Genomic DNA, 144,179 nt, shown 5'->3' on the forward strand with positions numbered 1-144,179 from the left:
GTGCAATACTAAGGTTCTGAGAATTATTTGGCGAGCATCTGGATGCTGGGTGAGTTAAAGTGAAGGCGCATATGTCGGATGGGTTCTTCAATTACAGCCATGCTTGGCGTCGGTGTTTTTTTGTCGCTACAGCCTCTTTGTCATTTTAGAGACAGCCCAGCAGCATAACAACAGGTAACCAGGTCCCAGAAAGTGTGCACCTCCTTTGCAGATGGGTCGGTCCTGGTGAAAGGGCGCAAACTGATCTCTCCATCATGTGTCAGGTGGGCCAAGAGCGGAACGAGGCTCGTCCCTGCTGTTCTGTGTACAATTTCAGCGGAGAGCTAACCCGCGGACTGCACTCAGTCCTGCCCTTTCTTGCTGACGGTTCAAGGGGAGAAACAGAACAGAGGCGTACCATGAGAGACTCCTTCAACGTTTTACGAAAATAAGGCATTGAGCACTCAAAGAGGTGCTCGTGTTGGGTTCAAAACAGATATTTCCCCATACTATGCATACTATGCCGACTTGCAACCTAGAGAGTCATAGCGTGTTTCTGTGGCTGGTCAAGGTGTAAAAGGTAACCAGTGAAGTTTGAAACCACCCAGCTGCAGATATCTTAACTCACCGTGACCACCTCAGATCAAGAGCATTGAGCTGGTGCTCCCTCAGCATCATGCAGTACACAGCAGACGAGGTACTCGCCTAGTGCTCCATTCTCCCAAACAACATTTCACCATGTGCCAGTTCCTGAATTTGCCACTCAAGGGGTTGCCTTTATCTCTGTGCTCCAAGTAGAAACTATAGACCATACGCATGGCCATGCACGTTGCTGCTACATAGGAAATTGCTGGCAAAGTGAACAGGTTTATGTGTTGCTGTTTTGCTGGGGATGCTGTGCATACAATCTCTCAGATGCTGATAAGTGTCACACAATAGGTAAAGGCCCAAAATGTCGCCCTCGGAATTCCGACTGTGGGGAGAGGGGGTATGGGATATAATAGTAGTATGGGGCAGGTGCCGGGGGTCTCCCCCCCACATATGTAAGTGGTGTAAAGGGGGTTTAAAAAATAAAAGGATACAGTCAGCATTTCGGCCATCGGAATTCTGCGGGTCGTTGTGATCACATGGATCCATAGAACATGTCCTCACCAAATACTTTAAGTGCTTGTTCAACAAGCACTCGGTCCAGCGATAGGGGGGCTCAAGAGTTATTGGATGCATAAATTACACATCTCCAACATCTGGTGAGTACTTGGGCATTACAGGAGGAAAACAGCCATTATACGGGCACATCTGAGTAAAGGGTTTTTTTTTATTTCCTCCATGGTGGCAGATGCTTAGAGAGAATGGCATATCCCCGCAACTTGTTCGGAAAAATTGGAAGGTTGCAGGATCTTGCTATGGAATGTGGCAATCACGTCAGGGCTGTGAGGGACCAACCACACTCTCAAGAGGCCATCATAGATCTAGAGGGACTACTACTGATGTCTCACCCCTGTCAACACCTGGGTATCCAGGCTCCAACTTCTAGTACTGTGGGACCACAACATGCTGGGAGGTGACCTGTTACTGTATAGACAGGTGGAAGATGAATCACTTTGCAAAAGTCTGCAAAGCAGTGGCTAAAAGCAATATTAGTACCCGGAGAGGGAAAACCAAATTGTAAAATGCAATCTGATTAGCCTGCACCAGGGATTTACCCGACCGGGAATCCCTCTCCGGCGATCTTTTCCTTTGTCCCCGGCAGGTGGGGTTGTGGCAGCCCCTCAGCAAATGAGGAGGCTCAGAATGGAGTCATCCCTGCTCCGAGCCACCACATGGCTGGAGGCTGTCATCGACCTGCGCCAGCGATTCAGGGAATTATGCATCTGCGTGGTCAGCAAGTGAGACTGCAGAATTCCTTTTAACCTTGAGTTAGAGGTGAAGAAACTACAGAATGTGTGAATCCTTGAGAGAATCACTGATATGACACCTTGGGTTTTCCCATTTTAGCTTCTCCTAAGCTGAAACAACCTAAGGCAGTACATATTTGCATGTATATGAGACGGCAAAACAAGGCCATTAAGCCGGAATGACATGAGGCAGGATTTCAGGGTGCCACTCACTAGGTGCTATCAGACCATTCCTAGAGTCCCTAATGTTCACAAAGATATCTTGATATTGATATGTTCCTCTTTAGTTCAATAGCATTTGAAGAAACTTTTGGCTGTATTCAGACATCAAGGGATGATGGCCTAGCCCCCAGTAAGGACAAGGGGGTCTTTCTATACTAAAGTCTGTAGGACATACCCCAAAATGTTGCAGGCTTTAAGGGGATGCCCCCCAAGTGGGGGTGTATGTGAGGGATTTGTCCCTGGCTTGGCCCCTCTCATGGACTCTACTTTTGGGTGTCCTGACGTTGACCAAAGTGCATTTTAGAGCAGGAAACAGGCTCTCTCACTGAAGAAGATGTTGACTTTTTTGACCCAGCAAGGCCCACTAAAACCCAGTTGGATTATGGGCCAACAGGGCTTTGGGCAGTGCTGGTTCAAGGGGCAAAAACAATCATAAGGTACTTCTGCCAATGAAGAGCTGAGGAATGGCGAGCACCAATGCTCACAGATGGAGACGGAAGTGTTGTCTGTGCTGTGGGGATGCACACATTTTTACCTCTATCTGTTCCTACCCATAATCCCATAGATGCCGCATTGCCCACTCTTGGGAGATGAGTGGTGGCTCCTTCAACTGCAGATCTATCGGAGGATCCAGTGCAAGTGTCAAATCCTATCCTCTTTGGAATTTTTTCTGAGCGAGGGTTTTGGTGAGTGTGATTCAATTGTTTTGCATTCACTAGAGTACATGGAATATACTCATTTGTTCCACTCACTATGTGCTCGGACTAACCAAGCTTCCTGCAAAACAACTGAAATGTGCTTCAGTTTTTTAAACAATAACTTTAAAATGTACTGCATGATTCTCAAAGCCGTTCTGTATGTATTCAAGATGAATGTTAGGTACTTTTCCAGGTTCAAACACTCGTGTTTGCCTGAATGTGCATTGGAAAACAGGTTCTGTGGGTATGCAGTCTTCATATCAAAAATCTTATGAAGAATTAACTTATATCGAATATTTTATAATGAAAATGTTTACGAAGAATGCAATTGGGGGTGGGGTAAAGGGTTAAATCTTGTGGGGAAACGGTTGTGGTGGGTTTTAAGGGGTGGGAAACGAGGGTAAAAAAATAAAAATAAATTAAAAAAAAGTTATATTTTTTGTTATAAATTATTCAATATAACTGCATTCTTCATAAAATGTTTCGTTATAAAGACATGTAACCGTTCTGTGTTTATAGGCAATTCTGCCGACTCTTATTTGCCTGATGGGAATGAGATGTGCTCAGAGAGCATTGAATGGATGTTTACATTCATGGCCATCTTAAGCACTTTTGGGGCCCTGGGCACGGACATCTTTGGGGCCCCCCTCAACCAAACCAAAGGAATTAAGGGATCAAGAATACTGGTCGCATCCCTCACCCGCTGCGCTCACAACCTATAGGTTGATATGCTGTCTCGCAGCATAATAAGCACATTTACTCACTTTAAGTCCCCTTGCCCTCTTCATTCTTGCTCTACTCAGAATGAAAAACATGTAGCATTTGAAGACCAACATTAGCAGTCAACAAAGGGGTTACTGTTCTAGTACATACAGGATACTTTTTATCAATAACATATAGGATGGTAGGTGTAGTATTAAAACAGGACCGTATGTAAAAGGTACATGTAACCCATAATAGACAGAGAACTCACATTAGCTTCCTCGCAGAATGCAAAAGTGCTCATGCATGGACATAGGAGACCACCAATTGGAAGGAAGGAGAATGCTACACATACCGTAGCATGGATAGTGGAGGCATATTAGAAGCTACAAGGAAGGTGTCTTTATCCAGACAGTCAGATTAGAAGTGGGATATGGTTTTCAAATGGTGTTGCCATTAGATATCAAAGGAACAAATGCCTGTGGTGTGCAATATAAATATGCTCACTACTAACACAGTGAAACCATGAATAAGGCTTTTATGGAGATCATGCCATGAGAAGGAAATCACTCAGAAGAGCTGACAATTTTGAAAGGTTAGGGACTGGCAATATTGAAAGGTTATGAAATACAGGGGGTGAAGCTGGGATTTTTGCCAACTCTGCAATTTCTGCATTTGAACACTTTGTTTTCCAGTTCTTACCATGAACTAAAACAATCTCATTTTATTTTAAAAACGCACTTGGAAAGTAGACGAATCACATTACCAAACATGACAATTTTTAAGCAAAATATTATAGAAGGGTGTTATGCAAAATGGGAATGATTCTAGCTTCATTCTCTCCATCATCAAGAGAAGTATATAAGAACCAGCATATCAATAGGTGTGATTTAACAAATGTAATCTTGGTTTGTCTTTTGTATTTTAAAGCTTTAAATACTTCCAGAACAATGGCTTGTGACATTTTCATTTATATATGTGCATAAAAACCTTTGACTTTTACCAAGAGCAAACCGTTTTTTTGTGTCAAACAAGCAGACCTTAAAACATGCTTTCCGGAGGCCTGCAACATATTGTCTGCTCTCTTCTGTCTACCAACCCTTCCACCCAAATGGCCTACATAAGAAGAAAGATCAAGTAATGGGGTAAACGATACCAGCAGCATGCAAGAAGGCAAACCTCACAGAAGACAGCACAGTAATGTAAGATATATTAGATAATTTTGTTCAGGATCACTGTATCGACTGATCGCAAATCCTGGATACAAACATTAACGCTGTCGTTCCATAGTCCTGAATTTGGATATTTATTCACCTCTTGGACTAACAGTTTATGCAATCATTGGAGGCGATTGCCTAGGTTTTACAATACCCCATCTGAACAAACCAATTTCTAGACCTTCACCATATGGATGATATATTAGTTTATATAGCAACCCCTATCTGGTACAGGTACATTGCTGATAATAGCAGATGTTGTTCTGCAAAACCAAGTACATATGCAGGCAGGTTTATAAACTTCAGAGATAGGAAAGGCTCAGCCAGTCTTGTTGGAATGTGATATTCTAATTTTGCGTATGAACACATATCTCTGCAATGGGTGCTTCACACACTGAGCTAACTTCTGAACCATTGTGGCACTCAATTTATCAATATACATTTCACCATTACCTATTGCACCTGATCAACCTAATTCCCACAGGAAGGAAAGATTGCTACAGAGTTGTGCCATAAGGAACACCAAACTATGTATATTACAGTGAACACAGAAAGCAATACATGATGAATTGATCAAGGCAGAATGCACTTGCCAAAACAGAAAGGCAATGGGTTTAGAGCCTCAGCTGCACCGCATAAAATATCCTGACGTGCGCTTTAAGACTGGTGAACAATGGAATCTTACTTCTTCAGATCAGCTAGCCTTGTGGGGCCCCCTCCAAGGTGGGGGCCCTGGGCAAGTGCCCCTTTTGCCCTCCCATAAAAACGTTTCTGTTTACATTGCATACAGATGGACACATTTCAATCGCAAATGGGTGACGCCTCTCTTGCTGAACAGGGGGAGTACAGTGGTAACACCTGATCACAGAAACCACCATACACAAGTTGACATTTGCAGCACCTGCCACATGATAGAGCAACAGTACATCTGTATTGAATTGTGACCATCACTGGTGTGCAGTGATGATTAAAACCACCTGCACTAGGCCATTTTAGATTTGGTCGACATCTTTTTCAGTGATTGGCCACATATATATGCAGAGAAGAGTTAGCATAACACAACACTTGCAATTCAATGAAAAAACGCGTGTTAGGACAGAGTTCAGGTGATCCGCTTCATTGCAAGTAACCCCATGGAAATCAGTGGGTGTGAGAAGTAACAATCATCTTAACTCGGAGACCTCCCATAGATGGAACCCATGAGGTCATTTTTGATCTCATTGTTGATCCATACTCTGATTCCATGTATGTGCTTATGGGCTGCGCAATTGGGGAGGGAGGGACTCTGAGTTAAGATGGTTATCACTTCTTACACACGCAAAAATTGGTGGGGTTTGTTGGGAGGAATCAGATCATCTCATTTCTCCCCTAACCAAAGGTTTTCACTGAACTGGCTTTTCTTATGCTATATTTTCTTTTAGGTCCACGTGTCATGGCCAAAACGGTATTGTACGATCGGACCGAAAAAAAAACGTCCGACCGTACAATACGACTGAAAAATGCTACCACCAAAGGTTCGAACACCAAAAGTTTGAACCTTTGGTGGTAGCATTGCAGGTAAAAAAAATAAATAAGACTGCAGGGGCTGCGAGGGTGTCCCCCGCAACACCCTGCTCACTATACTCTGTGGTATAGTGAGCGGGGTGTGGCGGGGACACCCCCACAGCACACCCGCAAAAATAAAATAAAAAAATTAAATAAAACAGGGGCTGCAGGGGTGTCCCCCGCAACATCCTGCTCACTGTACTTTATAGTATAGTGAGCGGGGGTTGCGGGGGAAATTCTTCAGCCCCGGTAGTATGTAAGTATGTTCGCATGAGAAAGGTGCAAACCTTTGGTAGTTCGCACCTTTCTCATGTGAACTTTGCTGATTTTGCTGCAGTCGTATCACTTAGAATCTGCAAAACATGGACACTGTCCATGTTTCTCCAACTGCTAAAAAAGCAGCCACGGTGTGACGAATCAAATACTGGTGTACCAGTGTTCCTGGGGTGGATATCAGTTTCTAAACCATCAATCAGTTCATTATCTCTAAAACACCAGAAGGGATTAGAACAGATTAGAATAACAAGCAAATTATAAACCTCCTTGTGCAATTTTGGTAACGCAGGTGGAGCGGCAGGCTTAGCTCAGAAAGGTTGTGAATCATTGGTTAGTTGCAACACAGAGAAAATACAATTATTACCCAAAGAAAAAGGGGCTGCCCAGTCAAGGTTGTAAGGTTCCATCAAAAATATCTACTTTATTTATATCACAACAGACAGTTGTAGCAACACTATCAAATACAACCCACCCTGTATAGGAATGCAGTGGACAGACAGTATCAAAGAAGGACCGAGATGCACTCTGGATACTGACAGGATGGTAGTGGTATTTTTAATAACCACAACATTTTACGGTTTCTTGGCTTCAGTACAAAAGGATCAATGGGTCTCGATATGCCTCTAGTGGCCTTCTGAGAAAGACCAGGGGGACAGAACGACAATGTACCTTTGGCAGTAGATGTTCGAGTCAGCTTCAGGGAACTTTGCATCTTCTGTGACAGTGCAAGATGGGAGTCAGCTGTGGGTAGAGAAGCTAAATGAATGGCTTCAGGCTGGCCTACACAGCTGCATGGCATCAGGAATTGTTGTCTCAGTGCTGATTGGCGGGGCTGAAGTACTGGTTAAGCCCTCTCTGATGTCTTTAAGTGACAGCGGCTTGACAACGGTCAGTGCTGCAGTCGGATTCAGCTCGAGGAACTCAACTGACTTGAAAATGTCCTTTAAGACAGAGACCAGTAGATGCTTGTCGAGGCACTTCTCCCAGCTTATTCAATGGGCTCATGTCGTCCTTTAAGGTATACAGTCCACAGCTGTGGAGTGTGTTGCAGTCAGCTGCCTTGTCCATGGTTGCTGGTTCAGAGACCTTCTTGCACTTCCTACCCAGGAAGCTTGCTGCAGATCCTAGCAGTGCATTATGTGTGCTGGCTGGGTACTGATTCTGGAGTGGCTGGAGGGTCCTCTGTGTTTGGTATCTCCATCTGTTCCCTTGGAGATGTTTAGTGGAGGGGTCTTGCTTCCCTCTTTGGAAGTCTTGTCCTTCCTTCATTGGTGGAAGATGTAAAGCAGACTGCACCTTCATCCAGGGTCCAAGGATGACTTCTTCTTTCTGCTTCTGCTGAAGCATTCAGATGATATGCCAAAAGAGGGGGTTGGCTCTCTTTTAAAGCCAAGTGGGCCACTGATTGGTGTAGGCTAATTCTACCTCAATGAACCAATCCTGGGGTAACTGCCAACAATCTACTGTATGCATGCAGTCATAAGCTGAGTTCTTTGCAACAGGAAAGGTAAAGGGGTGAAAACAGGAACCAGGGGTGTCCCAGAACCAATATGGCAGACAACCTACCTCAATAGAAAGAGCTCTGGCCAAACACCCCTGTGATAATAAGTCTCACCAATCTTCCTGTCTGTTGTTGATGAAAGAGTCTCTCTGGTAAATGGATCTCTCTGTCGTACCTTATTAAATTGGCAGGTCTCCCTTGAAGCTGCGGCAAGACCAGACTTTCTGGCTCCCACAAACCACATTCTCGTACCTTATGCATGGGGTCCCCCTAGCACGGTGGCCAATTGTAAACAACAGACCCAGACAAGAAAAGTTCACTGCCCTTGATACTGAGAGGTGGGAGCTGGCTTCAGGTTGATACCGTTGCATTTGAAAGGTTGTTGGGTTTCCTGTCTCCTTTGGTATCCTCTGCACCCATGCCCCCTGGAATCTTAGATGTACTGATTATTAGCATTGATATTCAGACAGAAATGTATTGCAAAATATACAATAATGTCAACATCTATCTTTGGAAAGATCCCTCCCTAACTATCATTTCACTTATAAAATGGGTCTTGGTGATGTGCTGTTTTCACCACTTACATAACTCTAAATGACCTAGAATAGGGCAACCCACACATTTCTCTATCATGCTCACAAAAAGCCTTAAGATGGCACTAGAATCATGGTGGCCATTTTACATGTTGGAGGAGCTGGTCATGACCGTGTTGAATGTTTCTGTTATGGTAGTACTGCCTGTGATTAGCTGTGTGGGGATGGAAGTGACATGGGACAATCCTAATTATGGGGGCAGGTCTAGTAATTTGACAGGTTTGAAATTGGATGGATTGCCTAGTTCATTTTCTCACAAGACAACAGGATGAAGTGCACTCACATATACAATGGAATGTTTCTTTTCCTCTGTTTGTGGCTTTGGTAATTCTGATTATATGTTAGTTTTGATTGTACTTATATATGTTTTTTATACCGCTCTATGTTTGGTTATATTGCAGTTCATGCACACCATCTTATCCGGCATGTTGCCGGTTTATGACTGATCGTTTTGATAGGGTAAAAGTCTGTAATTGATCCAACATTTCCTTTAATAGGGGCACGTGTCTGTCGCTTTCACTATATCCCCTGATGAGAGGGCAAGGAGATTTTAAAAAGGGCATACATAAATGCTTTGAGGAATGATCAAACTATTCTACGTAATGTGATCTGCAGTATGACTAAAGGTGCTAAAAACAGACATAAATGTGTTAGATCTGACTTTCCTTTTACCTTCTTCCTTCAAAAACCACTTGGTTTTACACCGCCATGATACATTCATGCTATTGTAAACCAATGGATTCCTACGGAATCCGCCAGGTTTTTACACCATCAAAAATCTGGTGGATTCCATTGGAATCCATTGTAACTGCTGGCTGCCATGGCAAGCAGCATTTACTCTGTTTGCAATGTGTAGTGCAACACAAAAGTGTCCAGACAGTTATGCCTGCATGTACACCTTTGTTTTGCGCTTTCTAGTGTAAATGATTAAATTTGAGGGGTGGACCTGTTTGCACGTTTGTGTAAATATAACTGGCCCGCTCTGTGGAAGTTATGCATTTTTTATCAAAATGAGCTCCAATGTTTTTGAAAACTCAGGGGGTCATTACAAGTCCAGGGGTAACCCGCCGTTGCTACTGACTGGTCACTGCGGACTGTAACACACTTTCCACCACCTGAGATCCCAGTGCCACTGGTGTTAGATCTTTATCAGGCCCCAGGCCGCCCCATAGCATACACAAGCACCTGCATACTTGGACACACAGACACGTCGTAACACTTCGGGGCTCCAGCAGCAACTGCCTCACACGGGCTTCCCATTTATTGTCTGCACATGCGCGAGCCAGAACGAGGCCCGCGCATGCCTATAGATACGCATATTACTCCTTAACATTCCTCCTTTTCTTTAAAGAAAAACAGAGGACAAACAGCATGTTATCACATGGCCCAACAGGGTCAAATATGTGCAGTGCACACATACAATTAACAGGCGGACCGAACGTGGGTCATTACGATCATCCCTGTGGTTCAGGGTGTGTGTCCATTACAAAGTCCTGGACCCGGGCCGGACATCTGCGCCCTTCCCGACTTGGGGACGGACGTGGCGAATCTAGTGGTGGCTGGTCACCTCCACCCTCGCTGTCCTAGGATGCCGGACTGGCACTCTGGGTCATTGGTTCATTGTCAGTTTGACTCTCGTCAGAAGGGCGGGTTCTATTTTCTTGAAGTAGCGGGCGTACCGCGTCCCAATCCCTCACTCATCGGTGGCTGTTACCATTGATCCGTTGATGTGATTTATGTCCATGGGTTTCGGCTCGTAGGTTAGGGATAGCTTCCTTTCTGGATGGCGGTTGCGAATGAGCCCTGCGTGTCCCACAGAAATGCTGTGTTGTTGGAGGTTTCTCCTGGCGCTTTCTCGCTCTTTGCGTCCTTGTCGTTCAACTCGTACTCTTTGGCCATCTGTGATCCCCGGCTCTCGCCCCTCCAGCTCCGGTATGAAGCCCCTGGGGCACCGCTTGAAGAGCACCTCAGCGGGTGCAACTCCCGCGGACTGATGAGGAGTCGCATAGTACTCACGAAGGAATTGAAAGAGGTTTCTCCGCAGTTCCCCTCCTTGGTTCTGGGATATCCTGAACACCTTATTCAGAGTGCGTATGAATCTTTCTGCCTCACCATTGGCCCTTGGCTAGAGGGGTGTCACCTTCCGGTGCCTTATTCCACACTCCTCCATGTATTTTGCAAACTATTGGCCTTGAAAGGGGGTCCATTGCCACAGCACAATTCAAACGGAAATCTGTGAGTAGCAAAGATCCTTTCCATGGCCTGTATGGTGTGGTCACTTGTGGTTGATTCCACTAACTCTATTTCGGGGTACCGGGACCATTGATCTATCACCGCCAAGAAATAGGTGCCTCTCTCTGTGGAGCCAAAGTCTGCTTGCACCGTACCGCACGGTTGGTCACTTCTTTTCATTGACCTGATGTGGGTTCCCTGGCCGCGGGGCTGGCTACTTGGCACCAGAAGCACTGATGAATGTACTCATCCACCCACGATCCAGGTCGGGGAACCACACCTTGGCTCATAGGCATGCTTTTGTTTTGGCTGTCCCTTGGTGTTTGCTGTGGGCCAGTTCTAGCAGTTTCTTCACCTGTACCCGCGGTACGACGATCTGACGCACTCTCAGCATTAACCCTTCTTCAGATATGGATAGCTCATTTCGGGCTCTCCACAGCACCTGCAGGTCCTGTTGGGCGCTCCTCTCTCTCTGGGTGGTGTTTGCTAGCACCCCTTTCCAGTCTTCGCTGGCCCTCGCGGTCTGGATGAGCTGAAAAACCTCATCGGCTTTAGACGCATCCGCCAGCTCTGGTACGGTCAGCGCTATGGGCATGGCGGCCTCCACTATGTAACGGATTATCTCAGCACAGTCTTCTTCATCTGGTCTTTCCTGCGTCCGGCCAGATCCTGGATGGCGGGACAAATAATCTGTTGGGTTATTCATGCCTGGCCTGTAGTGAAGCTTCACTCCATATTCCATCAGCGACAGCATCCATCTCTCGATCGTGGGGGAGGTTTGGAGGACCCACAAGCCATAATGGGGATCAGCGGCTTGTGCTCGGTAATTACCGACATGGGCTTGCTGAACATGTACAAGCGGAAATGCTTGCAGCCCCACAGAATGGCGAGCGACTCCCTCTCTATCTGCGAATACCTCTTCTCACTGTCTGTCAGGGCCTTGCTGGTGTATGCTATCAGGCGCATCTGGCCCTGTGCGTCTGGCTGTAGCAACACAGCTCCTAGTACTACAGGACTGGCATCCACCACTAGTTCCGGCTTTCTCTTGGGATGAAAATATGCCATGGTTTCTTCGCCGGTCAGGGCCGCCTTGATGGCGTTGAATGCTTTCTGTTCCTGGGTTAACCATTCCCTTGTGATGTCATTTCTTGTAAGGGCCCTCAGTGGTTCTGAGACAGAGGCCAGGTCCCGGAGAAACCACCCACAATAGTCGACCATCCCCAGAAAGCTTCGAATGTCTGACAGGGATTCTGGGGGGGCTGCCTCTCTGATGTCTCGTATCTTCTCTGGGTCTGGGAAAATGCCACCATCATGGAACACAAATCTGAAGAATTCTATTCAGTCTCCGAAGAACTTGCACTTCCCTTTGTGAAGTGTCAGGCCCAGGTCCCAGATCCTCTCGAGGTCTTGTCCAGCCTTTTAATGTGTTCTGCCTCGGAGGATGCAAACACAAGAATGTCATCACTTAAATGAATTACTCCTTTCAGGCCTGCGAATGCTCCTCGGATTACAGTCTGAAAGACTTCAGCAGCCGACGAGATACCAAAACATAATCTCTTGCATTGGTAGAGGCCCTCATGCGTAGTAAAGGTGGTTATGTAGCAGGATTCAGGATGTAGCTCCAGCTGGTGATACCCTGAGTGGAAGTCAAGCTTGGAAAACACCTTGGCACTCTGAAGTTCCCCTACAATATCATTGAGCGTTGGTGTTAGGTGTCGCTCACGCTTGATACCCATATTGGGCAGCCGCATGACCACGCATATGCGCACCGCCCCTGGTTGTTTGGGTTTGGCGGCCACTACTATTGGGTACACCCAGGAAGTGGGTTCTTCAACCCTCTCAATTATGTCCATGTCGACAAGGGTTTGTAGTTCATGTTCAACCTGAGCCTCAGGTGAAAAGGGATCCGCCAATGTTTCAGGGCCATTGGCCTCACGGATTTGTCGATGTGAAGATTTATTGGTTCACCTTTTAACTTGCCTATGCCCTTGGATATGTCGGCATATTGCTCCGTGATGTTGTGTATGTCGGACAAATAAACTGACTTGGCAAAATACACAATGTTCAGGGCCTCGGACGCCGCACAGCTTAACAGGGAGTGTTGGCTGATCTCTCTCACAAAGAACTTGGCTTTGATGGAATGCTGGCCATGGGTGACTTACGTGATGAACGACCCTCTTAGTGGTATTGGGGTGTTGCCTCCAAATGTGTAGATTCTGGCTTTGGTCCCTTCCAGCGCTGGTGGGCCCGGTAGGGCTTCGTAGTGTCCTGCCGCCAGGATCATGGATGCTCCTGTATCTATCAACATGGGTGTCAGTGTTTTTTCGATGTTGACCATGCATTTTGGTTGACGTCGCTTCCGTGATCCGGATTCAATGTGAGAAATAAAGAAAACTTCTTTGTCCTTCTCTTCTTCTTCTGCAATATCCAGCTCTTGCATCTCCTGTTCAACTGTGGAGAAAATGTTTTGTCTCTGGGGGCCGCCGCTGACTCTCGCTGGGCCCCTGGATGCAGCTACAGGGACTGCTGCCCTGTAAAGCCTTGCATAGTGTCCCGACAACCCACAGCGTCCACACACCCTTAACTCTGCCAACCACTCACCAGCGTGTGGAAGGTTGTAGCCACAATATTGACAGGGATGTAGCTGTTCAGGCCTTTGAGGCTCAGGTCTTTTCGGAGTCCATTGTGGCTTTTGAGCCGTGTTCATCGCAGAACGTTCAATGGCAAATGCTTCCTCGCTCCTTCCAGGGAAGATAGCTGGGTCCATTTTGGCACCTCTAATTTCTGCCAGCTCATAGGCCCTTCCCATGTCCAAGATCTGGGCAAACGCCAGGCCAGGTTCGTGTAGCACCTGACGGCAGAGTTTCCCTGAGCTACACCCCTGGAGGAGCTGATTTCGCACCATTACCTCTTTTTTCCCCCATCTGCATGTGGTTGCTAACTGTCTCAGCCTCCCACAGAATTGACCTAGAGTCTCCACCCCAGATTGCCTCTCGGCACACATGATAAACCTGTCGAACTCCTGGTTCGCCAGGGGCAGAAAATGTTCTTGGAGGGCATTTTTGACGTCTGCATATGTCGTCGCCTCGGAGTTGATTGATTCAAAGATGCGATGTACATCGGATCCTGCTGAATATAACATGTTCGCTACCTTGGGTCATCTTCAGTCTCTCCGGTGGCCAGGAAAAACATCTCCAACATTTTGACCCACAAAGTTCCTGATAGGTCAAACTCGGGCATTGGTACCAAAGTCCCCTGCTGTCTTCGTGGTAGCTGTGCTTAGGCAGCGGCATCTACCGGGTCTCCCATAAACTCAGACCGCACGAGCACCTCACTCGGATGTTGAGGCCGCAAGTCTGCTCCCCTCGTGGGAGATTAAATTATTCAGGCTTTCCCACCTGCAGCAAAATGACTCCTGGGGTGGGCAACACTGACCAGAAAGTCGTGGAGAGGCAAAGACAAGCTAGTCCAGGTGTGAGATTCCCACTGAGCTAAAGACCTACCAACAGGTCAAGAAAGGCTCCATGCACTGGTGACCACAGCTATCTGGTGACAGACAGCTGTAAAAGTTCCAAAAATTGAGCAATAAAATGATACAATGAGCGCAGGAGCACCCGTGAGGGCTGCAACCGTTGTATATTTTAGGAAAAATGGCAGCCGTGCGTGCCGCGTAAGAATAGGCCTCTAGTGGGCATCATAAAAAGTATCCTGTGGTGTGCAGGAACTCTCCGCCCACTCAGGGCCTTCCTCATCGCCAATGTTAGATCTTTATCGGGCCCCAGGTAGACCCGTAGCATACACATGCACCTGCATACAGAGACACACGGACACGTTGTAACACTTCGAGGTCCATTTATTGCCTGCGCATGCGCGAGCCAGAACGAGACCCGCACATGCGTATAGATATGCATATTACTCCCTAACAACTGGGACATTACAATTCCCGGCAGCCCAGGATATCAGACGGCGGAAAATGCTAGTCCCCATTCCCATGGAGTCCATTAGAATTGGGACTCAGAAGCACTGCACCATTAGTAACGGTGCCAGTGCTTCCATGACAAATGTGCCTACTGGGGCCGATGCACCTGGCTTGTCAGACCTGCCGCGTATAAGGGCGCCGGCAGTCACAGTTGTAGTACGGCGCTCCTGGAAGGGTGCCGGTACTTTGCAAGCGGAACCCTTATTTCTGGATCACTGTACCTGTAATGACCCCCAAATGAAATAACCATAAAAGTTGGCGGAAATACAGAAGCACATGTTTTAATGTTTGTACATAGTGGAGCACTGTCAATTAAAGCGCCTCTAAATATGGCCCTGGTTAAAGAATGATTACTCAGCAGTATCTGAATCACTACATTTTTCTCACTGGGCAGCTTTTGTTGGTGCTCATTAGTGAAAGCTACGAGACGTCTTCCGGGATAATGCCCGTGTGCTCACTCAAAACAGAAGGTTGTAGGCAAAATACATACAACATCTCTAAAAGGATTTGTTGATCTTCTTACTTCTAAAAAAGATGCAAAACTGTAAAAGTATTTTACAAAAAACAAAGGAAAACTGATGTGGGCCTGCAGCACGTGTCCAGATGTTGCTTTGTTTGCACTGTGTATTATTTAACAAATGTAATATTGTTCCTTTATTTCAATGCTGACATTTATTTCCGGATTAAAAAAATATGTTTTCGTGTGTGTTGGCCATTTGTTAAATTCATGTAGAAGCAGCCATTTGGCGGCCCAACAGAAATGGGCTGAAAATAATGTAATTGTTTCCCTGAATGATTTCTCCCAGTGACCCCTAATAGCCATTTTCAGATCCGGACCCCAAAATGCAGACTACAATGTGCAATGCTTGCCCATTTCTCTTTCCTCCATGTTTTCAGAGAGTCCGCTATCCATTCCATATCTTTGTTAAAACCCTTATGGCATTCAAAGTAAATTTTGAATAATTCCATCTAAAGGATTTTGCATCTTTGAAACAGAACTGTGATACGTTTTTAGAAATTATTCGTGAGTTGGAGTTTTTAAGGTCCATATAGATACACAAGCCACAATGCAGAAGCCGTGTTCACCATTTAGGTGCTCTTTGGTGGCTATTAAGCTAGAGGTTCGGAGCCAGGTGCATTATGCACAGCATTTAATCCTTCTGTTGTTGATTAAATGAATAACATTTTCGTTTTTATTATTACACAGAAATACTGAGAAATGGCAAATGATTTATGTGTGTGCTCTATGGTAGTCTAGGCGATAGATGATAGAGAAAAATGCTTCCACTACCTACGAGAAGATAAATACAATATTTGTGAATTTCTGGCATTGCTTGTCAGAGCAATGGTTGCATTCAGCCTCTTTAAAAAGTAGTTATTAACTTAGCAAAGTTTCAGAATGTTTTGTGCACTCGCATAGACAATATTACTATTGTCAGGAAGTTAAATCTTTAATTATTAGCGGTATGAAATCCGTGATTGCATTTCCTATGTATGATTTGAGCACTAAATACAACAAGTGATCGATGATTTTGTAATATATTGCAGTGGAAAGGACAATGGGGAGGTATTTTGTTAAAAATGGTAAGGTACGTGCAGGGGACCATCAAAGTTAGCATCCATTTGTGTTTGGGTCTCCTGTGAGCAATTATCATATTTTACAAAACAGAGGTGAAAATGAAAGTGTAAAAACATGCAAAATCTTCTTTATGCTTAGACGTTCCTTTCCGTTGGGAAAAAAACTGTAAATGGGGCCTGCAAATGATGCTATGGCTTTTACAATTGATTTCAATGGAATCTGCGAACTTTTAGAAGGTGCTAAATTTAGATTAGATACAAAGGAATACATTTTGTTTACACCTGCATGAAAATCACATGCAGCCATAAATCTAGGAGGCAATTAAAGGAGTAGGAATGCACATTTACTTGGAGTAACATCAACACAAAAAGACGGGGCAGAGCGAACAGAAGACCATGACCACCGAGGGCAGGAGGGGATGTATTTGAGGGCTTGCAGTTACAGCGAACTGCAGAAGCGTAATGGAAGGATCATGCTCAAGTGTCCCTGTTAAAGCAACATGATGATTCACAGTCTGTCACATCTATTGTATCGTGTATTCTTTCCACAAGGTCCGCTCCTGTAGAGTTTTGTTTTGATTATGGCAGTTGCGGTGACGGTCATCAGCTTGGCAAAGTCATTAAGGATGTTCTCTCTTCCATCGTGAGGCAACACTGGAAGAGTACCCGGACCCCACCCAAGCACAAACACTGACCCAGAACACTCACTGTTGAAAGGAGACCCACATTGTGATATGGCACGTCCACCACCACAGCTCGGGACAAGTTCAGAGTTCACAATGCAACAACGCACTTGTCTGCACTCACTGTGCAACAGCTCAGAGGATGCAAACTAAGCTTCTATATTGAATGTCATAAAAAACAAATGAACTATACATGTGTAGCCAATATAGCTATTGCACTTGGTGTCAATGATGAGCCCCAAGTTCACGCTCCCCTTGTCCAATAGCTACCACATTGCATATCTTCCAAGTGGTATTGCTTTGCAAAGGCTGAAAATCTGTATTTTGTTATCTAAAGCCTGTGCCCTAACACTGTGCTCTGTGGATGACAGGAAACAGTCTGTGTCAGGCATTTCCACATGTAGTGCCACAGCAGGGCATCACACAGGTGTGTGGCCATGAACGTTACATTGGCAGAGGGCTAGGTACGTCTTATCGAGGTGTGGGAAGCTAGATGTTGTCCAAAGACCTGATTGCATATTGCAACAACACAAAATAAACACCTGCATGGTGCAACAACATATAATACAAACTGTAAAACAAAACAAGAGAGACTAAGTAACATTAGCTTTTACTATATGAAACACAAATCCCAGGATGGAATGTAGTTGGAAAAGGATGTTGTGGGCATGGCCAACCTTCAAAAGGGAGTGTCACAGGATCTCACGTGCTCAGGATTACGATTGTCCGGCGAGCTCAGGAATAAGATTCTCCAGCAAGCGTGTGTGCTAGTGACAGAGGCAGATTTTGGTGCCAAAGGAGGCTCGGGCACACTGGGCACCTGTGGAAAACCCCATCACCCATGCACCCCCTGGCTCCGCCACAGATCTGTGTGTATTTCAAGTACAAGTATTCAGTCAGCTTTCCTTGCAACTCCCTGCAGACATGAATGGCTGCCACTGATCAGAGTGGACAAATGCAAGCAAATCCATGATTAGTGTAATTACTTACTTCCATGGGGTTTGAACGACTGGACCCCCTGCTCAGAGATAAATGATGCATGCCCTGAGTAGGTGCATGCCAGGTCATAAAGGAGTCTTAGCGGAGAAGAGAGAATCCTTCCCAATTTGCTCATAAAGCACTTTCATTTTCATACCGATAGTAATAGTATTAACTCTTGAGAATAATATAGTGTGAGTAGTTTTAGTGGCCCCCTTTCCTCGTCAAGTACATTTTGACAGGTGGAAATGGCCCCTTTGTGTCCATAGTCATTCATGCACCCTTTGGATATGTGATTGATATCAACTTGATATAAATCGAATATAAAATTGATATCATAGATGATATCTATTTTATATCAAATGTATATTTCTTTATATGAAGTGTTTTTGTAGTTTGATATGAAAAAGGGATATAAGGTGATATAAACTTAATATTAAAATAATATAAAGTGAATATAAACAGCCTATAAAAATGTGACTTGGAGCATGCTTGTGTGCCGCTGTCTGTTTGAGGGAGAAGTGAGTTGTGAAGAGAGAGACTGTGAATGTTATGGTGACGTGTTGATAACTCAGGAGTGGGTTTGGCCTTTGAGGCGCTAGGGTTCGGGTATTAATTTTATATATGACATATCTTTAAAGTATTTCAAATTAATGTTATTGATTTTAATAATTTTATTTTATTTGTTTATAAAGTTGGCGTACATTTGATAACGGTTTCTATATCGATGTAATATAAAGCTATGCAGAGTAGCTGATGGCATGATTTTATTACTGTTTTTATATAGATGTAATATGAAGCTGATGGCATGATTTGATAACCATTTTTAAATGTAGAGGTTAATATAAAGTTGGTGGACATTTGACAACAGTTTATATATATGTAATATGAAGCTAAGCAGAGTAGCTGATGTCATACTTTTATAACACTTTTTCTATAGATTTATTATAAAAAGGAGGTGGTGCTTTTTAAGACACGCCGTTATAATTTTAACACGTAAAGGAGAGGATTGTGCTATACATAGGTTTGGGAGGGTTATGGCATTTTAATGTGAATAGAAGCTGAATAAAAATGTATAAATGTGAATGAAAATTGTTTTTTATAATAGGTTGATCCGGAAGGGACATGCCCGTGCATGAAACCATTTAAAACATAGGAAGATAAAGCAGAACTATGGGTTTGAAAATAAAAACATTTAAATTCTAGAGCGTGAATACAAATATACATTATATATTCTACTAACATTATACTTGATAGAATAAAATAGAGGATGGTTAAAAAGACAAAAAGCGCTTTACAGGGCAGAGACAAAAATGTTGTAAGTTATTGTTTTTGGCAAGGTAAAATGTCGTTTTTCTGCACCAATACAAAAACACAGCTTCATGCCCAATATGCAGGCATCAAACCATAGAAAATATAGGATGACAAAGCAGAGCTATAGTTAGAAAAATAAAAACATCTAAGTTTTAGAGCTTGAATCAAAATATAGAATATATATTCTACTAACATTATACATGATAGAGTGAGGATTCGGACAATGTTTACCATTTTAAAAGCACAATGAAGCCATATATAAAATGGCTATCTGCTGCCAGTAGTGCAAATAGAGCTTTTAAAAAATGAAGGGTAAGGCTTAGGCTCCAGATATGGTTTACCATTTTAAAAACAGAGTGCAGCCAGAAACAAAATGACAGAGCAAGGGTTGGTTTCACAGAGCCTAGACAAATGTTGAAACTAATAGATCTGGACAATACTTGGTACAGTTAAATGAAGACCATATAAAAGGCCATAGGTCTGGAAAATGTGGCTGGTCTTTCAAGCAAATGGCATTCTTGTCATTTAGAATACAATAGCTGCTTTACTCAAAATTATTTTTTTAAACATGTGGCTGGCAGGGTTACTCATAACAGCGGAGACAGTGTTCTTATCTATGAAGCGGCCATCAGCTGTGAATGGGTAGAAATGTGTTGTGTCACTTAGCTGGCCAGCAGTGCTGTAGCAGAGGCAGAAAGATGATGCAATGCTGAAACTGTGACTTTTCAAAAACACATGAGGACTGGCTCAGCTGTGAATTTGTTGACTGACCTTTTGTTTTCAGTCACACAGAAGAATGATGCAACGCTGATACTGAGACTTTGCAAAAACACATGGGGCATGGGTGTGTGTGCATGGAAATGTTATCTCTGAGTGCCAATGTGTTGTGTAAGCATGATTCTTGTGAAATGCATTTTGAACAGCCCATTTTTATTTTTGTTTTTGTGCAGAGTAATAATGAGTATAAGTATGTGATCTCTAGATATGGAGTCTGAAGAGGGCTGAGTCATACTTTATGTGCAAAATATGCATGGTGGAGGCTATGGATAACTGAATAGTATCAGTGCATATCTTGCTCTTGGTCTTTAAAAGCAGACTTTGAAAGCCAGCCAAAAATATTTCTTTGAAGCTATGGAGGATTGCTGCTGCCCTGTGTCCTAGATCATTAGAATCCTGCTACCTGCAAATTTGGTGACAGAAGAGGCGCCCCTTTTTAATGAAAGGAGAGAAAGAACAATAAGGTAAGATGGATTTACTTTTAATAGAGTGGTAAAATGTTTTAAGTAGTTCTATGATGTGTTTCTATTTAGAGGTTGATAACAGCTGGGGACATTTAGGGCCTCATTACACGGTAGGCGGTAAGGGTTTACCGGTACCGGTATTTTACCGGTACCGGTAAATCCTTACGGCCTTACTACGAGGTTCCTTTGCGGGTTGGGGAATTTAACGCCTGCTTTTTGCAGCCATTAAAAACCAACCCGCAAAGGGACCCAGGGAGCTAATTACGGTGCCGCAATTTGCGGTGCTGTAATTGGCGCCTTCCCATTATGCCCTATGGGGCAAAAATGGGAATGGGGAAGGGCAAAGGTGGAAGGGGGAATTACCGCCCCGCCAACCTTGGAATGGGGCGGTAATTCCCCTTTCCACCAAGGCGGTGCCGGTATTTTACCGGCATGAACCATGGCGCTAATAGCACAATGGTTCTCCGCCTACCGTGTAATGAGGCCGTTAGTATTTCTTATAAACTTGTTTTTAAAATCTTTTTGCAGCCTTGCACAGAGGTGTAAAGAGCATTATATTTCTATTGCTGAGAAAGCGCATAAAGGCCCTAACGTGTTTCTGACTTTGCAGGTTGATTAAGATAATGTGTAGATGTGCTTATAAGTGTAAAATATTTAGATGGTCTTTAAATTTAAAGAACATTATCTTTCTAGTGCTGACAAGGCTCTAAACGGTGATAACATGTGTTTTGTGACTTTGCATGCTGTCTAGGATAAGGGGTTAAAATGTTTCTAAGTGTTTATAGCTCAGCTACTTATGCAGTTCAGCACATAAATAATAAATCATGCCAATAATTTAAAAGTGGCTTCTGACATATGTATTGGGTATTTCAGAGTAAAAGTTTGCATCTTTATATATGAATGCTGCAAACATGAATAAAATGTTATTTAGTCATTATAAAGTGTGAACCTGTGCTAATATGTAAACCTACAGTGGTTTTAAAATGCAAGCCCGTGTAAATATTTTTTTATTTTAAATTATATGAGGAATGTTCACATTCTGCCTTTAGAATGAGCCTGGCGAAATAAGGCAGGCTCACAGTACAAACCTTTATGTGGCATAGGGTTCTGACAGCCAGCAGAAACAGTGCTAAGCCTTCTTTGTAGATTACAAAATGTCTTGGGTGTTATAGTGCACAGCCTTAGCTAGCCAGTGGGTGTTTAGAGGCGCTGCACACAACATAATGCTTTAATGCCAAAACTTTCAAATTACAGTTTTAAACCTAAAAGTTTTCAAACTTTTTTTAATGCTGAGGCCTAACTGTAACTGTGCACAATGCTATGTAGCTTGTGAAAGCAGATGTGTACACAGGATATATGAGGCATTGTGAAGTGGCAGATATCACATTGGTTAATGTTAACCAACACAGATCCCATGGAGAAAACAGCAGTTTTTTTTCTTTTTCTGCCACACACACACAAATGAAAATGTCTCTTTAAACAATGTTACAAGTGTATTGAGGGTAGGGTCTTGTATGAACACATTTTAGAAGAAATAAAAAAGCATTGATAAAGTTAATAGCCCTGGCTTTTATATAGGTATAGTGAAGGTTGCTTAAAGCAACCACACATACATGGTGAATGTTACACTCAGGATTGTATTTTATAGCACATAAAGTGTTTCTGGAGAATAGTCTGATCATAGGAGAGATCTGAATTTGAATATAGGGCATGCAGAGGGAGAATGTTATATACTGTATTAAAGACTCTGGCCTGGTCGGAAAGGGCCCTTTATAATGAGGCCTTAGATGTTTTGTTCGACCTGCTGTAATAAATACATTAGATCAGTTTAGACTTTGGGTTCTTGGGATTCATGTACAGTGTGCTCTCCTAATTGTGTGCCATCAATTTAAAATTATGTTTTCAACCTTTTGATGCATTTTATGCAATAATGCCAGTTCTGCCAATGTGTCGCAGATCAGAATGTTGTTGAAAGACTGGCGTCACTATTCATTTTGGACAAAGCATTTAAAATGTTTAAAGATGACAAGAATCAGTGTGTTATAGTGCACTCATGGTGTAAATATTAATATTGAAATAGGCCGAATATTATAATGCACTGATTGTATATTTTCTATGTTTTTTTTAATAGAAAATGTCTGCCAACAACTGTATTCTGCAGCTGAGAAACTCTATGGATGTGGATTCTGACAGCCGATAACCGGTAGTTATTGGAATTCTGGTGCTTGATACATCTAAGGCAATACATGCCATTTGCTTTCGGGGCTAGCAGGAGTTGATGGAGTTTTCTGGGGGTCCCAATACTAAGGAGTTGTTTGATTTTGATTCTTTAGTGGATGTTTTGACATTACAGCCTTTTTCAATCACCACTGGAATGTCTGAGATGCCAATACTACAGAGCTGTTTTTTAAATGTTTCAATGGTTATTTTGGGACTGCAGCCATTGCTGAAGGACACACACTGTTCACAACATATCTCAACAATCTCTTGGAAAGTGTTCAATTATGTATGCTGCATACCTTGCATGTTGAACTTGCAATACATATTTTTTCATACAGTGTCATTTTGATGCTCTTTGATCCATTGTTCAGAGGCTGTGAGAGCGCCAATCTTCACACATGATCCTCATACAGGTAGTTAAATGGCTTTAAGCATTCATTAACAGTTGTGAAATACTAATGTGTAAGGGATGCTCATATTAGTCAGTCAATGCAAACATCTGATTTGTCATCTTTGGGTGTAACTTTCACCTCTATCGATGAGCCAAAATTTGAAGCTAGAGTGTGCTTCCTGCAGCGCAAGCCTGAATCAGACTATTTTCACAAATTAAGGGCTGTGGAAGAGGAGGCTGGGGAAGGGCAGTGGGAATTAAGTGCTCTATTGTCACATAATGGGGCAGATTGCTTAGAATTCACATTTAAAGAAAAACAAACAGGTCAGGGAGCTCATACTCTTTTGAAAGGTCGAATGGAGTGGATTCAAAACAAGCTCTTGCGGGCCACAGCGCTGATCTATGAAGATTGAAAGCCTAATAATACATAATGGTGGCCCGTGACATTTTTAAGCAGTGAGATACAAATATTATCATGCAAGTAAGTTATTGTGTGGCAAGTGTGAATGAAATGAAGTGTGTCAGTCAGAAAGGACTTTGAAGAATGTGTCACGGATGTTTGCAGAATCAATCAGCATTTTGAGTTTGCTTAAAAGAAACTCTGATATTACGTTTGTTTAGTTCTATGGTTTTGCTTCAATTGAAATATTTGTACTTGTCCCTGTATTGTTTACTTTTTTTTTAATAGGCCAATGCACTTTGTACTCTGTATGTGGGGCCTGAAGAAGGGGGCTGAAGGGCCTGGCCCAAGCCAATGGCCCTGTGTTTGGCAAACAACATTTATTATGTAATTTTCACACATTTTCTTACTAGCGTTTATGAAAGCACTCATCTTTAGGCTAATAGATGTTGCATCTAATGTGGCTGTGCTCAAAGCTTATTTTCAGCGCACTTTATTATGCATTTACTTAGACATGCATCTAGCAACTTGCAAATAACATATACAAAAGTGAAAAATATTTAAGGGTCAATTTGCTATAAATGCTACACAATGTACAACTAGATAACATTGTAAATGTAATATCGGCTATACATGTAAGTGTGTGCTCTCAAGCAGTAACATCAACCTTTGATATAAATGTAATATACATTTTTTATATATTGTATGAATAGATGCCATGAGCCACCCCATCCCTTCCATCATTCAGAGATTATTTATTACCACTGGGTATTCATGTCACCCATGGCGTTATGTGTTTAATCAGAGGCATCAGCAGTTTATGCTCTGATTATGGAATTACTCTGCTATGCTTCACATTTCAAATGCAGATTATATTTGAGCTATGCTGCTTGTAAATTCGATGCACACACAAAACCACCTCCCGCAAAAGGAATTTTAACTCTTACTCAAAGATCTCCAGCCACAGGGTAGAATGCGTTTTACAATTTTTTATTAGACTTTACAACAGTTGGTTTTGCATGATGCCTCTGTAGAGAAGTTAAATAAGTCAACAGAACTCTTCAAAACAATTCAACACGTTTTAGAATTTTCCATAATGACAAATACTTGATCAAACAAACACTGATATATTTGGCATCAATATTTGGCGTTTAAGCGCTATGTAAGCACTTACAATGAAATACACGTTATTCTTTACCTCACCTGTGAATAAAAAACATGTTACACTTCTTAAAAACTTTTTGAAACTGACACATTGTATATCACACACACATACACCATATCTTAAGAAGTTATGATAAATCATTCAACATATAGCGCCCCATCACATTACCCCTGTAAAAAAGTAATGGGTTGTCATTTTTCACCTGTTCTCAAAAAATAAAAGAACAGCTCTCAGGCAATCCTTGGAAACCATGGAACCTTTTTTTTTTAAGTGCGGTCATGAACATCTGACTGCGGAATTGTTTGGACATGGAAATGTGATGTGCTATGTAATTCCTTTCTGATTGTAAAGATATTTTATAAAACTAGCAAATGTGAGTAATATCTATGCGTGTTTGTAAAAAGAATACATATTTTAGTGGCTATTGTCGTGTTCACAGTGTTGAACGTGGACATGGTGACATGGTTGAACTGTATTGTTGTGGCCATGGCCACAGTAATAGGTGCACAGTAATGATGGCCATTATAGGGGTGGTGGGTCTCATAACTTTGAAATAGGAGTAATTATAAGTTACTCACTGTAGTGACTAATGCACTCCTAGTTCTTTATTATGGACTGTGTACTTCGCTGTTTGGGTTGCCATATTCACACCCCTCTTGAGAGAATAGCCTTCCCACAGCTCAATATAAAAGGTGAAGCAGGTATAATTCTTGACTGTGCCTGTTTTGCTTGATGATTGTGGTGGCTATTGGTATGTAGAAGTGTAAGGACTGAGTGGACATTTAAGCCTCTACTCATCCTTATACTGCAGGGCAGAAGTCAATTTGTTACAGTAACATAAAGGAAAGACTTCCATATGATATCTATAAAAGCAGAAGATACTCTTTATTCTATTTCTGGGTTGGATCGGGCATACATATTTGAAAAATACAATGCTGTATTGCTCTTTCTTTCTGCCATCCCTGCAGGCCTTCAGATATTTTTATATAATGCCAAAGTCCTCTGGGGGTATAACCACCTTTCATAGGCTATTAAAACAAACTTTGGCGATGCAACACTTTCATTCGCAGTCAAAGTAAGCGAGAATGACGTATGAGTGACAGTCCAAGGAAAAGCGTCAGGAATGCTACAAAATACAGACCTTGGTACTGGGGTTGGGGAACACTACTTGAAATGGTCTGCACCACAGCTTGAGTCCTGAGACCAGGGGGGGAGGGCTTCGATGATATGTACACATCGGTGGCGCATATCCTGTCTTGGAACATTGCAGGCCTAAACGGAAATATGGGAGATGACCAGTGGCTGGAATTTGTAAGGAATTGCAAGATTATATGTTTGCAGGAAACTTGGGCCACCACAGCTTCTAACTTGCACGACTATGCCACCTTCAAGGTTTTAGCTGTTAGGGGTAAGCATGGCAGATCCAGTGTGGGGAATTTGTTCTGGATTGATTTATCTGTGGATATTGTGGTATCCTAGATTGACAATGCCACTAATGATCTATTAGAGCTCCACCTAAGATTGAATAATGGATCTGAGGCATTGTTAATAAACCTGTGTAATAGATACGTGCCAAAAAGGGAGGTATAGTTATTTACCTTGTTCGGGGAAAGGGTACATTTATGGAGGGAGAGTCGTCCAAGTATTCCTAAAATTGTATTTGTGGGTGATTTAAACCTCCTGTACTGGCCCCAGATATTGACTAATGAATAATATGAGTAGGAGGATAGAATCTGAGAAGCAGATAGTCTCTGTGCAACGAAACCCTGGCACTCAAAAAAGCATGCTGTGGATGTAGCCAGTACTGTTATGGCTCAAAGTATGAGAGCATGTTAATGGTAGTTTCACTGATGATTCACCCCAGCTACAAACACCTTTGTTATGTGCTTGCTAACCTCCCTAATAGATTATATCTTGGTCAAACTAGAGTTATAGAACTTTGCATGCCTATAAATGGTGGAAAGTGACCACCGCTCGTTAGCTTTGAGTGCAGGATTTCTACTGCTTGGACTACCAAAAGTCAGTTGGCAATGTCCCAATGTGGCCATAGTAGTGTTTGGACATGCGAGGAAGGTGGTAAAATGGACTAAGACTAAGATCAATACTAAGGAGAAGATACCCCAATTTCATAATAGTATCCGCCCGGGCTGGAACATTTCTTCCAGGTGGCGACAGTTTCGACCGAAGTGTAATCGCAGTGCATTCCATATCAGTAGATGGACTGAGATCCCATTTTACTGCAAAACCGAAACAAAATCGGAAAAATATATACATAACCAATCCCTGGTTTCGACAAGGACTGTAGGAGGGAGAATGAAAATTTGACTAAATCTACTGAAGAGGCCCTTGGGGGTAGTACAGCAGCCCTAAAGTTGGGACGAGCACATTATAAAAGGTTAATACAATCTAAAATGGAAGAGTTTACCAGGCAAACCTGGAATGACCTCCTGAAGTCTATTTACAATAAAGACTCAAAGGGCTTCTGGACACTTATAGGGACAGGCCAGAATTATGTCCAGACTGCCATCCACTGTAATATCCTAGAACAAGTATGGTATTCACATTTTACCAAATTATATGCTGAAAATAGATCCTTTACTGACCTCTCTTATAGTGGTGTTCCAGGGATTGTGGAGAGTTACTGGCTAAGAGTTCCCATTAGGATTTATTGTGGGCAGGGGGGACAAAGAAGAGGGTGAGAATTTCTATAGGGTTGTGCATGGCCATTTGCAGTCAATGAGTAGGAAAATTCACCAAACAACACCTACAAACAGTGCCACTCCTCATATGCTATTTCTCCCTATCTGTACTCTAAGGCAAGGGACACCTAATAGCCCAAACTAAAAATGGGGGTGGGTGAGGCCTAACGTTCCTTAATCACACGCCAGGTTTGTCGCAACTGACTCAACTTGTACTTTATCACCCAGAATTTTCTGAGATCCACCTCAGGATATCATTTTGGAGAAACTCTGTGCTAATGCAAAAATGAATCGAAAATGTTTCTTTTTCGGTCTAGTCATTTTTCCCATGGTGCTTGTACCACGGGAAACTGCGCTTGCCATAATGCAATTGTGTTCTAAAATGTCCCTGGATTTTTAGAAATGGGGCAAACTTTGCCCTAGTGCTAATATCGCACAACTTCACATTTTCACTGGTTCAAAGTTTTTGTAATCTGATCCTTGGAGTCCACAGAAACACACAAACTTTGCCCTAGTGCTAATATCGCACAACTTCACATTTTCACTGGTTCAAAGTTTTTGTAATCTGATCCTTGGAGTCCACAGAAAGTGTGCGCCAAACTAGAGACGCGCCCACCTTGTGTCCCGTTCCTTAATACCCAAGTGCGCCCCCTGGCTAATCTTAAGCGATTGCAACACCGTTGACTCTGGCCACACTCCTTTCTCAAGGACAAAGTTCTGGTGCCAGGGCACCACCTTACCTTTTCCAACTACTTCATTTTTCGTGTTTACAGGATGTACGTATGAGCGTGAACGGTGTTCATCCAAACTTTAAGCACCAATCCATCTAATAAATCGCACATTTCCTCTGTCTCCTGTTGGAGCTCGACCTAAGGCAACTACATGCCTTTCCTTATTGTTAGGAAAAAAGAAAACAAGCATGTATGCTTTATCCAACATACTAGTTTTCTTGCTTTTTCTCTAAGAGTTTTAGACTTGGAATGAGCATTGTTTGAGCCAAGGAAAACACATCAGAATATGTCTATTGTTTATCTTATCCATTCAGTTAATTATTTTGTAATGCCATCTGGGCGGGATTGGCAAAATTACAAAACCGCATGCACACCAACCACCAACAAGCTGATAAACAACTCCTCGGCTGGTTTTAATAATTTGCTGAAAAGGAATAGCTTTCACTTTGCGTACACAGTTTTTTGGCCAATGGCCACCACCTGGCAAAAGCTGAGTGAAGCATTGATGATGCTGCTAGCAGTGGCTACAGACAGTGGCATTTGGTGCGAGAAGGTTTTGTTTTGAGCATTGACGTTAGGCTGAGCACAAGTCCACGTTTTAAAGCAACATTCGCCAACTTGGCATTACTACACTCTGAGTTGTTAATCTTCCTGTTGCTTAGTGATCCCGGTGCTGTTGCTAATATCAGTTTTCCCAATTCAGAGATGTTACCATTCCCTTCATGTTGCGTTCAACACCTCTTTTAAAACCCACGTTCTATGCCGCCATCACCTTAGATGTGGTGATTTTGATTAGAGTGTTGGAATGGCAGTGCAACTCCGTCTTGCAATATCTTCAACATTTGCGTGGGGTGGTCTAGGGACCCAACGTGCCCAGGGGTGTTCCTTGTGTGCGCGGAGCTGGTGCCACAGGATGCCGGTTGACTTGCAAGAAGCCACCTCTTTTCTGTGGTTCTGTGAGGCCAGTTGGGCAAGTTCAGCAAGCCCAGACGTGCTTTAGAAGGTACAGAACCATTTTCTGAGATCAATGCTTTGTGCTTGATAGTCAATCACCAACTTTGTTTTCAAAGAAGAGACCAGGAGCAATTGCATAGGGACGGGTTGGAACTTAATAGATTGTAAAGGGAGTGGGCTGGAGGAGAGATCTTGAGACGTTGTTGAGAGCAGTACAGTCAAATTCCAAGTACAGGGCTCTTACGGGATAATAGTGCCAGTAAATGGTAGAATAGTCAATTGGAAGTTTGGTTGCCCCAGTCATGAGATGGGGTGTGTTAGTGCTTCGTGTATAAATTAACTGTTGATGTAAGAAGTTCAAATGTTGTCCTCAACATTGTACTTTTGCAGACTTCAATTCCACTAGAAGGTGGCATTACCCGTGTGCCAAATGCAAAGCCTTCCTGGAAACCTTCCTGGGGGCATTTCTGCAAATTCCAGAACCTTGTGTAATTTTAGCTGGCCATTCAGCTGATTCAGATCTAAGGAAGACCTGTTTACCGGCTACTTGTAAATTATTTGGCCAAATCCACCAATTAGAAGCTAGCTCGCTATAAATCCTAAGCTACTCTCTAGGAACCAACGGACTTGTGGTCAGAGTGCAGTTTTTCTCAGTAATCCTCTTTGGAAGTTGTGCAGTCACTGTTCAGAGCCAATGGTCTTTTCTAAGGGACATCTTAGTGACTAACATTATATGTGATTTTGCTATCCCCCCATGGGAATGGCTGAGAAGGGTCCAAAGATGTGTCAAGTTGGCCTATTTTCCCTGCAAAGAAAGGAGTCTAACAACTCCCTTCCATGCTACTCGATCGCTCAATGGGTAGAGTCTTTGTAATGCTATACAAATATACTTCTCTGTTTCTCTTGAGACACTGCTTCCAGTTGGAGGAAGAGCTTCCCCTGTGGGTTCTCAATCACCTACACAGCAAGAGCTTCTGTGCAGATCTTGTGGAGAGGCAGTTCTACAAGGAATTCCCTGGCAAACAGCACCCCTTTGCCCAGTCCAATTAAATAGAGGATGGAAACCTTCCTTGGTGATAAGCCTCTGATTTCTCTCTTAGCTAGATTAGGAAGTGTTTTCTTGAGAAACAACTGAAATAATGTTTCAGAATCACTATGAACTCTAAGACAGACACACATGAGATGGAATGTTCCAATCTACAAAATTAAGATTAATAATTTAGCATTTATAATTTCATTTAGCATTTATATAGCACTACGAACCCTCAGGTACCTGAGCGCTGCTTATTATTACCCACGGTGTGTGGCGCTCATTTATCGACCTCGGAAGAATGAAAGGCTGAGTTTGGCCCTGCCAGGATTTGAACCTGCATCAGCAGGCTCTGCATAGATGTCAAAGCGAGTGCTCTACTCGCTGTGCTATCAGCCCCGCTATCAGATGATTATCAAGATTGTTTTCCTCCTACCTCTGCAGAACACTTGGAGAGCAAGTCAGGTGGATTTGGCTTTCAAGGAAAAGGTTGTTAGGATAGAAAATGCGGAACATTCAGTATTAGCTGTCATGTTATTTTTTCTCTGGTTAGAATTCAAGCTTATATTTGATGGAAGAGAAGAATTATCTCTGGTGTTTATTATTTTGGCATCTTATGCTTTCTGTGCTCTAGCACCTTGAAGTGTCTCTTGTCCTAGATGCAATTACCAATACAGATCTCAGACCAAATAACTGGACAGACTCAAGGAATATGGCAACATACTACTTTATTCTCAGTTTAACAAAGCAGGGTCAACTGGAAAACATCAGACGGATGCTTGCACACACAAACACAAACTTGATTACACATGGGTATAATACCCCAACATGCGTCATCTATGACCTCATCCTACGTGGCAACCCATAAAACCTATTAGCGGGAGGGATTGGTTAGGGGGAACATATCTACTTATGGAATAGATATGGGTTAATACTTCATTGGCTGTCTCTTATCTATAAGGCAACACTCCAAGTACCTCAAAATACTATAATACTGATTACAGTGCACAAAATGACAGCAGATTGGTCTATGCAATATTGTATAGCAGGTTGCTCCATAGACCCACTGATTGGTTGGCATTCTTACACAACCTTGGACTTTCGGCTCGGCTAGCAGCACGTAAGGAAACTGAAAACCAGGTGCTTGGATCACGTCAGATTACTCTATACTTTCTCAATTAGTCCATCATCTCTCATCAGACCGGCTATGAGCCAAAGTTTCCTGTCTTTAGTTGACCTTGTAGCCTATTCTCTGTTCTAGGACATTCAAAGGAGTGAAAGCACATAACTATTTTCATCCGAGGCTTGATGAATACCCCTTGTTTTCGACTTCTGAGTCACATGTGAAAAGGCCACGAAATTTGCAATTTTCCGCCTCTTATTTACTGCAATTTGATATAATTATACTGGGTGTCATTGCTCCTCTTGGCCTCTAGAGACTTGTTCACTCTACCTTATATAAACTTTATACACTTGTAATTGTCCAAAACTTAGCTCTTTCAGAGGTTTTTCGTCTTCCTTAATCTAAGAAAAATGTGTCCCATTCATTGCTTATCCGTCTGCCTCCCTTCGTACTTGCAGCTATTCCTAAAAAATAGCATCCTTGATCCCAAGCCAACATTGACTCCTCTTTGTTTTGAACAAAAAGCTGTTCTTCCAGCATCGCCTGACTCTGGAACCCTGATCGGCTTCTTAAGTAGTTGAATTGTTTCTTTGTTTGTTTTTATTATTTATATTGCGCACCAGACCCGAGGGTATTAGGGCGCGAAGGCATAAAGAGGGTTGTTAAGATTATGTTACATTGGTACGCAGGATAAAGTACAGCTATGGTTAGAGTGCTGTATGCATGATCAACAGGCAGAAGAAAGTTATACAAAGGTAAATATGCACTGCTGTAGGACAAATATATACAATAAATGCAGTGAGGTACTGTGAGACACATATATACAATAAATGCAGTGGGTGCTAACGAGGTTGCATGTGGTGTAAGGTCAGATATTGTGTTCCTTGAGCCAGTGGATAAGATTGGATCTAAATTGTAGATAAGGTAAATCTTCCCTTAAGGCAGGGGGGAGGGAGTTCCAGTATTGTGCAGCTTTGACGGGGAAGCTGCTCCCGCCGGACTTATTGCGTTTAAATGTAGGTACTAATAGAAGGTTGGAATTTCCTTTCTTAGAGGGCGAGTGGCTACTTGCCTAGTAAATCTGGCTGTGAGGTAGTGTGGGGCAGACTGGTGGAGACATTTGTGTGTCAAGGATGCAGTTTTTAGGAGAATCTTGTCTTTCGTAGAAAGCCAATTGAGAGATCTCCTGAGGTTATATATGTGAGCATTTTTTGGGAAGCCTAGGGCAGCTCTTAAGGCATTGTTTTGGTCTGAATCTTGGTCATAATGTATTTGTTGCTGCCTACATAGAGGGAATTGCAATAGTTCAATTTAGACAGGATCAGGGCTCTCACTAAAATAGTACAGTTGTTAGGTGAGTGGAAGGGCTTGGCTGCTCTGATTAGCTTGCAGGTGTAGGAGGTGGCCGAGGCCATAGCATTTACTTGTTTTCCAAAGGTTAGCGTAGAGTCTATGTAGAAGCCGAGGGTTTTGACTGTCTTAGCCACAGTAATGTTGTTGTTGTCAATTTTGAAGGAGGAGTAGTCCTGGCCTAATCTATTAATGTTGGATGGGGTGCCTAGAATGAGGAGCTCCGTTTTGTCATCATTCAGGCATAAACCGTGAGAGTCCATCCATGCCTGGATGATGAGGTATACTCTGTTCACAAAGGCCAAAACCTTGCCATAATCCCCCGTCAACGGGATGAGGATCTGTGTATCATCGGCGTAATTAGTAGGTGATACCCAGACCATCTAGATCATCGAAAAGGGGCTTTGTGAAGATGTTGTACAGAGTAGGAGATACAGAGGAGCCCTGAGGCACACCGCAAGAGATGGGTGCAGGGTCAGCAGCTGCTAGAGGAGAGAAAACTTGCATTGTCCTGTTATCGAGGAAGGACTGGATCCAGTCGACTGCCTCTTGGGAGAAGTGAGCCGCAGAATCCAAATGGTTGCAGAGAATCTTGTGATCTACCAAATCAAAAGCAGCTTAGAGATCAAGGAGTAGCAGGAGTGATGTCTTGCCTTCGTCTCTTAGTGCATCAATTTGTGCTTTGAGGTCTATGAGCGCAGTCTCAGTACCGTGTTGAGGTCTGAAGCCAGACTTTCGAACTCCTAGAAGGTGGTTTTGTTCCAGATGATGTTGGATTTGCAAATATGCTATTTTATCTAGGATTTTGAGTAGGAATGGCACTGTGGTGATAGGGCAGTAATTAGTGGGGATGGATGGGTCATGGGTTTGTTTTTTGAGGAGGGGGAAAACCCAGGAATGTTTCAGGTTGTTGGATATGGTGCCTGATGTGAAGGACGCATTTATAAGTTTGGTGATGAAAGGGGAAAGTTCACGGGCAACGTCTTTTATAATTTGAGCTGGGCATGGGTCACCATGACAATTAGATGGTTTGAGGGTGAGGATAACTTTTTCAAATTCTTTTATAGATACTTTGTGAAAGTAGAAATAGGGAGTCGGTGGTGTGGGTGGAATCGGGATGGTCTGAGGTGCTGGTGTGGCATTAGTGCAAGTCTTAGAGGCAGTGAGAGTGTCTTTTATATTGTTAATCTTGGCCTGAAGAGTGATTATCTTATTGGCCAGGGTATTTTGAATACTCGTGCACCAATTATTGTCCTTGAGACAAGAATCTGGAGCTTTAATTGGTGATTCTACCTCTTTGAGAATAGCAAACAATTCTTTAGTATTCGATTTAGCTTGGGAGATTCGGAGGTTGTAAGATGTTTGTTTGGCTAGGATGATATTTACCTGACCCGGCGTGCATTTTCCAAGTATGGCCGATCTTGCCACTTTATAAATTGCTCTATCGAAAGCTTCTATGTGTCTTTTCTACCTTGCGTTACTGCGTATTTACACTTTTTTGGTCAGCAAGTTACTTTGTCTTCATTTGCATTCATGAATACCATATCCCATCGAATGTGTTTCTCTTCTCACTTTAGTTACATCGTTATGCTTAAGTATTTTCATAGTGTCTCAGCATGGCCTCATATATATCTTCTCCATGACATCACTCTGTCCTCGTCAGATTTCACTCAGCAGTCCATGATGTCCAATGGTCCGTGCTGACATCATTCAATACGGCATCCTTCCACACTTTTAGTGCAACGCTACATTCGATACAGTTGTCTGAGTGCATATCATTTCTCATACACTCAAAGAGGTATAGGCATAACACATGGAGTCTCACACAGGGTCGTTCCCCTCTGTTTCAGTATGATGGTGGTGAGGGGGCGGGAGTTATGGAAAATACCTCCACCTGCTCCTCTACATTCCCCCCTCTGGTTGAGTCCTTGACCACATTCCTTTCTTCATTCTCCTTTATCATCTCTTCATACTTTTGTTTCTTTGGGACCTATATCTTTGTCACCCCCTCCCCCTAAGGTGACCTGCATTCTTTATATGTTCATCACAATCCAGGTCATGTGGGAGCAATCTCCTGATGGTGGACACAATATCCACCATCCTAAATATCTGTTCTGCTCCTTGGGATAGTAGAACTCTGTTGCTGGAGGTGCAAAGGCACTTTTCTTTATGTTCCCATGCCACTTTCCTCATTTTGAATCTGCTCACCATTTCCAGCATCTATATCAATCATGATCTTCATCCCAATAGGATTTTTGGCTGCCTTATGGCATTGTCCTAAGATGATCCTTATGAAACAAAATCCTAGCAGTAACAACACTAGTACTGTTCCAAGTCATTTGAAGGCATTTGCCATCCAAGTTGGAATCCATGAAAACGAAGACAAAAAACAGCCATCCTCTTCGGTTTTGCCAACTTCAACCTCCATCTTCGTATGCAGGGTTGACAACATCGTTATTGCTTCTGTCAAAGTCCCATTGTCTACTTCATGGGCAAGTGTAAATATACAGCAATAAGGCCGGATCTTGGTGCACACGCCTCCTTCCATTTCTTTAATTAAGACCAGGACATACCTGTTCTGTGGGGCCATAAGTCTGATTGCCCTCAATTCTTCTTTGCTCGCATTAAATCCTTTTATTGTCGTATTGATCGTCTGCAGCAGCTCCCATCTGGTGATATGCAGTCACTTGGCATTCACTGCAGTCTGAATTCATGGCAGAAATATAGCTGTAAAAATCACTGATGTTCTGCTGAACAAATTATGGCCTTCTGGAATGTCATAATAGGCCTCTATTGATTTTGGCTGGTACATCAAAAACTCGGCCACACTTGCGGCTCTCTCCAACTTTCACCATGCCATTATTTCTAAAGCATAAAGACACATTCTTCAGGGGTAGTATATGTAATGGTCCTCCTTGATCGCCGACACATGTCAACAATCTTGTAATCTTAGACAATTGGAATTTGCATTCCTTTTGTGCATTTTCCTCAATGTTTTCCCATTGTCCGGTTAATGCTGTTGCTTTACACACAACCAATCCTTCTGCCCATCCTTCAGCAGTAAGCACTGTTCCTTTAATTTGTAGTTCACCTCTTTCCCAGCATTGTTGTATTTCCTTCCCATTCATATCATTGCATTGCATTGTAGCATCTTCTTTTCTTCAATCTTGATTCCTGCTCCATTTATTCCAGGCTGTTTGTATTTTGATTATTTGATGCGTTTCTGGCTTCTCTCTTGACTTTATATCTCTGAGATGTCACTTTATTCACCCACACTATGGATGCCGTTCTGCCTTGGAACTGTCAGTTGGTTAGGCAAAGTGCCTTCTTCACAAATATTTCTGCTGCTATGAATATTTTGAAGGTTCCCAAAGCATAAGGTATAAGGGAACACACATAGCAGCTTTACTCTGACGTACTCCTTCCGACCTTTTTCATGTGCTTACACCATAGGTTATTCTCTAACTGAGCCGATTTGTCAAGATACATATTTATATCTTCATGATTTTCCCCAACATCCTTTTTAAATTTAAATAAATGCCTAGTAAGATTATAAAAGATGCTGTTTGTGATTTCATCAGGGGCAACAGTAAATGTTTCATTGTCATCCACCATATCTGTATTGTTTCTTATAACTTGTCTACATGTCATAATAACCGGAAGGAAAACACAAATCCTAATGCAGAATGACACCACATGTATTATTACATGGAAACTCATTTATTTTCTTGATGGCAATGGGTCTCTTATATCCTGAAACCTCCTATTTCTGCTCAAACATTAAATATGTAACTCTGTAAGTATCTATCACATCTTTATATCAAGAACTGTAAGATGATTGCAACAATTATTCTGAAAATAATGTGATTGTTCTTAAGATTTCCCAAAAACTTTATGACGTATGTTCTTATAAGAGCTGGATAAGACTGTAATGTGTAGGTAAAAACAGCATACAAGAATGTGTGTAATGTTATTGCAATAGGTAACATAAAGATGTTTGTTATTCCGAGAAGGTTTGACTGTTCAAGTAAGCACCCATTTTGACATTATCAGTAAGATCAAAGGAACCTAATATTTTCTAAGATACTTTTCATATAGGTATTTCTGCAATATAAAATGACAAATTGGTATGTGGCATTGTGATATTGCATGGACCTGCTGGGTCATTTGCTCGTGAGCTACTCTTTCTATTTCCATTCCTCTCATTTGTATAGTGCATTCCAAACTGAAATATTATCAAAGCACTGTAATGCAGGACTGCCGGATATCCAGCTAGCTATTAAAAGCTAGACATGGAACGTTTCAAGAATCTAAGAAAAGACGTGATACTCTATTCTCCATTTTTCTTCCATGAGCATGATTCTTAGAATTGAAGGTTGCACTTGGACAGAGTGGGCATTCAAATGGATCTAAGGAAGGATTCCTCCAGACAGGGATTCTCCATATCTTCTTTAATGAGAATTGGAGAATGCCCTCCTGAAAGGATTGGTTATCCTCTGCTGCAATCAATGGTGCTAAAACTTCCACACATTCCTTCACAACAGACGATGGTCACAGTTCATTGGGGAAATTCGTGGGATTCCGCTATTGAATTACTCTACCAATATCATGAGCACTTACAGGCAGGAAGATACATGTGTGAAGAGAAATATTGATCTGTTTAATTGATCCAGACACCTCTTCAGGCTCAGACATTTCTATGTTGGAAATGTGATTGTGAATGTTTAAAGCATTCTCAAGAAGAAAATGAGTGAAGTTCATTGCACCATGTTACAGAGAGCAAAGTGCTGATTTCTGTGAGGAAGCTTGTGCCGATGAATGAAAAATCTTACAAAAAGCCTTTTGTGAGTCTTCACCATTTTCTGTTAGGGAATTAACGTGTCCCTTTTCTGCCTCGACGGCAGCCTGTTAAAATATTTTGTACGCAACTGCTTTATAGGATTACCTTTGGCTGGATTTGAATCTTTCCATTAATTTCTTTCAGCACTCCTAACTTTAAAGTGTAGTACTTGAATATTTTATTTCAAGTAAAGGAATAGTGCATTTTATTTTGCAGTGCAATTAGATCAAATGTCATGGTTAAGCAGTTGGAGTATAGGTTCCCTCAATCCTAAAATACAAGAGCTGTAAGCTCCAGACAGCTGGCAATTCATGGTAGGAGTGCATCCTTGTGGAGCTTCCTCCTATCCCTAATGCAGATGGTGTTAACATTTTTTCCTACCATAATTTATAGGTGACATCATATTATTGAAGAAGATCAACACTTGGTCTGTCCAAACAAGATTTTGAATAGAGAAATATGATAACTTAAAATCATGATAAATTATCAAATCCAATATACATCCCTTTAAATGAGAAGGTTTATGAATGTATTGAAAGAAATCCAGCTCAAAAGGTGAAATTGCATATATCACTAGCTGCATAGTCAGGTGTATCATTGACACCATAAAGGTAATATCTGATTCTAAGGTTTCATAATCGGGAGCAAGAATTCCTGAAAATCATTCATAAATTATTGTGTGCATTCAGGTGAGCGATAAAGTAAAATATTTAGAAAGCATAGCTTATTTTAAAGGAATGAAACTTCATATGTAGTATATTTCGACCTTCAATAGTTATGCAAGAACTGATTTCAATTATCAAGTTATTTGTATAGATGGGTCAAACACTGCCTGCCTGCCCGTCCCTTCTATCAACCTGCTCAAGGAAGAGCAATGATAACAACCCAGTGTCTTCAGCAAAGCATCCTACTTCCTCTCTTGGGGCATTGTTGCTCCTCCTTTCTTTATGTCTGCTGCCACCTGTGCATTTTCCATGCTCTGAAACACTTGTGCCTGAGCGCGATGCAATTAAAATATCAATATCAATATACTGTCTGCAAGGTTTTGGTGGGAATCATCTTAGAACTCTCTGTAGGTGTGGATTCTTTCTCTTCTTGTAACACAGATGACTATGTAGCTTGGGGTCAGCCATGTATGAATTAGCTACGCAGCAGTTATATTCTCTGTGTTGCACTTTCATAATGTACATTATTACCACTAAATCAGAACATTCTTTGGAATGTCACTTTTTGTTTCTGCAAGTCCATTTGATCAGAATGTGTATATATACATGAATTATTTATTTATGTATTTACTTTTACATGTATTAAGCTCACAAAACCCTCAGACATCAGGGTGCTCTTAGAACCAGTTACACTCAATTATAATCAGGAGGGGAGCATAGGTATGCAAGAGTCCAGGTGGCTTAGCTGAGTAGCCAGGTTTTCATTGCCTTTCTGAAGTACCAGTAGCATTGGTCCACACTTAGATGTGTTGGGAGAGAGTTCCATTGGTAAGCCATCACCGACAAGAACATTGCACCACTGCTTTTCGCCCGTTTGTATTTGGGTTGGATGAGTCTGTGGATGTACGCCTGTCTATCAGCTCTAGTGGACTAGGCCTTTGAGAATCTTTGCAATTGTAAGGTTGCGCAGAGTTCGACAAGCATTTGTGAGTGATGGATAACATTTTAAAGATGATCCTTGATCGGCAGCCAATGAATGTTTGTACTTCGCTTCTGTTATTTGTTCTCTTTTAGGAATGTTGAGGGCTGTTCGCATAGCATTGTTCTGGATCACTTGAAGTGTATGGATGTTGTTTTTCGATGTGCCAACGAAGAGGGCAGTGCAACAATCTAACCTGGCTCCAGAGATGCCTCTAGCAATGGTGAGACAGCCTTTAGGGGCTAGGAAAGGTCTAGCAGCATTAATTAACTTTGGGGTTTAGGCAGCTGAAGTTGCAATGGCATTGACCTGATATGTCAGTGGGAGTGTGGAGTCGAGGTATAGGCCTAGAGCCTTCACAGATGCAGGAACAGGAATCCGTAGCCCGTCAATGCTGAGGTTGGTGTATTCGAGGTCAAGATTTTTGATTACAGATGGAGGCCCAACTAACAGGATCTCTATCTTTTTGTCATTTAGACAGAGGCCATTTGCTGCCATCCATGCTTGGATAGACAAGTAGATTGTGTTCAGGGCGTGAGAGTCTTCAATGAAGTTGCCGGTGAGGGGTAGAACGATTTGCACATCATCGGCATAGTTTGGGTAGGAGACACTGATATCGTCCAGAAGATTGCAGAGAATATATTGTATTGGATATTGGATATTGGATATTGGAGAATATATTGTATAGTGTGGGGGATACACAGGACCCTTGAGGCACCCCATTAGTGATAGGGGAAGGACGGGTGGAGGCATCATCAGAAAAGACTGTGCTTGATCTATCTGCCAGGAACGATGCCACCCAGGATGTGGCTTCAGGAGTGGAGTTGGCAGCAGATGTGAGGTGGCAAATAATGTTGTGGTCCACCAAATCAAAGGCAGCAGAGAGATCTAGTGAGAAGAAGGGCTGGCTTGCCTTCCTCTCTAATAGCGTCACGTTGGTTTTTGAGGTCCAACAAGGCTGATTCTGTTCCATGCCCTTGTCGGGAAACCAGACTGGCATAGTCCTATGATGTGGTTGAATTCATGGTAATGTTGGATTTGGGTATAGGTGGCCCTGTCAAAGACTTTTAACAGTAATAGGACAGTGGTAATTGGGTGGTAGTTGCTAGGTATAACCAGTTCTTGCGTAGGTTTCTTGATCAATGGGAGAACCTAGGCTACCTTCAGGAAGGTGGGAACTATGCCAGAAGAGAAGGAGGCGTTGGTGAATATGGTGGTAAAGGAAATGAGAGTTTATGCACAGTCCTTGAAGATAGGGGCTGGGCAGGGCAGGAGTCCCCTTTACATTTTGAGTCCTTAAGGTTTTTGAGAATGGTGGCCACTTCCATTTACTTCTGTAAGGTGGTGACTTTGTTGAGTTTGGATGTTCACACACCATGTTTTGTCTTTTGTGATGCCTGGGGATGGCAGAGTAGGGGCTTCTAATTCCCTGAGGATGGTGAAGAGCTCGTTCTTTTGTTGTAGGATGTGGCTTTGGCTTGAATGATTGCGTGTTTGCAGATGTTGGTAGGAGACTTGAACAACCCTTTATGGGCTTAAGATTGGATTTTATCCAGGATATTTCTGTTTGTTTTTCTTGGCTCTCAGTTATTGTAGGTCGCTAGTGAACCATCTGTTCTTGTGGGTCAGTGTCTTCGCTTTGTGGAGTGCTAATGTGGTGGCAGTGTCCACAGCTGTTTCCAGTGTTTTTATATAGATGTCTGCAAGCACAACTGGGTCGTTGTCCATGTGGAGGAAGTGGTCTGGTTGGAGCTGAGACAACAGAGGTGTGATGCTGCCCTTGGTGATTTTGCGAGAGCTGCGTGCCCATGTGGGTGGAATCAGGGTGTTGGCAGAGATGTTTTTCAAGGGCTGTCAGATAGTAAGTGTCACGACATAGTGATCAGACCAGGGACACAGGGAGACTGCATTAATATCTACCTTGCAATTGAGGTCCGCAAGCCAGTTGAGGGTGCAGCCTATGGCTTGGGTGGGGGCCTTCACATGGTGAACCAAGGCCAGGGAATTGTCTAGGGGAGTGGCACTGTGGTCTGTCGGGACATTGAGGCCTCAGTTAAAGTCACCCAGGAGGAGGAATTCGGATGTGGGCTTGAGGTTTGCGTTGAGTGAATGTAGGAGGTCTTCTTAGAAAGTACTTGGTGGTCTAGGGAGCTTGTAGATGATATTGAGTGGGACTGAGCTAGTGTGGGAGGTGGTGAGTTTTACGGATAGCATGCCACAGTTCCCGTCTGTTTTAGATGGGAATTGTCTGATTTTGAGGGAGTATCTGTAGATCAGGCCGCCAACCCCTCCTCTGGTGTCTTGTCTATCTGACCACAAGATGGTGAACCCTTGGGGGATGGCTAGTGTCAAGGCAGGGCCAGGGGCAGCAAGTAACGATGATTCTGTGATGGCTAGGAAGTCTAAATCAATTGTGGTGATGAGGTCCTTGACATCTGTGTCCTGGGCAAGGACACATCTAGCGTTAATCAAAACACCCTTGGTGTAGATGATAGTATGGTTGGGTGTCCCCATGTAAGCTGTCACCTTATGCTGTGTAGGTATCATACTTGAGGGGTGGTAGGTGGACATGGTTGTCCCTTTAAGCAGTGGTGAGTGGTGATGCTTGGAGGGAGGCTGTTGGTAACCTGCAGACCTCTTGGTTCAGGTGCGATCAGCTAGCCTTGAATTTCTAGCTTGACAGTGTTGGACATACAATGTGCAGATTAGGTGCATTCTCCTGTGCAGTCACTTATTTCTCATCTCAGTGGCTAGGGGCGTAGAATGCTTGATGCCAATAATGTCATTGCATACGTGCACTGCATGAATGGATGGTGCATTCTTATTAGGCAAGACATAGAGTGCAAATGTTTGGGAATTCTTGTCTACATAATGAGAAGTGCACTTTGTGGTGAGACGCACATTAGTGCTTTGGCTGGCAGGCAAGCTGGCAAGCTTTTTGGAGGTACAAGGGAGGCAAGAGCACTTTGCAGTGGAATTTTGGGGAGCTGGTGCTGCTAGGCGCACTCGCGTGTTGGGCACAGGCAGGCCAGCAGACTTTTCGGAGGCACATGGGGGGGCAGGGGCACCTCACGTTGCCATTTTCGGGAGCAGGTGAGGCTGTGGACACTCCTTGGTGAATATCAGGAGGTAGGTAAAGTGTGATCAGTCTACTTATGCTGCAGGGGTTCGGGTCTCAGGCCGGGTGGGCAAGCAGAGAGGCATATAGCGAGGGGACAGGTATAGTTGTGGAGCGAGGAGATCTATGGAATGCTGCACAGGGCAGCTCAACATGCAGATCATGAATCAGTAACGCAGCAATAGCAGGTATTTTCGTTGCTCGCTTACCTTTAGGTGATGTATCTGCAGTTGAGCTGCAACTGCTTGCGGGCTGGTAGCTTCATTCGCTGTAGTGCGGCAGAGAGTGGCAGAGAGTTTCCCAGTCTTGAGCAGTGGCATTTGGAAACGGCCGGCCAATACCCAATATCTTCCATTAAAAATGAAATCTGTTGAATGCATCCCTGAAACTCGGCCTGAATTGTTCGTAACATTTCCTGCAAAAACCTCTGACAATGCAAACACCCTTTCCTGTACAGGGCCTTTGATCAGTCACTAGGAGCATCAGTGCAATGTTTCGGGTGTGAGATCTCGATTGCACTGGATCAGGGTCTAAGAACAATGTCTCCTTGTGAGCCTGTGACTGCTCTTCAGTCTTTTCTTGGTCTAAGGGAGGTTGCCCTCTCACATTCCTCATGGGACATGGGTCTATCATTTAGAATGTGTGTGCCAAACAAGCAGGCGAGGGAGTGCTCCTGAACTGGCTATTACTGTCATAGGGACTTATCTAGTGTCCGAATGTGTGCATTCATTTTGGCACATTCCAATAACCAAGACAAATTGAGCTTTGGTGAAGGGTCTGTCTTAGAAACAGTTTATTTGATCAATGCTCAATGGGCTATGCAAGGCTGGGGTACTGCAGAGCTGAATTGCGTATGGGGTGCTCCTGCTCCCACACATTCCTAGCGATTGAGGCAATGAGCTGTGACAGCTACAGAAAATACAAGAGTTAAAAAAAGAAAAACATTGCATAGCTCTTACCCTGAAGATTGTCAAAAACATGGGATAAAACCAGCCTTGACCTCAAGAAACAATGGGGATCAACATTATCCTGTTTTTTTTTATTGGAGTTAGGGCACTGTGGGTTAAAGTTAAGAAAGGCCTCTGGCCAGAAATATTGAGGAACTCTTTGTTGGAGAAAAAAGGTTAATAGATGGGCATTGTACATACTAATAATAATAATACAGCACATATATTTTCCCCCCACAGATTGACATTGATATTGATGCATTTGTATCACACACTTGACAAACTGAATAGTATCTAGGCGCAGGAAGAAGAAGAAATCTAAGACAGAACCAATGCTAGGGAGGATTTTATCAAATCACTACACCAGTCTCACTTTACAGTTCCTGCCCACGTACTGGTTAAACATGTATGTTTTTAGAGCCTCACGAAACTGAATGAGGGATTTAAGGGCAAGAGTCTGCAGAGGTAGACTGTTCCAAAGTTTTGGTCCGTACACTCCATATAAAAAAATAACATGCTAAATCAATTGCAAACATAACCCAATTCATGGATTATTAACCACAACTTCCTGGAGCAAAGAGGTACACTCAAACCTTGTGATCTCACCACCTGATACATTACGCAAAGTACAAAGCGCAAAGGAGATGTATAGCACGCAATGCTTACCATTTTAAAGTGGCTCTCCCAGGATGAATCCAGCTGTAGTGGCAGCAATTGTACATGTTCATGGAAGAAGGAGGAGGTTGATGGTGAGGGACAGGATTTTCCATCCTCGCACAGTTCTTTTTGGGATGCCAGATGACGGGGTGTATGTAAGGGACAAATTCCCTCCCCATGTCATCCTAGATCTGGTCAGGGAGTTGGAGAAAGACCTTACATCAACTTCAATCTGCTTCCATGCTCTCACACCCCTGGAGAAGGCGCTGACAATCCTACAGCTTTAGGCCTTTAGCTATGGGCCCATTCCAGTACACCTCTGCTACTGTTGGGGGCATATCGCAGGCCACCAGGTGTTGAGCTGCATTACATCACATCTGCATAGGCACATATACATGTCATGCGCACTGCAGGCAAGGCAGGGAGTGGGCAGGGAGTATTATGCTGGGAGAATTCATTGCACACATGTTGTGCTACAGCCCCCCGTCTCCCGAGCGACCAAGAACATGTACTGCAACCACAAGCATTGCCAATCAATTAATGTACAGGTCATCTGCGATGTAAAGGATGTCATCATGCATGTGAATGCCAATTTCCCCGGAAGTACACAGGATAGCTTCATTTACTGCCGGTTACAACTATACTGGTCCCTGGCATCGGGAACCTTTGGCAACATCTGGCTCATCGGTGAGTATAAACTATCACACACATGCAAACAGTCACATGACACACAGAATAACAGACCATAACAATCAATGCTAGTAACAACCATTTCAACATTTTCAGGGGACAGTGCTTAGCCGCTCTCACCATTCCTGCTCACACAATTCAGGAATTCTGCTACCCCAGCTGAGATAAGTGATATCGCAGCACCCATAGCCACTAGAGGCATAGTGGACCACGCGTTCAGGGTGGTCAAGTCACGCTTCCACTGCCTTGACCGCTCTGGTGGTGTATTGCTATATGCCCCAACAAAAGTATGAAAGAACATCATGGCATCGTGTATCCCGCACAATGTTGCCACATGGTAGCATACCAGTGGAGCTGCAGGAGGGACATCACCCTCAGCCACAGGCACTACCGATCACATTGGCAGGACAAAGGGCACAGGGACAGGATGCACACAAACAGCTTGTGCAAACATACTTCACATGAATAGCAGCCCCTGTGGGGCATATACAGTGAAGCCACATTCCTGGTGCCCTTCAATTATAAATCTGGGCGTATCCACATTGTCCATAACAATACCGTGAGAATGTGTGTCTGCGAGAGGCAAACTGTGTGTGTGTCCATAGCCATCACATCAACTGCACAAACCACTGACAGAGTAATAGCAAGATGAAACAACAGTATCATTGTTGGTCACACAAAAACACTCAACACAATCAATTAAACCTGTGTTCACATCCATATGTTCACCAACAAAAATTGTGCACCCAGACATCCAACAACACACAGGAGAACACAAGTAGAAAGGCACATCATATAATGTAAGCAGCAACAAACACTTGTGGGGACTCATCTGGCCACCCTATGTGTGTCTTACCCCAATATGCAGGTGGAGTGGCTACTCCTTCCCCTAACAACAATACTGTTCATAACATACATCGACATAGAAAAAGCCATATAGACTGAGAAAAGTGTACGTTCAGTTCAAGAAAGAAGCGCATTTCACCTCATCTCTTTTCTCTTGAGAGTCTGTTCCATCTGTCCCCTGTCAGTCAGAAATGCATTTCTCTGCAGGTGTTCAAAACAGCTGACGCTGCCGAGGTGTGATTGCAGGCATTACACAGCCCTGTGTTCTAGCATAGCAGTAACCATGTCCCCCAGCAGAATGCCTCAGAAGAAAGGAAAAACACGGGCAAAGCCTATAACACATCCATATACCCTAGGTTACCCTGAGTGCCATGCAACACCTGTAAGCAATGCCTTGCCAGCCTCCCATCTCCATGTGTCCTCCCACAACCAATGCAGCTGGAACTGCTCATCTCAGGCCAACATACTGAAAAACAGCCCACACAGTGACAGCAGCACTGCCCACCACACCACCAATGTGTGTCCCCCTGAGTGCTATGCAACAACTGCAAGCAATGACTCACAAGCCTCCCATCTCCATGTCTCCCCCAACACCCAATGCAGCTGAACCTGTTCACCTCAGGCCAACACAATAAAAAGCACCCCACACAGTGACAGCATCACTGCCCACCACACCACCAATGCAGCCCCCCCTGAGTGCCATGCAACAACTGCCCCTTTCAGCATCCACACTTTGGAGTCCAACAAGTACATTGCGTAACACAACAAACAGGTTCCCAGCACACTGACCTCTAAGTCTGCTTGCTGTTATCTGTGGCAGCATGGCAGCCATTCACATGGTGGCGGTGGCCAGGATGGGGACAGGCATATGTGTGTATTGTGCAATGCACCAGCCCCATCACAAGATATAACTATGGGCAATTACAAGTGCAGCATCAAAAACATATGCATGTGGACCAGGACTCGCCATGGCTGCTACCACCAGACTCACCCGCCCCCCCAGTGATTCCATGTTAAAGGATGTGAACTGAATACATTCATTCACAGGGAATTCAAAGAATCCGGTGACATCGATTAAAGTCACTACCTCCCCAAATTGGGATTGTCCAATTGGCTAGTGTTAGGCGGAAACCTGTGCAGTTCTCTCTGGGACCACTGCAAAAGATTTAGGACTACAGGCGTTGGCGGTGAACCCACTTGATAGCAGTCTGCACCACACAGATTCACGTGGTAGCTGTGGCTGAGCAGTCAGACCTCTCTCAGGAAAAGTTGAGCAGTATGTGGAGTATACATTATAGGACAATTCTTCACAACAAGACAAGCAAACACGCAACGAGGCTTAGTGTAAAGATATTAAGGCATTTATTTATAACAGAACATCTACGAAAAACACTAAGGCAAATCACGGCAAACAAATCAAACACAATTACTCTATGAAGTCGAAAACGATCAATCCCCCTAGCAATATTTCGACAACTCTAGGTTCTACCGGTATCACTTATTTTCAGACAGAGGTGTCTACCTCAACCCAGATGACACTCGAAGATTAGTTAGGACGGGAGAGAAAAAGATAGGCAGGTCATGAAATCAACACAGTTCAACCCTACGCGGATAAAATGCAAGGCAAGAAGGCAAGAATCGCAATAGATTGTAAATTTCAGAGGCCAGGCCCACTCGGAGAGAGGCAAGGCGCGATGTCCCAAAAAGTCTCTAGTGGAGATGCATCCAAGTCTGTATAGCAAATTGTTATTGGCAGGTTGAACCAGTTCAGAACAAAGGATGAGAAAAGCTTTGAGGCGACCCAATGGAACGGAGAGGATTAAGACACCTCCCTCGAACCGATCGGAAGGGAAGCCAGGCGGACACGGTACCTTGTTGTGGAGGGCAGCTCCGGCAGGGGCAGTTGTTCCTGGTGGTGGATGCATGGCGGGTCTTTGCCAAGAGTAGAGATGATCTCGTCGTCGAAGAAAATGAAGTCCGGTGCACCACCAGGGAAGAGACCAGCCGCGGAGTGCTCCGTCACAAGGCACCACCTTTTGGTCGCGGTTCAGGGGTAGTGGCTATCCGGTTGCCGGGGTGCTCTGCACGGGCAATTCGACCACTGCGTCCTGAGGTGAATAAAAAGCAAAGGAGACTGGTTGTTCCCACCAGCCAGGGGAAGAGACTCTCCGGCAGGGAGATCTCCTCTGTCGTCGGGAAGTGGTGAGCCGGTTCCGCAGGGCTCCACCGGAGGTGTCGTCGTGCAGGTCGGCTCAGCGTTACCCTCGTCGGATTATTTAGGTCCTGTGGCGACTTCTGAAGATCCAGTCCCAAAAGCCCAGCTTTTATGCAGAAAACCCCCATTCATTCAGCCTAGCTGTCAATCAACACATGCTAAGTGGTGAGCGGGAACGCTCACCACTTGGGCCAATCACTCCAGAGTGCGACCTGAGTTGGCAAGGCAACTCGGTCCAGGGTGCCTAAACCCCCTCCCACACCCCTGAGGTAACCCAGACAGAATGGCACCACTTTGGAGGGTCTCTGTACAGAGGCCCGCCAAAAGTGGAACAAAGGGCTCAACCTTTGGTTTAGGAGTCACAGAGACGAACACCGACGCCATTTTAAAAACCGAGTTCTGGCAGAAAATACCCTCTGATAAACTTATTTACGATAAGTAGATCGGTGGTACGTTAGAGACTAACGAGAAAAGTATCAATCTCCAACAATGGGACGAATCCCATAGGGTTATGCTCGGGGTCGAACATAACAAGTAGTTTCCACTGCCACCAGCCAAAACTCGACGAGGGGGGACGGGACAGTGCCCCCTCGAGTAACAGGTCTAGGAGTAATCGAATTACCCCTACTAGTACGTCCACAATAAGATGGTTGGTACTAGTCCTGTTAGTAAATTTAGATCTAGTAAAGCCAATGGTGACTTTACATGCCCGGGGAGACAGTAGTCAGTCCCCGGGTATGGAGTCTATGGTGGGGGCCCGCTAGGACGCCCCAGTGTTACGGCACGTAGGGTGCGGTGTAACACACATAGAAAAACATATGAGACCCTATGGAGTAAAAGACCCCATAGCCCATCGAACACATCGACATTTCAAAGGAATTACACACACATACATGTCCAAGAGTGGGAGAAAAGAGTCTCACTCTTGGCAGGATGGAAAAAACAAACTCCAGAAATCCAGCAAAGCTGCTGGGGGACTCACTAGGTTAGGAAATTCAGCCTAAACAGAGAATTCTCCATAACACTCGCCCCCCCCAGACTAAGGGACAGGAGGATTTAATCCACTCCTGGATGAATCTCATACTGTCATGATCTCTGCTTCCAAGAGGTCAGGGTTTTCCCAACTCCCTTGGAAGCAGATCCATAACCCAGGTTCCGAGTGCCAACCAGTCCCAATTGGGACCTTTTGGACCCAGTCCTGGCGCCAGTGGCACCAGGCTCATAAATATGCCCAGTGCCAGCGCTGGAAGCGCCGGGCTCATAATGCTTGGGTGGACTTACCTACAGCAGACCATGCTGCTTACTTGCCTGCCAGTTGAGCCTCTGATCCTCTTCTGTTTGGAACTACTTTTCCTGTTGGGTGGGGCAGGAGCCACTCCCTAGATTTAGAACACTGGAACTCTTCTGGAAAGCAGGAACTCTTTTCTTACCTAGGCGTGGCTGTGGAAGGAGACACCTAAGCACTACAGGAGGCTATTTAAACCACACCCGGTGGATGAATCTTGCTTTGCGTTATTCTGCATCCTCTGCAGCAGAACGCTCATCGTGTCCTCTGCATCGGATCCTGGGCCTAAGGAAAAAGGCTTACCATCCTGAATCCAGTCTTCAGCAACACCTATAAAGACAAGAAAGAACACGTTAGCATTCCGGCATCTGAAAGACAAAGGCTTACCTACTCTTCGTGCGCTCCGGAGGTCTTCACACTGCATTCCGGCATCTGAAAGACAAAAGCTTACTAACTCTTCGCACGCTCCGGAGGCCTTCGGCGCTGCATCCCGCATCTGAAAGACAAAACAAGGTGCGTTTAAAGACATTGGGAAACTTTAATACTCACGTGCCATTACTCCTTTCCACATCTAACCCAGTGGGTATTCCGGCACCCTGCAGCCCCTCCGAACTTGTACCTGCAAAATAAAAAGACAGTTAGAGCGCATCGTGAAGCAGGCAACAAGCGCTTACTTACGTGCTTCCAGGCGCTTCTATTCATCACACGGGCTCCATCTTCAACTCACTTCAGCCCGTCATCCGCCATCGCCGGTACCCTGCAAAACAAGAGACATCATTACTAAAGACTTTAAAGACAATAGAATTACTCGAAACTTACCGTTCGTGCAGTAAACGACGGACAGCAGTCCTCTGAAGTCAAGAGGCCTGCGCTACCTATCCAGTGAAGAAACTGGTTACAGCACCCTGCCCCGAGGCAGATGGAGAGCTCGGCATTCACTTACCTAAGGTGAGAGCGTTAACCTTTGGGGGTCTACAGGAGAGGAGAAAAGGAAAGAGATAGGGACACCCCAATAACCCCAGTTCATTAATCCCATATTTTCTATCTGCAGACATCTTACTCTTGAAGTCAGGCATACAGTGCACAGAGGTCCAGCCCAAAGAGCCAACCGGGTGCTACACATCACCTTTGAAGATACGGTAGTCGCCCAGTCAAGACCGGCGCCTCTGCGAGAATCAGGTGAGCGTTACAGAACGCAAAGCCTACCGCAAAACTCTCGCCCAGGCGCTATGGAAACCTCGGATACTGACCACCTAGCCCGGTTACTTGGGGAACTAAGGGCAGAAGTGCATGCAGCTCGTCAGGAAACGAATGCTCTAAGAAGGGAACTAATTATTTCCAAGGAGAGAACAGACGATCTTGCTAGACAATTGCTACAGTCACAAGCCGGACAGACCCCGTTACCCGCATCAGGGGCAAATCTTCCTTCAACATCCTCTATGAATCCAGTGCAGATCAACCTACCTGGGAATGTACCTCTGGATCCGCCCGAACGATTTTCTGGTGACCCAAAGAGGTTTGCAGTATTTATCAATCAGTGCCGGTTGCACTTCTTATGCCGGCCAGCAGCCTTTCCAACTGATCAAGCTAAAGTAGCTTTTGTACTTTCGTACCTTAGTGGCCATGCGGCAGACTGGTCGATCCCTCTAGTTAATCAAGATGATCCGGTTCTCCATGATTTTCAAGCCTTTCAGCTTAGTATGGAAAAACTGTTCGCAAGACATTCACAGGGGCAGGCCTTGGACAATGAGCTTCTTTCGTTGGGACAGGGTAATCAAGACCTTTTGGCTTATATTGCATCTTTCAACAGACTAATAGTGGAAACTCAATGGCCTGAGGACAAAAGGATTACGCTGTTTTATAGAGGTCTACGTGGAGAGCTCAAAGACGTTTTAGCCCAAGTAGTGAATCCCACACAAGACTGTTCGGATTATATAGACTTGGTCGTTCAAATAGATCATAGACTGCAGAACAGGAAGGCCGACCGTTCCAAGTTTGATGCTCGAGTATTTTCCAAACCGCCAACTCCTTCCAAAGGAGTAGACTCCGGGGAACCCATGCAAATAGGGGGTCTGAAAGGTCCTCTAACACAAAAGGAGCGGGAAAGGAGAAAACAGTTGCAATTATGCCTATATTGCGGAAACTCAGGGCACTTTCTTCGAGACTGTCCGGTGAAACCTGCCAAGAAGGCAGTAGGAGCTGCAGTTACCAAAGTTACAAACTCTGAGCAGGGAAACAACCTCGCCCGACAAGAATAGAGGTCCTCTTGCCGAGCGTGAAAACCAGTTCCGTGACCTCGCATTTCGTGATACCTATGGTCCTCATTAGCCCTGATAATCCGGATCGATTACATGCAATTGAAGCTTACGTCGACAGCGGTGCCATCGGCAATTATGTGGATCATGAAATGGTTTTGAGGATGAATCTAACTCTTTGTCCCAAGGCTGTAAAGGACGTCATTACTACAGTGGATGGTACGGAGATAGCCTCCGGGCCAGTAACGCATACCACTCAAGAGGTGACGCTAGTAAGTCAAGATGGACACCATGAGAAGATCGTGTTCGATGTGATCAAGGCCCCTCAGTTTCAGATTATTCTAGGAATACCTTGGTTAGAGAAACACAATCCTCTGATCGATTGGCGAGCAAGAACGGTCCAGTTTCCAGAATGTGTCTCTACTTGTCACCCTCCACCTGGTGTTGCACTGGCAGCAATTTCTTCAGAGACTCCCCAGTTACCTCCCGAATACCTAGAATACCAAGATGTTTTCCGGAAGGATCAGGCTAACTCTCTACCTCCTCATAGGTCTTATGACTGCCAGATAGACCTGATACCTGGATCTACTCCTCCTTGTAGTAGAATGTATGCCCTCACCGAGCCTGAGAACCTTCACCTTCGACAATACCTGGATCAATACCTGGCGAATGGATTTATTCGTCCTTCCAAGTCCCCTGCTTCTTCAGCTTTGTTCTTCGTTCCAAAAAAGGAAGGAGACCTTAGAACTTGTATCGATTATCGCTCCCTGAACCAGATCACCGTTAAGAATAGATATCCATTACCTTTGATCCCTGAACTCCTGGACCAAGTCAGAAAAGCATGCATATATACAAAGCTGGATCTTAGAGGAGCTTACCACTTGGTACGAGTAAAAGAGGACGATGAATGGAAGACGGCCTTCCGCACCAAGTATGGGCTATTTGAATATCAGGTCATGCCCTTCGGACTTTGCAATGTCCGGCCGCCTTTCAATATTTTATGAACGATGTCCTCAGAGAGCTCATAGATGTGTGTGTTGTTGTTTACATTGACGACATCCTTGTTTATTCTTCATCGGAATCTGAACATCGGAAACACGTGAAAATGGTCCTCGAAAGATTGCGTCAACACAAACTTTTCGCTAAGTTGGAAAAATGTGTTTTCAACGTGACTGAAGTTGAATTCTTGGGATTCATATTATCACCTGGCGGAGTACGTATGGATTCAAAGAAGGTCGATGCAGTTCTCAAATGGCCATCACCATCCTCCGTAAAAGGTGTGCAAAGCATGTTAGGCTTCGCTAACTTTTACCGCAGGTTTATCCCCGAATTCTCTCGAATAGTCCAGCCCATCACTGCCTTGTTAAAGAAAAACAAACGTTTTGAATGGTCTACCGAGGCGGAACAAGCTTTCCAGGATTTGAAGACTAAATTTATCTCTGCACCAATCTTAAAACACCCTCGCCCCCAACTCCCCTACATCGTGGAAACTGATGCTTCAAGCCTTGCCATGGGGGCAGTTCTATCACAAAAGGACCCGGTAACCAATCAGTTGCATCCCGTGGCATTTTGGTCCCGCAAATTCTCGCCTCCTGAAATCAATTACACGATTACTGACAAGGAACTTCTGGCTATCAAGTCTGCCTTTAAGGCTTGGCGGCATTATCTGCTGGGGGCCCGACACACCGTTACTGTGATTACGGATCACCGAAACCTGCAATATTTGAAAACCGCAAAAGCCCAATCCTCTAGACAACTCCGTTGGGCATTATTCTTTGCCGAGTTTGACTTCATAATTACCTATCGACCTGGTACAAAGAACGGTAAAGCTGATGCCCTTTCTCAGATGGGAGTGGAAGAACACTTGATCAACCCTAAACCTGTACCAATCATTCCCGAACAAAGAATTCTGGGTGTAATCGCCACAGAATCCATAGAGGAAGTTAAGGATAAAGCCAGGCAACTTGTAACTCCAGCAGACATACAGAATTGGCATCTGCAGGGAAAGGACTTTGCAGTAAAGGACAACTTATTGTATTTCCAAGAACGATTATACCTACCCAGCACAGATTTACAGAAAAAAGTAATCTCTTGTTATCACGATTCTTTAATGGAAGGTCATCCCGGTATGGCCAAGACCTCAGAAAAGATCAAGCGCTACTTCTGGTGGCCGTCTTGGAAAAAAGATATCAGAGACTTTATAAGGTCCTGTGGAGTATGCGCCCAAAACAAGAGTCAAAAGGAAAGACCAGCAGGCCTCTTACGCCCTATTGACATCCCACCTCGCCCTTGGCATACGCTTTCTATGGACTTCATCACCGATCTACCTCCATGCTCCGGATACAATACGATTCTAGTAATCGAGGACTTATTCTCCAAGATGGCGCATTTCATTCCGCTCAAAGGCTTGCCAACAGCAGCAACTCTGGCCCGAGAATTTCTCGAAAACATCGTCCGACTACACGGTTTTCCTTCGGTTCTAATTTCGGATCGAGGTAGTCAATTTATTTCTCATTTTTGGCGAAGTTGCTGTCGTCGGCTCAAATTGATGTGAGACTATCGACCAGTCACCACCCTCAGACCGACGGACAAACCGAGAGGACCAATCAAACTCTGGAACAGTATTTACGCTGCATGCTGCAACAAACTGAAAAAACTTGGAAAGACATCCTTTGGATAGCCGAATATGCCTACAATAACTCTGTCCATTCGGGAACTGGGAAAACACCGTTTTTTCTTTTGTACGGCAGTCACCCTCGAACCTCGGAGTTGGATCCCCTCCAAGATCTTGAAACACCAGCAGTAGACTACCTGCATTCTACAATCACCCAAGCCTTTAAGGAAGCTGTTTCTCACCTTCAAAGGGCTAAAGAACAATACAAGAAAGGAGCAGATCAACATCGGAAGGAAGCCCCTCAATATCAAGTAGGGGATCAAGTCTGGTTATCCACCAAATATCTACCTCTAAAAGGGCCACGCACATTCATCCCAAGATACCTTGGTCCCTATTCCATCACTACCATAGTAAACCCAGTAGCGGTCAAGTTGGACTTGCCCCCGCACATGAAGATACATCCGGTCTTCCACGTCTCTCTATTAAAACCCGTGCAACCTCAAACCCGACTAACTAAATCTCCAAAACCCATCCTAGTTGATGGAGAACTCGAGTTTGAAGTCAAAAGCATTCTGGACTCCAAGATCTCCAAATCTAAACTATTTTACCTAATTGACTGGAAAGGCTACGGCCCCCAAGAGAGATCCTGGGAACCTGCTGAATATGCCCACGCTCCTCGCCTAATCAAAAGATTTCACCGAACATTTCCTGACAAGCCAAAACCCCCGGAGAAGCCCGGTTTGGGAGGGGCCTTGAGGGGGGGTACTGTCATGATCTCTGCTTCCAAGAGGTCAGGGTTTTCCCAACTCCCTTGGAAGCAGATCCATAACCCAGGTTCCGAGTGCCAACCAGTCCCAATTGGGACCTTTTGGACCCAGTCCTGGCGCCAGTGGCACCAGGCTCATAAATATGCCCAGTCCCAGTGCTGGAAGCGCCGGGCTCATAATGCTTGTGTGGACTTACCTACAGCAGACCATGCTGCTTACTTGCCTGCCAGTTGAGCCTCTGATCCTCTTCTGTTTGGAACTACTTTTCCTGTTGGGTGGGGCAGGAGCCACTCCCTAGATTCAGAACACTGGAACTCTTCTGGAAAGCAGGAACTCTTTTCTTACCTAGGCGTGGCTGTGGAAGGAGACACCTAAGCACTACAGGAGGCTATTTAAACCACACCCGGTGGATGAATCTTGCTTTGCGTTATTCTGCATCCTCTGCAGCAGAACGCTCATCGTGTCCTCTGCATCGGATCCTGGGCCTAAGGAAAAAGGCTTACCATCCTGACTCCAGTCTTCAGCAACACCTATAAAGACAAGAAAGAACAGGTTAGCATTCCGGCATCTGAAAGACAAAGGCTTACCTACTCTTCGTGCGCTCCGGAGGTCTTCACATTGCATTCCGGCATCTGAAAGACAAAAGCTTACCAACTCTTTGCACGCTCCGGAGGCCTTCGGCGCTGCATCCCGCATCTGAAAGACAAAACAAGGTGCGTTTAAAGACATTGGGGAACTTTAATACTCACGTGCCATTACTCCTTTCCACATCTAACCCAGTGGGTATTCCGGCACCCTGCAGCCGCTCCGAACTTGTACCTGCAAAATAAAAAGACAGTTAGAGCGCATCGTGAAGCAGGCAACAAGCGCTTACTTACGTGCTTCCAGGTGCTTCTATTCATCACACGGGCTCCATCTTCAACTCACTTCAGCCCGTCATCCGCCATCGCTGGAACCCTGCAAAACAAGAGACATCATTACTAAAGACTTTAAAGACAATAGAATTACTCGAAACTTACCGTTCGTGCAGTAAACGACGGACAGCAGTCCTCTGAAGTCAAGAGGCCTGCGCTACCTATCCAGTGAAGAAACTGGTTACAGCACCTTGCCCCGAGGCAGATGGAGAGCTCGGCATTCACTTACCTAAGGTGAGAGCGTTAACCTTTGGGGGTCTACAGGAGAGGAGAAAAGGAAAGAGATAGGGACACCCCAATAACCCCAGTTCATTAATCCCATATTTTCTATCTGCAGACATCTTACTCTTGAAGTCAGGCATACAGTGCACAGAGGTCCAGCCCAAAGAGCCAACCGGGTGCTACACATCACCTTTGAAGATACGGTAGTCGCCCAGTCAAGACCGGCGCCTCTGCGAGAATCAGGTGAGTGTTACAGATACCTCTAGTCGATGACATACATCCTAGAGAGACCATCAGCATTTTGGTGGTGACACCCTGACCTGTGCTCAATGGTGAAATCAAACCCTTGCAGGCAGATCGACCATCTCAATAGTTTTGGGTTTTCCCCTTTCATTTGCATTAACCATCTCAAGGGTTGGTGGTCAGTCTGAATGACGAAAGTAGAACCATACAAGTACGGCCTAAACTTCTTCAGAGCCCACACGATAGCAAAGCACTCTCTTTCGATTGTTGCCCACCTTGTTTCAGGATCCTTCAGCTTGCGGCTGATGAAGCAAACGGGGTGCTCCCTAACTTTCCCATCCAGTTGACTGAGTACGGCACCTATCCCTACATTGGAAGTGTTGGCGGTAATCAGGAGCCCTGAGTACTGGGGCTTGGCAAAGAGCCTTTTTCAGGTTTTCAAAAGCCTGATTGCACTCCTCGTTCCATTTAACCTTTTTAGGGAAGTTGGGCGAGGAGCTGACATTCAGTGGAGAAGCTATGGTCCCATAGTTCTCTATGAAATTCCTGTAATACCCGGTGAGGCCTAGGAAGGCTCTCACCTGGGTTGGAGTAGTCGGTGTTGTCCAATTTTGCACAGCTTCAATCTTACTGAGCAAAGGCCTTATTTCTCCACCGCCTACCTCATGCCCAAGATAGACTACCTTACTCTGTCCAATTTGGCATTTACTCGCCTTTATGGTCAGATTGGCTCGTCCAAGAGCCTGCAAAACATTTCTCAGGTGGGTTACATGTTCTTCCCAGGAATTGCTGAACACTGCGATGTCATCCAAGTATGCCATGCAGAAGTCCTCCATCCCATTCAGAACCTGGTTCACCATCCGTTGAAACGTAGCAGGTGCATTTTTCAATCCAAATGGCATTACCTTAAACTGGTATAAGCCAACGGGGGTAGAAAATGAAGTTTTCTCCTTGGCATGGTCTGTCAGGGCTATTTGCCAATAGCCTGACGTCAAGTCGAATGTGCTGAGGAACTTGGCGGCGCCAAGTTTATCCACCAACTCATCTGTTCTTGGCAAAGGGTGGGCATCAGTCTTGGTGACTGCATTAAGAGCTCTATAATCCACGCAGAATCTAAGTTCTTTAGATCCGTACTTTGGTACTAACACAACTGGGCTAGACCATGGACTAGTAGAGGGCTCTATTACCCCGAGATCGAGCATCTTGCTGACCTCACCTTTGATGTGGGTTCGTACGTTTTCTGACATGCGGTATCCTCTGCTTTTGACTGGCAGACAGTCACCAGTGAGTATGTCGTGCTGGCCCCAAGGGGTCAAGCCTGGTGAAAGCGAGAACAGAGAGGCAAACTGATTCAAGATAGATTTGCACTCTTCTTGTTGCTCGGGTGTCAGATTGGAGGAGAGATTTACTCCTTCAATTTTTTCATCTAAAGGTAAGCCTCTGAGGAGATCCAGAAGAGCTTCACTCTCTTCTTCTTCCTCGGATGATGCTAGAAGCAACGCTCCTACATCAGGTCGTGAGACATACGCTTTAAGTCGGTTGGTGTGAAAGACTGTCGGAGCCTCCTTGGGATTGCCCAAGTCCACCAGATAGTTAACCTCTTCGAGTTTACCCACTAATCGGAAGGGTCCCATCCACTTATCTTGCAAGGCCCTCTGCCTTGTTGGGATCATAACGAGAACGAGCTGGTCTTGAGCGAACTCAACCATGTTAGCCTTTTGATCGTGCCAGTGCTTGACCAATGCTTGTCCAGCTTTCAAGTTATCGCTTGCTTCCGTCATCAGGTGTGACATTCTCCTCCGGAGACCTATCACGTAGTCAGTCACTCTGACTGGCTTGGGGGAAGGAGCACTCTCCAACCCCTCCTTAATCAGGGCCAATGGACCTCTGACGGGATGACCATAGAGTAGCTCGAAGGGAGAGTAACCTACTCCCTCCTGAGGGACTTCTCTATAAGCAAAGAGAAGGCATGGCAGTAGAAGGTCCCACTTACGCTTAAGGGGTTCCTTTAAAGCACCTATCATGCTCTTCATGGTTCGGTTGAACCGTTCCACCAACCCATTGGTTTGTGGGTGGTAAGCTGTTGAGAACTTGTAAGTAACTCCACAGGTTTTCCGCATGGCTTTCATGTAGTGGCAACAAAAAAGTGAGGAATCTATTTTTTGGTACTGATGTCGAAGAACTCTGCGCCCTTTTTATCTTTTGTGTTCATACAGTTAAGGTCGCATGTGTAATTAGGGTAACCGTGGAGTCCTATGATTCCTCTACTCCACTAGGAAAAGACCATAACACAAAATGTTACCCTTATGTGTTGCTCATGCGCCCAAGTTGTTTTTACTCCATACAGATGGAGAAGGAAATAAGGTACCACACAAGATTTGTGTTTTGATTCACCAATATTTATATAGAAAAATATTGCCCTTTAGTGATGACACGTGTTTCAACGTAACCAACGTCTTTCTCAAATCAGGGCCAATGTAACCGTCCTCTTAAATGTTCTCAAAAGCTTGAATCCAGTCATGGGTTAAATCCCGTGTCCCTGATTCTGCCTGGCAGAGTTGGACATTCTCTCTGTCCCTTACTGAAGTCCGCCCTGCTGGGTCCACCTTCTGCCAGTAACGACTGCAGCTCAGGATGGTCAACAGGATCCAGATCTCCAATGAGTTCCTGGCCTTCCATTAGCTCTTCCTCAGAGTCTAATTCTACCACGAAGGGTTGTACCTCCCTCTCAGCCTCGGCTGGAGGTGGAGTTACGGGTGTGACTTTGGACAACCGCGGGGAAGTCCGTGTCGGCTGCACTGGAATGCTGGCGGCTGGTTTCGGGATAGAAGTCTTAGGTTTCCCTTTCGCTTCTGATTTCTTGGAGACAGCGGCCGACAATTCCAGTGGAGCAGGAGTGATATCTTTCTTCATCATCTCCTGGAGAGTTCCGCGCATGGTCCTCTCTCTTGCAGGTCTGGTTAGCTCCTGTAACCGTTTACTAGGAGGTCTGGGAATATGCGATACAACTCCGAGAGTTTTCAAATCGTTACCCAACAGTACGCGTCCTGGTACCTCACTCTGTATGCTGACAGGTATCTTCACAGTCATGTCGTTACACTGGATGAGAACTGGTAATTGGGGAAGCATCTGCACAGGCCCTCCAGCTAACTTGGTGAGGCATTTGGGTGCCTTAGCAACATCCTCGGCCTGAAAAAAACGATTTAGCCACCACAGTTATGCTGGCCCCAGTGTCCCTAATGGCAGGAGTCTCCTGACCATTCACCTGGACACTGTCCTTATAATACTCTTTAGTATTATCGGGGATAGAATTATAGACATCTAAATTCTGTTGTTCCCACAAACCCAGAGATACTAAAGAAACGCTGGCTGAGACTCCAATGGGTTCGTCAGCTAGCAGTAGAAAGTTTCCACTTGCCATTTGGACTTCCTCCTCGGGAGCGAAGGCTAAGGAGACAAGCTGGACCCCTGAAGGTTTACCCTTACATCTGGGATCTCCTTTCACGTGGTCAGTCGAGCCACAAACAAAGCATTTACCAAATGCTTTCTGGAATGGTGGCTTGTTCTGCCCTCCTTCCGGTTTGGCACCAGAAGGCATACTACTCTGCTGTGGTTTTCCCGGTGGCTTACCCTTCTGGTTTTGTTTGGGGCCCTCTTTGGAATGTGAGTTATTCGAATTCTCTTTTGAGTCTTTTTTAGGCTGTTTTCCCTCATCCTTTTTCTGAGTTGCCCCAGAATCCTTATGAGTAGCCCTGTTGGCAACCCACAAGTCAGCAGCCTTAGCTAGCTCACTGGAATCCAATTCCTTCGAATCAGCCAAGTGCTGTCTGAGCTCAGGAGAACAGGCATCATAAATAGACTCCAACATAAAAAGATTTCTCATACCCTCATAAGTGTTCACTTTGTAACCCTTAATCCATCCCTCTAAGTTCTTCAACCCTTCACTCACCCAGGTAGCCCAAGGGGTACTATCATGCTTTTTGAGGGTTTTAAACCTCTTAAGATACTGGGAAGGGGTCTTCCCGAATCTAGCTATTAAAGCTAGTTTCACATTTTCGTAATCCGTCTTATCCGCCTCCCCCAACTCCACTACCACATCATTCGCAACAGGAGGGAGCCTAGAGAACAACCAGGGAAGCAAAGCATTCCCGGTGATGTCCTGGAGCCCATGATTGTATTCAAACAGTTTCAACCAATCCAACACATCCAATCTCGGTTCATACATACACACTAATTCCTTCGGCATCCGGGGTTTTTTGGGACTGGAGCTCCTAGAGGAACCAGGGGAGAGAGAAGCATTTTCCATAGACAACTTTTTCATCTCTAACTCGTGATTAAGTTCTATTTCCCTGAGTCTTAACTCAGCTTGCTTCTGCTCAGCCTGGGCATTCATCCGTCTGAACTCGAGCTCTTGGTTTCGTTCAGATTGAGCCAAGAACCGTTTGTATTCTAGTTCGAGCTTCATTTTTTCAAGTTCAAAATAAACAGGGTTACTTGTGGGACCTGGTATGGGCCCCGTAGGCACAGCTGGTAAGGCGGGTAGAGGAGCAGGGGAGACAGTTTCGTTAGCCTCTCCGTCCTCGTCAGCCTCTTCATCGCTATCATCAGAATTACGATTCAGATTAACACCATCACTGTTATCTACAGTTGCTGGAGAGATTGGTTCCTCTGAACCAGTACCCAGACTTTGGTTCGCCAGCAATCTCTCGATTAGTTCTAACTTCTTGCCTCTTACAGGAAGATTCTCTTGCCTACAGAGAGCTCGCAAACTTTCAGTATTTTCACCTGACAAAGACTCTTGACTGTAAGTTTCCATCGTAGACATGTTTTTGAAAGTTGCTTTTTGTGCAAAGTTTTGTGGTTAGTTATCCTACAGTGTCGAAAAGCACTCTAAACTGTATACTCGATACAAATCCCACTGCTGTACACCAGTGTTAGGCGGAAACCTGTGCAGTTCCCTCTGGGACCACTGCAAAAGATTTAGGACTACAGGCGTTGGCGGTGAACCCACTTGGTAGCAGTCTGCACCACACAGATTCACGTGGTAGCTGTGGCTGAGCAGTCAGACCTCTCTCAAGAAAAGTTGAGCAGTATGTGGAGTATACAATATAGGACAATTCTTCACAGCAAGACAAGCAAACACAACGAGGCTTAGTGTAAAGATATTAAGGCATTTATTTATAACAGAACATCTACGAAAAACACTAAGGCAAATCACGGCAAACAAATCAAACACAATTACTCTATGAAGTCGAAAACGATCAATCCCCCTAGCAATATTTCGACAACTCTAAGTTCTACCGGTATCACTTGTTTTCAGACAGAGGTGTCTACCTCAACCCAGATGACACTCGAAGATTAGTTAGGACGGGAGAGAAAAAGATAGGCAGGTCATGAAATCAACACAGTTCAACCCTACGCGGATAAAATGCAAGGCAAGAAGGCAAGAATCGCAATAGATCGTAAAGTTCAGAGGCCAGGCCCACTCGGAGAGAGGCAAGGCGCGATGTCCCAAAAAGTCTCTAGCGGAGATGCATCCAAGTCTGTATAGCAAATTGTTATTGGCAGGTTGAACCAGTTCAGAACAAAGGATGAGAAAAGCTTTGAGGCGACCCAACGGAACGGAGAGGATTAAGACACCTCCCTCGAACCGATCGGAAGGGAAGCCAGGCGGACACGGTACCTTGTTGTGGAGGGCAGCTCCGCCGGGGGCAGTTGTTCCTGGTGGTGGATGCACAGCGGGTCTTTGCCAAGAGTAGAGATGATCTCGTCGTCGAAGAAAATGAAGTCCGGTGCACCACCAGGGAAGAGACCAGCCGCAGAGTGCTCCGTCACAAGGCACCACCTTTTGGTCGCGGTGCAGGGGTAGTGGCTATCCGGTTGCCGGGGTGCTCTGCACGGGCAATTCGACCACTGCGTCCTGAGGTGAATAAAAAGCAAAGGAGACTGGTTGTTCCCACCAGCCAGGGGAAGAGACTCTCCGGCAGGGAGATCTCCTCTGTCGTCGGGAAGTGGTGAGTCGGTTCCGCAGGGCTCCACCGGAGGTGTCGTCGTGCAGGTCGGCTCAGCGTTACCCTCATCGGATTCTTTAGGTCCTGTGGCGACTTCTGAAGATCCAGTCCCAAAAGCCCTGCTTTTATGCAGAAAACCCCCATTCATTCAGCCTAGCTGTCAATCACCACATGCTAAGTGGTGAGCGGGAACGCTCACCACTTGGGCCAATCACTCCAGAGTGCAACCTGAGTTGGCAAGGCAACTCGGTCCAGGGTGCCTAAACCCCCTCCCACACCCCTGAGGTACCCCAGACAGAATGGCACCACTTTGGAGGGTCTCTGTACAGAGGCCCGCCAAAAGTGGAACAAAGGGCTCAACCTTTGGTTTAGGAGTCACAGAGACGAACACAGACGCCATTTTACAAACCGAGTTCTGGCAGAAAATACCCTCCGATAAACTTATTTACGATAAGTAGATCGGTGGTACGTTAGAGACTAACGAGAAAAGTATCAATCTCCAACAATGGGACGAATCCCATAGGGTTATGCTCGGGGTCGAACATAACAAGTAGTTTCCACTGCCACCAGCCAAAACTCGACGAGGGGGGACGGGACAGTGCCCCCTCGAGTAACAGGTCTAGGAGTAATCGAATTACCCCTACTAGTATGTCCACAATAAGATGGTTGGTACTAGTCCTGTTAGTAAATTTAGGTCTAGTAAAGCCAATGGTGACTTTACATGCCCGGGAGACAGTAGTCAGTCCCCAGGTATGAAGTCTATGGTGGGGGCCCGCTAGGACGCCCCAGTGTTACGGCACGTAGGGTGCGGTGTAACACACATAGAAAAACATATGAGACCCTATGGAGTAAAAGACCCCATAGCCCATCGAACACATCGACATTTCAAAGGAATTACACACACATACATGTCCAAGAGTGGGAGAAAAGAGTCTCACTCTTGGCAGGATGGAAAAAACAAACTCCAGAAATCCAGCAAAGCTGCTGGGGGACTCACTCGGTTAGGAAATTCAGCCTAAACAGAGAATTCTCCCTAACAGCTAGCATGCCTGTTGCCTTCCTTGGATGTGGTGGCTGTTTGTCAGGATTACTCACTTGAACTGGAATCTGATTCACCCTTACCTGTGAGCACCACTGTAGGCACAGGAAGTTATATTGGCAGACATCACTCCATTGCTAGATGTGTTCTTGTGTGTTTGTTAATGTTCTGTATTGTTGCTTTTTGACATGTGGCTTTCTTTGGATTGACTTGGAAATGTGCACATGGGTTTCATATGTCGGAGTGGGGACATCAGACAGTTGGAGTGGACTATGGCTGTTTCATACCTTGTGTAGGGGCACTGTGTGTTGGCGGTGTGTTGGTGTTGGTGGATTGATATTGTCAGTGTGTGTGTAACGGTTTGCATACGTGGATGGTAGTGGTGATGTGTGAGATTTGTGATAATGGTGTGTGGTGTCTCTCACTCTGGATGGATACTCACATATTCATGTGCATTTCCAAATGTTCAACATGTTTTACTTGCTTGATATCTGTGATGACAGCTCATTCACCCCTGGTCATTTGTTTCGGGGGTGGATTTTATTGTATGTTGTGTTCCTTCTTTCTCAACTGATGTTTAGATGTTTCTTTGGCACTTGCTTGTCAATATGTATGTGCCCACGCTTCATTCACTGGTAGGGGTGTTTGGCATTGTGTGTGTTGTAGTGAGATGTGGCCTCACTGTGGATGGGTGGGCTAAACACGTCACTTGTGCAGTGGATGATAGATAGCAGTAACCATGTCCCCCAGCAGAATGCCTCAGAAGGAAGGAAAAACAAGGTCAAAGCAGATAACACATTCATATACCCTGGGTTCCCCTGAGTGCCATACAACAACTGTAAGCAATGCCTTGCCAGACTCCCATCTCCATGTGTCCTCCTGCACCCAATTCAGCTGGAACTGCTCATCTCAGGCCAACACACTGAAAAACATCCCACTGAAAGAGCTCACTGGACTGTTTTGTGTATGTGACTTTGACGAGCATGCCATACTATGTCCACACATAAACACATGAAGAAATCAAAGAAGTTGCCTCAAATTGTAAATCCATGATGCCAAATGCCCTTTCTACCCTGCCACACAATGAGTTTCACTAGCTCGGGAGGATAGCTCAGCGGCAACGTGCTCGCCTTGGAAGCAATACGACACGGAGCAACACAGGTTCGATCCCCATGTCCGTGCTTAGAAACCTCTGGGTTTTAAGTGGGTTATAAATAACCTATCATATCATATCATAGCTGCAGGCCAGCACTAGCAAGTGATGCTAATGCCAGCTCTGTTAGATAAAGCATGGGCCTGCTCTTTTTTGCCGAAATAACCCCACAGGCCTGCGCAATGGTGAGTAGGTATTGGCTGAGGAACTGTGGGCCCATTAGCACGTACCAGAAGCCGGTTTTATTTAAAACGCTTCATCAGCTTATTACTGGCCAGACTAAAGTTTGAAAGAGGTACAATCCTTTCTGTGTAGCCTTTTGGTGCATTGTTTATTGGGTCTCTCTTGTGCAGTATCCTGCCCTGTATGTAGATATAATTCACTAAAGGTGTTTCTATATTGGGGTTGGGCATGCCCACACTGAGACACAGCCCTTCCTCCTCTAAAATTCTTCAGAAACAAAGCAAAATAGCCCTTGTAACCCATTTGAGTGGCTGATATTGCAGCCATTTTATACTGGCATCCAAAACCGTAAGCTGTCCAAATGAGCATGCATGGTTCATGGTTACAAACATTTTAAGGTTAGGGTGAGTTACGTGAACCGTGATGTGAGCACCAAGCCATGCATCAGTTATGCATTTAGAGATTCACACATACAATCCTTTTATCACACACTTTTTAAATCAAATGTAGAGATCTCTGATCACTGTTATAGTCCTGAAATGCTCTGTGATTTAATGCAAAGTATAGAGGAATCCTCATTGGTGCTATTTGTCCCTTTTCCCACTCTCAGAGGTATTTTTAAAGAGTACAATAAGAGTGTAGCAGACTGTCCATCTTGGAATCATAACCTTATATCAACAAATAATTCATATGGTTAGTCTTGCAAAATGCAAGTGAGGTGGTACGAATAGAACACCTGCAACACCGGGCCAGTTCAGTGGGCCCTCAGACCCCGATAGGCTGTTCACATCGCAGTGTGCCAGTACGGACAGTTTGAAACTGCATTCAGGCAAGGCCTTCCCTAAGAGCAGGTGACAGAAAAAACATTTACTTGGGCAGCAACAGCTGTGCTTCAACATTAGAATTCTTTTGTAAAGTACTTGAATTACAATGTAATGAAACCAGCCTCATTTATATAGCAATTATTTATTCATATTTAGGAGGGGTTTTGTCGCACGACAGAGGTGTAGTTTGGGAGCGACGTGTGCCAGTCAATGGGGGTGGGGGGCAACCTTGGGGGGCACCTTCTGATTTCTCAGATGTTTCACCCTGGGCACCAAATTGCCTAGAATTACAGCACACACCTTCTTTTTCTGGGTTGAGCAGCCCCTCCCATCTGAATGCAGAGCAGGAAATCACTAATGATGGCTCATTAGTGACATACTGCCCTACTTTCAAATGGGAGGGGATCGTAAGGGGGAAGCAACTACCCCAATGTTGCCAGTCAGACTTAATTTAGCTCAGCAATGTATTCAGTTCTCTGGTTTTTTGTCCTGGTGCTTAAAATGTGCGCTTTGCATTACAAGCTGTGTGACGTAGACTGGTTCCACTCTAAGCGGGGGAGAAATGAGGACTGTGGGGACTCTGTACAAGTGAATAAAACAAAGATTCCATGGTCCTCATTTCTCCTGCAGCAGCAGTGGCCAGGGAAGGCACCAGGGCATTTCATCCCTTTCAAATTAGAGGCACCTGGGCATTTCAACTTTTTCATATGGAGCCTTCACTGTGCCTGATAATCGCAAAATTCTCTTTAATTTTATGCAAAACTGGATTTTACAAGGTTATTTTACTCACTGAATGCTGATCAAGTCACCTAACAACATTAAGATCCAGCTTTGATAAATACTTCCCCGAAGAAAATGCTAGCTTTAATGACACGTGATGCAGCCTTTTCTGGCAGAGGAGATAGTGCATCTTCCTTTTGATGTCCAGGAGGAGCTGATTGAGGTTCATTTGGACACTACTCTTTAATCTGAATTTAGGAACATTGCACTGGGTGACTTTTGGCTGAAGGTAATCCTGGAGTATCCCACATTGACAAGGTCTGCTATACATTCTCTCTTACCCTTTGGGTCTTCCTACTTGTGCGAAAAAGGCTTTTCAGCATTGGCTGTACTGAAAACGAAATACCACACAAGGCTGGAAGTGGAGGACAACCTCAGAGTGGCGGTCTCAAAAATAAAGCCACACATTGACTCACTTTCTACAGAGAGACAGGCCCACCCTTCCCATTAGTACTTGCTCTGTAAAATCAAATTGCCTTCTGCTCAATATACGAATAGGAATGTATTTTGAGAAAATAAAAGCCCTATTGGTGAATTTTGTGGTTACTTTCACGGTTTCTATGTTTGGATTGGAAGTGATTTTCCTACTGTCTTGCAATGTCTCCCCAACAACATATCCCTTCAAAATCATGGCACCACGCATTCTGCAGCCATCTCTATAAAAATGAATAACACCAACACAGTGGGCAGGCCAGGGGGTTCCCGAACAATTTATGTTTTTCTATGGGGGCCTTGGCATAAAATGTTTGAAGACCACTGGTCTAGGGGGACACATTTCCTGTCTCCGTGAGTTGCACACTCTCCTACAGGCTTCACATTAATAAAAAAACAGGCCTGTTCTCTTTTGGTCACTGGCAGGGGATGTGCACCCCTACCTACCTCCCTACTTTTGCACAAGCTGAAATTCACCCAGGCATTCTTTATGGTTGGGGCCAATCTGTGATTCCTTGGAATTCAGTCCTCCAAGGGCAACCACTTACAGTGTTTGAGGCCATTTCAATGGCACAAAGGCACTATACATATGCCACATTGCATTGCATTACCATGTCACTCATAAATGGGGTGGCCACCGTATAGGTGGTGCAACAGTGTGCTGTCCTGTTGATGTGCAGCTGAGTGTGGTCTACCATGGAGTAATGCAAGATGCTCCAGGCCTGGATTCAACAGCAGTGCTCCCAGGTGATCGTGTTGAAGGAGGAGATGTGGCAGGGAATACTTAATGGTGGAGGCAGGCCAGAGGAGGTGAGGGACGTTGAAGCTCCCTTTTGGACTAGTATTGTGGCAGACTGGCAGGGGCTGCCAGGAATGATGGACGCAAGTGAGTGGAGGTAGTGGGAGTAGGCCGGACTGGCAGGGGGCTGCCTGGGGTATGGGGTGGAGGTGAGTGGAGGTGGTGTCAGGACTTGAGCCGGCTACCTGGGAGTTGGGGAGGAGGTGATGGGAGTGGGTGGTGCCAGGTCTTCATGGGGCTGCCTGGGGGTTGGGGCAGAGTTGAGTGGGGGGTGGGTGGTTTCAGGACTTGAGGGGCTGACTGGGGTTTGGAGCAGAAGTGAGGGGGATTGGAGAGGGGGCAGGACTTGAGGGGGATGCCTGGAAGTAGGGGTGGAGGTGAGTTTGGGTGGTGGGTCGTGTCATGACTTCAGGGGGATGCCTGGGCTTTGGGGCAAAGGTGAGTGGTGGTGGTGGGTGGTGATAGGACTTGAGGGGGTTGCCTGGGGCATGGGGAAGAGGTGGGGGTGGGTGGTGTCAGGACTTGAGGGGGTTGTCTAGGTGATGTGGCAGAGGTGAGGGGGTGGTGTCAGGACTTGAGGGAGCTGCAGGGGTTTGAGCCAGAGGTGGGGGGTGGGTGGTGTCCTGACTTGAAGGGTCTAGCTGGGGTTTGGTGCGGAGGTGAGTGGAGGTGGTGGGGGGTGTCATGACTTGAGGGGGCTGCTATGACTTAGGAGTGGAGGCCCGCAGCTTAGGTTGTTTAAAACTAGGGGTGACAGTTGCAGTTTTGCCAGGGTGTTGCTTTGCCTTGTGGGGGATGGTTCACAGTTTTGCCAAAGTTCCACATGAACTTAGGGTTGATTTAGTTTCCTCTTGGAGTTAAGGGTGCTGCTTGGAGTCACCCCTAGGTGACAGTCTGCTGTTTCGCCAGGATGCTGGCTTTAGTTATGGGTGATAGTACGCAGTATCGCCGGGGCACTGTCTTGTGTTATGGGGGATAGTACGCAGTATCACCGGGCTGCCGCTTGGAGTTAGGGGTGATGGTCTGCTCTTTTGCCAGGATCCTGGCTTGAGCCATGTGCGATAGTTTGCAGTATCTCTGGAGTGCTGCTTTGAGTAACGGGGACAGTACGCAGCGTCGCTGGGGTGCCGCTTGGAGTTAGGGGTGACGGTCCGATGTTTCGCAGGGGTGCTGCTTTGAGTTAGGGGGGACAGTGCGCGGTATCACCGGGTTGTTGGACGGTGGTGCAAAAGGTGCTGCAAAGTAGTTTGTTTGTGCTGTTTTTGTATGTGTGTGGGGGGGTGTTGTGGGCGTTCCAGGTGCAACTCGTTGTGTTTTGCTTGCGGTCACTTTGCACTTTAGAATCCATGAATCCGTGGACTGCACAAAACATTTTGTATGTTCAAAGTAGGCACAATGTTGTTTATGGCGCTAAGTAGTTTGCAGGGACTTAGCACTTTTTCTATGAATTAGGCCCATGAGTTCTAAAACTGAGCAGATACACTCTGCCCCAAACTTGACTTACTTAAAATGGCACTGAGAAGAACAGACAGAAAGTGGAGAAAAAAAAGCAACCTAAAAAAGGTGAGCCCGGACTAGTGTCTCCCACTACCGGTATGGAATTCTAGAAAAAAAGAACCCCTGTGGGAGACAGATGTGTTTCTCGTAACGCTGACCAAACGTCTATCATCATCGTTGTCACTCAGTCACACTCCATTCACAACATGTTCTTCCCGCAGGAACATTTCTGTGCTCAATAGTTTAATGTACAAAAATCAGTCTTTTTATTTTATAAAAATGTAAAAACAACTCAATAGAACCAAAATCAGTCTCAAGTCCACTATCGGTGGATTCGTTTTCACATAAATAGGTGATGGGGTTAGTAAAAGTGACTCGGAAAAACTCAAAGCAGCAATATTACATTTAACAACCAATTCACTTTTCTTAATCCACAGACATCGGCCTGGACTTGTCCTCTGTTGAAACAATCGCGTAGGTACTGTCAGTAAATTACCAAATCCCTGTCACAGCTTCTTAACGAGCAGCGCTGGAGCCCTCTTTAAGCAGTTGTGACAGGGATATGGTAATTTACTTCAAAACCTGGTTGCTCCATTCCATATTACTAAGCCAAAAAAGTAGGGTTTATTGCTCATTGTTTATTGCTATGAACACATCCCTCTTCATAGTAAAAGCTGCTTGACAAAGAAAGCATCGGCGTGTGTCCTTGGACCCAGGTCCTCAGTCCAACTCTCTTCATATTACGAGGTGGAAACATACTCGTGGCATGGGCTGTGCTTGCACGGTTCTCACAGCCAGCCAATGGAATTCTCTTACGTTGAGTGTTCGTTGCATGCAGGATGTTCTCCCATTTTGGAAAAAATAAAATCACTTCTTAAATGTTCGGTGTTATGCCTCCATCATCTGTCAGGGTGCTAAGATGGTTTCTGTGGTAGAGCCAATTAGCAATAACAAATGAACAACACACCACACCTTTTTTGCTTAGTAATATGGAATGGAGCAAACAAGTTAGTTATGTCCTAATTCGTATTATCTAAGAACTTTTTGTGCACTGTTTTCTGGGCTCTTTTGAAAATATGATAATTAGCACTTGTCTCTCTATATCACACATACTACATGCTTGACCCTGTTGAGGCACCCCAAGAACAGGACCCAACAGATGTTTAAATGAGGTCTAGGGATGTCTGGTGCATGACCTTAGCCGGATTGTCTTCCCCTCGCCTGACCAGAGACCATTGTCCTCTTCTCCAGAGAGGCTACATACCTTTGCTGAAGAAAGGATGAACCTTCAATGCTTGGAGGCACTGCATCTCCAAAAGACTGACATGGATGCATAAATACTTTGCTGCCACTAAGCAGTGAAGGGCTCTGCTAGAAGTATACCTATTGTTTTGGGGCTTCTGTTGTGGACCTTTGCTTGCATGTTCTAGGATCTCCAGACCCTGCACAGTAATGTCTTGAGCTAGTATACTGGGAAGGGGAAACTTCAACCGTTCACCTGTGCCCTCCAAGTACATCTCTCCATCAGCTGCTTTTACAAAGCGATTGGAACCTGCTTTGACATATTTTTATTGTATTTCAAAGTGTGTATATCTTTATTTCAGTCAATCTTTTTGACTACTGACTATGTTATATTTAGATCCCATGTTTAAAACAGAGGTTAGTCCTTTTCATTCTTGGTACAAAATCTCAACCTCATATGTTAGGATGTTCCTTTAGTTACATAAGAAACACATCTTTTAAAATAAGAACTTGCAATTTGTACACATGCCAGACACATGTTAGGCCCAGCCCCTAAATTATTGTTCTTTGATATCTTGGGTACCTTACCTTAATTTACTTTCTAATCCCACTAGAAACACTGGCCGGAAAATGTAGTAAACACATGACTTGCATAGTGGTAGGCAAACCAATGCTAGACTCGTTCGGTTTATTTCCTATGCGAATTCTGTTGTATTATACATCAATGCTGGTGAAGGTTGGACTTTCACTGGGATGAAGAGACTTTTGACGGTATCTGCAGGTTACATCCACTACTGAAATGGCAGCAGTACAACACTACATTTAAAAAGCCAAAGTCAGTGGAGTGGAAATGGATGTTAAGAGGTGAATTTGCTGACTTCTGTTCAGGAGGAAGAAAGCAGATGAAATATTCCTAGGCAGTACTGTCAAACTACCAGGGCACAATCATTATGAATACATAGCGCGAGATGCTCTTCAACACCTTCAGTTCTTTTAAGGGATACTTTGGGCCTCATTACACGGAAGGCGGTAAGGGTTTACCGGTACCGGTAAGGGCACCGGTACTGGTAAACCCTTACCACCTTACTACGAGGTCCCTTTGCGGGTCCTCCCTTAACGCCTGGTTTTTACAGGCGTTAATTACGGGACCTGCAAAGGGACCTGGGTGCTAATTACGGTACCGCAATTTGCGATACCGTAATTAGCACCTTCACCATTAACATGGAGCCCTATGGGGCTGACTGGCAATGGTGAAGGGGCAATGGTGGATGACTGAATTAGCGCCCCACCCACCTTGGAATATGGCGCTAATTCCGCCATCCACCAAGGCGGACCCGGTAAGGTACCGGCAGCAGCCATGGCGCTAATAGCGCCATGGCTTACCGCCTTCCGTGTAATGAGGCCCACCAGTGTATTATAAAGACCATAAACAGGTAAATTCAAATAGCTTTAAGAGAGGAACTATATTTCGGGATTATTTCAATGACTGGGGTATGTCATTTGTGAAGTTTGATATGGATTCCAACAAATATACCTGGAAAAGGGGCAATACTACTTCAATGATTGATTTTTTTTGTGTATCTGATTTGTTGTTATCATGCATTGATGCTGTTACAATTGGGGACATTATTTATAGCGATCACGCTCCCATTACCATTAATACTTCTATTGTTACGAATCAATGGCATGTTAATCAGTGTATGCATGCCATTGAGATTAAAAGAGAAAATATATCTCTTAGATGGAATCCTACCTTATGCAAGAGACTAGTAGAGAATGTATCAAATCATCTAAAATATGTGGTCAGTTTTCTAATGCCGGAATTATACTCTATAGAATATTTAAATCAGATGATCAATGATTGTATTAAAGAAGCTCTTAATAAATTTGGAATAAAACAAGCTTCTTTTGTGACAAATCACAAACATAGATTTAATTATACGATTAAAATGCTGAAAAGAACTAGAAACTGCGATATACGAAAGCTTGAATTAGCGAAACTTCCTGATAAACTTTATTCATTAAAAAAGAAGAGTATAGTCCTAGAATACAAATTTAAAGTGAAGGGAGTACACATAGAGCAATATAACAAAGAAAATTGTGATATGATCAAAGCTATTTGTAGTAGAAATTCCCGCGATATTTGGGCTGCCCTTAAAAAAGGGGATACAGCGGATATCCGTAATGGATCTATAATTAACGCTGAAACTTGGACAGCTTATGTTAAGCAAAAATATGAACTACCAGTTCGTTTTGTTAAAAACCAAGATGATGTAGAGCTATCAACCACTGATATAAAATTTGTATGGACTACCTCTGATATTATGTGGGCTATCAAAAAATTATCTAATTCTCGTGCCCCTGGCCCCGATGGGATCCCATCGTGCGTATATCGGTCCGATCCGATTTTTTGGAGTATGATCTTAAAAATTAAGTTTGACAGTATTTTAATGAGTGGCACTATTCCGTCTTCATGGGTTACTTCCATTCTTATCCCATTGTATAAAAAAGGTGATCCTAGATTGCCCGAGAATTATAGACTGATATCGTTAACAGATGCGGCGGCAAAGGTGTTCGCTATTTTAGTTATCTATGAGCTTGATAAACATCTAGCAACTTATAAGACCTATTCGAAATGCCAAGTGGGATTTAGACGTCAAATGGGAACAACACTAAATGCCACTATAATGAAACATCTGATTGCCGGAGTGAATAATAATGAATTGAGCACAATTTACATTGCATCCATTGACATGTCTTCTGCGTTTTACACTGTTGTGCGGAATGTATTATGGACCAAAATGCGTAAGTTGGGAATTCCGGAATATCTGATTTATTGGACTAAGAAATATCATACCAATACATTGTGTAGAATTCGTCTAACTCAGGGTGGTTCGCTAACTGAATCTGTGCAACTTCATCTTGGTTTAAAACAGGGCTGCAATTTTGCTGCACTGCTGTTCAACCTTTATCTCTCTGATATAGATAAACTTTGGGAATCCACTCTGATGTTACCAGCAAGGCTATGCTCACTAAGAATACACTGGCTAGCCTTTGCAGATGACCTTATCTTTTTTGATTTAACTCCTGCTGGTCTTCAAGCTAAGATAAATACATTCATAAAGTTTGCGTATGAACATAATCTTCAACCTAATTCATCCAAGACATGCATAATGATTTTTAAATCAAATAAGAAACTTAAGAAGTTCAACTGGAATATGGGGGGGACTCGCCTGTGCGAATTACAAGAATCCATTTATTTGGGATATCGTTTGAGCAATGCAAATAGTATAAAGTCATGGGTGGAATATCTAAAGCTGAAAGCCAGACCACTCTTAAGTCAGATGAAATTTATCTTTTATAAGTTGTGTAAGTTTTCAATGACTCCGTTATTAGAGTTTCTTACATTAAAGGTTGAGCCCATTCTTTTATACGCTATGGATATTTGTGTTGGTAATTTGCATAAGCAACTTGATTCCATACAGGGTACTTTAGTGAAGAGAGCTTTATGTTTATCCATATCAATCCCGAACTGTGTTATTAGACATGAGTTGGGATTGATTTCTTTATCTACTAGGTTTACCTGGTGGGCTCTCTCTAACTATTCCAAAATACTTAACTATCCTGATAATTCTTTATATCAGGATCTTTTTGAATTTACTAAGGGTTGCTCATCCAGTTCGTTCACTAGCTACCTTGAAACCATGGCTAAAATTTTAAAAAATTTGGGTACTGATTGTGATGATTTGCTTATACGTCCTAACTATGTTAAACATAAATTATTTGCGTACGACTGGTGTAAAACTCTAGAGGAAATATCAAATTTGAGTACCTATAAGGAATATGCAAAATTCCTACACAAAAGAGATGGCTGTTGTGATTATATAGCGTTATTTCCATGTAATAAAACCAGAATGTATTATATGAGATTTAGATTAAATCAATATCATACTCTCGAACGAACAAAATTCTGGGGAATTGCAGGAATTAATCCAGGCGCCACGAAGTGTCGCTTTTCGAGGTGCAGTGAACAGAAGGAAACGCTAAAACATTTGATTTTAGAATGCCCATATTTTAGAGATGTACGGACTAAGCTTTTTCTACGATTTATAAATGTGAACTATGCAGATTGTATGATATCTCTTTGGACTCGACTGATGCAAGGAAATGTGAGATCATTAATCTTTGCCTTAGTAGAGTTTTTGCAAGTAATTGAGAAAGAGATTTTGTTACTTTAGTGTTAAATTTGTTTGTTATTGGGTCGTTTTCTTTTGGAAACTGTGTTAAAGCTTTGTTCTACTTTTATCAGTTTTATTGAGATGTTTTGTATTTTGTCTGGTTATTTGAATTGTTTTAATTGTAATAATGTGCTATTTTGTAAAGGTTCATTGAACTATATACAAATAAAAAAAAAAAAAATGAGGCCCTTTGTCTTGTTTTGGATTACTCTGGGTAGACAAGAGTAAGTTCTTTTATGCCACCTCCTGGCAGACCTTCCCTAACTTGTATCCCCAAGTTGCAGACTATGCATCTGCTTCCAATTCTCGCTGGGTCCACTTGCAGAGCACAGTTTGGTTGCATTACTCTGTCTTGAATAGATCACATTTAGGCACACATGTGAAGGATACAGCAGGATTGTTTTGCTGAAATATACAACATGCTGATAAGGAGGAGAATCTGTGTGTGTGAAAAAGGGCTGCAGAAGTAGATGCTAGCAAAGTCTTTCTACCGGATTCTACGTCAGCATCGACATAATACACTTAGAATCATTGTACATACTACGCAGTCAATTAATAAAATATTTTCCAAAATCAAGTGCATCCAGCCACATTAATTCCCTAAAGGACATAACCCAGAGACCCAATGATAATGTACAGTGGTTAACCAATTATGGTTATGTCTACATCCTGAAATCGACAATTAGAGTGTGTACAAACTATTTTCTCCCTACATTGGGGCCTCTGATGTGTCTACAATCGACATCAATGAGAAGGAATGATCCCCAGACCTTAGAACAGACCGGTCTTGTCCTCACCCGCTGATCCAGCTATAAAGATGCATTCTTTAAGGAAACACAATAGGCATGGTGGGAACTACGTTAAAAGAACGTATCCCAAAATATCGAATAACAAAATTACGACGTCCCCTTGCCAGCATTTTAAAATTCTATCTTTTGGGATTTTGCCCGTTTGTCCCCCCGCACTGCCTTTAATGTATGCGGGAGACACCCCTGCCACCCCTGCAGCCCATAATACTGAACCGGGGGAGCGGTAGACACCCCATGCAGCCCGTGCTCCCCTGTTCAGCATTATGGGCTTCAATCTAATCTATTATGCCGACTGCACACTAAACGTGCATTCAGCATTTTAGATTCTATCTTTTAGTCCATTCCCGGCATGGTGTCTGTGCAAGTGTTTTGGAGACAACACCATGTAGATTAGCAAGTGCATGATTTCTGCTTCTTTTTGATGATGGTAATCCTAAAACCTTTAGCATCCTCACTATTTTGAAACTCATTTTGTAAGACTTGGTTTTCTGTTGGGTGTTTTCCAGCAAATCGCCTTATAAATCCTTATACATCTGTTTCTTCAGGTGAGAATCAATGTACTTTTCTTATGAACATCGAATGTGCATTTTTGCTAGCACTGGTCTCTGCACATTCATTGTAAATGTTGGTTCCCTTCTAGGTCCTTATCTACTTTTGAGATAATTAAGGGGACAGAAGGTTCGTTCTGAAAACTATGGCTTTTCTTACATCATTATACATTATTCAAACCATTGAGGTTAGTAAAAGATAATGTTTCCTTTTACTGCAATTTAATTAAATTCTCATATTTGTAAGATCATTCATTTTCCTCTGATTTTGTCGTTTCATGTGCAATTATTTTTTGGCCCCTGAGGAAGATCCCATGTACATTGCAAAGGGATGGAAACATGTCAGGCGTGGTTGTCTACTTTGGGATTGTTACCGTTCTCACATAAAGACTATGCAGAGTTTTTGAAATGAACAAAGCAAACTCTTTATAATCATTCTCTCTGGTTGTTTGTCATGGGATGCTTTCTTATTAAGTGGGATATGTAGCCTACATGTGTGTCATGTTGTGATGAGATCATGTGAATCCTTCCTTTTTTACATTGAAATATATACACATTAATTGTGCATATTTCTTTGTTTGTGTGGGGTAACATCAGGGGAATTCAGATATATAAGGGCTATAGTGTCCTTTTGTAGACACCAACTCAGAGGGTTCTACACATGTTCTCAAACATGTGTTTTTTGTTGTTCTTTTGTTATTAAATAGTGGTGCAAATGGTGCCAATTTACTATTCTTGCTTGTTTTCGTTCAAAAACAACATGATAGTTTATGTCCTGTTTTTTTCTCATCTGTTTTGGTTCAGCTCTTAGATGAAGCACGGTTCTTGCAAACCAATGTTTGGGTCTTTTAACCAAACCAGAATGTTCAATTTGTATTCATTTCATTAGCTGCATTCACCATTTTTCACCAGTCTTGCACTTGCCTCCGGATCTCTGCACTATGTTCAGACTACTGCACTTTCTGCATACACTCCTTGAGAGTTGTAACCTCTCTGCACTTAACCCAGGGCCCTGCTGGACTGGGTGCACTTACTCCCCACCTTCTCTCGCACGTCCGTCTGTACAATGCCTGACCCGAATTTACTAGGACTAGTAAGTTCTGTCTTGTCCCCACTTTTTCTGCTCTCCCTAGTTCGGTTGCGCCTGAAACACTTCATGCACTTGCACTAGGTGAAATGCTGTCAGGCCTAGTAGGCTAGTTACTTTTTTGTTAGATCATTCAGAAACTTCAAGACCTAAGAATGACTATGGTACTCCCTTGCTCCCTTCCCGCCTTGAAGCGCTTTGAAGCACTTCACTAGTGTATAAGCGCTGTACAAATAAACAATAAACAAATTCAACACACTGACAATAAAATAAATATAACCCCAAACAACATATGCATAGTTTTAAGTTTGTTATCCAGCAATTGTAAAGCTATCAATGATATTGTTTAACTCTTCATTGCCACCACTCAGCGTACAACCTAAAAGACTGTTAGTCTCCAGCTCTATCTTTACTGTTACATTAGAATCACATAACTAACAGAGAGACACTTACATATATACAGTAGTTTCATATGCTATATTTCATCTATTTCTTGAATACTTTTATAGCACTGTTGGATAGATAGCTCATGGGTTAAGCACTTAACTCTCACAGGGGGGTTGAAGCCCAATTGAGACAACTCTGCCATTCAACCTTCAAAGTTGGTAAACTGAGTTATAACTTCTATTATTGCACTACTTAGAAACAGGAGAAAGTGGCATAAAGAGCGACTAACATGGTCATAGCTGAGTAGATACTAAGGAAAAGTCTTCTCAACTGGCAAAGATATATCAGTATTAATGGTACAATTGTCCGACATGGATATAGTTGGGGAGACTTCAGACCATTTAAGAATTTTTGTCAATATATTGACCCAAATCATTTTTCTCTGGTAGTTAGGGGCCATCGACACCTTAACGCCAGCGAGGTATTGAAATGGAAAGTGGGCTTGATGATTGGTAAATGATTGCTGTTTGTTATAGTACGGATCCAATATTGATACACGTATTGCTACTTTATGGGTGGCGATGTTTGTAACGTGGCATCTGTACGCAGATATAATGTGAAATGGCAGGTCTTTATTTCTAGTTCTACGCTATCAATAGTCGTTCACAGCCACGAGAAGCACAAGAAAGGAAATGAAAACCAGATTTTTGTGGCGAGGAGTCTTACAACACTGGGTGGCGTCCTATTAGATAATAGCACTGTTCCTTCTTGACTGGGACCAAACCCTTAGACATATGCCACCATGCATCACACATCTAGTGTGCATTTGTTTCCAATTGATGCCGTGTCATGTTCTCCTTGGGCCTTTTGAAAGTTGTTTTTCTCTGCCCTGCACACTCGTTCTGTCTATGTGCCAGAGTTTTAAGCAGATGACTCAACGTCCTTGACAGAATCCCAATGTTCTTTTAATGGCCAGACACGCCGTTTCCCAGGGCAGGCCTCTTGCTGGACTGTGCAGCTTGTTGACAAATGTAGTGGCAGGATAAGTCAACACGTTATGTTATAGCTTAAGAATCATATTACTCTACTGACAGGAGGCATCACAAACTATAAAAGCATAAACCTCTTGGTTTAAGTATATTAGTAGTTGAACAGAGTATACACATTTTGATTTATTTTGCCATATTAACATGTCACCCAACAGTCACATCAGAGATTTAGGTGATACATTAAGAGAGAATCAGAAGTGAGCAGGGCCGTCATTTCACCAAAATGCCAGGGGTAGCGGAAGTGACATCACACGACCCTTGACCTCTGATGACATCACAGGAAGTGATATCACGGGAAGCAAAGGCACACGACCTTTCGCCTCTTGTTAAAACAGGAAGGGGCATCATATAGCATTGTTTCTACGTACACAACGAAAAATATGGCTACGATATCACTATAATGGATATACATTTCTCACAAGAATGGATCACCATATGTATTGTTAATATATGTGTGTATAGGCACATATTACCACATTACTGTGAATGCAAGAAGACATCGAAGGCCAAATGATAATGATGTGTTATTATAAAGCACTTACGCTTAAGCGCTTTATATAGAACAAATATACATACAATATCACCCAACCAGTGTTGGTACTCATTTATCGACCTCAGAAGGATGGAAGGCTGAGTTGAGGTGTTTAAGAACAGTCTAAATCAGGGACTCACCCCCTGAAGTGTGCCTGAAATAAACCTTTAATGAGTCTAGCAATTATTGTATGGAATTCCAGAAAGACACATTGGGCCTCATTATGATTATGGAGGCAGCCATGCCCTTAGGAAGGGCATGGCTGCCTCCATACCAGGTTCCAGTACAGGGTTCCTTAAATGAGCAATTACCGGGTCATTCCAACCTTGGAGGACCTGGTAATTCCTCATTGAAAATACCCATCCCCATTCCCATTTGAGCCCCCATAGGGCTCAATGGGAATGGGGAGGGAGCTAATAACGGGCCGGTTAACAACAGGCCCGTTATTAGCTCCCTGGTCCCCTTGCGGGACCCGCTAAGGACCTCTGGTCTGAACAGTACCGGCACCCTTCATTATGGGAGCGCCAGAGTCGGAATGAGGCCCATTATTTGCATTCCTAGTTTTTCTTATTTAGTGTCACTACTCAAAGTGTTACACTAGTGCAACCCCCTGTTTGTTTTTAAGAGGGCTGAACAAGAAGGCCAGCCACTACATAAACAAAGAGCCACATGGCACTGGCCAGAGCCAGCCCAGGAGCTTACATTTAAAAATGTTTTTAAATGTTTTTTGTTCTTCTTTTGTAGGGGAAGCAAGGGAGACAGGGGTAGCAGGGGAGACACCAGAGGTCGCAGTTGTGACCCCCTGGTGACCCTCAAATGACATCTCTGGAAGTGAGTCCTACAGAATGCCAGGAAGAAGTCCCCTCTCTGGTATTTTTAATTGTAACATTTTCAGGTCCAATTACAGTGAACAGAAAAAGACATGGGGAGTCTTAAACAACTGTCCAGACATGGGTGGCTTCAAGGGCTCGTCTAGTCTCTCCAGAGAGGACACTCACAGCCTGGCACTAGACCCAAAACGGCTGAACCTCCTACAGGCATATGGCAGCATCTGGGCACACAGTATACGAATGTAATATTTTTATGTTCTTGTTTTTAACTCGCACATTCAAAAACACATGTTCTTACTAAATTACCTATTTGCAAACCATGTACGCACTACTTTCATGCAATCATTCAGACATTCTGTTTAGCTACTTTGTGGAATTTACATTCAAACTTCTCTATTTGATTTCCATCAAGTTAAAAGAAATAAAACCTTACAATCATTGGTAATTAAATTAATTACATTGTAAAATAAATAAAACCTTACAATTATTGGTAATTAAATTAATTACATTGTTATTGCATATGATTTACACTTGTACATATATAACATTTAAATGATAGGAGTACATTTGATCATGCTACTAATTTACAAGGATAAACTCATGGACAATTATTGATTCTATTTGAAGTGTGTTGTAATTGCCTTGAGTTATTCAACTTAAGTCAATGCTTAGCTACAAATGTCATTTGAAGGGCATTTCTTTATTTCCATCACAATCATGTGCCCTTATCTCAGATTTAACCAGGAGCTACATTTCATGAGCATACTCTAGTATGGCAATTGACAAATGAAAAATAGCATGCAGTGATGACACTGGCTTCAAACATAGCTACACAAAAACATATACGCAATAGTATGACATTTCAAAACAGAGGCTGAGAAAGTGCCAAACAGGGAAATTGGGAGTGGTGGGAGGCCAGGTTGTGATGGGAGTCTAGTCTAAACAGCATGGAGAAAACATCTGGGTGGATGGAGTTGGGAAGAGTTAAAATCCTAGGGCTACACAGGGATAAATGGTAGCTTGAATACGGGGGTAAATGCATTCTGTGTAAATTGGGTGAGAGGGGCTGCTGGGTTGTGTTTTGGGGGATATAAGTGTATATTTTAAATATTTACATATGGGGAAACATGGATTCAGTATATATCTGTCATTTTAAGTGAAAAATAAGTTGTATATTGAATTGTACGCTTTTCGGTTTCATGATTGTAGTTTTTATTTTTGTGGTCAGTATTATTACATAGAACACATATATATGAATCATAGTTTGGAGAAAAAGTATACATGTTTTTACTTGGGGCATTCTGTAGAGTTCGCATTCATTGTCAAAACTCTTAAAATAAATTCAAACACAGCTTTTGATCATCTGTTATCCTTTATGTTGATTGTAGATCCATAATAGTCTCCACTGTAGAGAGACTATAGTTTGGACTCTCCATTTCAGGCGCTAGCTGTCAGCACAATTAATTGGTGAACTGCTGTGCATTTCCAAGTCAAGTGTGCATGTGGTCTCCGGGTGATGACAACTTGACTGCTACTTAGAATCTCAGATGTTATTCTGTTTAATCTGGTAGGTGTATAAAAACAAAACATTCTGCATTTCTTAAACAACAAAACATTCTCTGAAAGTTCCATACCATACATCTGTTTGTATCCCACTGATGTAGGCGCACCTGCTGGTATGGAATGAAACCAAATGTCTATGAACGCCATCATTCAAAGAAGAGTCATCATTTAGTCAATATTTGTATAATGTTGTCATCATTTCAGTGCTTAATTTCTTGTATTTATTTATTTTATTTTAACATGTGTAACGCCCAGACCCACAGGCATCACAGCATTTTGTACATAGTAGTAGTAGTATACAAAGGGACAACACAGTCAATGCGTTCAGCTGTTAGTGCATATTGGACAGTTCCTTGGTGAAAGTGTTGTACTTGTTGAATAACCAAGTTTTCAATAGTTTATTGAATGCTGGGTAGGAGGGCTGATTTCTTAGATGAGGAGGTAGGGAGTTCGACAGGATAGGGGCATTAGACCTGAAGCTCACACCTCCTGCTCAGGCAAGGTTATAGCGGGCGGCCACTAAGGTAAGCTGATTGGATGAGCACAGTATGCAGTGATACTGTTTGTTTGTAATGCAGTGGTTCAGGTAGGTGGGGTTTTCATTGTGAATGCAGCGGTGTGCTATAGTGAGGGTTCCAAAGTCAAACAAGGCTTTTATGGGTAGCCAATGGAGTTCTCTGTGTGTGGAGGAGATGTGGTTTGATTTGCTGATGCCCAGTGCTGCTTGCAGGGCTTTATATTAGAGCAGTTGTAGTTTGGCTAAGTTGGGGGAGGAGGTGCCTGTAAGGTTTATTTTAGTAAGGTGGTAACCCAGGGTGCTTTGACGGTAGTGAGAATTTTGTAGGAGTTGAAAGTGGAGTTAACATATTCTGTTATAATGGGGTGAGACTTGGGCTACAGAGTTTGATCATATTGGCCGGGCAAGTACCTCCTTTACAATTGGAGGATTTGAGGGCCAGGATGGTCTTCATAACAGCCTCTTCAGATGTAGTGTGGAAGGAAAAGCTAGGGAGTGTGCGCAGGGCTGGGCCGTGCTGTAAGGAGTTGGTGTGTGGGTTTGGTGGCTAATAGGAGTTTCTTGTTATTTTGTTACAGAGTAGATTGATGTTGGTGCTGAGCACAGTTTGGATAGGTTAAACTAGGGTAGTCTAGCACTCAGAGATTTTCTAGTTCGTGCAGGATGGCGAAGGGTTTCTTGGTATTGGAGGTAGCTATGCTGATTCTGTTATCATGGTAGGCAGCTTTAGTTGTGAAAATGTATCTTCCCAGGTTTTGAATGTGGCAGCGAGGAGGGTGGCATCATTGGGTATGGGATGTTTCTTGTGTAGGTGCTCAATGGCTCTTTTCAGCCTATGGAGCAGGACTAATTCATCAGAGAACCAGATGTAAGGGGGTTTGAATAGATTCAGGGAATTGTTTTTGAGGTGGGTGTGATGGTCTAGCATGGCTAGGAGGCTGCCATGGTAGTGGTTTGCGAGAGGCTAAGGGCTCTTGCAGCTGGAGGGCTGAGTTTCAATGAGAGAGCCTAGGGTTGGTTTGGGTGTTTCATAGGTGAGCTTCTGTGTACCTCTTGCTAGGATTTGGGTGGTTGGAGGTTGATGGATGGTCTCAGGGTTGGAGTGGTAAAGTTTGAATTCAATCAGATAGTGGTCTGACATGGTACTGAATTTATGTGGGATACTTCAATGGTTATGTTAGTAGTAAGTATCCAGTTGAGGGTGGCCTTGTCGTGTGAGTGGGAGCAGAGACATGCTGTGTGAAGTTCATGTCCTGGTGGTCGCTTTATGATCAGTAGGATCATTTAAGCGTAGGTTAAAGTCACCTAGGATTATGCATTTGCTGGCAGGTTTGAAGAATGGTGTTATGGGCAGAGGAATTTCTGAGTCAGGAGAGTTGTTGGCGTTGGGCTGTCGGAAGAGCTGGAGAATGATGAAAGATGTTGGGTGGTGTGTTTTGAGCTTGAATAGCAATGTTTTGTACCCTTCCGTAGGGGGAAGTGGGTGGGTGTGGATCTGCGGGTCAGCTAAGTGGATGATTGCTACTCCACAACCAATGGCGTTGGCATGGTCTGCTCTGTGGATCTGGTAGTTGGGTGGGATGGCTAGGCTGAGCCTGGGGCCAGTGGCACTGTGTAGCCAGGATTCGGTAAAGGCTAGTAGGTTAGTAGGTCAATTTGGTTGTCAATGATGAGGTTGTGTGCTTCTATGCCGTGGGTGACAAGAGATCTGATGTTGATAAGGGCACAATTTAGAGGGTCGTGCTGAGTGGCGGGCATGGTTTGGCCAGTGGGTTCTTGGTGGGGGGGTTCGGGAGTTTGGGGTTGTGAAGTCTGGCTGGATAACCTGATAAGTCTGAAGTTATCAGTGATGGGGTCAGAGAACTGTTGGAAACCTGAAGGTGTCTCACCCGCTAGTGCCCGGGGATATGTCATCCAGGTGGCTAGGACATGACCATTGCTATTGGAACCAGTTCCTTTCAGTGGACTAGTGAGGGAGGATCATCTGGATGAGGGGTATTTGGGGAGCAGCGAAGGGTGAGATGCGGTATCCCCTTCCCTGTAACACCTTTTCACCATCCTACCAGGTACGATATCTGGAAGCTCAAACCCCCCACTTTCCTGACACAAACATTTTCTCATGGACAATTCATCGTAAGCGACATTGGACTAACACCAGAGCTGTACCCCTGACATGACCCAACACCATGGTCAGGCAAGATCATGCAATTACTGATCATCATACACACCTGACTCCCATCACAATTCCCCACATGGATAAAAGGCAGAGCACAAAGCCACACTCTGAGTGAGGAGCAAGCACAAGAGGAAGGAGCAGTTCCAAGATGGAAGTTTAACACAAGAAGAAAGGCAGTGAGATAGGAGAGGGTTGAAAGGAGAGAAGTGCCCTTGACATCTAGAAACCATTACTTTCACGAGCCTTGGAGAGGGAGAAGTCTGAGACTGGGAACTGAAGCTGAACAAACCTATGATGTGCATTAAGGTATCAGGGGCACTCCAGTGTCGATAACCCAGGCCGGGAGGAGTGATTTCTGCTGTGGTACTGTCCTTGGCTCCTGAAAGAAAGCCACGCCAGTAAAAGCTGCAACGCTGGTGAGTTGAAGAAACTGATACAAAATCAACTTGTGTTTGAACCAAGGTTGCAAGCGGCAACATTGTATGAAGAAATTCATAAAGGCCAGTGTTTGAAGTGCATGTGAAGAGGGGTGCGAACAAGTGGAAACGAAAGGAATGAATGTACTTTGGAAAAGCCAAATAAGGTACTGTGTGCAGAGTGGCCCGGCACCAGGTGGGTGCTCATTCGAAGGTCTCTGTTAGGTATACAACTAAATGGCATCTACATTGTAAAAAGGGAACTTTGTATCAGAGTGTTCCTGTGACGGGTCAAGCTAAACCCTGTGCACATTCAAAAGTCTTCTAGAAGTATAAAGTGAACTGCAATTGGTCTGAGCCTGGCTGAGGGAGACAGATTGAATGTGAAGAAGGGATCTGAGTCTGGCTGAAGGGGATCCCAGTTGAACGGTGAATCACCTGAAAAAGAATATTTTTGGAAGCTGAAAATAAAGAGATCTGCGCTAGGAAGAGGGGGATCCACTGTAATAGAATGTGAAGAAGGGATCTGAGCCTGGATGAGGGGATCCGGGTTCAACCGTGAGTCACCCAAGAAGGAATATTTTTTTGGAAGCTGAATATAATGAGATATGAGTCCGGAAGAGGGGGATCCAGGAAGAGACAACTGAATCACATAATATAAGAAGAAAATAACTTTCTATTTTTGTTTTGAATCAAGAGACTTTGATGAGAAAAGAGATTTGGGCACAGAAGGCTCTGATGCTGGAATTGGAACTGTATGCTTGTGTCGAGAAAGCCACAGTGTGTGCTTGGCTCAAGTGAACAGCCTTGTCCCGTGCTGAAAATGGGGGGAAGGGAGGCCAACTGCCCGAACAACCTTACTCATCATTTTGTGAAAACTTCTTTCTTTCTCATGAACATTCCTCCACATTATTTGTGAATTAGCAGTAAGGATTGGCAATAGGTTTTTTAGTATAGGCCCTTTTATTTTGACAAGCCTCCACTCCATTATTATTATTTGCTGGTTGTAGCTTGCTCCCATCTGTAGATTTAGGTTTAGATAGGCTTTTTCTCCCCCTCTGTGAAAGTTCAATAAACATCCTTGAACTGTAGTCACTTGTGACTGTCTTACTTCGATACCATGCCTTCCTTGCAGGTGCCAGAGTATTCTAATGATATGATATGATATGATTTTCTATTTATATCACGCTCATACACAGGTGTTTCATGCGAAGGTCATGTAATCTTTAAGTTCCTAGTGAGGTTAAGGTAGTGTTCATAGGTTTGGGCCTTGGGGGTCCAGAGCTAGAGAGGCTGAGAGCGGGGGGCAGAGCACTCGTGGGTTTGGGTAGCACCGATGGCAGGGCATGCGTGGGCTTGGGTAGTGCAGGTGGTGGTGGGGCACCCATCCAACTGTGCGGGAATGTATTACTAGTCAGTTTCAGTCTGGAGGGATTGGAATGGGTGGTGCAGGTGGAGTAAAGGTGTATGGGGTGGCAGTCCTTAGGGCAGGAAGGATGATGGCATGATATGTGGGTCTGAAAGCATAATTCTCAGTGAAGCAGTAGGAAGATTAGTTACTTTTTTAGCAGGTGGAGTGGATGGGCATATGCTAGTTGGGATATGCATTGCAGTATTGGCAGGTACAGAACACGAGCCAGGTAAAACATGCATTGCCGTATTGGCAGGTGGAGTACATGGGCCAGGCAAGACATGCATTGCCGTATTGGCAGGTGGTGTACATGGGCCAGGTAAGACATGCATTGCCGTATTGGCAGGTGGTGTACATGGGCCAGGTAAGACATGCATTGCCGTATTGGCAGGTGGAGTACATGGGCCAGGTAAGACATTCATTGCCGTATTGGCAGGTGGAGTACATGATCCAGGCAAGACATTCATTGCTGTATTGGCAGGTGGTGTACATGGGCCAGGTAAGACATTCATTGCTGTATTGGCAGGTGGAGTACATGGGCCAGGTAAGACATGCATTGCCGTATTGGCAGGTGGTGTACATGGGCCAGGTAAGACATTCATTGCTGTATTGGAAGGTGGAGTACATGATCCAGGTAAGACATTCATTGCTGTATTGGCAGGTGGAGTACATGATCCAGGTAAGACATTCATTGCTGTATTGGCAGGTGGAGTACATGATCCAGGCAAGACATTCATTGCTGTATTGGCAGGTGGAGTACATGAGCCAGGTAAGACATTCATTGCAGTATTTGCATGTGCAGTACATGAGCCAGGTAAGACATTCATTACATTGTTTGCCGTTTGGTGGCCCCATAGGGGTAATAAGAAATAGGATGGAGGACAGACTGTTGTACAGTGTGACAGGTATTGGAACGTTTATTGGGGTGGCGAGCAGGGCGTCATTGGGCAAGATTTGTGAGGTGGATATGGGGTTAATGGGGGATGCGCATAATGTAGAGTCATACTGGAGGGCACTAGTGTGGTTGAACAAGGCGAGAACCAAGACTGAGGGTGCATTTGGTGCTTTCGGCGCACCATATGAGATGTTTGGGTAGTGACGGGACCATTCCAATGTATGTTTCAGTGAAGATAAGGTTGGCGAAGGAGGCCATGCTGCTGATTTCCAGCCGGTGGTGAAGAGGTATCTGGCGGACGGGAGGTCGGGTTGAAGTGGATAGATTTCTGAAAAGGTGGTCGGGAATAAGGTTGATTTATGTGGAGGACGTTCTGTGCAGGTGTAGTACTTAAGAACGAGACCTAATGTGCGCGGTTGGCGTAAGAGCAGGGGACATTGATGAAATGTAGCATAATGAGTTGGTACGGGTGAGCTCAGAGAATGTAGTGGTAATGGCAAGTAATCTCATTGGGGTGAGGCAACAGAACTAGTTTCGCAGGGTGCAACAATGGCATGCTGGCTGGGGATAAGATGTAGTATGTTAGATGTATCAATGAATAGCTAGTTATCACACTTACACTCTTAGATCCTCTACACAACTCGGAAGGCGAAGATATTTACATACATACATTTTCTGGGGCGATAATACTCTTCTTGCAATTGTTGGTATGTCTGAATAGTCCCAAATTGTGCAAGCTGAATCAAAACTTTTTATCACACAAGATGTTCATATATTTACATAAAACAGCTCATTTTCTATACTCCAAATTAGTTTATCTTTACCAATTTTAGTTAAAATTTAGAAGTTAGAATTGTCTCAATTATTAAAATAAGAGTATTCATGTCATATGAGTTGATACATTTTGGGCACATTAGTATTATTAAAAATTGACCAGTTGCAGCAGAATAGTAATCTGAGGAGTCTCACAGCCATTGTAAATTACCCAAATATGTGTGTATGCTTCATAAAGAATTTAGGGTATCATAGGGATGGTTTCAAATAAAAAGAGTTATTACGGAGGTACAATTGTTTTAACCAGTTCACCCTTCCAATACATGAGAGAGAACAATTACACCACCAATGCATACTAAATGCTAATTAGATAATTACTGGATAGTATGCCAGTGAGAAGGCTGTTAAATAACCAAGTGGCTATACTTTGCTACACAAAAAAGGATACTAATTATTTAAGGAGTTCATATAAAAACAATATTTTGGAACAATTGCAAAAGAAATCAGTATCCCATTAGTAGACCCTCCCTGACCTGGCATTTTAGATCGCCTGGCAAGAGAAACGCACTTAGTGATGGGGTTTTCGTCTTTTGGGCTTTCTTCAGTCCTTGTAATAATGGCCTTGTGAATGTGGTGTAGTAAAAAATGCATTCCCTGCAGTAATTGCTCAACCCCAGGAACCTCTGCATTTGTTTAACTGTGACTGACTGTGGGGTGCTGTACAATGCAGCTGTGTGTGCAGGTGTGACTCTCTTACCTTCAATGGAAATAAACTGTCCTAAATATAACACTTAATGTTGACCGTATTGTATATTGGCCCTGTCCAACTTGTACCCTTTGTCTGCTAACAATTTCAAGGGTGTGATAGAGTCCTCTCTGCACTGCTGTTCATTTGCACTGCATACCAAAAAATCATCAACATATTGGATTATGACACTTGGCACGTGTATGTTCCCTAAATCAGCGTAGAGTACCCTTTTGAATATACTGGGGAACTCACTGTACCCCTGTGGGAGGACAAGTATGCTGAAATCTCCCCCCACAATAGGTAAACACAGTGGGGTTTTGAGAACCAGGATGCAATGGGGTGGAGCAAAATACATTCTAGAAGTCAGTGACAGTGAAGTGAGTTGCTGTGGTAGGAATGTTACAAAGAATAGTTGCTGGGTTTAGTACAACCAGGAATTCATCTTAAACCACACTGTTTAAGGGGGCATTAGTTGTGAATCATCCTCCGACTAGACCCCTTTGACTTCTTAAGAGGGTATATAGCCATGTTAGAGGGGGAGTCTGATGTCACTATTATGCCCTGGGGCCGTAGTGTTGTGATTGAGTCATATATTCCATCATATGCCTCCTTGGATAGCGGGCACTGCTTCACTCTGGGTAATATGGCTCCTCATTTGAAGATAATTTGCACTGCCACCACACACTTTAACAGTCCTGTGTCATGGGGATTACTCGGCCCTGAACGGTCTGGTACTTGTGCTTGTGGTAAATCGTCCTGGGAAAATGATGGCATACTTCCAGCTACCATGATGGGACATTGCAATATAGGATCATTATTTCACATGGGTCACATACTTCCAATATTACGTCCCTGTCATTGTCAGCATCCTCAAACAGTTGCCCAGCTGACACCCTCCTCAATGGTTGGGTCAATACATTGCACCATGTGTCACTCTCCACCCTCCACATCGGTCCCTATCAAACCTATCAACACAATTTTGTCTCCTGTGAACACCACCCTTTCCATATCTAATGTAAGGATCGACCCTGCTTCATGATCTTGGTGCATAGCTAGTCGAAATAAGAATTCAAATTGTTCCCTCCATAGTCTACTGGCCACACCTGACAAAACTGTAACCCTGAATTTAAGCAAATCTGGGCGTACATGTCCTCCTCGGTTTGCTCCTTCACTTCCCAATGCATGCACAATAACTATGGCCCTCACACAACATATTCCTGGGGTCGAACACACTACATGTTCCTCTGTGAATGATATTGTCATGTTGAGTTTGTGCAGTACAACCCTCCCTAACAAATTCACAAGGGACATGTTTGAAAACAACAACGGGGCTCGTACTTCCCTGTTACCTACCTTTATGGGTCATTCGTCAGCAAATGGAACTTATTTTATTGCTCTGGAGAGCTCTTGCATGTCCTTTACTTCACCTGATAATGCCCCTCCCTGATACATGACTTTGCTGCTCCATTATCTTCCATAAAAACAAATTATGTGTTTCCTATCTCCAAGCCCACCAGTGGTTCCTCTTCTGGGTTGGCAGTGACTGACAGGACTGGGCATGCTAAAGGTCTCTGTGGGTTGTCCTAATCTGGGTAGGTGTTTGTTCCTGGAAATTTAAATGATTTCCCACCCACCACACTGGGTCCTTGGTTTTGAGTGACTGTGCCGTTGATCTTTGGCACCTGCAAGGCTTTGGGTGTTGGCTGATGTACGGCATAATCTGGTGTGCCGTTGAGTGCTGGCATGGGTATCTGTGGGTATTTGGGTGGGGCATTATGAATGTGTGTGGGCAGTACACCACACAGAACATTCAGAGGCACCACGGCATATGGCTGTGGATAGGGGCTGGTCTTCCTAGAGTGTATGGGGCATGCCTGGGTCATATGCAGTGGATTGTCTTTTCCTACATTCCTATGAGAAATGGCCCATCCTTCCACATGTCCAAAACTGCCCTGCACTCCTAAACCTTGGGGCCATTCCTCTAGATCCTCGCCTGTCCCCTCTGAATTCTGTGCATCCCTTTTTCCCCCGGGGTATCCCTCTTGGGGCCCTCCTTGGTATTGTCCCTAATACACACCATTCCAGTCATACCCTCCTCCACAAGTGAGGGCAGCATAGATCTCTCCCGCTATTTCCCTCTGCTCTATCTACCCTTCTTGTGGCATGGTTACTACCAGTCACTCCAAAGTCAGCTTCTCTAACTTCTTCAGTACTTGTTTCGCTTCTGCTTTCTGTGCCATCTCTGCCACTTCCTTTTCCTCCTCCCTCATACTTTTACAGTGGTGCACAATAATTGACAGTTTATTTATTTATTTATTTGTCTTTAGTTCATTAATGAACTTTTACAAAATCAATAAACACACATCAGTTCATACTCTCAATATTACAATTACAATTACATCGCATTTATCAATCATACCAAGATATAACCATTTCAATATATTTAAAATAAATTAAAATCCATAAATATACACAATTCATACTAACAATAGATTAAACACTTTCAATTTTAAATGTAGTTGTCTATAAAATTCTAAAAATTCTATAAAATAAAATTCATTTCTTATCCACTGACAGATGAGTACAAAAAGGGGGTCTCTATTATAAATATGGCTTGACTAAGCAGTGTACTTTCTCCATATAGTCATTAACTTACTAAGGTTTACATAGGGGGACATTAAGGTCTTCATTGTATATTTATATGATATGATAAGTTATTTATAATGTGCTTAATACCCAGAGGTTTCTAAGCGTGAACCCAGGGATCGAACCCATGCTTTTCAGTGCCGTTTTGCTTCCAAAGCAAACACGTTGCTCCTGAGCTATCCTCCCGAGACATATTACCTATATTAGTCTTGACTAGGCACCACACTTTATATAAAGCAATATGCGTTGCTTAACATTCCGGATTCAAACAATACAACCATAATTCAGTTGTTTTTATCATGCTGTAATCATGAGTCAGATGACCCAAAATGGTCATATAAATATGACCCAACTTGGGGCACTCTGTTAACAGATGCCTGGCCATTTCTATATTTCCGGGCATTTCACAGATTCTCCAAAATCTTTCCGCTCTGGCTATTTTACATTACCCGCTCCAAATGGCTCTAATAGGAAGTGGATTGGTACAAAGTAATCATCTAAATCTTAGTACTTCAGGGTCAGGACAACGGAGAAGATAGCGTTGGGGCTTCATAAACTTATGGCATACTAATGCATCTTGGCTGTAACTCCGTAATTTCTGCAAGTAATCATAGTTTATCAACCAATCCCACTTATTTTAACAATGGCAGAAAGTTCTTTTCAGAATTCTGATGTTTGAGCAACGCCAAAAGTTTGGTACCCAGTTAGGATCATAGAATAGGTTTATTAACAGCTTCAAGAATCCATGTTCATTTCTTGTACCATGGGTCAAACAATAGTTAAGACCCAATTTACCCAATATCGGGCAAGTAGGTGAAATATTGGATTTCAAAAAGAACTCTCCTCTATGTTTTAACACCATGGTACTAAACAATAATAATCCCAATTCTAAAAGCACATATTGTATAGATGTGGAGGGAAGGAGTCCTAGCACATGGCACCAGAAGTATCCCTCTAGTACATTTAGCTATGCACAATCACACATTTCGAGTACCTCAAGACCATATGATACCACTGGACCGGACCATTGTCTGTAGAGATCAAGAATACCGCATAATGAAAATCCAGCATGGTGGTATACAAATCTATGCACCATGTGTGTAATATGTTTAGCTTTTTGTGTCCTTAATGTGACCAGCTATTGATATCTCTTGGTTTCAGATAGTTCAACCCCAAGGTACCGATAATGCTGAATATATTCAATGTGTCCCATAACAAAATTCAAAGACAGTTTTTTTTAATGTTTTGGGCATTTATCAGCAATGCTTTAGGTTTGTTTATATTAATGATCAAACCATGTTCCTCTGCATAGCGTGCAAGAGCAGATAACATGGCTTTCATCCCCAAGAGTGTCTGGTCACAAAACACAAAATCATCTGCGTAGAGCATTTCAGCAACTACACATTGGCCAATTTTAGGGGGATATTTAGCAAATTAATTGCTAAACCATCCACCCATCCCTTTGCTTCAATCCCTACCACCTTGTCTAAATCTTTCTATACCTCTTTGGGGATGCCTTGCTTCACCAAATATTAAAAGGACGCTATGGACTGGTCCCTCGTTTCTGCCCTCCACATCTCCCGTGTTTGCAATATATATTGTGCTGGGTCTTCATTATCCTGCATAGTCTGCACCATTATCAAATGGAGACCCACACATGTGGCCTACAATCAATAAAATGGGCCCTGTTATGGCAGTTGTCCCCTATCTGTACTCCAGGATACCCTGCCTTGACCCAAATGTCATCTGCCTGGTCTCCTAATGTTGCGGCGAACAAATATTTCATATCACCAACAGCTAGGGTAATGTTACCTGTCTGTTTTCCATGTATCTATTTTTCTGCCCCTGCAGTGAGGGACGGTCACGTTTTACTGAAATGATTCCTGTCCATCTGTGGCAAGGGTACATATAAAGCCCTCCTGCAAACTTTGTGTAATAACAGGAACTGTGCCCCAACTGACCTCCCTGTCATCTTCGTCCCCCCTCATTTCCCTTTTACTTCTGCCATGCTCCCATGCCGTAATCTCAATCTGAGCCCCCGCAAACTTTCTATGCTATATAATATGTGGGGCTTATCCTCCCCCTGCTCCTCCTCCTTATCCCACTCTTCCTCTTGCGCCAGTCTGCCAATATTATTTTTAAATTTGTTTTTTTACTTAAAACAAATGTTTTTATTTCCCAAAGTACTTTTACATTAAATCATAATAGCTTCTTCACATCTTCATATATCATACAAAATAGCATAATATTCCAATGCTTCTCTGCCACTCTCACAATCCTTGGGATAATTACATCAAACAGCAATAATTCAAAGTAATGGGCTGCCATAGCAACATAAGAGAATGAAAGGACAACAAAAATTAAAAAGAAAAAGAGAAGGAAATAGAAACAAGAAAGACAACAATACTTCAACGATTTTGAAAAAGTCATATGCTTGTTAAATGCTGTTCTGCACCTCAAGATGAGCTAGAGTCATTAACCTTTCAATCTTAGCAAAAGTTATCATCAAAAATGTAACGAGAGCCAACGTGAGTGATAGGTGGTTGGTTGTCATTAGCCTGTATCAAAATGTTGATGATATTACTGAGGATGGCGAATTTATAAAGGCACTAAAATGGGCAATCCTCTCAGGCATCATCTCGGGACAGCGCAATACTAAGTGTTTTAGAGATTCCAACTAATCACCACAAAATATACATTCCTATTACTTCCAGCGTTGGTAGGCAGTTGAGTCCGAATTTGAGGTACCAGTCTCTTTGGTTAGCTGAAGGGAATTATTTTATATATGATTTTACCTCTCAGCCTGCTATAAATTCTATATCTCTACCTCTATATAGTTTCAGCCTAGTAAGATCGTACATATCAACGATGATGTCCCAACTGCCTATCTTTCTCTTTAATGAGTTTTCAGCGATAATATCACTGATACCAAGATAAACCATAATTGACTCGCATTTTTACTTAAATGGGTTCTTTTCTTTTAGCCTCATGTTATACAGGTAAAAGTCAATGTGAGGTTTCTCTGCTCTAAACAGTTTAAAGAAGAGGGTTATCATCTGCTTCATCATTTGCACCCACCATGAGACCAGACCCAGTTCTTACAGAATGATATTCACTGGTACCGAGTGAGAGAGACCCAAAACACTTTTCAAGATCCTACCTTCCCTTCTATCAAATAATTTCCTGTTGTTTGTACTTAGTAATTCACAACCATATAACACTGTTGTGGATGTTTTTCCTCTGTAGAATTTGATTATTGGCAGTAGCGAGAACTCACAAAATTCCTGTTTGACTGCTTTTAACAGAGATATGCAGGTTCCCACATTCTTTTTGATTTTGATTTCTTCAATTCTTTTCCTCTGCTTGAAGCAATCAAATAATCTGAGGTATCGTATACATTCTACACTCTGAATAGGTAAATCGTTTATCTTCCATGTGTAATGAGTTTTCATTTTTCTCTTGCTACAGGTCATTATGTAGGTATCATATGGTATGGTATTGCTTATTTGTAAAGTGCCTATACACAAAGCACGTGTTTCAAAGCGCTCAAGGAGGGAGGGAACAAGGGGAGAAAAACAACAGTGATTCAGAGCCCCTGAATTTCTGAATGATACAAGTCTGCACGGGCAGAGTGGGAGCATGGAACAAGTGCATATAATACAATTAATGGTCTAGATAAAAGCAAATAGGTCTGACGACAATACTGCAAGGAGGGGAGACAAGGGAAAAACAGATAGACGATCTTCAAGGCATGGTGCATTCAGGTCATGCAAGTGGGCAGATAGGAGCAGGAGAGGGGTGGCGGAAGGGGGGGACAAGTGCAGAGGGTGGTGGGGGAGATGACCAAGTGCACCCAGTTAGTCAGAAGCTGGGGTAAGTGCTGAGAGATGACACTCTCATGGGTCATTGACCAAGTGCAGTAACAATGAGGCAAGTGCGAGAGGACTGGCACAGGTGCCGGGGACCTGTGAGACTATGAGGTACACTAGGCGGCCAGTCAGCAGGCAGCACGGAAAAGGAGGGAGAGAGGGAAAGAGCAGAGAGAAAGGTTAGCAGGGTAGCGGGAGAGAGAAGGAATAGGAGAAGAAGAATGTTTTAAGGAGTTTCCAGAACTTAAGGAGATTAGGCTCAAGATGGATTGTGGACCCTGCAGAGAATAAAGATCTCCATCTAAATCTATGCTTGGAGAACCGGCTCACTCGCAGAAGGTTGAAGGTAGATGAGCAGTGGGCTCGGGATGGACAGTATTAAGGTAGGCAACGTTGCAGATAGGTAGGTCCCAGGCCCCAGAAAGCCTTTTAGACAATGCAGAGGGTCTTGAACTTGATCCTTGCAGCCACGTGGAGCAAGTGGAAGGATTTCAGTGCCGGAGAGATGCGGTCCCTGGGCTTGAGGCCAAGGATAAGTCTTGCGGTTCTGTTCTGGATGAGTTGCAGAGGGGGCAGAGCAGAGGCAGGGAGGTTGAGTAAGAGGCCATTGCAGTCTTGAGAGAACCAGGGATCTGGAGACAGTGAGCCGCTGGGGGAATTTCAGAAAAGCAAGAGTACCACTGAGGAGGTGTAACTGGTAGTTGGACTTTTTAGAGATGTCCAAAATGTGAGTGGAGGAGGAGAGAATGGAGTCGAAGATAGCCCCAAGGTTCTTTGCCTTGTAGGTGGGTGCGGGTGCACGGCCAAGGGAGGCTGTCCAGAGGGAGAGTGGGAAAGCAGGAGTCCCTAGGTGAACAATGTCATTGAGGCAGAGGTTGTTTGCAACAAACCATGACTGAATTGCGGACAGATAGTCAGATCTGAGCGAGGTAGAGGAGGTGGCTGAGGGTAGCTCGAAGGAGAGTCACGTCATCCGCATAACACTGGAAGTTAGAGATGAAAGTGGCAATCACACTTGCAAGGGCAGCCATGTAGACATTGAAGAACTAGGGGGATAGGTTAGAACGCTGGGGAACGCCACAGGTTGAAAGAGTGAAAGTAGAGAGATAGGACCCAAGTTCCACCTGTGATGGGCCATCAGAAAGGAAGGAGGTTAACCCCCCCAGAGCCTGACCTGTTATTCCCAGGGTGTCATGCAGACGTGCAATCAGGATGTTTTGGTTTACTGTGTTAAAGGCAGAGGAGAGGTCAAAAAGAATGAGAACCGAGGGAGTGTTGATGTCGAGATTTGAGAGCAGTTATTCACGGGTGTTCAGAACAGCAGTTTCCATGCCTCTGGATGCTCTAAAGCCAGACTGATGGTTTTGGAAGCAACCAGCAGTTTCAGTGTGGAGGGTGAGCTGAGAGATAGCCAGCTTCTCCAGGAGTTTGTCCAGGAAAGGGGTGATAGAGATAGGGTGGTACTTTGCCAGAATAGAGGGCTCGGCAGATGGTTTCTTAAGTATAGTGTGCACAAGGGAGTGCTTAAGAGAAGTTGGGAAAACTCCAGTGACAAAATAGGGATTGCCAAGATCAGCCAATTTTGGGGGGCAGGAGTCCATCTGTTTGGATGAAGCCTTCATAGGCCGGACTTGTCTGGTGACCTCATCAGGTGTGATGGGAGTGAAAGAAGAGAGGAGAATTGGTGGGGGGGCCAAGGGAGGCTCCACAGGTGTTGGTGAATGAGGTGGTATGGAAGAAAAAGAGGAAATGATGTCCTGGGTCTTTGCAGTGAAGTGTGCAGCCACGGCTGAGCAAAGGTCCTGGGTGGGTTTGATAAAAGAGGAGGCTGCTGCAGGATTGGCCAGTTCCTTACAGACTTTGCACATTTCGGCCATGTTGTTTGAGGCCACGGAGATGAGGGCTTGAAAAAAGATTGTTCTTGGTGTAGATGCAAAGTCGATATTGTCTTTGAAGGAGGTGGTAGGCCAGTTTGTCACAGGGTCCGCCCGACAAATTCCATTTCTGCTCAGCTGCCCCACACTTGCGTTTAAGGGCAGCCATATCGGAATCGTACCAAGAGTTGCACCTTTGGAAGGCTTCATGACAGGGGCAAGAGTATTAAGGGTGTTAGAGATAGAGAGAATGAAGTTAGCAACGGCTGTGTCAGGGTGGGAGTGAACTGCAGGAGTAGGAAGCGGAGAGCATGTAGAGGCAAAGGCAGCCTTAGTCACTCTTTTCATCAGTCTGGTGACTTTGAGACCGAGTGGGCGCACCGGGTGTGCCGATGCAAAAGGAGAGTAGACCTTCAAGTGTGATGAGAGTAGAGAGTGGTCAATCCAAGAGAGAGTTAGTGAGAGGGATATAGAGAGGGATGTCAGTAGAGATGAAAGCATCCAAAGTGTGTCCTGCTGTGTGCATGGAGCCAGTGGGTAAGATAGAATGGGAGAGAGAATCGCATAGATTGCAGAAGGGTCCTGAGATTTCCCAGCAGGAGGAGTTGATGAGAGGAGAAAATTAGAGAGCCGGCCAGGTCAGCCCATTCCGAGAGGAAGAGAGTGGACTGTCCTTGTGGCTGAAAGAAGGTGGCCATAAGGAGAGAAGATTTAGGAGAGAATGAGAGCCTGGAGACCAGGGGTGTAGGAGACACATAGAATCTGGGGGGGACAAGGGGATCCCTTGGGGACATTGCTTTCTTTATTTATTTATTGTGTTTTAGTCAAAGAACTCGACATTTCACAACATTAAAATTAAAATAGCAGTACATATTAAATTACAAATATCATCACTGTATAAAACAAGAGAAAAGAAGAAAATAAAACAGAATAAAATTAAAGGATGCAGGAGCAAAGACCATGGGCCTCATTACAACTCAGGCGTTAAGGGTTAACGCCACCGTTAACCCTTAACGCCTGATTCTGATTTTAACGCCTGCTTTTAGCAGGCGTTAAAATCCATGGCGCTAACCTGCCATGGTGCTAATTACGCCGCCGTAATTTACGGCGGCGTAATTAGCGCCTTCCCCACTCCCATTATGCCCTATGGGGCAAAAATGGGAATGGGGAAGGGAAAATGGGAAATGGGGATATACTGCCCCACTCACCTTGGAATGGGGCGGTAAATCCGCCATCCACCATGGTGTAAACAGAGTTTACACCATGGTGGTAAAGTTGGTGCACTTAGCACCAAGGTTGTAATGAGGCCCCATGTCTTTATATGTTGCATTTCTGGTTTTGTCATCTGACTATGAGCTCATGGTAAGAGAGAGGAAATAACAATTACTTCCAGTGGGCCACAGCTAGGACGCCAGCTCGTTAAGAGGCAGATCACCTGTAAGTGGACTCCTGCCAAATAAAGGAGTTGCAGCCTTTTCTACCAACTGCAAGTTGCTACTTTTTTTGTGTGGGGCAAGCAGATGTGTGTGTCTCTTGGAATGGAAAAATGGCGGTTTCAAAGAAAGAGGAAATCTTGCTTGTAGCTCTGAGTAAACCCTGTTATTGGAGTAGAGGGACGAGGTGTGTGATGTTGCTGCTTTGACTGGGGGTGGGGTGTGCAGCAAACAAGGAGGATGAGCGATCGCAAGCCCACCCCCTTATAAGCACTCCCCAGGTCCGTGGCCAGATGCGTCAGACCCGGGGGATGCCTAGTAAGTGGGGTGTATGTGGACCCAGGGGGGTGGCCAGAGGGGCAGCCCGCTATGTGGGCTGCCCCTTTAGTGCTCCTGTGAGGGCCGGGCCAGCCTCTCACGATGAGTCTGGTCCCTCTTATTCCATCTCATGCTGGCTTTAGAACCTATCCTTTCTTTGCCTTTGTTATTCTGAATGCAGGGCTGGACACTGTTCCTTTCTCGTTTAACATTTGCTGCAAAACCTGATCTATTTGATTCTCTCATATGTCACTAGGACGGCAGAGCATGGGTCCTATGCCCTGTTACACTATTCAAAGAGCCCCGCTGGCCTTTCTTTGCCTCTCCCTTGTCTCATTGCTTGCTTGCTTAATACATACCTCCTTGCTTGAACACTCAACATATTCTCCCTAACAGCAATGGCAGCTGCAGTCTGTCTTAACTGCCATTTGTTCCGTGTCTTGAATTGGCCTCTTATTTCCACTTTACTGTTTGCTGAAGAAAGGCATTTGCCAGTCACTGCCATAATGGTTCTACCTGGCCATAAGAGGGCAACAGCTAGCCAATATTGGAATAACATGGACATATTATGCCAGAGGCTGGCAGCTGTCTTCCTAATGTCTACACAAGAGACACAACTCTTGCCTTTGTTTCTAACAGTAATTCAGTGGATGAAGAAACGCGAGAACACACATATTGCTTATAAATGAAGGGGATGATGTCACACTTGGTTAAGACATTTTAATCACACCAGGAGCTAATTTCTAGATGCAATTAAGCGATTACCTTTTAGACTTCTGGCTTTAAATAATGTTAGTACCACCTGGAAAGCACAGAGGTTGCTCAACAGAGTTCCTGGAGCACGAGAGGTACCCTACTCGTGGGCATGGATGATTGGAGGGCATTCTTGCCCTGGTTTGGAGCCTGGCCCTTACAGCGATGATGGGGGGTGGGGCCTATTACTTTTGGTCGTACGTACCCTTTGAGGGTGGGCAGGCATTGCCTCCTGCTTTAGCCCACTAACAGCACTGCTTTGCAACTTTATCACACATACCTGTCAGATGGCATGTAACTCAATGGTACTAATGTTATCAGCCTCGGAAGTCTGCAATCCTTTACCACATCAATTAGGGTACAAGGCTTGCCACCTGAGACTTACCCATGTCTGAGTCGGCATCTGTCGCCCTGTGGGGAAGACACACACAGAAAGAGTAGGGCACGGTGCCCTTGTGGGTTTTTCACACTTCTTCCTCGGGGTGGGCACAATTCACTCCGCAGAGAAAGTGGCACATTCTGGGCAACATTCTTCCACTTTGACAATGTTACCCAAAGAGCTAAATTGGCCATTTGAAATACCTCTTTCGAATTATTATTGTGCAATCCACACTGATGTGTTTAAGCACCAGTTTAATGTGAGATGGCAATTAAGGGCATTTGACCACATGCTCAAGAAGCACAGGGCACGCTCTTACCAGCGACATGCCATGCTCACTCATTCTGATCACAAATTGCCATTTATCTGGGGTCAGGTTAAATGTATTTATTTATTACATGTGTAGCATCACGCAAAACCCACAAGCATCAAGGCGCAAAGTAAACTGCATGGAGTGGACCACTTCCATTGGCGCAAGTTTTTACCTTTCCGCCACAAAATTTTAAATTTTAGCGTAAAAAGCAGGTGAAATCACATTGCTTTTCCACTCTGGAAGAGTGTAAATACCTTGCACAATTAACGATTGCTGTCATAATTGACAATGGCTTCCTCTGAACCCTGCCCACTTTTACCAGGTTTAATTTCCAAGGAGATCCCAGAGGAATCCCTTTCCTTATTTCCAGCATGAGAATCCATGCTGGCAGTAAGGCTGCATTTGTCTGGTGGAGCGGGAAATACAGAGGGTCCTGATGTTTCCACTCGGCTCCCGAACTCCACCCAGAAAATGCACGAAAATCCGGCCAATTAGAAAAAGCGACAATAATAGTGTTTTCCACCACTTTTTCTGAACCAATTGACCTGGAAAATGCTGTGTTGCATCGAAAGCTGAATGCATTCACTCCGCATATTATCCCACCGGAAGATTAAGGCAGGTGCAGAACACAATTGTTACATATTCCTGTGCACAATCTGCATTTGGAGCATGAACTCACTGAACTACCTTACAAATGATATCTCTTCTGAGGTTTTACCGTCTTAACCCCTTAACTGCCATGGGTATTTCTGCCTATGCCTTTTTTGGTGATTTCGGTATGTCGCCATTCAATCCCTTGTAACTTTTTTGTTACATAAGATATCTCGGACAAATTTGGTCCCTTTTTTCCCCAAATGTAGACGATCGTAATGTTTTGGACTTTGCCGGGGATTGTGGGAAATAAATTCTGGGGAGATATGCGCAAGTCAGACCTCTGTGGATTCCCACGGGTGTCCTCTTTTCTGAAATGCATGAGGTTCCCTGTTTTCCTTGATGGCTTCGATACCATAGGTCCAAATCTGTATGTTGTCCACATGAGCAAAATCTGCTCTGCCGAAAGGCTTGGGGTTACCAGTGGGTTAGCCTTTTCCCTTTGCGCCCAGGTAGGTGCACCCACATATGTGAGGAACCGTTTTCGTTGGGACACCTGTGGGAACGCAGGATGGTAGACACATGTGTTGTTGGCGGTGTTCAGTCATAATATCAAGAAAAAAATGTCAAAAGACAATAATTTTGAAAAAAATAATGTCGATAAAAAAATAAAAAAACAAATTCTTAATTTTTTTATTTATAAATTTATTTGGGGGTTTCGCGAGTAAATAAAAAGGTATAAAGAACCCCCACTTTTCGAATAAAAAACATAGTAAAAAAGAAATTCTTTTTTTTGACATTTTTTCGAAATTATGACTTTCGACATTTTTGTATTCAATATTATCACTATAAACCGTTGTTGGCGGCGTGTTTCGGTGGGTGTCCAGAGTGAAATGTCTGAAAATTGTGTTTTTCTTCCACCAAATTTCATTTCCCTCTGCCCACCCACTGAAACACGCCGCCAACAACAGATGTCTTACCTTTCCGCGTTCCCAGAGGTGTCCCGACGAAAACGGTACCTCATATGTGTGTAGTGCACCTACCTGGGTGCAAAGGGAAAAGGCTAACCCACTGATAACCCCAATCTAGCAATCTGCCCCCAGGTAAGGCTACATGAAATGCCCCCCATCCATTATGGGTGGGGGGAAAGGGCCACCCCCTTTCCACTAATAACATCCATGGTAGTTCAGTGGCCCCCCACACCCACCCAAAACAAGTTATAATTTGTTTTATTTTTGTTTTGCCCCTTTCCTAGGGTCAGATGGGCACATGTGTGTGGCCATCTGCCCCTGGGGGGGCAAAACGTACGGCCCCAGGCTTGGGGGTCGGATCTGCCAATATTTGCAGTGGCCTCTCCCCCCACCCCAAATGGATGGGGGCATCTCATGTACCCCTTCCTAGGGGCAGAAATCTGCCCCCAGGGAGGGCTACATAAAGTGCCCCCATCCACTCAAGGTGGGGGGAGAGGGCCACCCCCCTTCAAACACAAAAACTCCTGGTGGTCTAGTGGGTCCCCCTGGTCCCCCCACACCCATCCAAAATAAGATATAATATATTTTTTGTTTTGCCCCTTCCCTAGGTGCAGAGGGGCACATGTGTGTGGCTATCTGCTCCCGCGGGGGGGGCATCAAAACGTACTGGGGGGGGTTCTGGCAATATTTACAGTGGCCTCTCCCCCCACCCAAAATGGATGGGGGGCATCCCATGTACCCCTTACCAGGGGCAGAAATCTGCCCCCAGGGAGGGCTACATAAGGTGCCCCCATCCACTTAGGGTGGGGGGGGAGAGGGCCACCCCCATGCACAAATCCCTGGTGGCTAGTGGCCCCACCGCACCCCCCCACCCAAAACTACATTTTAAAAAAATCTATTTTTGTTTGTTTGCCCCCTTCCCTGGGGGCAGATGATCACCCATCTGCCCCCAGGGTATTGCCCCCATGCTTTGGGGGTTGGGGGAGGGGCTGCTTACATAGTAAGCAGCCCCTCCCACCAATTCAAAAACATGTCCCTGTACGACACACCAAACATATTCTGGGGGGGATAAATGACATTACATCCCCCCCACTTTCAATTGTGGGGGGACTTGTCCCTCCTCACCCCCCATGTCATACGCCCATGCTGCAGACTAGGCATTCGAAGGAGGAATAGGCCTGAGTAGGGATAATGGACACAGGCATCCATTCTGAGAAGATCAGGGCCACTCCCTTCCTGTCCCCTTGGGCCTGGGCACAGAGAGGGTTTTGTATCCTTCAGGTAGGAGTGTGTCAAAGCTTGTCACAGAGCTGTGCTTGAACCATGTCTCCATGCTGGCGAGCAGATCAAGATCCAAGAGTTCAAGGAGGTTGCAGATGTCAGACGAGTGGGATTTTGTTGGCTTCACTGTCGGATGGTTTTCTAGCAATATCTTTCATCATGCAAGTTAAGCAGCAATGTAAATGTGCATGGGTGTAATCTATCATCAGTAGGTCATCAGCATATGCTAGGCACCCTACTCTCAGATCTATCCATTGAGGTGCGTATCCTTCTCTGTTAATTTCCTCCTTCCATATATCGGATAAGTACAAATTGAAACGAATGGGTGCAATAATGTAGCCTTGTTACCCGGATATTCCTTGATAGGTCTCCCTTGGCACTTAGTCTCACTTGCGTATTATTGTAGGAGTATAACATTTGAATCATAACAAGCAAGCCTTTGTCTATACCTCATCTCTTTAACTTTTCCCAAAGGTGAGCTAGGTCTATGGTATCGAACCCTGCTGATAGGTCAATGAGTTCACCATATAGATTTTTAGGTTCTGTACCTTCAACTTCCGAGAGACAGGCGTGAAGTGTCAATCCACTCTGGATTGCACCTATACCCCTCCTGAATCCAGTTCGCAGGGTGTTCAAGTGCTTTGCCCCATCTGCCCATTTTTTGTAATTCACAGAATAACACGTATTTATTTATTTATTTATTTATTACATTTGTTATACGCCCAGACCCGTAGGTATCACAGCGTAGTTACAGACAATGGGCAAATACAATCTTAATATTTTAACAGAAACAAAAAACACTATTGATACAAGCAGAACATTTTTATATACAATTGATGGGGGATCTAGACAATAAGGGTGCGGGTCATGGTAGTCACATAGTGGTCATTAGTATTGGTTGAAAAGCCAGGTTTTCAGTGATTTTCTTTTAATTGGGGGAAGGACGTTTCATTCTTGATGTTAGTAGGAAGGGTATTCCAGTGTCTGTTCTGTAGCGAGTACTTTAAAGTTGCTACCCTCCGCTTTTTCTCTTTTGTATCTTGGGATTTCGAGGTTAGCAATATTATTGGATCTGAGGGATCTAGCGTGGTTTTTCTTCATGACTGCATTGATAAGGTATTTGGGGGCTTTGTTGGCGATACATTTATGTGTGATACTTAGGGTTTTGAATAGTATCCTAGCTTTAATGGGTAGCCATTGGTTATCTCTCCTGATGTTTGAGATGTGTTCAGATTCTTTTATGCCTAAAGCAGCTCGGTGGGCTTTATTTTGCATAAGTTGGAGTTTAGCTATATTAGTCTTGGAGGTGCCAAGGAATAGGATATTACAGTAGTTTAGTTTTGAAAGTATGAGCGCTCTAGCTAATGTAACGCAGTTATCAGCTGTAGAGGAATTTGCGGCTAAGGTAGTTGAGTTTTGATGTGTAAGAGGTGGTTGAGGCTAGGTTGATGACTTGTTTAGCCATTGTTAGTGTGGCGTCAAGGTAGACACTGAGTGTCTTGACTTGTTTGAGCACAGGGATAGTAGTGCCATCAATGATGAAAGATGTGTAGGCGAGCTGCAGAGAGTTAATTTTGGAGGATGATCCTAGAATGAGTAGCTCTGTTTTGTCATTGTTAAGACATAAACTGTTATTAGCCATCCAGTTTTGGATTAGTGAGTATAATTTGTTGATGAGCATTGAGTCTTGCTCATGGTTACCTGTTAGTGGGATGAGGATCTGGGTGTCATCTGCAAAATTAGTGTAGATGACACTCATGGCATCCAGAGCTGCAATAAGCAGCTTGGTGTAAGTGTTGTAGAGAGTGGTGGATAGGCATGATCCTTTGCGGGAAGCCTAGAGCAACTGGTATGGGGTCTGCTGATTCTTTCCCGATTGACACTCTTGATATCCTATCTGCCAGGAAAGATTTGATCCAGTCAGTGGCTTCATTGGACAGGTTAAAGTTGTTGGCTAGTGTGGCACAGAGTTTGCCATGGTCAACCAAATCGAAAGCCGCTGAAAGATCTAGTAGCATTAGTAACCAGAGTTTTCCTTCTTCTCTGGTGGCGTCCATTTGGATTTTTAAATCAAGGAGGGGTGTTTCCGTGCCGTGGTTAGGGCAGAATCCTGACTATCGGTCCCCAATAGATGGGTGTGTTCTAAGTGGTTTTGTATTCGGGAGTATGCAATTTTGTTGATTATTTTCAGGAGAAATGGGACTGTAGTAATTGGTCGATAGCTGGTGGGGATTGAAGGATCAAGAGTCGTATTTTTTAGGATGGCTGTGATGCTTTTTTGATGCTGGTAGGGACTGTGTTTGAATTGAAGGAGGAGTTGACAAATTCGGTAATGACGGGTGATAGAGTGGGAGTGCAGAGTTTGACTATGTGGGATGGAAATTGGTCTTCTTTGCAGTAATGAAACAATAGAAAGAAGATCCAGGACTTTGCGCCCAATTGTATGAATACATATTTTTAATAAATTGCCCCTTGGTTGACAACACATGTTTCGGCCCTCCTGGGCCTTTTTCAAATCAGGGCTGTTACATTTATTTGCCACTGTGTAACCAAATAATTCTCCTATTGGATATTTTTACAATACAGTTCACAAATACAACACATTCATAAGGCATCAATTTTCAAAAAACACCAACCCATTGCCAAACAAACATCCATGATTAAGAGCAAATATAAAATAAGATACAGAAATGCACATAAATATTTATCCATATCAATGAGCAAACCAATAAACAGTTGTGTACAAGAGACAGAAAAATAGGGGTTGGCGTTGGGAATGGATGTACGGGGTATGTAAAAAAGAACGATGCCGTAAATAAGTCAAAAAATCAGAGAGAGAAGGGAGGGACAATCAAACAGACAAACAATGCACAAGAAAAAGAATTTTCCATTAGTCACGGTTTTTCAAATCACATGATGCTATTTATCGCTATGTCGCAATGATCTGTTGACTTACCCGCTCCGGGAGTCACTTTCTAATTCATATCCTTGTTTCGTTACGATGAGTTTATGGGTATAATCCCTTCGTTGTGAATCTAATACCATATTAATTGGAAAAATGCCATTAGTCCCTGTGCTATTTTTATTTTTACAGTGGTTTAGATTGTACTTAAAAATATTATAATGGAAAGTTTGGTCCGTATTATCCAGATATCCATGTTAAGTAACTGATTCATAATCATCCCTGTTTCAAGGAACCCTCGTATCTAAACCGTATTTGCAAAAGTCATTCCATGCAAAATGCAAGAATACAAAGTGAGATTAAGCCGTGCTTGGGACTTACTTTACTGCACACCGGTCATACGCGTTTGCTTGTTTCTAATGTGAGAATGGCCGGCGCCATTTTGGAACTATTTGTTTAGGTGCTCCCATGGGGACGCATCGCCACATCCGCCGTTGCATAAAGTCGCAAAGAACGGATTCCTAACAGTTAGAATTGCCTAATAATGATTTGCTGTATATTAAGTGAGGTAATCATACATTAATGCTCAAAATATGAAGAATCGAAACCCACAGTGTGTGTTTTGGTCTTCGTTTTCGGCATTCGAACTGGTTGTCGGGCGACACTGGTCTAAGCACAGTTTTAAAGGCATACTCACGCCAATCATGCTTTGATGTCTGCAAAGTTCTCAAACAGCCACAAAAATGCTATGACTTATATAATACAAGAAGATTTTTGTGTGTGCTTCGTTGTCTAAATTATGACAATGTTAAAGGAAAATATTAAAATACTATATAGTCACTATGAATCACGTATATTAACATTGGTTAAATGCCATAGCATCTTTGCCTGATGTGTTACATCTGCATCTCATTAATATGATATGATATGATAGGTTATTTATAACGCGCTTAATACCTAGAGGTTTCTAAGCCCGGACCCAGGGATCGCGTACCCCGGGATCGAACCTGTGTTGCTCTGTGTCGTCTTGTTCCCAAGTCGAGCACGCTGCCGCTGAGCTATCCGCCAAATATTAATGATTAATGGCTTTCAGATTAAACATATCATCATAAAAACTTAACTAATGTCTCTCAGTCAACTTTATATTATTACATAATTCATCAAAATAATGAACATCAAAAAGAGATGCAATTTTTCTATAAATTGATCTAGATATTCCTCATTGTGGTTAGGGATAGGAGATATTAATACCATTCAGTGGTACTGGAGGCTCGATAACAATGTGTCATAGCTCCAGTATTCTTTATCAGATTAATATCAATTCTTGAATGCACATATGTGACACCTTTCGTATTACTGTAATGTAATGCACAAATAGTCCATCTGAGGCTGAAACAAATATATTGCAACATGCATATCTACCCCTACAGGAACAACGCCATTTCAGTATCAAAGTTCAAGCCTAACATAGTTGTGTTAAAAAAACAAATCAATCTGGCCTCTGCTTGACATAGTGCTTTCACTCTATCTCCTCCTCTTTTGGTCAATGTAACATGCTGTATACCAAAAAATGTAATGGTGGTCTTATCATCCATTTGGTGATTCTTTTGCCAATGCATGGATAATGGTAAAGTCAAATCTTGAGTTCCAATTTTCATTAGATGCTCCCAAATCCTAGTTCTTAGCTCCCTTTTGGTGCTGCCTATGTACATTGTCTTAGAGGTGCATATGATAACATAGACCACATGCTTTGTTCTACAGTTTATCATGTGCTTGATTTTGATAGTTTTTCCGTTGGGAACCTCGAGTTCTTTCGTCTTGTCACCTGCAAATTTACACATTGTGCAAAACCCACATTTTCTAAAACCTGGTTCATTTTTGGTCAGCCAGGTGAGTTGTTTCTCCTCCTCTGGATCTGGTAACAATGATGGACAAATGATTGATTTGAGAGTACTTGCTTTTTTGAATATGATGATTGGTCTATCTTCAACAAATTTCTGTAAATGTTCATCCAATTGGAGTAAGTGCCAATGTTTCTGTAGAGTTTTTCTGATTCTCTGATGATCATTGTTGAATTGAGTTACAAACACTAGTTTCATCGATTTCCCATCTGTTCTGATTTTTGGGGTTAGAGTATCCTGCTGTTGAAGATTTTTTGTTTTTTCAAAAGCCTTTTGCAAGCACTTGTTCGGGTACCCTCTTTTTTTGAAGTGGTTCCTCAAAAGGTTTCACTCATGTTCGAATTTGTGGTCATCTTTACAATTGCGTCTTGCTTGGATATATTCTCCAAGAAGGATGTTGTGAATCCTTGTACGCTGATGACAACTGTTTGCATGTAAGATGGAATTAACTTTGGTTGGTTTCCGAAAAGTCCATGTTTCCAAATGATCATCTTGGACATGGATGGTGAGATCCAAAAAGTTAATTTGGTCAGCATTATTTTCTCCAGTGAATACTATGTCAAATGGATTCTGGTTGAGTCTATTGGTAAATTCGTAAAACAGAGTATCAGGTCCTTCCAAAATTAGAAAAATGTCATCTATGTATCTTATCCATAGTTTGACTCGTTAAATGATGGGTCTTGATACACTGTAAATTCTTCCAGCATCCCCATAAAAATTTTGGCTAATGCATGGGCATATTTAGTCCCCATTGCCACTCCTTTGAGTTGTTGATACAGGCAATTATTGAAAGTGAAACGGTTGGGTTCCAAAGTTATTTGTAACATCTCTTTGAGTATATCAATTTGTAGATAATATGAAGCAGAGTCATTCCTGAAGGCATGATCAATAGAGGCTAATGCCCATTTGTGTTGAATTGACGTATATAATGCTTTGACATCCAAGGTCACCAGTATGAAAGAATCTTGCCACACAAACGTTTGAAGTATGTGAATTACACTGGAAGTGTCCTGTAGATAAGATTTTATTAAACTCGCTCTTGGTTTTAGTATGCCATCCAGATTTTCTGATAGGTTTTCAGTCACCCATCCAATGCCACTCAAAATTGGGCGACCTTCAGGTATGCTATGCTAATGTTTATGGATCTTAGGTAAAAAGTACATGGTTGGTGTTATCGGATTCTTAGTCATAAAGTATGATCTTTCTTCATCAGTAATGCAGCCTTTTTTATGCCATGTAAGTATTGATTTTTCAATGTGATTTAGAATTTTTCGACGTGTTGAGAGGTTGACTGGCCTGTAACATCCAAGTGTTGACAGATGATTTGAAGCCATAAGTAAGTAGTTTTCTCTGTCCATTATAACAATATTACCCCTTTATCTGCCTCCTTAATGACTACTGAAGTGTCCTCAGATAAGGATTTAAGAGCTTTTCTTTCCCCCTTTGTCAGATTGTCTTGTTTCGGGGGGAGGCATCTTGTGTCATGGTTCATGCGCTGAGGGAGATTGTATAGATCTTTTGGAACTGCTCTGTAGAAAGTATTGATAATGTTGTCAGTTGATAGTTGGGGAATACATTTAGATTTGGTTTTCAATTCTTTAGTGGTCAAAAGGTCCGGTTTGATCCGTAGTTCATATAGTAAATTACGTTTGTCAAAATTCTCATCTTGTGTCAAAGATCGTAGTAAAAAGTATCTTCGGTATCCTGTATTGTTAAATCGCTAATTGGCATCGGCACTTCTTTAACTTGATTCTCCCCGGATGCTTTGGTAGCGACACATTTTTGGAGTTTGAGTTGACGTATGAATTTAAACAGATCAATGTGTATATCAATATCTTGTACATTTTTAGATGGTGCGAATGATAATCCTTATTCAGTCATTTTCTTTTATCCTCTGTGATGGGTCTTTTAGAGAGATTCAATAACAAGTCCTTACTTTTTTGTTCTTGTTGATTACCTTCGAACTGGCCCTTGTCTGCCTTTTGTTTTCTTGTCCTCCGCTGTTTGCATCCCCCTCATTCCTCTCCTCCTTGGGGTGGGTTGGCTGCATTCATTATAGGTGGTAATTGAAAACGGACTGTTTTCTGTGTAAGGTTTCTATTTCCCTTTTATACCGTTTGATCTGATTCATGTATCCTTTATCCTGTTAATCCTGTGTGGTTTCCACATCCGAAGTATCTGGTTTGCAGTTCAATGCTTTGAGTTTGGCTATTGTGTCTAGCACTTCTTTGTTTGAGACTGGGGTGAAGTGGAAAGGAGTGCACGGATGGGTATTGGAAGGGTTCAATGTTATTTTAGGAAGTATTTTTTCTGCTAGGAGTGTTTTTTTTACTCTAAATTTCCTTTTGTAACAGCATGATTTTGGAGACTAGTGCATCTTGTATTGTAGTGCACCACACTTTGCTGGGATTTCTGGGTACTGAGACTTGCTGGGCTTCTCTAGGGGTTCTCTAGTTTTCTGAGGATGGAGAACAGTTCTTTGCTGTCAGAATTGGCATTGGTAATGCGATGGTTGAAGGCATTAGCTTTTTGTACGATTATGGCTGATTTGTAATTTTTATTGGCTGCTTCAAAGGCAGTTGCTGATTCAGGGGTGTTGGTTTTTCTGTGTATTTGCTCCAGTGATCTTTTTTCCATCTAAGGGAGACTAGTTCTTCATTGAACCAGAAACAGGAGCGTTTGTCTGGTTTCCGTGTTTTGGTAACAATAGGGGCGAGTGAGTCAATCGTATGGGTAAGGCGTTGTTGGTAACAATCTGCTAAGTAGGCAGGGCTGTTTGTGTTAGGTATAATATTGGCTATGGCTGAGGTCAGGGTGGGGGAGAGGTTATTAGCAGTGAGCTTTTTGATATTTCCGGTTGATCAGCTGTGCGAAATTCATGTCTGACATAGCTGTGTGGAAGGCTGATGCTTCCAGTTCTAGGGGATCGATGTAACTTAAGTTGATGTCTCTGAGGATGATGCATTTGGTATTGGGTTTCATGAAGGGCGTTAGCAGTAGGGTAATGTCCAATTTAGGGTGTGAGTTTTTGTTTGGAGTCCTGTACACTGCCAGGAAGTTAGTGGTGGTTTTGGGGTTAGGGGTGAGTTTAACCAATCAGAGTTCATAGCCCTGTATTTGTTCCAGTGGACAGGCTCTGATTTGCATGAAGTTCTTGCTATTAGGGCGACTCCGCCTCCTTGGGTGTTGGTTCTATCTGTCCTGAAGATGCTATATCCTGCGGGGATAGCAAGGGGCAGGTGTGGGCCTGCAGCAGGGTGTAGCCAAGTTTTGGTGTCTTGCTAGGATGTCAAGTTGCTGATCTACAATGAAGTCATGGATTTCTATGGCGTGTGCTCCGAGGGAACGCACATTGATAAGTGCGCCTTTGATCTTCGGGGTAGCGTCTTGGCGTGGTGTGATCCTTGGGTTAGGTGACTGGGTGGTGGTTTTGATGTTTATTGATTGTTTGATGAGTTTTTTGGTGAAGTCTTTGAGTTGGTGATTGTTTGGGGTGGTAGCAGGTTTGGTGCACGTATCTGTGGTAATGATGGGCTTGATTGCTTGGGGCAATGTTTTGGCTCTAGTTCTGAGTCTGTTTAGTCTTGTGAGACCCAGAGCGGGTGTTGTCTTATTTTTGGTTGTAGTAGCTGGTAGGTGTTTCGTAGTATTATACCTTGGACTTGGGAACGTTGGTGCTGCTATGTTGGTGGCGTTGGTTGGGGTGATATTTTTGAGTGCAATATGGAGGGATATGGGGGGAGGGAGGGCAGGAAAGGGGTGGGGCAGGGAACTGGGTAGTGGCGCTGGCATCCCAATCTGGCTAGGCCTACATTGACCTTAATGAAACTCCCTCCTGTACATGGTACAGAGTGGGGCAGTATGCAAAAGGGGAACATTATAGTGGTTAGGAAGACAAGCATAGATGGGATGAATTAGATAAATACAAAGTGGTTAGTGGCACAGTGGGGTGGGTGGCGCAATTAAGAGGTAGCTGGGACTTGATAGTCAAAGTAGTGCTATAGTCGTTGCGTTAAGGCGAGTTCAACTAAAGTAGTGTTATCATACAACTCAATTTTCACAGTAAGCTAGTTCAGCTAATAAGTGGTACTAGGCAAGTCAAATTTTCACAATAGACTAGTTCACCTGATAAGGCAGTAGGCAAATTAGATTTTCACAATAGGTTAGTTCGGCTGATAAAGGCAGTAGCCAATTCAATTCAAGTTTTTACATTAGGCTTGTTCAGCTGATAAAGGCAGTCGGTAAATCAGATTTTCACATTAGTCCACTTCAGCTAATAAAGACAGAAGGCAAATCAGATTTTCACATTAGGCTAGTTCAGCTAATAAATGGCAGTAGGCAAATCAGATTTTCACAATAGGCTAGTTCAGCTAATACATTTTTTGTAACTAGAGGGAAAGCCCTTGGAGTGTCAGAGCAGAGGGCTATAGAGAACAAGATACACAGGTGGGTTTGCTCTGACAACTGGATTTTGGGGGGTACTCTTATTTTATATAGTGCCCATTGGGTTATTTAGTCATGACACACGTGTTCAATCATGTGTAATAAAAGTGAAAACTAAACACTAATAGACTTATGGATTAACATCTTCATATAAAGTAAAGGTGCATTTATTCATTTTGCATTTCAACATAAATATTTGGTTTTTTTCTTTTGCATTTAAATTTTTATAAATTCAAAAAAGTTTTAGGCAAACATAATTCAATTTTGATGCCTAGGAGTTAAAATCGTAACCACCACCTACTGGTGGCAAATGACAAACAAGTTAAATTAAAGTAAACATATTCCAACCAATGTTCAAAACAGTATAAAGAGCTATTGGTTTTCTTAAGCCAGGCTTGAGGTGACCTAACACGTGGTCGACGTCCTGAGTTGAATCATACGTTGTTTGGAGACAGTTAATAAGGACTTAGCAGAAGATGGACTAGAGGCTGGTCCTTGGACGTTTCGGCAAAGAAGCCTTCTTCTTGGGCCTGATATAGGTCGCCCTGGAAAGAAATCCGGGGGACTCTGTTGGTGTTTAGAATTAAAAATGATTAGAAAGTTTGTTAAACATGACATTTAAAAAGACTTGAATTGTGAGGCATCATAGGCTAGGTTAGCCGGAGCGCGCACTTGGGCTGAGCACAATATTGGCCCTAAGGGGGCTCACCTATACTTTGTAGGGTCTTGGTACGGTCCCCTGATGAGGTATGGAGGGAGCAGGACTGCAGGTGCCGTATTCGAATCTTACGGGTTTGCTGCAAGTGATATTTCTACAGAAAGGAAAAGAGAGCGAGGAAGCCTAGTCAGTGTTATAAAAATCGTGGGCTGCCTCACTGGGTAAGAGGGGGGGGGTGGGGGGAGAGAAGGGAGTTGCTTTACCTGAATGGGTTCAGCGGTGCAGCGCAGGAGCTGTCGTGCGCTGGGCTCCCCTCGTCTAGACAACAATAACGTGAAGTGTTGGCAATGTTGCCAGCATGTGTATTGTGGGCCAAAGTCGCCGGAGCTGTTCGCAGACGCCAGATGCGGTAGCGTTGACGGGTGGGAGGAACTAAGCTCTCTCGGTCTGATGGCGGAGCGCATGCGCGCAATGTGTATTATAGTGCTAAGGGCGCGTCAGCGCAGCTGCGGGTTTTGTTTTTGGAACGAGCGGAAAAGATCGTTCGATCGTGTGGCAGAGCGCATGCGCACAGTGTATAGTGTTGTGCTAGAGGCGTGTCTGTATGGCTACTAGGTAAAGTATTGTAGCGAGATGATGATGTTGACTTAAACATTAATGGAAATTGCCGGGCCCTTGCGGATACATGCTGAAAGGAATATCTAAGGCGGTGGATGCAATGTGCGGGTCCTAAAAAGAAGTGAATGGCATCCGGCTAAAAAGATTGAGGGCATTCCGACATATGGATATGATGGGAGGGTAAGAATGCGGAGGATAGAGGGAATCCTCTTTACTTTATATGAAGATGTTAATCCATAAGTCTATTAGTGTTTAGTTTTCACTTTTATTACACATGATTGAACACGTGTGTCATGACTAAATAACCCAATGGGCACTATATAAAATAAGAGTACCCCCCAAAATCCAGTTGTCAGAGCAAACCCACCTGTGTATCTTGTTCTCTATAGCCCTCTGCTCTGACACTCCAAGGGCTTTCCCTCTAGTTACAAAAACCTAGATATAGCACCATGCTACAATAGGGAGGTTAGAATTACAGCACCCCCCAGGGGACACACAGCCTAACTCATAGGTTTTTTACACATTCTTTTACGCATCTACACGCACTAAGGTATAGCACAATCTTTGCCCTCGGGGAGACCTCCCTCCTCCCCTTACAAGAATGGACCAAATGCTTTCCTTCACAGAAGATCAAATTAATGATATTATAGAAGGACCCTCACTATTCAATCTGGCAGGAGCTCAACAACATCTAGCCTCGTCAACTTCCGGAGATGCACTACTTAATCTAAAGAAAAAATGTTTTCGCACAGAGGTACATGGACACTTCCTAAGGGAATACCTTAGAGTAAATCTCGTCCCGATGGGACTGATAGTTAGGAACGAACCAGCACTATTCCTAGAAGACAAGGAATATATGCTAGGTTTTAGTAAAATAGCAACAAAATGCAGTAGGGACCTTATGACCCTCACTATCACCACAGCCAAACGGATTCATGTGAAAATACAACAAGACCTTCAAGAAGAAGAACAAAAGTTCTTGGCAGACGACAACATTACTAATGCGAGAGAGAAACTCAAAGAAATTAATAAAAGCATGGAACAATTCTCCTCCAGTATCTTAGAGAAAAAACACAAAAAACTAGCAAAAGACATTGCCAACTTCAAAATCGAACATGTATACCCATATCTCTCGGCTGAAAACAAAGACAAGAAAGAGAAAGAAAGACTAGCCACTCAGTCTTCTGTGAATAGGTACAGACGCAAAGGGGTATCCTTTTCAGGGGCCTCCAGCTCAGATTCATCATCAGGAGACTCCATCCCCTCTAGAAATAGAAACCCACAACAAGGTCAATACCCACCACCACACCAGCTGCCTTTTTTAGGACAAATGGCCCCCAGAGGAGGGGCACCCTCCACCAGGCACCCACTCTTGTCTCCCTGCACCCCCACCCCCCTGCATCCAGGGGCACCCTCCGCCAGGCCCCCACTCATGTCCCCCTGCACCCCCACCCCCCTGCATCCAGGGGCACCCTCCACCAGGCCCCCACTCATGTCCCCCTGCACCCCCACCCCCCTGCATCTAGGGGCACCCTCCACCAGGCCCCCACTCCTGTCCCCTGCACCCCCATGCCCCAGCAGTGCAGGGCACCCTGCACCAGGCCCCCACTCATGTCCCCCTGCACCCCCACCCCCCTGCATCCAGGGGCACCCTCCACCAGGCCCCCACTCATGTCCCCCTGCACCCCCACCCCCCTGCATCCAGGGGCACCCTCCACCAGGCCCCCACTCCTGTCTCCCAGCACCCCCACCCCCCAGCACTGTAGGGCGCCCTCCACCAGGCCCCCACTCCTGTCTCCCTGCACCCCCACCCCCCTGCATCCAGGGGCACCCTCCACCAGGCCCCCACTCATGTCTCCCTGCACCCCCACCCCCCAGCACTGTAGGGCGCCCTCCACCAAGCCCCCACTCCTGTCTCCCTGCACCCCCACCCCCCTGCATCCAGGGGCACCCTCCACCAGGCCCCCACCCCTGTCTCCCAGAACCCCCACCCCCCAGCACTGTAGGGCAACCTCCACCAGGCCCCCACTCCTGTCTCCCTGCACCCCCACCCCCCAGCACTGTAGGGCACCCTCCACCAGGCGCCCACTCATCTCTCCCTGCACCCCCACACCCCAGCACTGTAGGGCACCCTCCACCAGGCCCCCACTCATGTCTCCCTGCACCCCCACCCCTCAGCACTGTAGGGCGCCCTCCACCAAGCCCCCACTCCTGTCTCCCTGCACCCCCACCCCCCTGCATCCAGGGGCACCCTCCACCAGGCCCCCACTCCTGTCTCCCAGCACCCCCACCCCCAGCACTGTAGGGCACCCTCCACCAGGCCCCCACTCCTGTCCCCCTGCACCCCCACCCCCCAGCAGTGTAGGGCACCCTCCACCAGGCCCCCACTCATGTCCCCCTGCACCCCCACCCCCTGCATCCAGGGGCACCCTCCACCAGGCCCCCACTCCTGTCCCACTGTACCCCCACCACCCAGCAGTGCAGGGCACCCTCCACCAGGCCCCCACTCATGCCCCCCTGCACCCCCACCCCCCTGCATCCTGGGGCACCCTCCACCAGGCCCCCACTCATGTCCCCCTGCACCCCCACCCCCTGCATCCAGGGGAACCCTCCACCAGGCCCCCACTCATGTCTCCCTGCACCCCCACACCCCAGCACTGTAGGGCACCCTCCACCAGGCCCCCACTCATGTCCCCCTGCACCCCCACCCCCCTGCATCCAGGGGCACCCTCCACCAGGCCCCCACTCATGTCTCCCTGCACCCTCACACCCCAGCACTGTAGGGCACCCTCCACCAGGCACCCACTCCTGTCTCCCTGCACCCCCACCCCCCTGCATCCAGGGGCACCCTCCACCAGGCCCCCACTCATGTCTCCCTGCACCCCCACACCCCAGCACTGTAGGGCACCCTCCACCAGGCCCCCACTCATGTCCCCCTGCACCCCTACCCCCCTGCATCCAGGGGCACCCTCCACCAGGCCCCCACTCATGTCTCCCTGCACCCCCACCCCCCAGCACTGTAGGGCACCAACACTAGGCACCCACTCCTGTCTCCCTGCACACCCACCCCCCTGCATCCAGGGGCACCCTCCACCAGGCCCCCACTCATGTCCCCTGCACCCCCACCCCCCAGCACTGTAGGGCACCCTCCACCAGGCCCCCACTCCTGTCCCCTGCACCCCCACACCCCAGCACTGTAGGGCACCCTCCACCAGGCCCCCACTCATGTCCCCCTGCACCCCCACCCCCCTGCATCCAGGGGCATCCTCCACCAGGCCCCCACTCATGTCCCCCTGCACCCCCACCCCCGCAGCATCCAGGGGCACCCTCCACCAGGCACCCACTCCTGTCTCCCAGCACCCCCACCCCCCAGCACTGTAGGGCGCCCTCCACCAGGCCCCCACTCCTGTCTCCCTGCACCCCCACCCCCCTGCATCCAGGGGCACCCTCCACCAGGCCCCCACTCATGTCTCCCTGCACCCCCACCCCCCAGCACTGTAGGGCGCCCTCCACCAAGCCCCCACTCCTGTCTCCCTGCACCCCCCCCCCCTGCATCCAGGGGCACCCTCCACCAGGCCCCACCCCTGTCTCCCAGAACCCCCACCCCCAGCACTGTAGGGCACCCTCCACCAGGCCCCCCCTCCTGTCTCCCTGCACCCCCACCCCCCAGCACTGTAGGGCTCCCTCCACCAGGCCCCCACTCATCTCTCCCTGCACCCCCACACCCCAGCACTGTAGGGCACCCTCCACCAGGCCCCCACTCATGTCTCCCTGCACCCCCACCCCCAGCACTGTAGGGTGCCCTCCACCAAGCCCCCACTCATGTCTCCCTGCACCCCCACCCCCTGCATCCAGGGGCACCCTCCACCAGGCCCCCACTCCTGTCTCCCAGCACCCCCACCCCCCAGCACTGTAGGGCACCCTCCACCAGGCCCCCACTCCTGTCCCCCTGCACCCCCACCCCCCAGCAGTGCAGGGCACCCTCCACCAGGCCCCCACTCATGTCCCCCTGCACCCCCACCCCCTGCATCCAGGGGCACCCTCCACCAGGCCCCCACTCCTGTCCGCCTGTACCCCACCCCCCAGCAGTGCAGGGCACCCTCCACCAGGCCCCCACTCATGTCCCCCTGCACCCCCACCCCCCTGCATCCAGGGGCACCCTCCACCAGGCCCCCACTCATGTCCCCCTGCACCTCCACCCCCTGCATCCAGGGGCACCCTCCACCAGGCCCCCACTCCTGTCTCCCAGCACCCCCACCCCCCAGCACTGTAGGGCACCCTCCACCAGGCCCCCACTCCTGTCTCTCTGCACCCCCAGCCCCCTGCATCCAGGGGCACCCTCCGCCAGGCCCCAACTCCTGTCTCCCAGCACCCCCATCCCCCAGCACTGTAGGGCACCCTCCACCAGGCCCCCGCTCCTGTCCCCCTGCACCCCCACTGCCCAGCAGTGCAGGACACCCTCCACCAGGCCCCCACTCATGTCCCCCTGCACCCCCACCCCCCTGCATCCAGGGGCACCCTCCACCAGGCCCCCACTCATGTCCCCCTGCACCCCCACCCCCCTGCATCTAGGGGCACCCTCCACCAGGCCCCCACTCCTGTCCCCTGCACCCCCACGCCCCAGCAGTGCAGGGCACCCTCCACCAGGCCCCCACTCATGTCCCCCTGCACCCCCACCCCCCTGCATCCAGGGGCACCCTCCACCAGGCCCCCACTCATGTCCCCCTGCACCCCCACCCCCCTGCATCTAGGGGCACCCTCCACCAGGCATCCACTCCTGTCTCCCTGCACCCCCACCCCCCTGCATCCAGGGGCACCCTCCGCCAGGCCCCAACTCCTGTCTCCCAGCACCCCCATCCCCCAGCACTGTAGGGCACCCTCCACCAGGCCCCCGCTCCTGTCCCCCTGCACCCCCACTGCCCAGCAGTGCAGGACACCCTCCACCAGGCCCCCACTCATGTCCCCCTGCACCCCCACCCCCCTGCATCCAGGGGCACCCTCCACCAGGCCCCCACTCATGTCCCCCTGCACCCCCACCCCCCTGCATCTAGGGGCACCCTCCACCAGGCCCCCACTCCTGTCCCCTACACCCCCACGCCCCAGCAGTGCAGGGCACCCTCCACCAGGCCCCCACTCATGTCCCCCTGCACCCCCACCCCCCTGCATCCAGGGGCACCCTCCACCAGGCCCCCACTCATGTCCCCCTGCACCCCCACCCCCCTGCATCCAGGGGCACCCTCCACCAGGCCCCCACTCCTGTCTCCCAGCACCCCCACCCCCCAGCACTGTAGGGCGCCCTCCACCAGGCCCCCACTCCTGTCTCCCTGCACCCCCACCCCCCTGCATCCAGGGGCACCCTCCACCAGGCCCCCACTCATGTCTCCCTGCACCCCCACCCCCCAGCACTGTAGGGCGCCCTCCACCAAGCCCCCACTCCTGTCTCCCTGCACCCCCACCCCCCTGCATCCAGGGGCACCCTCCACCAGGCCCCCACCCCTGTCTCCCAGAACCCCCACCCCCCAGCACTGTAGGGCACCCTCCACCAGGCCCCCACTCCTGTCTCCCTGCACCCCCACCCCCCAGCACTGTAGGGCACCCTCCACCAGGCGCCCACTCATCTCTCCCTGCACCCCCACACCCCAGCACTGTAGGGCACCCTCCACCAGGCCCCCACTCATGTCTCCCTGCACCCCCACCCCTCAGCACTGTAGGGCGCCCTCCACCAAGCCCCCACTCCTGTCTCCCTGCACCCCCACCCCCCTGCATCCAGGGGCACCCTCCACCAGGCCCCAACTCCTGTCTCCCAGCACCCCCACCCCCCAGCACTGTAGGGCACCCTCCACCAGGCCCCCACTCCTGTCCCCCTGCACCCCCACCCCCCAGCAGTGTAGGGCACCCTCCACCAGGCCCCCACTCATGTCCCCCTGCACCCCCACCCCCTGCATCCAGGGGCACCCTCCACCAGGCCCCCACTCCTGTCCCACTGTACCCCCACCACCCAGCAGTGCAGGGCACCCTCCACCAGGCCCCCACTCATGCCCCCCTGCACCCCCACCCCCCTGCATCCAGGGGCACCCTCCACCAGGCCCCCACTCATGTCCCCCTGCACCCCCACCCCCTGCATCCAGGGGCACCCTCCACCAGGCCCCCACTCATGTCTCCCTGCACCCCCACACCCCAGCACTGTAGGGCACCCTCCACCAGGCCCCCACTCATGTCCCCCTGCACCCCCACCCCCCTGCATCCAGGGGCACCCTCCACCAGGCCCCCACTCATGTCTCCCTGCACCCCCACACCCCAGCACTGTAGGGCACCCTCCACCAGGCACCCACTCCTGTCTCCCTGCACCCCCACCCCCCTGCATCCAGGGGCACCCTCCACCAGGCCCACTCCTGTCTCCCAGCACTCCCACCCCCCAGCACTGTAGGGCACCCTCCACTAGGCACCCACTCCTGTCTCCCTGCACACCCACCCCCCTGCATCCAGGGGCACCCTCCACCAGGCCCCCACTCATGTCCCCCTGCACCCCCACCCCCCAGCACTGTAGGGCACCCTCCACCAGGCCCCCACTCCTGTCCCCTGCACCCCCACACCCCAGCACTGTAGGGCACCCTCCACCAGGCCCCCACTCATGTCCCCCTGCACCCCCACCCCCTGCATCCAGGGGCACCCTCCACCAGGCCCCCACTCATGTCCCCCTGCACCCCCACCCCCGCAGCATCCAGGGGCACCCTCCACCAGGCCCCCACTCCTGTCTCCCAGCACCCCCACCCCCCAGCACTGTAGGGCGCCCTCCACCAGGCCCCCACTCCTGTCTCCCTGCACCCCCACCCCCCTGCATCCAGGGGCACCCTCCACCAGGCCCCCACTCATGTCTCCCTGCACCCCCACCCCCCAGCACTGTAGGGCGCCCTCCACCAAGCCCCCACTCCTGTCTCCCTGCACCCCCACCCCCCTGCATCCAGGGGCACCCTCCACCAGGCCCCCACCCCTGTCTCCCAGAACCCCCACCCCCAGCACTGTAGGGCACCCTCCACCAGGCCCCCCCTCCTGTCTCCCTGCACCCCCACCCCCCAGCACTGTAGGGCTCCCTCCACCAGGCCCCCACTCATCTCTCCCTGCACCCCCACACCCCAGCACTGTAGGGCACCCTCCACCAGGCCCCCACTCATGTCTCCCTGCACCCCCACCCACAGCACTGTAGGGTGCCCTCCACCAAGCCCCCACTCATGTCTCCCTGCACCCCCACCCCCTGCATCCAGGGGCACCCTCCACCAGGCCCCCACTCCTGTCTCCCAGCACCCCCACCCCCCAGCACTGTAGGGCACCCTCCACCAGGCCCCCACTCCTGTCCCCCTGCACCCCCACCCCCCAGCAGTGCAGGGCACCCTCCACCAGGCCCCCACTCATGTCCCCCTGCACCCCCACCCCCTGCATCCAGGGGCACCCTCCACCAGGCCCCCACTCCTGTCCGCCTGTACCCCCACCCCCCAGCAGTGCAGGGCACCCTCCACCAGGCCCCCACTCATGTCCCCCTGCACCCCCATCCCCCTGCATCCAGGGGCACCCTCCACCAGGCCCCTACTCATGTCCCCCTGCACCCCCACCCCCTGCATCCAGGGGCACCCTCCACCAGGCCCCCACTCCTGTCTCCCAGCACCCCCACCCCCCAGCACTGTAGGGCACCCTCCACCAGGCCCCCACTCCTGTCTCTCTGCACCCCCAGCCCCCTGTTTCCAGGGGCACCCTCCACCAGGCCCCCACTCATGTCTCCCTGCACCCCCACACCCCAGCAGTGTAGGGCACCCTCCACCAGGCCCCCACTCATGTCCCCCTGCACCCCCACCCCCCTGCATCCAGGGGCACCCTCCACCAGGCCCCCACTCCTGTCTCCCAGCACCCCCACCCCCCAGCGTAGGGCACCCTCCACCAGGCACCCACTCCTGTCTCCCTGCACCCCACCCCCCTGCATCCAGGGGCACCCTCCACCAGGCCCCCACTCATGTCTCCCTGCACCCCCACCCCCCAGCACTGTAGGGCACCCTCCACCAGGCCCCCACTCATGTCCCCCTGCACCCCTGCCCCCCAGCACTGTAGGGCACCCTCCACCAGGCCCCACTCCTGTCTCCCAGCACCCCCACCCCCCAGCACTGTAGGGCACCCTCCACCAGGCCCCCACTCCTGTCCCCCTGCACCCCCACCCCCCAGCAGTGCAGGGCACCCTCCACCAGGCCCCCACTCATGTCCCCCTGCACCCCCACCCTCCTGCATCCAGGGGCACCCTCCACCAGGCCCCCACTCCTGTCTCCCAGTACCCCCACCCCCCAGCACTGTAGGGCACCCTCCACCAGGCCCCCACTCCTGTCTCCCTGCACCCCAACCCCCCTGAATCCAGGGGCACCCTCCACCAGGCCCCCACTCATGTCTCCCTGCACCCCCACCCCCCAGCACTGTAGGGCACCTTCCACCAGGCCCCCACTCATGTCTCCCAGCATCCCCAACCCCCAGCCGTGCGATTTGCCTGGGTACGTGTATTCCAGGGGTGCGCGGGTAGTCTCACACGCGATTCGATCAGGGTACGTGTATTATGGGTCAGCGTGAACTTCACACGCGATACCAGCAGGGTACGTGTATTACGGGGTTCGCGGGAAGTTCCACACGCGATTGCCCTGGGTACGTGTATTTCGGGGTGCGCGGGAAGTTTCACACGCGAATTTGCAGGGTACGTGTATTTCGGTGTGCGCGGGAATATTTACTCGCGACTGGGCCTGGGAGAGCATGTTACGTGTATTCCTGGGGTGGGCGGGAAGATTTACACGGTCGCCTACAACGCACCAAAAAATAAAAGGTCCAATCCTGAAACACGTACGCCAGCATGAAGCAGGCGCACGTCCCGCTCAGCATAAAAGAGTGCGCAAACAACAAACAAGCTCAGACGCCAGGATGAATATACCATTCCTAGCAGCAGTGGCCGTGGGATACTGCAGGAGGAGGAGAAGGATGTCAGGGCCAGAATCTTCACACCCAGAACCAGCTTATTTGGTATGCCTGATGACCAGGTGTATGGGAGATACAGGTTTCCACCACACATAATACTCGACCTGGTCAGTGAGTGGGAGGATGACCTCACATCACCCACCCTGTGCTCCCAAGCACTCAGCCCCCTGGAGAAGGTCCTCAATGTACTGCACTTCTTGGCTACCGGATCATTTCAGCAGACAAGTGCCATAGTGGGGGGGTGTCACAGGCCACGCAGTCACGGTGCCTACACCGGGTGTTGGCCATCATCACTGCACGCCCATCAGTCCGCAGGCACATATACCTGCCCAGAACACCTGCAGAAAGGCAGGCTGTCAGCCAGGATTTATACAGGGTGGCACAATTCCCCAAAGTGCTAGGTGCCACTGATTGCACCCATGTGGCTCTACGTCCCCCCAGGGCATCTGAGCACATCTATAGAAACCGCAAGCACTGGCATTCCATCAACGTCCAGGTAGTATGTGATGCCAAGGGAATCATCACCTCAGTATATGCCAACTATCCAGGGTCCACTCACAACAGCTTAATTTACAGGATGTCAACCCTAAACCGGCACATGGAAGCTTGGCGGCATGGCAATGCATGGCTGCTTGGTGAGTAGAAATGCCACAGCACATGCATGCATGACAGATACAGAGTGATGCCAATACCCCACTAATGATCCCCATCACCACCTCCCCAGGGGACAGTGCCTACTCTCTGAGCACACACATGATGACGCCAATTCGGAACCCCATCACGTCTCCCGAAGTAAGATACAACACAGCCCATATTGCAACACGGGGCATAGTGGAGTGCACATTCGGAGTGCTCAAGTCATGCTTTTGCTCCCTTGACCGTTCTGGTGGGCAGCTGTTATACGCTCCCCCAGTAGTGTGCAGGATCATAGTGGCAGCATGTGTGCTGCACAATGTTGCAACACGCTGGGGCCTGGCTGTGGACATGGTGGTGCCCCCACATCCCCAACCACATGCAAGCCCGCTGCGCATGGGAGGGGAAAGGGCACGGGGTGAGGCAGCCCATACACAGCTGGTGGCTAATTACTTCACATAGAAAGCACACCCCTGTGGAGTGCACACAGCCCTGGCACATACCATCTGACAATCAATGATGACTCAATCTGACAATTCTGATGAATTAAGGGACAGTCAACTGTCAGAACCATGGCAGCCTGAGATTGTTCATCTGGAAGTGTCACAATGTGTGCATCCCTACCTACACAAACACCACCAATGCAGTGTCATCAAAAGACACACTTCCATGGAGCAAAAATTAATACCCATTTGCAAAATACAACATGAGAACAGTGCCATGTCACCCATCCCCTCCCCGGCACGGCCACACAACACACCATGGCATGTCATGCAATGTGAGAGCAAACAAATTAATCCCCACAACATGACCCAAGTGTCACCAACTACAGTGTCCCTAATGGAAACTGGCCACACATGAAATGCTCACAGTAATGCAGGACCAACAACACACATTACCAAATACTTACCAATAATACCAATCACCTACACAATCTCCAACCTACCATAAACATGACAGTATGGACTTAAAAAATTGGTAGCCTCACTACCTGATAATGCCAGCACGTCGAACACTTCCAACTATACAGTGTTAGCGCCACGCAAAAGTGTAGGTGCACTGCTTACAACATGGACTCCAGTTCCAAAGTAGACCGCCTTGTGAAGACATGAGAAATGGACCTGCAAATTAGGAGGATGAGATGGATGCAGAGGCACATATTAATACACCATGCAGTGTACAATACAACAACAATATGCACTACGAATGTATACACAGTATTGACTACAGACTGCCCACACATCAAATGGGAGTCCAACGTCACCGTGTAAGTCAATGTCACTTGGGCACACCCTTTGCAAGCCCATGGAAACGGGAAGCAGGAGGGGTGAGTGTCACACAAACCCAAGCATCTGACTCAAATTCAGGACAAGCCTGCCTGTGCACAGCCACAATACAGCGTATGCCCACGGGCGCCACACAAGGCAACACACTGTCCAAAAAATCAAGAATCAAAAATCAAAAAAAATCAAAATCAAAAAATAAAGAAATCAAAAATCAAAAATGGCCATGAATGGGCCCGGGGGGTGGGGTAGGCCACCCATCAGGTCCGAGGACAGGGTGCACACCAAAACCCACCTGTGAGGATCTTTGCGGAAAAAAAACACCTCCATGGGCTCATGGCCTGCACGGCTACCCTATTGTGGGAGAATCGCTGCTGTCGCTCTCCTCACCCTCTGCAGCTGCATCAGGAGGTGGTGGCACTATGGGAGGCAGCCCACGCAAAGCCCTAGTCTGGTCCTCCATGGCAGCAAGCATGCGGGTGTGGAAGGTCTGGTTCTGGAGGATAATTGTGCGGAGGTCCCCATGCAACAACTCACGGGATGCCCGGACCTCCTCCCTAGTTGCCTGCATCTCAGCTGAGAGCGTACGTGTGAGCCGCTCCAGCTGCTGTTCTGTCCTCGTGTTAGCTGAAGCCTCAAGCTCAACCAGAGTTGCCCTGAGCTGACGGAGTTCCACCCTCAAGGCTTCCCTGTGGCCCTGGGACTCAATAGAAATGGCTTCCCGCAGAGTCTCCAGTGCCGCCCGCCTGTCCCTGTTGGACGCCAACATGTCCTCCCTGTGTGACTGGCTAATGGAGCCTGTTGCCTGCTGTAGTTGTTCAATTAGCCTTTCTTGGGGGACAATGGAAGTGGCCACCCTATCCATGGCCTGAGCCATCAACTCAGTTGATGCTGCCTGTTGGTTTGCCATACCGTATATGGATTGCTCCCCTGCAGTATTGCCAGGTGGCGTACGGCCACCGCGTCGGCGGGCACCACACCTGTCTGGGGCAAGGCGAACTGCGCCTTTCAGTGCCGGCACTGCCTGAGGCTGCAGGACTGCATTCCCCCTCTGATCTGCTGGCCCAGGAACAGGAGCAGATGTAGCGGAGTGTGACCCTTTTATCTACAAAAAGAAAGTCCGGAATTCAAACAGGTGTCACTCAACACTCTTCCCACATAGAAAGTGGAAACTCAATATCACAACATTTTATTAAGAATCTATATATTCCATCATAAAAATGATCATAGTACATAAAACATACATTATGTTAAAAACCACACAAGTAGAATACACCGTAAGTGAGTGCTATTGTGATAACTCCCTTCGGATCATACACTGTGTGTATATATCACACTCTGATTCCTATGCCACACTACTCATAGCCTCTTTCTTATAGGTGCAATACCAACAACCCAACTTGTACAAGTTTATGTCCTTGATGTACAATAATGTAGGACATTCTTCAGGGGAAAATTGTCTTGTGCTGTGCTTAAAAATTCTTCTTTAGGGGGGAGCCCTCTCTTCCCATTAATGAATCGTGAGCCTGTTCTGGCTGCAGATTCCCAATTTCTTCGGGAATTCTTGCGTTTCCTATTCCTCTCTTCTCTATCATAAAGACAGATGTAGTGTGACTAAAACATCTCTCTGTCCCATATTCAATGTTCCACAGGGAACTTCTCTTAAGTGCAGATTGGCATCTACTCCCCTATCCTGTAAGGGTCGCAGTTTTTCAGTATTTCTATTAGCTGTCCCTCACAAGTTCACTGCTGTATGGTCGCTAGGCAGCTCCACTCGGAGTGTGACCCTGCATCCGTAACCACCAAAGGCGGACCTACCAACACTGACATCCCCATTGAGGGTTCTACCCCTGGTGCAGGTCGGTTGGACAGTACAGAATCCCTCCCAGAAACACTTACCTGTGACGGCACATAGGTCTCATCATCCAAATCGACACCTGAATAGAGCTCGGGGGAGGTGCACCCAGAGACACCCCTTGAGATGACGGTCTGCAGCAAGTGTGGGTTCTCACCCACCACCACACCACGTCCCTCACTGGTGCCCGGTCGGGCCTGAGACCCCTCCTGGGTCTGCACCATCTCCACAACCCCAGCAGTATCAAATGCGTCATCCCCTGCAAAGACATGAAAGAAAAGAAATGGGAACAGGCATTAGCACCATGGAACACAATTAGGGCTGAGAAGCAACAGAACCAGTACACATGTCCCACATGACTATAACCCTCCCATGCATGCACTGTCACTGCGTATGAAGGCGAGGCAAATGGCACACATTGATGACACCAAGATGGAAGACCAACAAATTTGCTGCCTGCTGCCTAGCAGTGCCATCACACATTGGCCTGTGATTGGCATCTCCAATACACATACATGACACATGCCATCACACAGATGGCATGTACCCTAGCCATATCACACATGTGACAATAGGACTGAGAAATGCCTGGTGAAAGTGGTGACATGCAGACAATCAACCTGAATGAACACAGAATAACATGCAACTATGTTGTGGCAAGATGACACTTCAAGGGCAACTGGCGTGAGGATGGGCTGAATGTCTACTGTTGCCAGAAGGGATACTGCAACACCCAAATCCTGGTGCACAGAATGTATTGGATGAAGCACATGGTTGACCCAAACCACTCAGGCACACACCCCCTCACCTGGCACTCAATCAGAAGCACTCACACACACACCATGCACATGGATGACACACATGCATGTGCACTCATCGGACAATGCCTCATAATCTGGCAGGTCTCCCACACCTTGGATCTGTTCCTCCATGACGTAGGTCCCAGCAACATACTCATGTGGAGTGAGTTCTATGTCCTCTGCCGGAGACCCACCTCCAGTCACTAGAGTTGCGGCATGACTTGAGGCCAGCTTTTTCTTTGCCCTGCGCTTAAGGTCATTCCAGCGCTTGTAGCAATCATTAGCTGTGCGCCTCACGAATCCAAGGGCACTTATGAGTTCCGCAATGGTCTGCCAGTGTGCCTGACGCTGTGCAGGTGTGGTCTTGCATCCTGTAGTAATCACCATTTCGCTGTCATGTGAGGACACATACTCCACAAGTGCATCAAGTTCGGCCTGATTGAAGCTGGGCTTCCTTGGTGGGCCGGACTGTGTAGCCGTGTTTGGGGCATCAGCCTGTACTGGACGAGCACTCTTCCTCTTCCGCTTGGAAGGTGGTGGTGATACTGAGTGTCCTACGCTGCTCTGGACACTAGGGGCAAGAGCCCCGGTGGACTGTGGACTAGGAGTGTGGGAATGAACACTCACCATGGGACTTGGTGCAAGCATTAGCTGAAGTGTGATGTAGTCAGGGGGAACGTCAGCAGGATGGACTAGGACCGACACTGTCCTGGCTGGGAGACTCAGAGCTGGGGTGGATGAAGCCGCAGCTGCCCCTGCAGCCTCCCCACCCTGCCTACTCAGGGCAGCAGATGACATAGCTGCCCCTGATCCACATGGGCTGGTGACACCAACGTGCACCGCCACACGTGGCCTAGACCTGCTGACCTGGAAGTCATCCATGGAGTCACCCTGTGCCAGGTCTGGGGCCACAATGGGCTGGGCCAACAAGGGCTGAGCAGAGATGGTGTCAGCCACGTTACCCTCAACCAGGGGGGGGCATGGGTGTCCCTGACTGGTCATCCACACATGGGGGGCTAGGGGAACCCTGCAAGTCCTGGCCACATCCCCTACCGTATCCACTATGGCCAGCTCTTGTGGCTCGCCCACCTTTGCCACCCTTACCGCGTGCTCGCCTCCCAACCATGGCACTGATGTTGTTGTGCATATGGGAGTTGCAGTAAACTATTGTCCTGGGCAATTGGGGGTCAAAGGGGTAGGGTACTAGATGGAATTCGTACCCTAGTGCTCTAGCAAGGCTGTATGTCACCCCTGGGAGAAGATGATGGGTCACGCAACGCACAGGCACCCCGAAAAAGGGAGATAATGTGCACGCAACCCCTCCTAGACCACGTGCGTGGAAAAAAAACCTGCACTACGCTGTGGCACCCAGAAACACAAAAATGAACGCATGCGTGTCACACGCAGCCTAGACTGACCTCTGAAGGGGTAGGCAACACACGGGGCAAGCACAGATGTCAAATACGTGCGCGACTCACCGTCTGCCAGGAAATATCACGTGAAAAATACGACGTGTGCGCGTTGGCAACACCCCCGCCAAAAGAAGAATTGTACGCTGTCTGAGGAGACAGGACAACAGGAGAAGTGAACGCTGTTTGAGGAAACAGGCCCAGGAAAAAGACAAGAAGAGAAAAAGCTGTCAGAGGTAACAGGAGTACGAACTTGGAACGCCGTGAAGTAAATCGCGTGTGAACCGACAAGAAGTACAGATTTCACCCACTCGCTCTCCACGAAAAAGCACGTACAAGGAAATGGCATTCTACACGTACCTTTTAAAGATGCCCACACGTCCAGCGTCACTTCCGCGTGTACGCGCTAAGGCCCCATCCTCCAATTACACGAGCTGGCACTCTGACGTGCAGTCATTGGATGTGTAACATGCACCCATGTACAGGGAAACGCCCGCACACGCATGTCACAGACGCGCACACGCGCTGGTGGCCTTTGGCCAATGAATTCGCGTACGTGTGCTGACGCGCTTATGCGCTAAGGCCCTTTCCTCGAATTACACGCAGACGTGCTGGATTTTCACGTGCCAAATCACTCCGTATCAAGCTGGCCACGCGTAAGCACACGGAAGACCACGCTCCTGCCCAGAAGGCCGAATTACTGCCCCCCGTGTCCCCCGAGCACGCTCCCACCTGCCATCTGCTGCTGCCTGATTGCCTGCTACCCACATGCCCTGCCATCTGCTGCCTGCACATCAGCCAGGGTTGCTGTTGCTGTGACCACCCCTGCTGGAACCGAAGACTCCCGACTGGGATTCCATCGCTCCACAGACCAGCCCCAGGACCCAGTTGCCCACCCACTCCTGCCTCTGGGGTTGTCATGTCGGGCACTGCAACATCTGGCACCACTGACAACCCCCGGCCAGAGAGGCAGAGGGGCACCAGCTTCACTGCCACCGAAGTTGGTGTCCTGGTGGAGCAAGTCCCGGGGCAGTATGATGCCCTCTTCGGAAGTTTGCGTGCCGACAAGGAAGGACGGACTTGGATCTGGACAGACATCGTGACTGCCATCAACGCGGAGGGGGTGGCAATCCGACTATTCCATCATGTCAAGAAGCGCTGGGAGGACTTCAGGTCCAGGACCCTCAAAAAGGCCCGGCGCCTCTTGAAGGCAGCGGATGCTAAGGGGCACCTGGGCCACTTGTCGGACGATCAGATGAGGGTCCTGGAACGCATATCCCCAGTGCTCCACGTCCAGGTCCTTGAGAGGCAGACCCGTCTGGAGTCGAGCGGTAAGTGTACATGCATCATGATTGTGTGCTGTGCGTGTGGTGATGTGCCAGTAGTGTGCAGGTTGCACATGTGTTTTTATGGGGCCAAGTATGGGGGGGGGTGAGGCTAACACATGCGAGGGCAGTCATGTGTGAGACATGGATGGTGCTTGTGTGTGTAGGCTTGCATGCCAAATGCAGTTGTGTGGGCACACATGTTTGGATGAATGTGTATGTAAGTAGGCATGTTCATGATGTCACACATGGATGTTGTTTTCAGCTGCATGTATCAGCACTGTGTACATGTGCATGTGTGTGTATTTGACAAGGGTGCAACAGTGATGCAACATGGATGCATGTGACAGCGGGATGTGGAAGCCTGATTGGCAGATGTGACATGGATGCCAATCTGAACACTGCCACAGTTGGCAGAGGTGTACACATGCATGCAAGTGTGGTGGTGTGTGTGCATGTGTAGTGCACTCCCTGTGTTGCATGTGATGTCTGGCTCACCTTTGCCTGCTCATGCTGTTGTATGTGTATGGATGGTGCTGGCTGTTGCGATATGGCTGTGGTATATGATGCCATGTCTGAGGTTTGCCAATGCCACTCATGTACAACTGTCATGTGTGTATGTGTCCATTGTACAGTGCCCTGATGCCTGTGTTTTATTTCTCCCTGTCTGCAGCGTCAACTGATGAAGAGGGCGGAGAAGCTGCTGTGGAGCACAGCGGCGGGGATCGCACCGCCAGCCAGAGACGCAATGCCCGGCTCCCCTCGCAGGTTGTGATCTCGTCGGGGAGTGAGGAGTCCGGTGCCGCATCCCAGGCCGCAGCTGCCGGGGGGAGGTCCAAGAGGCGGAGGTCAGAGTTGGACTCCTCAGCAGCAGAAGGGGCAGCTGCGACCCCACAGGGCCGAACGGGGGAAGATGGCACAGAGTCATCGAGGTTGGTGGGGGTTTGGTGGAGGAGGAGGCTGTGCAAGCGACAGAGACGGGGTCTGGAGGTGGGGATTCCACTGGTGCTAGTGGTGCAGTGCAGGACCAGGGACAGGAGGCAGCACAGGCTGCCGCGGAGGTGCATGTGTGCCATCCTGTCTCTGATCCTGTCACTGCATCATCTTGCACCAGCAGGGATGCCTACGTCCAGACCCGTTCAGGCAGGGGATGTGCTCACAAAAACTGGCCTTCCTCTGCCTGCGGACGTGGCTATCCAGGTACAGGTTGAGCCTGTCCATCCTGGTGTGGCGTTGCGTCAACGGGCCATGGTAGGTGACCTGCAGTCTTTTCATGAGGAGACTGCACGTCATCTCGAATGGCTCGTTGACCGCGTCGGCCTACTGGGACAGGTCACCCAGGCCGGATTCCTCCGTTTGCTGCAGCTTGCTCCGACCCCCTCCTCAACTGAACACCCTATGCGCCAGTCATCCTCCGTGCCACCTTCCCACCCATTTGTCACCTGGGTGCCCTGTGGGGCTGCCTCTGACGGTGCGGCCAGGCTGGTGGAGGAGGCATCCCTAACACAGTCGGGAGTCGCACGTCCAGCAGGGGTGGCCACATCAATGACTGCACCCCAGCCGGTGGAGGATGTGCAGGCAGCAGGAGCCAGGGCACAGGCAGAGGCACAGCAGCAGCAGCAATGAGGTGGGAGCCGTGATGGCTCGGGGCCTTCGACATCGGAGGGGCAGGCATCGGCCGGAGGGCAGGAGGACCCAGGACGGGAAGTGTCTTCCGTGTGGCAGCAGTTGGGCCACGCCATTGATGCGGAGCGGCAGCGGGCGGAAGAGGCACGGCTCACGATGGTCAGGGCGGAGAACTCCATGAGGAGGGCCCTGAGGCGGGCCGAGTGCCTCGAGGCAATCCGCAGGGAGTTGGAGGTGAACATGTCGTCGGCCCTGCGGACCCTCGGGGCCATGGAGGAGGACCGCCTCCGGGACATTGAGCAGGAGTTTTATGATGCCCTGGCCCGGAACATCCCGAAGTGAGCCGTGGGACTAGCCCGCTGCCCTTGTAAATAGTTCTGTAGTTAGTGTTAGGTTTCCTTTGCTTTTTTATATTTTTTGGACCTTTTGGACAATGGGCCACATTTTTGTATATAGTTATTTTTTATTAGGTAGTCTTATTAGATAGGTTTAATTTCTTCTGTTGGGATCATGGACCCTGGATTGTTTATCTGTATATAGTTGACTGTTGGGATTTTTTTTTTTCATTTTGATTTTACACATGGAGCAATGGTTTTTGGTTTTAATTTTCCATTGGATTTACTTTTGTGAACTGTGACTTTGGACACCTTTCCTTTGGATTATGATTTGTGGTTTTACATTATTTTACGGACATGCTGCTTTTTGTTTTTAATTCACATTTTCGTTTGTTTCTTTTTGATTCCATTTATGTTGCTTTTAATACATAATTTTTCATCATACTTCAATGTGTAGTATAGTCTCATTGGTTTCTTGCATGTCATGATATGGGTTTTGACATTCCCGGACACCCATTGTGTGTGTGTGAGGGAGATGTGTTCATTTACATACTTGCCATTGGGGTTGTATCATGTAATTGGCATTTATAAGTGGGTGGATGCAATACTTGGGTGGGTGTTTAGCATGTGGAGGCTGCCCATAAGGGCCAGGGATCTAGATTGTGATGACGTGTTGGCTGGGGGACATGTGTGGAGGCCTGCTGGCAGGTGCCCCTGACTGCTGGGGGGTGGGGGTGCTGGGAGACATGAGTTGGACATGGGTGGGGCCTGGTGGAGGGTGCCCCACAGTGCTGGGGGGTGGGGGTGCAGGGAGACAGGAGTGGGGGCCTGCTGATAGGTGCCCCTGACTGGTGGGGGGTGGGGGTGCAGTGAGACAGGAGGGGGGGCCTGGTGGAGGGTGCCCTGCACTGCTGGGGGGTGGGGGTGCAGGGGGACATGAGTTGGACATGAGTGGGGGCCTGGTGGAGGGTGCCCCACAGTGCTGGGGGGTGGGGGTCCAGGGGGACATGTGTTGGACCTGAGTGGGGGCATGCTGGCAGGTGCCCCTGACTGGTGGGGGGTGGGGTTGCAGGGAGACAGGAGTGGGGGCCTGGTGGAGGGTGCCCTGCACTGCTGGGGGGTGGGGTTGCAGGGAGACGGGAGTGGGGGCCTGCTGGCAGGTGCCCCTGACTGGTGGGGGTGGGTGTGCTGGGAGACATGAGTTGGACATGAGTGGGGGCCTGGTGGAGGGTGCCCCACAGTGCTGTGGGGTGGGGGTGCAGGGGGACATGAGTTGGACATGAGTGGGGCCTGTTGGAGGGTGCCCTGCACTGCTGGGGGGTGGGGGTGAGGGAGACAGGAGTGGGGGCCTGCTGGCAGGTGCCCCTGACTGGTGGGGGGTGGGAGTGCTGGGAGACATGAGTTGGACATGAGTGGGGGCCTGTTGGAGGGTGCCCCACAGTGGTGGGGGTGGTCCAGGGGGACATGAGTTGGACATGAGTGGGGCCTGGTGGAGGGTGCCCTGCACTGCTGCGGGGTGGCGGTGCAGGGAGACATGAGTTGGACCTGAGTGGGGGCCTGCTGGCAGGTGTGCCTGACTGGTGGGGAGTGGGGGTGCAGGGAGACAGGAGTGGGGGCCTAGTGGAGGGTGACCTGCACTGCTGGGGGGTGGGGGTGCAGGGAGACAGGAGTGGGGGCCTGCTGGCAGGTGCCCCTGACTGGTGGGGGGTGGGGGTGCTGGGAGACATGAGTTGGACATGAGTGGGGGCCTGGTGGAGGGTGCCCCACAGTGCTGGGGGGTGGGGTACAGGGGGACATAAGTTGGACATGAGTGGGGCCTAGTGGAGGGTGCCCTGCACTGCTGGGGGGTGGGGGTGCAGGGAGACAGGAGTGGGGACCTGCTTTCAGGTGCCCCTGATTGGTGGGGGGCGGGGGTACTGGGAGACATGTGTTGGACATGAGTGGGGGCCTGGTGGAGGGCGCCCCACAGTGCTGGGGGGTGGGGGTGCAGGGGGACATGAGTTGGACATGAGTGGGGCCTGGTGGACGGTGCCCTGCACTGCTGGGGGGTGGGGGTGAGGGAGACAGGAGTGGGGGCCTGCTGGCAGGTGCCCCTGACTGGTGGGGGGTGGGAGTGCTGGGAGACATGAGTTGGACATGAGTGGGGGCCTGTTGGAGGGTGCCCCACAGTGGTGGGGGTGGGAGTGCAGGGGGACATGAGTTGGACATGAGTGGGGCCTGGTGGAGGGTGCCCTGCATTGCTGCGGGGTGGGGGTGCAGGGAGACATGAGTTGGACCTGAGTGGGGGCCTGCTGGCAGGTGTGCCTGACTGGTGGGGAGTGGGGGTGCAGGGAGACAGGAGTGGGAGCCTAGTGGAGGGTGACCTGCAATGCTGGGGGGTGGGGGTGCAGGGAGACAGGAGTGGGGGCCTGCTGGCAGGTGCCCCTGACTGGTGGGGGGTGGGGGTGCTGGGAGACATGAGTTGGACATAAGTGGGGGCCTGGTGGAGGGTGCCCCACAGTGCTGGGGGGTAGGGTACAGGGGGACATAAGTTGGACATGAGTGGGGCCTAGTGGAGGGTGCCCTGCACTGCTGGGGGGTGGGGGTGCAGGGAGACAGGAGTGGGGACCTGCTGGCAGGTGCTCCTGATTGGTGGGGGGTGGGGGTGCTTGGAGACATGTGTTGGACATGAGTGGGGGCCTGGTGGAGGGTGCCCCACAGTGCTGGGGGGTGGGGGTGCTGGGAGACATGAGTTGGACATGAGTGGGGGCCTGGTGGAGTGTGCCCCACAGTGCTGGGGGGTGGGGGTGCAGGGGGACATGAGTTGGACATGAGTGGGGCCTGTTGGCAGGTGCCCCTGACTGGTGGGGGGTGGGCGTGCAGGGAGACAGGAGTGGGGGCCTGGTGGAGGGTGCCCTGCACTGCTGGGGGGTGGGGGTGCAGGGAGACAGGAGTGGGGGCCTGGTGGAGGGTGCCCCTGGATGCAGGGGGGTGGGGTTGCGGGGGGACAGGAGTGGGGGCCTGGTGGAGGGTACTCCCACAGTGCTAGGGGGTGGGGGTGCAGGGGGACATGAGTTGGATATGAGTGGGGCCTGGTGGAGGGTGCCCTGCACTGCTGGGGGGTGGGGGTGCAGGGAGACATGAGTTGGACCTGAGTGGGGGCCTGCTGGCAGGTGCCCCTGACTGGTGGGGGGTGGGGGTGCAGGGAGACAGGAGTGGGGGCCTGGTGGAGGGTGCCCTGCACTGCTGGGGGTGGAGGTGCAGGAAGACGGGAGTGGGGGCCTAGTGGAGGGTGCCCCTGGTTGCAGGGGGGTGGGGGTGCAGGGGGACAGGAGTGGGGGCCTGGTGGAGGGTGCCCCACAGTGCTGGGGGGTGAGGGTGCAGGGGGACATGAGTTGGACATGAGTGGGGCCTGGTGGAGGGTGCCCTGCACTGCTGGGGGGTGGGGGTGCAGGGAGACATGAGTTGGACCTGAGTGGGGGCCTGCTGGCAGGTGCCCCTGACTGGTGGGGGGTAGGGGCACAGGGAGACAGGAGTGGGGGCCCGGTGGAGGGTGCCCCACAGTGCTGGGGGGTGGGGGTGCTGGGAGACTTGCGTTGGTGGGCAGTGGTCCAAGGTGACATGTGGGTTGGCTCGGGGGCATGGCCATGGTGGATGGGCTGCCTGTGGGACACGTGCAGGGTAGTCTCCTGTGGTGTGGGCCGCCTGCAGGGGCTGTGGAGGGTGTAGAGTGAACAGCTGGGAGGACCCACACGGCCGATTCACGTGTAGGACTCCACGGCACCCCCGGAATACACATAGGCTGCTGGATTCGCGTGTGGAATTTCCCGCGCACCTTGGAATACACGTACCCTGCTGAAATCGCGTGTGAAACTTCACGCGCAACCAGAAATACACGCACCACGGACAATCGCGTGTGGAACTTCCCGCGCACCCCGAAATACACATACACAGGGCAATCGCGTGTGGAACTTCCAGCGCACCCCAAAATACACGTAACCAGGGCAATCGCGTGTGGAACTTCCTGCGCACCCCGAAATACACGTAACCAGGGCAATCGCGTGTGGAACTTCCCGCGCAACCCGGAATGCACGTACCCAGGGCAATCGCGTGTGGAACTTCCCGCGCACCCCGAAATACACATAACCAGGGCAATCGCGTGTGGAACTTCCCGCACACCCCGGAATACACGTACACAGGGCAATTGCGTGTGGAACTTCCCACGCACCCCAAAATACACGTAACCAGGGCAATCGCGTGTGGAACTTCCCGCGCACCCCGAAATACACGTAACCAGGGCAATCGCGTGTGGAACTTCCCGCGCACCCCGGAATACACGTACCCAGGGCAATCGCATGTGGAACTTCACGCGAACTCCGTAATACACGTACCCTGCTGATATCACGTGTGGAAGTTCACGCGGAACCATAATACATGTACTCTGATGAATTTGCGTGTCAGACTACACGCGCACCCCTGAAATGCACATACCCAGGCGGATCGTACTGCTGGGGGGTGGGGATGGTGGTAGACAGGAGTGGGGGCCTGGTGGAGGGTGCCCCTGGATGCTGGGGGGTGAGGGTGCAAGGAGACAGGAGTGGGGGCCTGGTGGAGGGTGCCCCTGGATGCTGGGGGGTTGGGGGTGCAGGGGGACATGAGTTGGACATGAGTGGGGCCTGGTGGAGGGTGCCCTGCACTGTGGGGGGGTGGGGATGCTGGGAGACATGAGTGGGGGCCTGGTGGAGGGTGCACCTGGATGCAGGGGGGTGGGGGTGCATGGAGACAGGAGTGGGGGCCTGGTGGAGGGTGCCCCACGGTGCTGGGGGATGAGGGTGCTGGGAGACATGCGTTGTTGATCAGTGGTGCAAGGTGACTTGTGGGTTGGCTGGGGGGCATGCCCATGGTGGATGGGCTGCCTGCGGGACATGAGCAGGGGTGCAGGGTAGTCCCCTGTGGTGTGGGCTGCCTGCAAGGGCCATGGAGGGTGTAGAGGGAACACCTGGGAGGAGCCACACGGACAATTCACGTGTAGTACTCCCCGCCCACCCCTGAAATACACGTGCCCTGATGGAATCGCATGTGATATTTCCCGCGCACCCCGGAAATACACGTACCCTGCTGAATTTGCGTGTGATACTTACCGCGCACCCCTGGAATACACGTGCCCTGATGGATTCACGTGTATTACTTCACGCGCACCCCTGATGTACACGTACCCAGGACATTCGCGTGTGAAACTTCCCGCGAACCACTGAAATACACGTTCCCCGCTTGGCGTTTGCTGTTTGGCAGCCCTGTGGACTGGTCCAGGGTTAGCGCAGACATCTGTGATGAATTGGGAAGTTTGATGGCTTTTCCTTGCGCGAGGGCATTCTTGGGGGCGTAACTGGCGCTGCTGCAGGGTCGCTGCGCCACTCTGTGCCACGGCTGGTTTTGGAGGCTAAAATCCATGAATACGCTGTGCGATGAAATGGATTATTTCGCACGTGTCTGGTGCAGTGTATCGCACGGGGACACTGTGCACCAGCCGCATGCGCCACTTTTGTGTGAAATTCTATGAATTACCCTGAAATTGTTTTATAAATCATGTGTGCCCTTTTGTGAATTACACGTAACTTGCACTATGGAAATGTTCACCTTTTCAGTCATTTCAATTATAAAACTTTATTCAGCACAAGACTTAAAAGTACATGAATGCATAAACTCAAATATATAAAACATATACAAATAAAAATGTGAAACCAAAAAGAAAAACTCTTCTTCAAATTAAATCCGAAACATATTAAATACATTAGACAATGTAATAACTGAATAGTTTTTTTAAAAAAAAAATGGCCTTTGCAGAGTAGATATTCTGGTTGCATAGCCATTTCTGAACCTTAAGGCAAAAACAAAAATATTTTTGTAAAGCTAGTGAAATAGCCAAACCTGGAACTAGTAACAAATAAGGCAAGACATACTTGAGCATCTTAATTACTGTGACCCTAACTAAGGGAAAAGGAGTCTTCTGCTTCGTCTTCACATACAGCTTCCTCAAAAACATACAATCCATTGTGTTTTCTTCCACCGACTCGCAGTATGGTCAGCTAGACCTCTGCATTAATGGCTAGCACCGCCAGGAATAAACACGGCCAATCGGAAGGTTTTCAGTCGTAAGACACACTTGCTGTTGGCAAATGTTTTATCTACATGGTATGTATGATGCATCTAATTGTGTCATGTTGATGCTGACAGAAAATCTGTCAGAAAGACTCTGACTGCATCCACTTTTGGGTTCACCTCATTATCAGCATGGGGCAGATTTAGGCTCAGCAGTCCTGCTGGACCCCGATATTTGTGCCTCAATCCACTGCATGCAAGATGGATCAATAAACAAACCTTTTACAAGTGCACCCCGTGAGAGGCGGAAGCAGAATAGTGGCAGGGTTCTAGTAGACAGCAAATTAGATATATATGTGGCTTTTATTGTTTTTAGTTCTGCCTTTGACACAGTGAGCAGGGTGGTATTTTGGCGGACGCTGGCAGGCTGGGGAATCCCTCTGAGACTTTCAAACATTATTATATGTGTACACACTATCACCAGAGTTAAAGTTAGGGGGCCAGATTCACAGAACGTTTTCCAATGGGATTGCGCCATTATAAAACAGTTCTGTGAATCAGGCACATAGGGCTCCATTACGGATCTGGCAGCAACCCTGCCGGTGCTACATACAAAATGCCTGTGCCTGACATCCCGTTGCCACTGGGATATTAAAAGTTTGGCGGCCTGGAAGTCGGCGCCGGTAATTTTTTTGATCCCCATTGCCATGAGTCTAGTAGGACACATTTGACTTGTTTAATATACTATTTTTCGGCTGTCAGTTCTATAGTGCCAGTAATTTCAGATAACTTCTAAAGTCTCTTAATCCTAATCAAAGTCCATAATGTCAGCAGCAGAGATGTAGAGTACTGCAATATTCCTAAAAGAGATAAATATAACCAGTTTAGAGGTGAGTCACTGCTGAAATAGTAAGCAATATTTTTAATACATCTCCTGAGAGTGTTTCAAGTGGGATAAGCAATCAATACAAAGGCAGATCCACAAAGAATCATGAACCAATATTTGGGTGCAGGGCATAACATGTGTCTGAAGTGACCGTCAAAGGACTGGTTAATAATTTAAAGAGATGTGTCTTATGTAACCAAAGACGCAGTTTTACCGATGAGGATGAATTTTCATAACTGGCATGTAAGGGTGCAAAGTCTATTTAAAAAATAGTCATCTAAAAATTACAGAATCAGCACTTAAAAAATATACTAAAATAAATATGTTCAAATAGAAAATAAATACATTAAGCATGTGTCAAAGCAGCTTCCAATATCTGTGAGATAACTCAGGATGTACAAGTGCCTGCGGGAGAGACATTCTTAGACCCCACAGGTAAGAATTCCCCCTTGAAGAGGAATAGCTGATGGCATTACTGTGCAGGCTGTGGCAATCCTTGTAATATGCAATCAAAGATCCCGCCATCAAAACAGAAGATCTGTAGATCCACTCTGTCTATTCAAGCCCAAACCCAAAAAACAAAAGAATCCCTTCTTGCAGCACTTTCCAGTTTTTAGTGGCAGTGATGCATAATGAGTCCATGTCACGCTTTTCGTGTTTCAATGCCTCCAAGCATTGAAGGTTGTTTTCATCCCTTTTCCAGCACATATAGCAACCACTCTGGAGAGGGGAAAATCTTCCTGAGATCAGGAGAGAAGAGGAAAATCCTCAGGTAGTCATGGACCCTGGCAGTGCCCATTCCACGACCAAATTTAAAGCTGTTGTACAAAGCTCCCAAAACCAATCCTATGAAACGAAATAATGGAGCGCACCAGGTTCACGAAAAAAACAGCTTTATTTACTTTATCTTGCAAAGGTAATGGCCAGGAAAAGAAAACAGTAACTCTCCCAACACGCCCACATAGGGCCAATGGAATATAGAGTGAAAAACCACTGAATGTTCATAAATACGAAAAACAGCATTTCATTCAATTCTAACATAGCCATTGGCTACTCTAACCAAGACCTTACAGAGCCCTGTACATCGGAATCTACAATTGGCTAATCCACTATCTCCAGAACCACCCAAGTCCAACCCATCAACTATAACATCATCACCATGGGCATCATTAACTCACTGTTTCATTGGTTGGCAGGTTTCATGCTGACAGTGCTAAAAAGTCCTTATGCCATTGGTTGTAACTTCTTAGGGTGGCTTTGGATGTTTCTTCCCTCTGAAACAACCTAATTAGCAATTAATGTGAACAGAGGGAATGAAACTTGGCTTCAAAAAAGAACAAAATACTCCCATCTCATTTCCCATGCTCGGACCCAATAATCCCAGACCGTCATTCCCTAACCTTCAATAGCTTTTATTGAAACTACTGTCTTGATACATGTTGCCAACGCAGTTGCACAGTCTTCTAATTAGGCCATGGATGAATAGATGTTGTTAGAAAAACACGATGAGGGCCTTGTGTGCAGAAAATAATTTCTCATATTTATTGGTCTCACCAATACATCCTACCACATACATTCTACCACGGGTGCGGTGGCCATAACTTGTTGTTGTGGGCACTGTGCATACAGCTAAGCTTTGTATCCTTGGCAATGTTTCTACATGGACCCTCGTGCATCTGGCGATCAAAGCGCTGTGTATTCATCTAGTTATTGTCTGGAACGAAAATAATTGATGGTCTTAGGTTGATTTGATAGAATACAATTGTTCGAAGGAAAATTCATCGAATGTTATTTTGACAGGTTAATTATAATAATATGTTCCCCATACATCACAATTCTCAACAAAGGTTTTCTCACAAATAACTATGCAGTGTTTTATGCATGGGAAGTTTACTGACAATTATTCCAATATTTAGAAAGTTACAACAAAATAAAATCTCACACTTTCTAAGGAAACTGCAATTTTTACTGCATATTTTGCTGGATTTGTGAGTAGCAGTGTATTGTATTCTCAAATGTACCCCAGAACCAATTCCCTCGAGTAAACCAAATACATTTCCTTCCACAACAAAACGTTAGTCCAGACAAAGAATGCAAGTTTATCTGCTGGACTGATACTATGTCCACATTTATGAAGTTGTGAAGATTTTGAACTTGTACCATCCTGACAGTGGCTGCCAATGGAGCACAACATGCACAATTCTAGGGTGCAGGACACACTGTAAACGTTTGACAAACCTTTCTGTGTGATCTTGCATCAATCAAACCACAAAAACCAAAACTGAGAATACCAGAATGTATACATTTTTGATTCACTGCTTTAAATTATGTTTGATCTTTTTCAATGCCATTAATGAAACTGTAGTGTGGGTAATTAAACAATGAGGAATGTTAGCCAGTTGTCCATCAAAGTCACAGTCTCCTGTTGTGTCCTAGAAAGGCCGGCCTGCCCTTGTCCTGAATAGCACTGTGGAATCCCAGCCAAATTAAATATTTTTCTCTGTGTAAATGGATCCCGAGGGAATCTGTGCTCCGCCATTGATATTTTCAAACTTCTTTCCTACAGTACATTGAAGCAGCTTGAGGGTTTTACCAGGGTTAAAAGCCGGATGTGCCTCAGTGTTGATAACAATGAGGAAGTCGCCTCTGGGGTAACTAAAGCACTATGACCAGAGATATGGTTTTTTGTATGTGTGTCTGCCTGCATAGCTTTCAGCGCCATAATATCTGTGTTCCCTAATGCCAAGAAAGCAGGAATTGCAGAATGTTTACTGTGATTGCCAGCTATGTGATGGGGAAATGGACCTGTGGTGCCCAGGAAGTAGAGGAGCAATGATCTGCAGAGACTTCAATGCACATCTGCCTTTTGTGTTTTTGGCTACATTGGGTCCCTGGTGTTAGAAATATGCAGCCACCAATCATCCAACACCACAATTTAGCCCAAAAGTCACCAAATGAATGCCCAGCACTATGATTAGTTTGGATTCCATGGACTCTAAATCTGGGCACATTAATATCCTTCTCCAAAGCGGCCGAAATGATACTGTGACAACATTATCATTTAATAGCAGTAGCATAGGGGAAAGCAATAGCTTCTAAGACCTTACTCAACCATGAATGATTACTAGCACAGCTGTAGCATGGCCATGAAAGTTAAACAGGCCTGCAATAGATTATATACTTCCTACACCTCTTTTTATAATATGGGCAGAGGACAGGTTATAATTTCCTGAAAGATTTGAACCAGTGTAGATACCGCCAAACAAAAATAGTACAGAAAATACCAAAATACACACAGCTGCAAATGACCACATCAGAGATGTTTTCATGATAGGAACTGGTCCATGTTAGGTCGAAAGCAATAGGCGTGTCATCTGCTAAATCATAGGTGTGAATAGGCTAAGTAAGCTTCCTAAAGGTTTCATATGCAGTACTTGTCTGTCACGTTGACGTCTCCATGGTTATGGGGGGCGGGTCATGGGTAAAGGGAAGTGACGTTAACGGGATATGACGGGTGACGGGAGGAGGGATCAGTCAGTTGATGTTTGATGCGAATAAAGGAAGACGTGTTTAGCTTCATCTCTGTTTCCATGTCTCTGTGAGTACGCCATGCACAGTGACCCAGTCCTACCCACGCCACGACACTGGCGACGAGGCAGACAGCCTCCTGCTGGCCGCACGGGGAGCAGTGAGTAAGGCAAGGGCGGGTGCAGGGCTGCACTACGGCCCATCGTCCACACAACAGAAAGAAGCCTCTTCAGCCGCATGCGCCGGAACGCATGTAGAACGCCAGAGGCCCGCCTTGGAGGGGCGGAGGCTAGCGGCATCTCCGGATCGACCCGAAAGTTATATTCCCAGGTTGCAGCTGTGAATGCTGCAGCTGGAGGTCAGAAGAGGGGAGGAGCATCCTACAGCATGGTAGGCCAGGGCTGCAGGCCCATCAGAGTGGGGACAGACAGGGCAAGGCCCCACCCCACAAGGCCATAAAAGACATGGATGGTGCTCGTGCCCAAAGAGGCAGCCATCCTGAGAGACTGAGAAAGTGGAGCCATCATCTCTCAGCATGTGTGACACTGGGAGGGCTGGAAGCCCTGCAGGGAGTGGTGTTCATGCCCACCAAGGCAGCCACATCCCAAAAGACAAGGACAATAAGAATCCCAACCGGCCCAGGTCAAACCAACGACCAGGAGGTCAGGATTTCCGGTCAGGACAACGATCAATGGACACATGCCCAGAGCCAAGGACAAGGCCCCCAGGTGGCAGACCAGGTCCCCTATAGGCTGCCTGATATGCTGGCAGCCCAGATGCCAGGGACATTCAACATCACCGAGACCAGCAACATGGGTCCTAGATGGAGCAAGTGGATTAGAGACTTAGACCTGTACATGGGGGCCACAGGGCCCATTGAATATGCTCGCCAAATATGCCTGTTAAAATTAGCAGTGGGCTCAGCGACCCGTGACATCATAGACGAGATGCCCCCCGACTCCATCGACTCCATTCAAGACCTAAAGGATGTGCTGGCAGCATACTTAACCCCCCACACCAATGTGGACTATGAAAGGCACCAAGCAACACAAAGGTGAGACCATGGCCGCCTATGCCATGCGGCTGCGCACAAAGATGAAACATTGTGACTTCGCAAATTATTCCAACACTGAAGCGCTAAGGTCCCAAATCATAGCCGGGTGTGAATCTCAGACATTTAGGCGAACGTTTCTCCAAAAACAACACACCCTGGATGAGATACTTGCACTGGCTTGTGCAGAGAGAGCCATAGACTCACAGGTGGAGAGCTATAAGTGTGGGTTTGAGAACCCCCATGAAGGGGTTTGCCCCGCTTTCGGTCAGCGATGTGCCACATATGGCGAGGAAGGCCACTTTAAGTCGGTGTGTAGACTTTTCAGAGACTGAGGGAAAGATCGTCCAAGGGAAACACCACCCAGACACAAGGAAAAGCCTCACCCCTCCCCAGGGAGCCACCCTGGTACCTCATCTCAAGGGCCAGCCACTCAGGTAAACCCAGACTCCCGAGAATGCGACTCAGGAGAAGACCGACAAAAGGAGAGAGAGGAGAGACAGAAGGAGATAAGTAATGAGAGCGAGACCTGCGTGACGATCAAGGCGTCATGTACGCTATCTGGTTTTAGCAATCACCATCTGACTCAGACCCCAGCTCCTCGGGGAGCGACCAAATGAAGAAGGCATATGTTTATGCATTAGGAAATCCCACTGCCACAGCACACAGTCCCACATTAATCATCAAATTAAAGACAACCCACCGAATTCTTGATCGATACAGGAGCTACGGTGAACATCATCAGTGAAGCTGTCTACAAGGTACTCCCTGCGAGACCGAAACTGAGCCCCGCCATGGTAGACATCTATGCTTATGGTGCCAAGGCACCCCTCAAGTGCCTAGGACAAATTGTGGGCACTTGTAGATACAAGGGGCATGAAAAAGAATACCTGTTAATTTCCTGGCAACCGAAACCGACAGTGGATGTGTGCGGCCGACATGGGACTCAAACACATCCTATACAACATCATCGTCCACAAGTATAACGACCCCGTGGAAATGATCAGCAACCTTTATCCCTGCATTTTCCAGGGCATCGGGAAACTAAAGAATAAAACCATAAAATTACACATAGACGAGTCCATACGTCCGGTGGCCCAACACTACCGAGGAATCCCGATTAACATCCAAAGGAAAGTCGATGACGAATTACACAAGCTGCTCGAACAAGACATCATCGAGCTAGCCACCGGCCCCACCAAGTGGGTATCCCCGATAGTACCAGTTCCGAAGAAAGGATGAGAAGTGATCAGGCTCTGTGAGGACATGAGGTGCCCAAACCAAGTCATACAGAAGGAGAGACATCTGGCCCCACACATCACCGATATGATCCATATCCTGAATGGGGCCAAGGTGTTCTCGAAACTGGACCTACAGAAATGCTATGACCAACAGGTATTAAGCCCCGAAAGCTGGAATATCACCACATTCATCGCCCATCTAGGCCTCTTCCGCTACAAAAGACTAAACCTCGATGGAAACCTCAGCCACGGAAATATTTCAGGCTGAGGGACACAATGTCATCAAGCA

This window comes from Ambystoma mexicanum, chromosome 5q (genome assembly GCF_040938575.1).
Source record: "Ambystoma mexicanum isolate Mex_15411 chromosome 5q, UKY_AmexF1_1, whole genome shotgun sequence".
Taxonomy (NCBI): Eukaryota; Metazoa; Chordata; class Amphibia; order Caudata; family Ambystomatidae; genus Ambystoma; species Ambystoma mexicanum.